At 39.3% G+C, this 132,500-nt stretch overlaps 7 protein-coding genes across 11 annotated transcripts in view; 3 read left to right on the top strand and 4 right to left on the bottom strand.

Annotated features, from left to right (window-relative positions):
* Window positions 1-21,430: 21,430 nt before the first annotated feature.
* Window positions 21,431-22,858, bottom strand: LOC122332735 (lysine-specific demethylase RSBN1L-like; the record flags this gene model as incomplete). Its single annotated transcript, XM_043230101.1, has 2 exons — window positions 21,431-22,181; window positions 22,724-22,858. Coding segments are annotated over 2 exons (756 nt in total), but the record flags the coding sequence as incomplete, so codon positions are not given.
* Window positions 22,859-25,331: 2,473 nt separating this feature from the next.
* sp1 (sp1 transcription factor) lies at window positions 25,332-38,738 on the top strand. 5 transcript variants are annotated; one of them, XM_043230248.1, is made up of 6 exons: window positions 25,332-25,457; window positions 26,022-26,101; window positions 31,841-32,984; window positions 34,929-35,070; window positions 35,573-35,769; window positions 37,723-38,738. In XM_043230248.1, the coding sequence occupies exons 1-6, from the start codon at window positions 25,406-25,408 to the stop codon at window positions 37,974-37,976; spliced, it is 1,869 nt and encodes a 622-aa protein (XP_043086183.1). In that variant the 5' UTR covers window positions 25,332-25,405; the 3' UTR covers window positions 37,977-38,738. The 5 variants fall into 5 exon arrangements, with proteins under 5 accessions (XP_043086183.1, XP_043086182.1, XP_043086181.1 ...); XM_043230247.1 differs by having other exon boundaries at window positions 34,926-35,070; window positions 35,576-35,769; XM_043230246.1 differs by having other exon boundaries at window positions 34,926-35,070.
* A 3,447-nt stretch (window positions 38,739-42,185) lies between these two features.
* Window positions 42,186-46,301, top strand: LOC122332830 (proline-rich protein 13-like). Its single transcript, XM_043230267.1, has 4 exons — window positions 42,186-42,308; window positions 43,196-43,231; window positions 44,041-44,399; window positions 45,293-46,301. The coding sequence occupies exons 2-4, from the start codon at window positions 43,216-43,218 to the stop codon at window positions 45,338-45,340; spliced, it is 423 nt and encodes a 140-aa protein (XP_043086202.1). The 5' UTR covers window positions 42,186-42,308; window positions 43,196-43,215; the 3' UTR covers window positions 45,341-46,301.
* A 563-nt stretch (window positions 46,302-46,864) lies between these two features.
* On the top strand, window positions 46,865-52,008 carry myg1 (myg1 exonuclease). The gene is made up of 7 exons (XM_043230266.1): window positions 46,865-47,043; window positions 47,651-47,763; window positions 48,436-48,595; window positions 48,660-48,809; window positions 50,505-50,627; window positions 51,205-51,386; window positions 51,739-52,008. The coding sequence occupies exons 1-7, from the start codon at window positions 46,894-46,896 to the stop codon at window positions 51,920-51,922; spliced, it is 1,062 nt and encodes a 353-aa protein (XP_043086201.1). The 5' UTR covers window positions 46,865-46,893; the 3' UTR covers window positions 51,923-52,008.
* A 4,566-nt stretch (window positions 52,009-56,574) lies between these two features.
* On the bottom strand, window positions 56,575-88,277 carry LOC122332703 (collagen alpha-1(II) chain-like). Its single transcript, XM_043230075.1, has 54 exons — window positions 88,033-88,277; window positions 85,429-85,635; window positions 83,189-83,205; window positions 82,916-82,948; window positions 81,818-81,850; window positions 81,669-81,722; window positions 81,185-81,301; window positions 80,843-80,920; window positions 79,092-79,136; window positions 78,155-78,208; window positions 77,882-77,935; window positions 77,066-77,119; window positions 76,795-76,848; window positions 76,045-76,098; window positions 75,915-75,959; window positions 75,359-75,412; window positions 74,712-74,756; window positions 74,579-74,632; window positions 73,711-73,809; window positions 73,023-73,067; window positions 72,789-72,887; window positions 72,402-72,455; window positions 71,927-72,034; window positions 71,784-71,837; window positions 71,372-71,470; window positions 71,229-71,282; window positions 70,635-70,733; window positions 70,476-70,529; window positions 68,774-68,827; window positions 68,607-68,660; window positions 68,092-68,145; window positions 67,962-68,006; window positions 67,786-67,884; window positions 67,551-67,658; window positions 67,264-67,317; window positions 66,853-66,906; window positions 66,719-66,772; window positions 66,154-66,207; window positions 65,230-65,337; window positions 65,086-65,139; window positions 64,955-65,008; window positions 64,265-64,426; window positions 63,531-63,638; window positions 63,312-63,419; window positions 60,893-60,946; window positions 60,703-60,810; window positions 59,576-59,629; window positions 59,341-59,448; window positions 59,187-59,240; window positions 58,680-58,787; window positions 58,175-58,463; window positions 57,919-58,106; window positions 57,567-57,809; window positions 56,575-57,278 (listed from the first exon to the last, which is right to left on the bottom strand). The coding sequence occupies exons 1-54, from the start codon at window positions 88,124-88,126 to the stop codon at window positions 57,132-57,134; spliced, it is 4,488 nt and encodes a 1,495-aa protein (XP_043086010.1). The 5' UTR covers window positions 88,127-88,277; the 3' UTR covers window positions 56,575-57,131.
* An 11,642-nt stretch (window positions 88,278-99,919) lies between these two features.
* On the bottom strand, window positions 99,920-122,352 carry itga7 (integrin, alpha 7). The gene is made up of 25 exons (XM_043230289.1): window positions 122,023-122,352; window positions 114,433-114,554; window positions 114,261-114,340; window positions 113,431-113,686; window positions 113,248-113,349; window positions 112,465-112,672; window positions 112,199-112,392; window positions 111,546-111,634; window positions 108,478-108,605; window positions 108,232-108,327; window positions 108,025-108,086; window positions 107,769-107,938; window positions 107,207-107,356; window positions 106,502-106,617; window positions 106,174-106,357; window positions 106,026-106,100; window positions 105,874-105,953; window positions 105,703-105,780; window positions 105,476-105,578; window positions 104,472-104,672; window positions 104,278-104,391; window positions 104,082-104,195; window positions 103,310-103,408; window positions 103,102-103,227; window positions 99,920-100,955 (listed from the first exon to the last, which is right to left on the bottom strand). Exons 1-25 carry the CDS (start codon window positions 122,193-122,195, stop codon window positions 100,806-100,808), a joined length of 3,270 nt encoding a protein of 1,089 aa, XP_043086224.1. The 5' UTR covers window positions 122,196-122,352; the 3' UTR covers window positions 99,920-100,805.
* A 4,073-nt stretch (window positions 122,353-126,425) lies between these two features.
* Window positions 126,426-132,500, bottom strand: part of LOC122332901 (engulfment and cell motility protein 2-like) — an 11,721-nt gene continuing 5,646 nt past the window's right edge. Inside the window, 9 exon segments of the mRNA XM_043230368.1 lie at window positions 126,426-127,059; window positions 129,174-129,251; window positions 129,384-129,436; window positions 129,439-129,465; window positions 129,540-129,647; window positions 129,726-129,838; window positions 130,429-130,592; window positions 130,670-130,806; window positions 131,875-131,983. Of these exon segments, the coding sequence (XP_043086303.1) occupies window positions 126,859-127,059; window positions 129,174-129,251; window positions 129,384-129,436; window positions 129,439-129,465; window positions 129,540-129,647; window positions 129,726-129,838; window positions 130,429-130,592; window positions 130,670-130,806; window positions 131,875-131,983 (990 nt within the window). The 3' untranslated portion in view covers window positions 126,426-126,858.

Raw genomic sequence — 132,500 nt, 5'->3', positions numbered from 1 at the left:
CTTCCGTAGCATGTTCTTGAGAGTGTGGTTAAATCGCTCCACCAGACCGTCCGTCTGAGGGTGGTAGGAAGTTGTTCGGATGGCTGTAATGTCCAACTGCCCCATCAACCGTGATGTAAAGTTCTTCCCTGGTCTGGATTATCATATGCATACATGCGTACACGTGCGGTCAAACTTTAAACACAAAAAACATTTAAATTTAGTAATATGTCACATACTGCATTATATTAAACATTTCTTAACAACGAAAACATTCTTACCATGCTGGGAATATGTAGGTTTTAATCAAACACGTATACAAATCGTCAGAAGTCAACGCGCTAGAACCGAACAACCTTCTTTCCTTCTCTTTTCCCCTCCCCCACAATGATCACCCAAGTCCACTGAAACAATGTTCTTAAAGGGGCAGCAGCCAACATGCATACACGCACACATAAATATACATACACACAAACACATACACACGCACATGTACATAAATATACATACACACACGTAGACATACCTACACATACATACAGTGCATATACATATATACACACACACTCACAAACCTACACACGCATACACAAAACATGTACATAAATATACATGCACACAAAAACACACGCATACACACAGGTATACACGCATGCATACATACACATCATACATGCATTAGTGCTTTGATGCAACCTGTGTTGTTAAAAGCGCTATATAAAAGTGATTGAAATGATTGATATATGCATGCATGCATACATACACAAACATACCTACACGTATGCATGCATGCATACACAAACATACCTACACGTATGCATGCATGCATACATAAACATATACACATATGCATACATACATACATACATACATACATACATACATGCATACATACACATACATACATACACATACATGCCATACATACATTTATAGGTTAGTCATACTTGATTGGTTTGTTTGGGGAGAGATCTCAAATCTCAAAAAAAAAAAAAAAAAAAAAAAAAAAAAAAAAAAAAAAAAAGAAACCAAAAGAGGAGAGTGAGAGAAGCAGGTGGATTCTAATCGACATCTACCGATTATTATCGAAAACCATCCAGTTAAAAAGTTTGGTTTAGGTGTTAGATTTATTTTTTCAATATTCGTTTACTAAATATAAGATTTAGCTGCCCTAGCCACATAAAAACAAATCGATGCGCATGTACTATCCAGATATCCTACCCATCATGCTGTTTGCGCCTCTTGGACTGAAACTTCACAATCTGGAGTCAAAGCGATATGTAAGTTGGCCAGCTCTCCTGGGAGTGACGAATCCGGCTGACTGGTGGACCATCTAGGAATTTCGCCGGATAGCATACCTCCTGTTCACCCTTACCAAATTTCACTGGCAACGTGTCACCTGGAGCAGTTGACCCATGAAGATCTGAAGGGGTCTCAAGATCAAGACCCAGTTATCAGGGTACCGAAAAAGGACATTAAAGCTGGAAGAGTGCTTACCCTTTGGAGGAGCTCTGGTCCTCTTACACTCCTGCAATGTCAGGGCCCAAAACTGAACATTAGAAATCAGCTACTTTACAGAGTATCCAAAAGCCACCATGGAAAGAGTTCAGCTGGTTTCGCCTGCCAAATATCATCTGACTGTCCTGCAATCTCTACATGATGTATCAGGCCACCTTGGAGTAGAGAGGATGACAGAGCTAATAAGAGATCGATTTTTACTGACGAGATTCTATGACCCTTGACATTAGGAATGCAGTGCGAAAAAAAAAACAAGGTGTGCTTGTATCTCTCCGGTAAGACTCAGCTCATACCTCAGAAGTCCGCTCCCCTCAGCCACATTACCAGTAAGGGTCCGCTTTTGGTACATTCCCCGATAATCCGAGTCGTCAATCATTTGCAGTACATAGAGAATGAAGGATGATCTTCAGCAGGCATATCAATTAGCAGCTGAAACTTCTCTAAAAGGCTCATCAGCAAAACAAAAGGCTGTATGACTAGAGAGTGAAACCACACACTTTGGCATGTGGATACAGAGTCCTCATCTGAAACATTGCCTGCACAGGAAAGCATAAACCTCAAAACCGATGGAACTCTTTACCTTACGTGGTCATTGAGAAGTTTGCAGACTTACCCGTCTATAAGAATACGAAGCCTCCATAGAAACACAGATGAGGTGCGTTTATTGAAGCCTGGGGACTTGAACCAAGTAGTACAACCACCTGTATGAGAGCTCAAACCATGAAAGGAAAAAAAACAAAACAGAATAAAGACTGTTGATCAGACTGACGGTGAAAACCAAGAACCTTCAGAGAGTGAGGATGATGATCTCTGCTATAACCACCCAGCAAAGAACCCATACCAGGGGTCTATATCACCTCCACATGCGTTGGAACCCAAAACTGTACCTCCTACAGTTGTCCCGGAGCTTATCCAGGAGCATGCCTGAGAGATCCTTAATCAAGTTCCTGAAGTGGAGGAGGATCTGAGTTTAGAAGAGGGAAAAACTGACACAATGATAGTACCCCCTGTGGAACCTGGACCAGTGCCTTGTCGTAAATCTCAAAAAGAGAAGGCCAATGATTAAGCAGAGTTATGATTATCTAGGAAGTCCAGCTGATAATCCTTTAACTGTGGTTCATCGTGGGATGGTAGTACACATTGAAGAGCTGTTCAAGACCAAGAAGGTCTGACCCGCTGTATGGTGCCACCCCATGGCCCAATGCCCCCAGTGTGTTACAAACCCCTGCCCTATTGTCAGAACAGTAACTCTGTCCTAAAATATGTCTACTCGCATGAGGGCATCCAATGTTTAGAAGGGGAAGGGTGTAACCCCGATAAGGGAAGGTTATGTATAGTTCCAGTACCGGTATGTCTAATTTGTGAAAGCCATCTAAGGTGTTGAAATTTAGTTAACAGAACCCCATTTCGTTTATATTCATATTTTTAAGTGTGTATTATGTAGCCTGTAAAAAGTTTTTGTGCAAGTACATGTCCCTTAAGATATTGGGCGAATCTCTAAGGATCGGTTGAGGTGTACTTGAACAAAACGTGGTTTTTAACAGCATGTTTGGTTGATTGCTGTTAATTAGTTAACGCCCGCCTTCTTTATAGGTTAGTCGTACTTGATTGGTTTGGGGAGAGGAGATCTCAAAAAAAATCCTGGAGAAAGAAGAAACAGAAAGAGGGGAGTGAGAGAAGCAGGTGGATTCTAATCGACATATACCAATTATTATTGAAAACCATCCAGTTAAAAGTTGAAACTCTTGTAGAAGCGTTTGAGTTTGGTTTAGGTGTTAGATTAATTTTTTTAATATTCATTTACTCGTGGACAACGAATAAGATATAGCGGGTTTAGTCTGAATATGCCGTATCCAAAGTTTGGACAAATTGACTGATTTGTAGTATTAAGTAGTACTGTGGTCAGTATCCATTGTGGGAAGTGGAAGAGGAGATCAGATAGACCCGTTGAGCCACCAGAAGCGCTCACAAAACAAAACAAAAAAAAAAAAAAAAACACTGATAGCGCACCCAGCCACCGGGAGCGTTGGGTGTTCCTCCGGAGGGACGAACGACAGTTGGTGAGACTGCCAGACTTGGTGATGATCGAGTTATATAAATATACATAAGCACACACACACACACACACACTTAAATAAGGAAAAATTAGGATAGGACAAGACAAAACGAAATAAACCAGTAGGATGATGAGCCGCTCACAACTGAAGGGAGTCGTTTAAATCTGCCGGTCGAAGCTCAAACCCAGGTGTAACACTTCAGCTAATCATGACGTCACATCCTGCAAAACAAAAGAAATGCATACAAACAGCCAAAAGTACGAATCATACTGGGTTCATAACACCCTCCCCCATATAATAAAAAAAGAGAGGGTGTCCAATTATGAAATCCACTTAGCTCTTACCCAGTAACTCCCACTTACTGGAGAAAACCCACCGCTTTGTTGTACTCCCGAAATGCCCTCAGCAACTACGGGCCCTGTAGAAGCAAATTTAAGAAAAGGTAATAAAACAAAACCGGGACAAGTCAACAGTTAAGAGGGATAAGGGGCTCTAGACAATGCATCTGCTACTACATTGTCCCTTTGATGTGACTGATATCAAGAGCATATGACTGAAGAAAGAGGCACCAACGAGTCAATCGTTGATTTGGGCACCTCAGAGAGTGTAAATAAGCGAGTGGGTTGTGATCCGTATACACAACCAACGGCTCAGCCACAGAACCAACATACACCTTAAAATTTGCAGAGCCCAAATTAAAGCTAATGCAGTCTCATCCACCACAGAACAATTTAGCTGATACGAGGAAAACTTCTTAGAAAAATAACCAACTGGGCTGTAAATCCCTGTATCAGCCTGTAACAATATAGTCCCTGCACCCACATTGCTAGCATCTACACACAAACTGAAAGGACGATCAAAATGGGGAGCTGCCAATATAGAAGCAGAAACCAGCAACGACTTGGCTGCTTTAAAGGCCTCCTGACAAACAGGAGTCCAGACAAAGGCAGCCTTTGCTTTCAGTAGGTGCTACAACAGTAGAAAAATTCCTACATAATCCCCGATAGTATCCCACTAACCCCAGAAAACGCATCGGCTCTTTTTTCGGAAACCGGGGTAGGAAAACAAAATCAATGGCTTCAACCTGGGCACGGATTGGCCGCACACAGCCCTGTCCAACTACCTTACCAAAAGGTATGTCAGTGGCTTTTGCAAATTCACATTTAGCCAGATTTACAGTCAGACCAGCTTCTTTGAAACGAGATAACAGGTCTGCAATACGACTCAAGTGCTGGTCCCATGAATCACTAAACACAACTACATCATCCAAATAGACAGCGACTCCCTGCAACCAAGTTGCAGGTGCATTTCTGAGGCCAAAACTCATGACATAAGAAAACAACCCTTCCGATGTAATAGAAGCTGAAATTTCTTGAGCTCTCTGGGTCAAAAGGAACCTGCCAGTAACCTTTGAGCAAATCAAATTTACTAACAAAAGTTTCCTACCCAACTCTGTCAACACAATCCTCAATGCGAGGAAGAGGAAAAGAGTCTGGTTTGGTCACTATTTATTTTCCAATAGTCAGTTCAAAAACGATACGTTCCATCAGACTTACAAGTAGGCAGGGAGAGGCCCAACTAGAAAATGATGGTTGTGCAATGTTATCCAGCATATACTGAACTTCACCTTTAAGATGAAGTTTGTTTCGGGACCACCTGATAGAAATGTTGCCGAATGGGCTCAGCATCCCCCACGTCAATACTGTGCTCCAACCAGTGTGTACGTGAAGGCACGTTACCAAATAGAGAGACATAACTTAATAAGAGCAATCAAGTCAGCACGTCTGCTCTCTGGCAAATGGACCAACATTTTATGCAAATTTTTTAGGAGTCTCTGAATTTTTAAGACGACCCAACAATACTGCATCTTCTGGAAACAAAACTACTCCAATTTCCTCCAACAGAATAGATAAAGCACTTTCAACTAATACAGGTTGGACCACAGTCATGGCCTCCAAGACTTTGTGAGAATGACCATAATAGGGCTTCAACAAGTTAATGTGGCACAACTGTGCAGACTTCCTTCTAGCTGGGATAGCAATCAAATAGTTTAAATCAGAAACTTGTTTTACCACCACAAAAGGACCAGTATACTGAGCCTTAAAATGGTGAGCCTTCAACAGGTAACAGAGCCAACACTTGATCACCAGACATGAATTGTTGTTTCTCTGTTCGCCGATCAAAGTGATTTCATACGTTTCGGTGAAGAACACAGTTGTTCCTTCGCCATTTTACCTGCTTTATAAAATCTACGCTTAAAATAATTTACGTAGCTTATCACATTTTTAGGTGGTGTACTCAGTCCAGTTATCACCGAGTACAGACAGGGGACACCGAACAGTATGTCTCAAGTCATTGGGACTAAAACCAGTACTTTACATACTTCACGTGCTGACAACATTAGCCACGGTAGTCCCTCCTCCCGATCACCTTCCATCTCGGTACAATATGCACCCAGTAATGACTTGAGTTTGATGGAAACATTCCCAAGCCCCTTGGCTTTGAGCATAAGCACTAGCTTTATTATGATTGATGTGCAACAGTTTCAAAACCTGAGAAAACAAGTGAGAAGTACAATTAGAGCCTTGATCACTCTGCACAATCTTTGGAATGCAAAAAACAACAAAGGTTTTCAACACCAACTTTGCAGTGATGGTACGAAGGGGATAGGCTGCAGGATACGGAGTCGACACACACATAACCGTGAGCAACTAAGTACTACCCACTACCCAAGAGAATTCCATCTTAGGTTATTTTTAACCCTTAGCTGACCTGCAAGTTCATCACGAGAGACTTTCAACACAAGTGATCAATACTTTGCAGGAGACCCTATTATACAAGTGGTAGTGCCAGAAAAGTCAGTACCATGTGGTACCCACTTCCTCACCAACATTCAATCCTGTAAGAAGTAACCCTGAGCAACATGTCTAATTTCTTCAGATAACTCTCTTTAGAGAGAGAAGAATCGAGTGCCTGCTCTTTCATTAAGTCTGAATGGGAAACAGGCAACGAAAATGCAGGTTGAACTACACTTGGATCAGAGGATAACTTTTCCCGAGCAACAGAAGTCATGGACCTAGTTACAGCACACACTGTAAACACCTCATCCATGTTACTTTCATCCAGACCTGATACGATGAAACCACGGGAGAAGAGGTATCAGGCCAAACCTTGCCTCCCACTAGATTCTTTGCCGGTGAAGGGTGTGGATATTATACTGGGAAATAAAGACGCACTCCAACTACCTCACAAGTCGCAATGATGGCATTATTTTATGCAAGGGAACAGACAAGACATTTAACCCAATTGCTCTAATAAGCACGCTAGTACCAGTGGCGCTCAAAGATGAAAGTGGCAACACATCTTACAAAAAAAAGGTTTCCAAGGCTCCTGTGTCTCAAAATGGTCACTGAAACTGTGGTCTCTTGCCCAACCATTGACACATGACCATAAGTAATAAAAGGTGCATTAGTTCCCATCCATCCAAACCTTCCCTAGACAAGTCAGAGGATTTCAATGCAGGTGCTGCAAGGACAGCTGATTTAACCCAAGGAGCTTTTCTCCCTTTACTTTTAGGACTGGGCACATACTTCTAGTGACCTTTACCACGACAGTAATTACAGATTAGAGTAGAATTTCTAGGTGTATGATCCAGCTTGTCTTCCAACATTTCATCCCTTTTCCGAAACTCAAAACTACTTGTATGCGTCAGAACATAATCATCAGCTAATTCCACAGCTTTTGCAACTGTCAGTCATCTGCTCATTTACATGTATGTTGCAATATGAGCAGGAACAGTTTTTAAACCGTTCAAGCACAATCAAGTTAGTTAAGTCTTCAAATGTGGTTCTCAGATGCCATACATCAGCGGTTAAAAGCAACGGTGAGCTCCCTAGCAAACTCCACATGAGCCTCATTAACTCCTCTGGTCATCTAGATTTCTGTCGATACGCTTCCAGTACCAACTCGTAAGCTTTAAAAACGGCAACTTTAACAACATCAGTCTTCACAGTCCGAAAGTGACAGCGCAGAATAAACTGTGCGCTCTTTACTAGGCCAACGTCTTGCCTCTGCTATCGGTTCAAACAATACAAAGAACGTATCAGGATCTTGTTCATTAAATTTAGGGACTAAACGCAAATTACCAGCAGTATCAAAAATTTGAGAAGCACCATGAAGAGAGTCAGTTGAGCCGCTATTAAATCCACCTTCCCTTATTATGTCTAAACGATATTTCGGTAGCTCAATATTGGTTTGTTCATTTCTTGTCTTTTCACTGTCCACTTCTAATTTCACACGCTCGTTCAATCAGTAACATCAGTATTTTTCATGTTGCTCAAAAGGTTAAAGTGTTAGTCTAACTTTTATTTTGATTGGCAGCAGCTGACGTTTCCATTAATATACACTGTTCCATCAGCTTCGTTTTAAGCGCATCTCTAACCATACTGTCCTTTACTCTCCGGTCTGCAATTTCAATTCCATAAGTCATCCGTATTTTTTAATAATTGATCTTTCGTAAACGAATCAAGTAAAGCCTCTGAAGGAGAGCTAACAAAATCGCCGATTAGACATTTTTCCCCGTTACAAAAATAAAACGTGTGCTTTACTAATCTCAGCAGGTGGAATAAGTTCCCTTTCCCCATCATATCAGAAAACCCCCTAACTAACTGGCCCCTAATCTTCATGTGGTTACTGGTGAGGGGTATTGGGGTATGCCCCCAAGACAACTGCTCTACTCACGGTCACCACACACAAAAAAAAATAAATTTATTAAAACAGGATCTTCAAATTTAAAAAAGGACGAGCCCCCATTTGTCACGGCCGGCTCACAAGCCGCGACAAGGAGTCAACACGTTGGATAAGGTTTAAAAAAAAAAAAAAAAAAAAAAAAAAACCCACACAACATTTAAGTAAGGAAAACTTAGAATAGGACAAGACAAAACAAAACAGTAGGATAAGCCGCACGCAACTGAAAGGAGCTGTTTAAATCTGCCGGCAGAAGCTCAAACCCAGGTGTAATACTTCAGCTAATCATGAGGTCACATCCTGCAAAAAAAATACATACAACCAGCCAAAAGTATGAACCATACTACTCATAATACATACACACAAATTCTCAAATTTCCTGCACCTTCTTTTGTTTATTCTCAGGTTAGGTAACGCAAGTCAAGTCTGTCCAATCTCTCGTAAGCATTTAAATCATACTCACAAGACCGGTCCCAGAAGACTCCTCCATGGTCCGTTCTGCTCAGGTCTTGAAATCTTGAGTCTTATGGCAGGTGAGCATATTGGTTATAATAAATAAAAGTTAAAAACGTTACAAATAAAATACTAAAAAAAAAAAAAAAAAAAAAAAAAAAAATCCCTCCCTTTCAAGAACCTTACTATAAAAACACAGCCATCTTAGTCTGCTCTTCTGTAAAGACCCAAGATGTCCTCTTTGCGTCAGGAACTCAGCACTCAACGGTAACATTCCTATTCAACGTTCTTACTAATACATATTTTATCTCTGGCTATACTTCCTTCTACTAATTTAATAAAGTAAATGCAATACCATGTTTACTGTTTATCTTATAAATACTTATCAAGTAAAGGAATACAATATTCTGTGTGGTCTCTTCTTGATAAATCAGTAACATCACATTGTGTTCACAATACAAGGCATCACTCAAACAAGGCAAACTGACAAAATTGGGAAAACTTCCCGTTTTCCTCAATACACACACAGTTGGGTGTTGCCCCTTTAAGAACGTCGTTTTCAGTGGAAAAATTACTGAAAGGCCAGGAAAGTGGAAGAAAAAAAAAAAAAAAAAAAAAGGCCATGTTGTTCTGGTCTAGCTGTTGGACTTCTGACGATTTACATAAGTGTTTGATTTAAACGTACATATTCCCAGAGTGGCGAGTGTTTTTCGTTAAAAATGTTTGATAATGCCATGTAGATTGCCATTTTGGCGATTGCTGTCCTAATGCCTAAATGTTAATATTTTATGTTTGCGTTTCATTTGTGTGAACATGCTGTTTGTTGTATTTGGTTGACAAGTTTGTGATATTATTAAATATAAATGTTTTTGTTTACAGTTTGACCGCACATGTACGCACATTTCTAAACGACAAAATCACAAAATAAAGGTGTACAGTGTAAGTTCTGCACTACTAGAATAAAGACAAGAAAAAGCTACAAGTTAAATGTTATCATTTCAAGGGTAATGTAGAAGATTTCTATTCAGTCAAAATATGGATCACATGCTGGCATAGGGGGAAGCCTGAAGTGTGTGGACACAGACAAGTTATCTGTAAAAGGGTCCTCTTTCTTTACCATGTGTTGGGGATGGGGAGCAAGTAAAAGAGCTTCTTTATCATAACATTGTTGGGCCCCTTCTGTCCATTATTGTAAACATAAGGGCAATTGTGGCAAGTGTATACAACACTCCTTAATCTGTATAAAGCACAGCTGAAAGACGCTCGAGGTCTCATCTGCAGAGAGATACTCTGCTTTATTCTGTTGGTAATAAAGTCTCTTTTGGCATCAAAACCCTTCGACTGAGTCTGATTCTCTGTGAGAAACTACGACAAACACGAACAGGATTGAAAAGAAGCAGCAGAGTGGAATGCCACTTGGGGTGGACTTTAACGAGCAACACAAACGGTGGCCACCAAAGAAAAAGGTAAGCATTTTTGCTTATGTATTTAGTTTGTGTTGTTTGCCGGTCTGCCCTTGGTGGTAAGAACACTTCAAATCTGCTCCTCCAAATTTAGTGAATATAAGAAAAGGGTTTTAATTCCAAAAGAAATGGCTGCATTCGCATCGGTTTTACTGTTGGGAAGGCCTTGCTGGATAGCCTAAAGTGAAACTGGATTGTGTAAGCAGACATACATTGCATACAATGGACTTTATTGACTGGGCCGGAAAAGGACAGCAATAAACAGGAAACCGATATAGTATAGGAATGATAGGAAGCGCGCAGAAGGTCTGTGGCTACTGCCCTATAAAAAGATGGGAGTTATAGGGGACTGAACGGACAGGCTGAAATCCTGCAGCGTACTGCTTTTTTACTGTAAGGAAGGGAATCAGTGAAAGAGCGAGTATGTGTCTGAAACTGTCTGGTTATTTGTCTGTGTATTGGATGGTAAAGGTTTGAAAAGAAAGACCGTGTGGCATGGGTACAAAAAAAATAAAATAGTAATACAGATTGAATCAAGATCTTTTATATACTTTTGCCTGGTTGATGTCTTTGTGAAAGAGAAGGTGAGAATTTCTGAAGATCAGGGCAGTAGAACTGAGATCAAAGCATTAAGTTATAGAATATTAAACATTAAGAAATAAAGACCAGAAAATAAAAAGAGAAAATTATAAATTAGTTTGAGGAGTTTTGCATACTGAAGTGATTGTAAAGAATATAGAATATTAATTCATAGAAAAGTGAACGTGCTTTAGGACAAAAAAAAAAAAAAAAAAAAAAAAAAAACTAAGATTAGAGAAAACAATAATGGTAGAATAGTTAAGTGGGGAAATAGTAAGTTGAGTTGCTGTATAAGAAATAAATATAATTTAAGGATTATAAAAGGATTGTAATAAAAGGAAAATATGGCACCCACCCCAATGCCATGTTCAAAAAAGGATAGGATGCATTAAAAAAATAAAACAGGCAAGGAAAATACTGAAAAAGACATTTTCTAAACCACCACCATATTTGCCATAAGAAGGACAGCGAATGAAGGAGTTATTTGATAGAGGAAAACGAGAACAAGGCAGAGAACTGATACCACTGGCTGTACAGGGACAATGTCCCCTGGGCCTCACAAGACCTCGAAGGGCTGTCACTCACCTCCCAGATATCCATGAGGGGGCTGGAAAATGGATCAGGAAGAAACTACGGGCAAACTTTAAAGCATTACTGGCTAAAACTGTAGGAGGGGCAAAGACGGAAGAACTTCTTCAATTAGCCATGCTGGACAGGGCTGTAAACTCCCATAATATGGATGGAACCATTTTTGATGTATTCCGTCCAGCAGTGTGGCAGGCACAGATCTGAATACCCGATTAGACTGGACCCCAAATTGTTAAGGGGTGAAGAGCTGAATGAAACTGAGAACCCAACCGCATACGTCCAAAGACAGCTGAAAAGGTGAAAGCAAGAAACTGAATCCAGAGACGGACCCATTAATGGCAACTCTATTTCGACATGCTGTAATTGATGCTATGCCATCAGCAGTAAAGAGCAGATTGGAAGATGTAGTCCGTTTAAACTAAAACACACAGAGTTTTGTGAACATGCGTCTCATGCAGTGGAGCAATAAAGAGGGGAAAAATAAATAAATATTCAAGCTTCAGTAAAGAAGCAGAACAAAATGTCAGTATCGTCTCCAGTAAGTGCTCTTCTGCCAACCATTCAGCCAAGCCCACCTACAACAGCTAGGGGCGATGGGATGGAGACAAAAGTCAGCACAAAAGAGGCCAGAGAGGGAGAGGAAGGACTATGCTGGGCATGTGGACGGCCCGGACATAATAAAATTGACTGTCCCACCTATCCTTGGCAACAGCACCCTCAGAGGGAAAGGGGGGAGAATTGGCCGCAGCCTAACCGAGGTACAGTGCAGGGCCCAGCAAACCCTTGGGGAGGTCCCAATCAGGGTTAGACACAGGAGCAGTTTATACACGTTTAAATTTGCAAATTTTCCAGACAAGGGGAGATGTGAGGCATATCGTAAAGACAATAGGATTCTAGGGACAAATGCAATTAATTCCAAATGACAGCTCCAGTGGGTCTACAAACCAATAATCAAAAGTATAACCATGCCCATCCTGGTCTCAAAACAGACTCCAGTCAATTTGTTAGGAAGAGATGCCTTATGTAAACTAGGGTTACAAATTTGGTGGTGTTCTCCAGAAGGGATATATAGACACAATAGCAAAAGAAAAACAAATGATTGCAGAGCCAAAAACAAATGTTTATTGGCTAGGACAGATCAAGATGTGAGACAGACAAATCAACAAGTGGGGAAAGTTTGAGGCTCAGAATCCTGAAGCACAGCTACCAAAATCAGAATTTCATTGCACTATGATATATGATCCAGAGAGGAGATGGGGGGGAAAAAAAAAATAAAACCAATACAGAAATGGCAGGAAGAAACAAAAGCACAGCAAATTGAAATGGTTTCAGTATATAATAGTAGGTAAACAGGGAGCAGTTTTAAAATGTACCAAAGGGAGAACTAAAGGAGAAATGGTTCCAGGTAACTAATTCCTTCCCACACATTTCAATATATGTAGGAAAAAATTGGGAAGTAAAAGATATAGGACCAATGATGAGAGGCAGAACAAAGCGGGAACCAACAGAGCATCCATTGATTTTTCATTCAGCTAACTCAGATTACATAAAAATGGTATGTGCAACCAGATAACAGTATTAATAGAACCTCAACCTCAATTTGATTACATGATTCGAATACAGCAACAGGCAGGTGCCTATGAACAATCAATGTGGCACCAAAGAGGAGCTATATAAAAAAAAAAAAAAAAAAATACACAAAAGGACAAATTGTTGCACCAACTATGCTTTTGAATATTCTCATTATAGATGCGCATGGTTTTGACCATTGCGCGAGGTGATCAGGAAAATTAAACAGCAAGGATATTGGTCTCCATATTTACATGGAATGGTGGATGAATTTTTGTCCACCTGTGAAATCTGCACCAAATACAATGCAAGGAAACGGATCGCAACACCAATAGGCATCTCGTAATGGACTATGTGGATATGATAAAGTGACTGCAGGGCAAGAGATATGCTTGTCATAATAGACAGATTTAGCATGTGGGTGGAGACAGTACCATCAGCAGATCTGGGAGCAGGAACAGTAATCAAATTTCTAACAAGTAGTAATTCCTAGGTTTGGGATACCATCAGAAATAAGATCAGACAATGGGTCAGTGTTCATAAAACAAGTATTGCAACAATTGAGGATATAAAAAAAAAAAAAAAAAAAAAAAAAAAAAAAAAAAAACGCGTTTACCAGCCACAGGCACAAGGGGTAGTTGAACAACTTACTGGCACTATCAAGGCCAAAATTAACTTAAAATGTGAAAGTACTAAACTCAACTGGGTGGATGCATTACCTCTTGCACTAATGAGCTAACAGAAACACGCACCTAGCACCGCAAGAAATGCTTACAGGTCAACCCATGCCTGTACCATTTTGCAGGGTCCTACAAAGGACCACCTCTCGAGCAATTACAAATGGAACTCCGCTCTTATATGAAGAAATTAACTGCCATACACAAAAGCTATTTACAGGAAAAAAAAAAAAAAAGCCCAGAGAGGAAACCGAGACAGCATGTCCAGGGGTTCCAGGCGACCAAGTATATCTGAGGGCATTCCGTAGGAAACAGAATGAGTCCAGGAGAGAGGCACCCTACCAAGTGGTGAGAGCTATTCTGACAGCAGTTCAAGTGGAAGGAAGCACGACATGGTACCATCTAAACCACTGCACTAGAGTTCCAAAGGAAAGGACGGAAAGAAAGAAACATGCAGGCAGACCATACAGGAGAAAGTGAGAAGGAGCAACTAGAGACAAAAGATGGAAGGCAATCAGACACACAAAAACCTCAAAAGGAATAAGGAACAAATTCTCCTGTTCAACGCACAGGAGAAGAACGAATGCGTATATCTGAAGACCATTTTGTCTAATGCAAGTTCAAACTCAAGCTGACTTCCCTTCAATTACATTTTCAACCTTTGAACAACAATGATAATGATATCAAAATCATAGACCCCAGGACAACCAAGTCTCATAGAAATGCTGATGACCCATTTTAAGAACATTAATTGGTAATGCTACTTTTAAATGGAAATGAAAAAAGTCCCAGATAAGAAAATTACAGAAAAGAACCTAGAGGAATATTATGAAGAATGGCTAAACAAACTGAACCTAAGTGAGCAAATTCTGGATAAAAGTTCCAGTGCCTCAGATGAGAAAGAAGAGGTGTAAAGAGGAGCCATACCCTGGGTGTAAGTGCTAGCCCAACCTCTGCCCATGGGTGGCCCTCTATGATGCGTAAAGGGTCTCCAGAGTTCTGTGGCATAATCTAGGCATTGGTAATAAATCTATAGGATACATTTAGTCACTACGTAGTGTTAACTGATGAGACTAAATTGTGAAGTTTACCACTCTGGGTAGAGATACATGAAAGGGAGACTTACGTCTCAAAAGGGGGAAAATGTAGAAGATTTCTATTCAGTCAAAATATGGATCCATCAAATGTAATCAATGTGAACCTAGTCGTGTATATGTCATGGGACTCCATTAAAATCATGCCTCAGACACATGCTGGCATAGAGGGAAGCATGAAGTGTGTCCGCTTTCTTTACCATGTGTTGGGGAGCTAGTAAAAAGAGCTTTCTTTATCATAACACAAATCTGTATAAAAACACTCATCCGAAAAATACTCTGGAGGTCTCCTCTGCAGACAGATACTCTATTACCAACAGAATAAAGCAAAGTCTCTTTTGGTATCAAAACTCTTCGACTGAATGTGATTCTACGAGAGAAAGAAATGAACCATGACAGTAACGCCATCTAAATCCGTGGACCTTCTTTAAAATGTAATTTCATATCCAAAACTACACATGAACAATCTTAAAAATGAACCGAATCGCTCCATTAGCAAACAGTCTGGTTGAAGATTTGACACATTTCAGTCAAAAATAAATTAAACAGTACTTAGAGGTCACCCCTTTGGATAAGTATCACTGAATAAGGTTAGTGTGGATCAATCCCCAAAGATTTACTGATGGCTTCACAAAGGTTTTGAATCACAAAGGGACACTTTTCACAAGTTTATCCAGCAAGATTTGCGCATCAAACCATACCAAACACGGAGGGAGGGGAAAGAAAAAAAAACAAACAACAACAACAACAACAAATGATATTATAAAAAGGAAAGAAAACCTTGTGATTCACAATTCATCATCCGTAAATACCACATCAAATCTAGCGCAACTCTGCATCAACATTAGTGTGCTCCTTGGAATAAGCAATGAGGGAGAAACAAAATGCAAAAAAAGAAAAACTAGTCCGCCCAAAAGGTTGTTCCAAATTAATTTGGCCTATTACCAATTTAAATACCTGGGTGAACTTGAACAAAAAAAACAAAAAAAAAAAAAAACCTTCAAACCATAAAATAAATTCAAAAGTAAAACAGGAGCAACAAATGGGCTCCGTAGAGCTGGAACATAAATACAACACCTTAATTTAACGTTAAACATAAGATACATCAAACTCCTACCCTTATAAAGAATCCAAAACGGCATATACAAACCCCTCGCCTATGAGCCGTAAGTTTCGTACAACTGAAAAGCACATATTAAACATTATTCTTGCTGAAACACACCACATTTTAAAACACTCAATCTCAATCCGAGTCATACCCGTCTCCTGCGTCCAAAGACATCCACCTGCGAACCACGCGCAAACAAACAGGCGAAGTATCAGTCTATTTCCGGCCAGGAAGAAAAAAAAAACACCTGCAGTTCTCGTTCCTACCATTGATCTTTTATACCTAGCTAACCACACCCCTTCATTCATAATTTCACTCCTCAGACGTCACCTGACACACATAAATTGCATGACTATGCGATCGCTAATTGAAAAACGTCGAAATATTACAGGCCACACGTAAACCTTCGCCTCAACATTTGATATATTCTGTACACGTTCTTTTTATCTTTCGTCCATGTAAAGTGCTGATTTAATCCTCATGTTTACATATTAATTGCTTGCAAAAAGGCCACCACTCACATCTTTCGCTTTAACACACACACACACACACACACACACACAGAGGCAAACAAGTCTCATGTCGCGTCTTTCACTTTAACACACACACACACGAGCACAGACGCAAGAACGCACACACAAGGGAAGTGGAAGCGAGTTTAATCGCTAGGCTTCATAGAGCTGTTCATGTAGTGGATTTGTCGAACGGCCATCTCCATGTTCACTTGCCTTTGCTGTGTTTTGTCTAGTTAAATGGGACTCAGCACGTTTTGCAGACGACGCTCAGGCAGAGCACGTGCGCTTTGAAACGAGGGCGAAATGATTTGAGCAGTGTTTTTTTCGGCTTGCTTTGTTTTTTTGCGCGTGGATCGTTGTCTTTGCTTGACAATTGGTCCCCGTCACCGTGAAGGAAATTCAAACGCTCGGTCTTGGAGTGTGTGTGTGTGTGTGTGTGTGTGTGAGACTTCTAGTAAGCTGGCTTGAATCTGTTCAGTGCTTATGTTTAAACAACCAGCCATCTCATAAGGGTACAAGGCTCTGTCCTAATTAGTGCTCCATTAGGAGGCATCCGGAACAGATGCCCGAGCCACCTCAACTGGCCTCTTTCGATGTGGAGGAGCAGTGGGTCTACTCCGAGCTCCTCCCGAGTGACTGAACTTCTCACCCTATCTCTAAGGGAGCGCTGAAAACGTTACCATGTGGAGTCCATTGACGTCCACTATATGCCAAATTTCAGTAGCATTGTCTATATTATCTGATATAGGCACTATAGCAGGCACTCTCTTCTGATGTCCATGTCCAGATGTTTAAATGCGATGTTCAAAATTTAATGTTTTTGATAGACTAAAACACTACTAAACTGATTGCTACAAGCAAATTTGTTTGCATGCAACCAATACCTGATCCATAACTTTAATAGTGTTCCTATATAATTTGTTCCTAATAACCTAGAAAAGCTGAGAGCTCTGTCTGTCCAAAGAGGCCATAAATCTCGATTGTAAAGGAAAGCTTGTGATGCACAAAAATTCTGCATTAATCTGTAAAAAAGAGAAGACTACTTTGAAAAAAAAAACGTCTTTTAAAAATATGTATTCACACAAAGCATTAAACAACAAAAGGTATAATTAGGGCATTTAAGACGTTTTCAAAAACACTACATGCTAAAATCCCATAGTAAAAAGTATGGTAAATTCAGGATTAGTCACTTACTTACAGTTTAACATTTTTCAATAAAATAGATGCTTTTATCTCCTCTTGTTGAAACAGAGCTGGCCACCTGTCTTGTAGTTCTTGAACACTAGGTTGGTTTTCCTCAATCTCTTGTCTGTGTAAGGCAAACGTCATTTTTTTCTCTGATTGTCAATGCGTTGTTTCTTTTCTTCAATTCCTTTAAAAGTGCCAGGGCTCAATTTCAAGCTTTGCATCCTACAAAAAACCCCAAAGAGAAATAACAAACTGGCTCACGTAAAAGTAAACAAAAGACGTCTTTAACAGATATGCTGGTCTATGCACGTCACTAAAGACTTACGTTTGGGCCTTCATGTAAAGCTAATGCTATATATTAACATTAATCATAAATGAGAGACCAAACAAGTAAGCAGAGCAAATACCTTTGAACTAGTAACCCTCGAACTTCATAATACATCAATATAAATCATCGTCATCATACTAAAACTTCATAACATCATTAAGCCATACAAAGCGTCTGAAGCGTTCATGTACGTTAAACATGGCGCCGCTCGGATTAACATCGTGATGAGGGAAACTTGTAAACCTTCTAGCCGAGTTAAATTAACTGTCAAACTAGTACCCTAACCGTATATAAAACAGTACAACATAATATTTTATGAACTCATACATGTATAATTTTCATAGTACGCCCAAACGTATGTTTAAAATGACGTAAAATTACCCGTTTTACAGCGCCGACCTCGTCCCTGTGGTCTACCAAGATGGCAGACAGCTGCACGACCACAGAAGACGTTAGAAGTCACGCAACAGTGGAAATCTATATTTTTAAATTTAATTTAAAGAATTGTATTTACTTTACACCAACAAGACTCACTTTTAATTTAAATCAACCAACCTTTCTAATAACACTGATGGCTGGACAGAAAATTAAATGTTTTGAGTTCGATCAAATATAACAGGAGTATAATAGGACAAAAAAGCTATTGTTATCAAAATTGTTAACCCATTCCTACGCTTGGGAATAAGATGTTAATACATTCTCATTGTTTCCTTTGTGAGTTTGATATGACTTGAAGTACAAGAAGTCGCCTGCACTCTTTTCTGTCCTGTACACATAAGGTTGTAGCCATCATTCCAGAAATGAAGGGGACGAAAATAAATAAATAAATAAATAAAATGGAGAAAAATTGATAGGTTTTATTTTGTTATTATTTTTGGACAATAACCAATAATTTGTATTCTATACTATTTGTCTGTATTTTCCTAATAACAATTTTAGCATTGGTTCATACAGACACATAAGGCAAAATAGTTTCTATAACATAAATGCTGTCAATTAGCACTGCGTTATTCATATTTTGTATTTATAATAAATATGGAAATTACCTGAAAAATTACCCTTTTTTTTTTTGCTACAGCCGTGTCTTTGTCCATTTTTATACATTTTTGGCATGTTATAATTTCTTAACAGCTTTGAGAGAGTAATATACATATTTTTTATTTTTATAGCACTTTTAAATGCATCATTGTCTCATTTTGGATATGAATAAATCGTCCGGTCAAAGATAGACACATTTCTTAAAGCAAGTGGAGTATGAATGGCCCGTCCCAGATGACAAACGTAAGTCTGTGCTTCCAAGATTCACGTTTATGATAAGGACATTTTTGTCTATTATGGATGTATGTGTCATTTTTTTTGTATTAACACACAAGGGTTAAATAAATATGAGATACAGACTATAAATGCAATTTATTACATTTATTACATTAAAATTTATTATTACACATACATTTTTATTGCTAAAAATCATCCCATATCCTTGTTACGTTTTAGAGTAAGCATATCAAAATCTCCATAAAAACAGTTTACAGTAGTTGTCAGATAAATATTTTATAATAGATTTAATATTTATTTTCACTGATCAAACATCATTTCAATTGCTTTAAACAATTCAAAAAAAATATTTTTTGCAGTTTTAATAAGCTGGACATCTTTTAGGTATTTCAAGTGGAAACGAATAAGCCTACATTTATTGCAGTGTCACTGACGGTATTTTAAAAGGAGGAAACATGCAAATCTTTCTGCTTTCTTCAAGCTATATATAGTTGTATTATTCATAATGTTGCGGATATGCCTTTATTAGACACCTACAAGTAAGCTATTATCATTAGACCCATTCAAACCACCAGACCACCAAATGCAGCAGTGTCCGTCCTATCATTAAACGGCACGCAACAGGAAGCGGTCAAGCGCATCCACTGCAAATATGAGTAAACGTGCGTGTAATGATTGTTTATTTCTATTAACGAGAGTGGAATATTTCATGTAAATGTGTGTCTGTTTATGCTGTGCTAAAAGAGAAGTCTTCAGTCCTGACTTAGACTTTCTAGGGCTGTTTGGGACTCCCTCTCATGATTCTGAGGTAGAAGAAGGCACTGGTAACGTGATTACTGAAAGACTGTCTGTTATCAGCAGAAGTCCAGAAAATTCCTACCCCAGAAGACCTCTGGATGTCGTGATATTTTCATTGTCTTCAGTAGCTTCAGATCATGCAAACTCCAGACGAGGTTTACAGACACGACACCAATCCAACAAACGGAACCTTTTATTAGGAGGTTCTGATTTCAGTATAAATCACACTACACATTTCTGTTGGAGTTATGTATGTATCCATCGGGTGCCAGGCTTTGTCAGCTTGGTGAGAACGGAATGTTAGAGTTGAATGTTGACAGTTATGCACCTGTGGCCCTTTTAGATTCAGTTTGATTCTTGGTCATAACATGGCCTCCGTACAATACTGATAGGGCCACCGGAAGAATCTGAAGGAGTGAAGACTCTGACGCACAAGAGATGTTGCCAATTGTTTTCATTTATTGTGTCTTGTCCTTTCCTCTATAAATAAAGTGACTTGCGATCTGAGCTTCGGAGGCAAAGCAGGGAGGCAAACGCAGGCAAAAGCAGGGAAGGAGGCAGAAGGCGGGGGCCGGGCAGGCGGACTGTGATGGGAGGTTAAGGAGAAACCTGCTTCTCTTCCGCTTGCAATCGACAGCGCAATCCTTGCAATCTTAAAAATCCAAAAACTTGTCTTGTGTTTTATTTCGCCTTGAGTTGATCCTTCCTGGTAAAGAGCCGTTTGAGTGAAATAGTCTCAACAATTTCCTTTAGAAAAATCGTTATGTACACTACAGTGCTGACGAATCAAACAGAACCAAAGAAACCCTTGATATAAATAAGCTCTATGGAAAAGCCTGTAGAGTCTTTAAAAGAATTCTGTGTCATCTTACAAAAAATATATATGTTCATGTCAGCTCTAATACGACTAAAGCCTACAACTGAAAATATATTATTCGAGGACCTGTTTGGATTTGAAGAATTTTCTCAGTGCAGCCGAGCCGAAGTGCTTGGATATTTCACAGTTACGGACAGGCACTGAGGAGCGAGTTACGAGCTACATTTGCCATGTTGACAAGCAGTAACAGGAGAGAGACAGAGAGAGAAAAGTATTCTCTGCTTGAGTCAGATAGATTACGAAGAAAGAAAAACCGGTAGACAGTAGAAATAAAGTGATTGAATGAAGCGCTGTTTAAAAACCATTCTGTACAAATCAGTATAAAAAGTCTTTGTGTGGTTCATGCGGGTGAGCTCGGACCGCCTTTGGGTGCAGAGAGTCTGGGGTGCGGTCCGGCCTCAGAGGGGGCGTGGCCTGGGTCAGGGGCGGAGCAGTCCAGCTGATTGACAGTCCAGAGCTCAGTTTAGGGCCAGGTTTGGTTATTAGTGTGGAGGAGTGTGTGTGTTTGGCTGCGTTCGCAGAGTGTGTGGGTTTGGTTGTGTTAGTCAGTAGCATGGGCTTGGTTATGGTAGCCAGTTGTGTTGGTTTGGTTGCGTTAGTAGGTGGTGTGGGTTTGGTTGCGTTAATAGGTTGTGTGGGTTTGGTTGCGTTAGTAGGTGGTGTGGGTTTGGTTCGATTAGTAAGGTGTGTTGGTTTGGTTATATTAGCCACTTGTGTTGGTTTGGTTGTGTTGGCAGAATGACTGAGTTTAGTTGGTGTTGAGGGCGTGTGGCCTGATTTGTGGACAGAGGAAGAATGGAGATATCTGGATGCGGAGTGTGTGTGTGTGTTTGGTTGGTGTTGATGTGTGCGAGTGCTTGGTTGGTGCTGGTGTGTTCGTGTGTTTGGGTGTGTGTGGACCGGCTGTGGAGTTGCGTGACAAAGCGCTCGGACATTCTGCCGCGTGGTGCGCTTTGGGTCGGCCGTCAGAAGAGACAAGAGGCGGAGTCGAGCTGCTACTTCCAGGAGGAGGCTTGGGTGGTCTGTCAGCGAGCAGCTCCGCCCGCTCCATCTTTATTTGTGTTACGCAGAACGGCCGGTACCGGTCTGCAGTCTGTGCTGCAGCTCTGCCGTTCTCTCCAGCCGACTCCTGCTTGATGTGCTGCTTCAGCTCGTCTGCCTCACGAGTCTGCTCTTCTTCGGGCGGCTGATGGTACTGCTTCAAACGCACGTGCCAGGCGAGGCTGCACACGGCCGACACGCTCTTGAACTGATGAACTACGTTGCGAGGGATGAAGTAGATGTCGTTATCGTAGAGCTGGATTCGAGCGTAGCGGATTCCCTCTCGCCTCAGCTGATTGAGTTTAGCATCGTCCACCCACTGCACACACTGGAGAGAGAGAGAGAGAGAGAAGTAGCAGGATACTCATCAACATTCTGGCGTCTCGGGTATCTGCTCTTCTGGACTAAATTTACTTGTCTATAACGACTTGTCATGTTAGTCACTTTGAACCAACCCGGGGTGTTTTGTTTTGTTGTCTCTCTCAGGTCGCCATGTCTTTGTATTGTTTGGGCTTGAATTTTAATGAGAGAAGCTACATGGTGTGGGTCACATCTTACATCACACAAGAAGAAATACTAATTACTATTACTGATTCATGTTTAAATACACACTGCATCCAGACTTTTACTACCTGAATTTGTAGTATGCAGTTGTCATTCCCATAAAAACCTCTATCAGTGTACAGAGCAGGATTCAGCACTGAAAGGACTGAGCAATGAACTTATCTTCAATGTTTATCTGGCCTTCAAGGAAGGGTTTAGAGCGAGGTACAACATATCACCTCTCTCTTCCCGCTCCTGGACGGCAGTGCTCCAGATCACATAACAGCGAGGGTCTCACTGAGGGTTCAGTACAGGAAGTGACCTCACCTGAGAAAGAGGCGGCTCGTAAAGATCTAGCTGCAGCCGCTGAACCACGTCAGGGAAATCAGCTGCGTGGAAACAGATCACGTCTTTGGTTATGCGTGGAGGATCAGCACTGCAAGAGAACACAAACAATCCAGATCACCAGCTTACACCAACAAACCACAACAGACAGGTGCTTCATCCAGCTTCCAGAGGAATCACAGCTGTGTGTCGGCTCAGTGTGTGTGTGTGTGTGTGTGTGTGTGTGTGTGTGTGTTAGGGTTGTCACAATACCATAAATATTTTAAGTATTACGATACCAAGCAGTATCATGATACCATACATTATTGTGTTCATTTACAATTCAATTTACAAAATGAATCAAAATGAATCAAAATTGTATAACCCTAACCCTATAAAACCCTATAAAACCCTATATCCTATAAACCCTAACCCTAACCTAACCCTAACCTAACCCTAACCCTTAACCTAACCCTAACCCTAACCCTAACCTAACCCCTAACCCTAACCCTAACCCTAACCCTAACCCTAACCCTAACCCTAACCCTAACCTAACCCAACCCTATTTAAACCTTTTTGTTTTCTGATGGGCACTTCTGGGGCGATTCATTTTCCCTCAGTAATGTCTCATTTTGCCTTAGCTTATTTCTTGTTTTTCTTCTCCATTCCTTATATTATGTAGTTTAAGTTTTGTTGTTATCATTATTATTTTCTTTAAATGTCCTTAGACAGATTTAATTTTCATTACTAATATTTGTATTGTAATTCTGAAATGCAAATAAACCAGTATTTGTACATCCTTCTCCGACCGTCTTTTGTGTTGCAACCTTTAACAAGCTGGTTGTAAAACTCACAGATATAATTTTTCTCTGAGAAGGAATATAGTTGTAAGGATACTACCTTTTCTACTATCTGACAAAAGAGATGGCACCAAGATTGGTCTGTAATTGAGAAAGTCTTTTGGGGACATAATGACAATAATGAATTAATAAGAGCCAAGAGAGGATCTTCTGGAAGCAGATCTTTTAATAGTTCACATGGAATAGGGTCTAACATACATGTTGTTGATTTAGATGATTTAACAATTTTGTACAATTCTTCCTCTCCTATAATAGAGAATGAGTGGAATTTTTCCTCAGGGGATCTATAGCACACTATCTGATGTGATACTGTAGCTAACGGCTGCATGGTTACATTTTTATCTCTGATCTTGGAAGTAAAGTAGTTCAGTTATTACTACTGTGATCTTGGAGAATGTCAGTACCTGTTTTATTTTTCATTAATTTAGTCACCGTATTGAATAAACACCAGGGATTATGTTTGTTTCCTTCTAAAAGAGACAATTTTTAAATGCTTTTCTGTACAATAGGATACTTTCCTGCCAGGCTTTTCGAAATACTTTAAGTTTTGTTTTTCTCCAGCTGCGCTCCACTAAAGTGCAAAAAAAGAAAAAGTATGTTACATCAACACAGTTTTTCTGCACTATTGGATGTGCTAAGGAATTGGGATAAATCAGGAAGATAACTTACAAAGCACTCTTTTGTGGTAGAAGTGATGGTTCTACCATACTTGTAATAAGTGCAGAGTTTACAGGTTTAGCTATATAGAGTTCACACAAGACTAGATAGTGATCTGAAATATCATAATTTTGCTGCAGAATTTCAACATCATTAACATCAATTCCATGTGACAGTATTAAATGCAGAGTGTGATTTCAGCAATAAGTGGGTGTTGAGACAGGTGTTGTCTAACCCTAATTCAGAATGTCTAAGAATGCTGATCCTAATGCATCTTTTTCATTATCAACAAGAATAGTAAAATTATCAACAATTAAGACTTTATCTGCAGCCAGTACTAACTCAGAAAATCAGCAAATTCTTTAATAAAGTCTACGTGGTGTCCTGGTGGCCTGTATACAGTAGCTAGTACAAACATGACAGGGATTTATCTCAAAAATATATAATATTATTTTTCTAAATAATGTTATATGCAGCACCATAACTTCAAATGAGTTATACTTAAAGCCTGCCCTCTGAGAAATACTGAAAATATTGCTATAAATTGTAGCAACACCTCCTTCTTTACCTTTTGGATGTGGCTCAATTTTTTTTGCGGTTATCTTGGCATCTCAGTTTTCTGTGTAATTATACCTACCTGACTATTGTGTGAACATCAACAAAACTGGAGGACTTTATGAATGTATACATGGTATTTTATTTTAGAAAGGAAAACATATGAAAAAGTGGTAATAGTGAGAATCAATGAATTATGTTTTGCTATTGTGTGAATAATGTATAATCGCATGATCGATAAAAATGAACTGTAGACTGATTGTGAGTATTTTCAAATGAAATATAATCTGATTGTACTTTTTGGAATCTGATTACATAACATTACCTTTTCTTTAACAGAAAATGTAATACCATTAGACAGACATTCAGCAGACTTTGTTTATGAAAATAAAAACACATTTTATTAAATAAACATTTGCTGTTTCACCTCATACAGTTTAACATACTTGTAAAGAAGTACAAGTATCGCTGAACGTCTAAATGACAAGGGTTAAAACAAAGAATCCTATTGGCCGAGGATAACGCAATTCGCTTTTTGATTGGCCCACTGCCCCCCGCCGCTTCGTCTCCGTCCTTTCTGTTCATCAAGTTTGGTTGAGTTGTTTAAGAGTTCATGTCAGACTTAAAGAAGCGTGAAAAACTCGCGCCTTCAAACATTATGAGCGGTGAGTTCACTTTATACAATCTCAGTGTGTTCTTTACCTTAATCGGCAGTAAGGTCAACTGTACTTAATGAGTTCTATATTGATATTGTCAAACACCGACATCGATTCGACCAAAATAATAAATTATGTTGTTCCTATGCCTCTTAAGTGATTATAAACGGCAACAATCGTCTCATAGTTGGTTGTTTTTGTTTCTGAAGTTAGTGACCGTAATCTGGAGCTTGTTTGCTAAGTTGTGGAAGTTGAGTTGATCTTTACAGCGACCTACATTGAGTAAACTTATATAACACGAGCGACGATAAACAGCGCTTCATGAAAGTAGGATAATGGACGTTAGCGATTACGAGGAAGACGACGACGACGATGATTAAAAAGACGAAGAGACGAATAATAAGTTTAAAGGTGCTTTTAGTGAAGGAACATGGCCACTGAACGCGTGTCAGGACTCCTCAGCTAATGCTCTGCTAACTTTGAAACCGGTTTCGTTTGCTGATCCGCGAACGCCACACACCAAATAAACACACTTTCTTTTGCTCTTTCTGTTTCTGTTGACTTGTGTGTCAGATCCACAGCAGAATGAAATGGCCTCGCTGGTGGACAACGACACGGGCTTCATTCAGAAGACAAACTCCAGCGCAACTCAAGTAAGTGGTCCACTTCTTAGGCTGTATCTGTTTATCCCTTCCCTGTAGTGTTTGACTCGAGTTTACTGTATGAAGTATACACTATGTGTTTATGTGAGTTAGGGAATGAAGGCAGGTCTGTGACAGTCTCTCTTCCGGCTCTGAGCAGCTTCAGAGGATTATGGGAGGGAAATGGGTGGATCAGGAAGAAGTGTCTGATTTGAAAACTCTTACTGGAAATAAAACTTCAGATCTATGATTGGAGACCATAGCGGATTTCTTCAACTGAAACACATTGTGTTAAAGTGTGTAAACGCTGGCTTTTCTATCTGCTTTTGTGTGCCAGCTGAGTTACACAGAGTCGTCATCTTCAGGTCAACTGTCATGGCAGAGCAGAAGGTTGAAGATGGTTTGTTATTTAGCTTTAACACAGGCACACATGAAGCGAGATAAGATGGAAAGTTCTTTGGTTATCGTTATAATACTTATAGAATGAATATGTATTATAGCGTTTTCTGGTTTTAATGCAGTCCACTTAAATGAAAAAAAGTAAATTATTACAAATAACAAACAGACCAAAACAAACACGCACAGTACAGTGTATTTCTTTAATTATTTATATATTTATTGGTAAGTTCACCCCAAAATGAAAACTAACACCTCTGAGAGTCGCTTCATTTGAGTATAACTCATATACACACAGAAATGTTGAGGTATTCAATGCAATCCGTCAAAAAAAAAATTTGTATGACTTGAAGACACTAATGCAGCAGATAAATATATCCAGTCCTCACGACCCACTACTATTTTGTATGCTTTTCTTTTCGCTTCAGACATTTGTTGTAATTGAACGTATGTGCCCTGTGAAGTGGACATCATCGTATATTCCGCCCTGATTCCAGTTTGAAGCAAATTTGTTTCATTCAAAGTGCATTGCACTGTGCGAGATGTAACTTAAATCGTATTCATTTATTTACAGCGCAAGTGAAATAATGACTGGTATTGTGGTCGGTACTTTTGACAACACTTGTAAATGGTTGTTCTCTATTTATAATTAAAGCGTCTATGCACCGCCCGTGTCATTTTTGTCATCAGAAGGGCTCACAGACTGCTTTGCACCCCGTCCACGTGCAGGCAGTTTCTTGAGACTGCACAGATGCATTATAAAGATGCATACAACAGCTCATACGCGAGGTGAATGTTGAGACAACACAAGTCAAGTAGCTGCTACTGTGCATGTGTCAAACTCATCTGTGGCTGATTATACTTAGAAAGCTGTGCAAAAAAGTAAAATATACCTGGGCCTTTAGACTTCAAGTGAAATCCTATGGATAGTTTACAAAAACACATTTGTTTTGCTGTTTTATGTGCACCCAAATTTTCAACCGCAGCGCATTTAACACTAGTTTCAAAACTGAACTTTTTTTTTTTTTTTTTTTTTTTTTTTTTAAATCATTGTCCATATAGGCAATATTGACTTGTAAATGATTAACTAACAATCTGGTCAACAAAGTTATTTGAAGCACAATTCCACAAGGAGTGTAACTTAAAGTGCTTTACTGAGACAACATTTAAGCTTAAAACATCAAGACAAGGCAAATACAAGTAAAATATAAATGAGGACTTATCCCTCAGAGAGAACATTTAGATACAGTTACCTAAACTGTATGTAATTCTATGTAGCTATAATGCATTTGTCCATATAAAGGATTTCCTGGGTCTCACTTGTGAAACAGAAATTACTGTACATGGGTGTTGACCCTGCTCCATAATTCTTACATAGTCTCATTTGGGGTAAAAATAATACTGACATACCTTGTAACGCAGTAACTTTAGTCGTTTTTTGGCAAATTACCTTTTTTACTCTTTCTTGAGTCATATTTTTACTTGCCATCAAGTCAATTATTCCTCAAGTACAATTTCTTAGTACTCTTTTCACCACTGTGCATTTTTATAAGCTACTTTTTTGTACTTGAGGCTAAAATGGCTTGAGGTCCAATAATGAACCCTCCCTGCTAGCCGAGGTCCAGACAATTAAAAAAAAAAAAACCCCAAAAAGTGTATATATATTTTGGTAAAAAAGCATGATTTACAGATCAGATGCAGGTTTTAAAAAAAAAATCAAGTATTATATTTATTAACATAAGTATATTTTAATGCCTTATTGTTTAAATTTTGTAACACATTATCTTCTAGTCGATCCACAAGTTCAAATTTACAGCTCTGTGTGTTTGCTGCTTAAAAACATGGGTTGAAAACGTTTTCACATTGGTCATTGGCTGTAGATCTAGATTTCTATGGGACAGCTTCTGGGTCTGGACCCGGACCTCTGTCCACCTGTTAGTGACCCATAACCTAGGTCAATACAAAGGGATGTGCAAAGTAGTGCTGGGCGGTATACCGGTGTTTATTTTTCTTATGATATGAATTGGTCGTGTTATTTCTTTTTTCCCTCCATGGACTGTTCCTGGAATGCTTCACTAAAATAAACTGAAACTCTTAAAACATGACACGCAGACATGAGAAATATATCTATAGAAAGCATGAAGTGTCTATTTTGTAACTGCAGTCATGTTGAAAACAAAATTCTTTGATAAAGTACCCAGTATGAAACTAACACTATATCCAGTTTCTCAATCTGATCTAATTATTTTTAATACAACCAAAGCCACAAGCTATTTTTGCTTTTATTACAATCATCGATGTGAGACATGTATAACATGTAAACACCCACATCAGCTTGCCTGCTCAAAGCCTGAGGAGTCGTCTACTTCATCTTGGCTACTGTTCATTTCTGGAAGAAGAGAGGAATAAGAGAAAAATGACTGCTGAAAGAAATAACGGATGAATTTAACTGAAGATGCGATGAGCGAGCTGACCTAGCCATGTAGTGATCATTCTGAGTAAGTAATGTTTATTTTTTTACTTTTGATTGTGTTATAGTGGCATAAACTTGAAAACATTTGCTATTTTTTTTTTTTTTTTAAACTATAATTCCTTATTAAAATGTTTGAAATAGTGAAATATTTTGAATATGACCAGTTGTATCTAAATTTTCTTTGGCTGCGATGATTTTTGTATACTCTAGATAGTATAAAACAATAAGAATATAACGTAATATGAGTGCATGATGAATGCTACAAGTCTAAGAATGTTTAGACCTTTAGAAATCTGTTTCTATAGATGTTTATAATTATTTGTTTCTCTGATATAAAAGGTCATTTTTACGATAATACAAAGCATGCGTTGATCTATGACTACAAAATCATACTAAATGTATACACACACACTGATATTAATATGCTCACAGATGTTTGTTTGTTTTTGTGATCAGATACCTTCTCCTGATGCTTTCACTCGAAGGTCTTCAGACTGTTTACCTCTAGAAGCGCTGTACCAACATCAGATATTCTCTGGTAAAACAAACTTGACTACTGATCATGGCTATTTACTTTCTTGAATCCATGGAAAGAAGCAGCAAACGCTGCGCTTCTCTTTGTTGAACAGACTCAGAAGTATGTTCCCATCTCTGTGGTTAGATCAGTGTGCTCAATAATGTATTTTGGACCTTCAGTATGTATGTTTCAATTATACTGTTGTAAATAAAATACAACTAATTTTAAAAAGCCAGTTTTCAATCTCTCACATTCTTTTCTGCCTGTCACTGAGGGGTCATTATTAGGGGAGAGGTGCTTTGTCCCTCACATTAATGAGCATTGTCTTGTCACGTTGTCTTGTCACTTGGCTTTCATTCACAAAACATGTTTAAAATATTAAAACAAGACTCAAGTCTTATTCAGGACTATTCAGTATGGCTTTTATGGCCTTATTATTATGGCCAGTTACATTTATTTTCCCAAAACATACTAAAAAATGCAAACGTACATCCATCTTGGTCACATTATTGTAGCACTGTTTGTGCAGCTTGTCAGTGATCTATGGCTCTGTATATTAACTGCCGTTCCATTTGGCAGCTCATGTAGATGATCTTTTTTTTTTTCTCTATTCTGTCACAAAATATGTCCAAATTACGACCTATGCTCTTAACATCAAATGCAGAAATGTTAATTTATGCGTTTACGACCTTGAGGTTAGATCATTGTAATGCTTTATTGAGTGGTTGTTCTGCACGCTTGATAAACAAACTTTAGCTAGTCCACAACACAGCAGCTAGAGTTCTTACTAGAACCAGGAATCATGATCAGATTAGCCCGGTTCTGTCAACACTGTGCTGGCTCCCTATCAAACATCGGATAGATTTTAAAATTTTGTTAAAGCCCTGAATGATTTAGTTCCTCAATACTTGAGCAAGCTCTTATCATGTTATAGCCCTGCACATCCACTGTGTTCTCACTTCTGGGCGTTTGATAATACCTAGAATATCAAAATGGACTGCGGGTGGCAGCTCCCAAACTCTGGATCTCCCTAACTCTGTTCGGGAAGCAGACACACTCTGTCAGTTTAAATCTAGATTTTTAGGCTGCATTAATTAGGCCAGAACCAGGCCTAATACTCCTCATAAAACACAATGTACTCATGACATTGTAAAAAGAATGGCATCTACGCCAATATTGGTCTTTTTTTTTTTTTTTTTTCTTTTTATGTTTCCTATTTTGTATCCATATCAAATGGTGGGTCAGCACTTCATCTGAGAACAGAACACACACACACACACACACACAAAAACACAAGCAAACAAAGTCTGTTGCACAGTCTGACATAGCTGCAATTAAAATTTAACAGGAAATTAAGTGCTGGTCGTCCGGTCAGTGGAGAACCCCAAGGTTTTTTTTTTTTTCTCCATTCTGTATGGATGGGGTTTTGGTTGCTTGCCACTGTCACTTGCTTAGTTGGAGCACTTCATTTCTAACGATTATTGTCAATTTGATTACAGAGACTGTCTGCATTTAATAACAAATTGTTCAATCTCGTCATTATAACATCCCTATCACTCTATTCTCCTATTTGATACTGTTCAGTGCTTTGATATAATCTGTATTGTTAAAAGTGCTATATAAATAAAAGTGATTGATTTGTCACCAATGAGGTTTTGTTCCTTGCCGCTGTTGCCTTTGACTTTCAAAATGATTCTTGATTTACATTTTTTCCCAGTTAATTCTTCTGTTGTTGTTTTTTACAACTTAACATCTTAACCAACATTGGAGTTTCTATTCTTGTTTATTGTTGAAATATCTGTGTCAGGACTGCCATCTTAAAAGTAGGGGTGTGAATGTTGGTTTCACAATTCAATTCAGTTACAATTATCATAATCAACTCAATATCACAATGCTTCACATTCTCAGTTTTGAACATTACTGGATTTTTTAAAATTAATTTTAATATTGCTTTTTTTATTATATAAGCAGGCTACTTTTAAAACCAACTATTTAAAGTGTTCCGAATGTTTTCAGACAACCGTTGTTCTTTTTTCTCAGCATTATTGCCCTTTGATTATTAATAATTAGATCACATACAGTGACAGTTTTAACGGGCTGAAATATTTAGAATCATTGAAGATAGTATCGCAATGCATCAATTTTTTTTTTCCCACTCATAATTCACATTAATAACAGACTAATTTGTAATTGTAACAGACTAACTGTAATTGTACAATTTAACATAATGTAATTGTTAGATTGTGGTTGTATTATTTTTCTGTATTGTGAATGATCTGTTGCATATAATTATGTCTGTAAGCAGCGGATGTATTTTGTATTTATTTATTTTTACAATTGCTCTAAAACATATTTCTCTCTCCAGGACTCTCAGCAGCCGTCTCCTTTAGCGCTGCTGGCTGCCACATGCAGTCGGATTGATGAAAACGACGCGGTTGAACAGTCACGACAGAGCCAGGACTCCCAGCTTGAGCTCCAGCAACCCCATCTGTCCCACTCCACTAACGGCTGGCACGTGGTTCCTGCGGCCGCTCCAGTGTCTAGCAGCACCATGGAGGACCGGAGCCGAGCCGGAGCCGTTCTGCAGCCACAGTATGTGATGGCCTCCTCCCAGAGCCTCCAGAGCCAGCCGGTGCTGACCACACTGTCTGGGGTCATGCCCAGCGTCCAGTACCAGGTCATCCCACAGTTCCAGACTGTGGACGGACAGCAGCTACAGTTCACTCAAACGGCTCCAGAGGTGTCCACAGCAGCGGGCCAGTTTCAGCTGGTGTCCTCTCCCAGCGGCAATCAGCAGCTCATCGCTGCTCCCTCCAGCAGAGCTTCTGGAAACATCCTGACCGTCCCGGGCCTCTTCCAGCAGGCCATCCCTCTGCAGAATCTCAGCCTGGGTGGAGCCGTGCTGCCCAATCAGACGCAGTTCCTGACCAACGTACCGCTGAACGCCAACATCACGCTGCTCCCGGTGGGCTCTGTAGGAGATGCTAGCGCGGGTGGAGCTTCTCAGCAGCTGGTCCAGAGCAGCACCACCTCCAGCAGCTCAGTAGAATACTGCTCCACTTCCACCAGCACACAGACGAGCGCGCCAGGAGGTATTGTGACGCTAGCCCAGAGCAACAGAGCAGAGCCCGCCAAGCCCTTCCAGAACGCCGGAGATGGACAGAAAGCCAGTCAAGCTCAGATTGTGATCCAGCCGCAGCAGGTGCTGCAAAGCGTCTCATCTGGAGGACAGGTGTTCGCCACACAGAGCCTGTCTCAGGATGGGGTGCAGAACGTTCAGATTCAGACCATCGCCAATGGCAGCCCCATCTTGATCCGCACCGTGGGGCCCAACGGACAGGTCAGCTGGCAGACGCTTCAGCTGCAGAGCCCTGCTAACACCCAGATCACGCTAGCGCAGCCCGGGGCGCTCTCGGGCCTGCAGACCATCAACCTGAACACGCTGGGGAACACAGGGCTGCAGATGCACCAGCTCCAAAGTGTTCCCATTACCATTGCCAACACAGCGGGTGAGTCTCACTCCATTCTCTTCTTCTGTACAGTCCCTTCTATCAGTGCAGTGTGGAGCAGTGAAACTATCCTGATGAGCAGCGTTACACATCTTTTCACACTGAGATGATGTATTATATAGGAAAAACTGTGTGGCCCAAAGGCCAGCTGTGCAGTGTAGTTGGCAACTGACCAAAACTGTAAGGGGGGGAGAGAAATGTCTGTCTTCAGCTCAAAGGATTTTGAGATGAAACAGTGGTTTATTTTGTTCTCTAAAGTGTTTTGAGTGCATCATAATCAGTTTTTATCACAAGATTAACACATCAGCTGTGAGGACTAGGGTTGTAGAGATAGAAGATTGAATACAGTGGGCAATCAGAGGTGTTCAAAGCCTTTTGAAAAATCTATTTGTGGCAGTCAGTTTTGATTATTGTGGTGGGCTACCACAAATAAATCAGTGTATGGGAAACACTGACTACTTGTGATCATGTTAAATAGAAAGGAAAGGACTTGTGGCCAAGCGTTGTGATCCATAATTTGTGCTCTGCATTTAACCCAGCCAAGTGTGCGCACACACACAGATTTGAAAAGAGAACTGATTTATTATTTCCTTTCTGACTGTCCTATGTAATGTCTCAATTGTTTTGGTGGTTCTACAGATTATTTTAACAGATTATTCAAACTTTTCTATGTTGTGAGGTGTTAAGAGTGACCGACTCTCTTTGGAAGAACATCGGAGATGCCCTAATCGTAAATCATCAGCATGTTGAATATTTACGATCAGAAATCTTGATGTGTGAGAAAACCACACTCTACAGGAGCAAAAGGGATAAAGCTGGGATTTGTTTGTGGTCTCAAATTTTGAAGATTTTAAAAATGTTTTCGTATGTACCCAGCCTAACATGAGGCTGCTTTTATTCATACCCTGGTGTTGGTTAAGTACCTCTGGCAAGAAAAATAATAAATTAGCATAATAATATTTTGGATCTGCAATCTCAGAGGCTGATGACAGGAGGATATGATTATGTAGCATAGTATAAAAATTTTTTTAATCAAAGTCGAACAAGAAAGACATTTTAAATGTGCAGAAAATAATTCTAATACAAAAAGCTCCAGTACCGAGTGGCACAAAACGCTTTGTGTGTCCCGTGATGAGAATGATGTGCATGAGCCCTTCGAATCCACATAGAAATGTTTTAAATACAAAGGGAAGACATATTGATGACTAGTGCATTAAATCTTTGCTTTGAGCCTTTAAGTTTTAAACCTCAGTTTTTGTGCTCTTCAGAAGAGACTTTAATCGTTCTGGTTGTAGTGACTGACAGCGACACTGAATTTTTGTAGGTTTTAACAATAACACAGAATAGTATATTCGAAAGATTAGTAAATAAACAGCAGAGCATTTTGTTTTCTAACGCACCTATAATCTATCCCAACTACGCTGCAGGAACCCTGCTTGTTGGCCTGAAACGGTGTTAGAATTTTTTAAAATGAAAATATACTAATCATAATAGCTCTGATACATTTTGATACATGACACTCATACATAGTGTTCTGAAAGGATTCTCTTCTGCTCAGCAAGCCTGCAGTTATTGGTACAGTAAAAAAAAGTCCATGCGTAATTCAAGAAGGCGGTCTCAAAAAATATAGTTTTTCAAACGTATTAATTTTAAGTGAAATATTGCTTTATGGGTACAGTTAAGTATTTTTAAGAAATGTTTAGTCTTAAATAAGCAATATGTTCTTTTTACAATCACCAAAAACAATTGAATATTATTTATGTAATTTATGCAGAAAAAAAAAAGGTTAAATATATGGGGAAAAATGTGAAAACCGCATTCGGCCCAGTGTTTTCATTTTGTTCAACTTCCGCCAAGAATTTTCATTTCGATGCACCTGTAAGTTAGTTAGTTAGTTAAGTAAGCTAGGCCTGTGTTAGCGAGCTGTGTGTGTTTGTCCAGCAGGTGATGTGAGCGGGTCAGCGCCGGACACTTTGGAAGACAGTGGTGTACTGGATGAGAATGTAGAGAGCAGCCCGACTCCCTCCAGCAGACGAACACGCAGAGAGGCCTGCACCTGCCCTTACTGCAAAGATGGAGAGGGACGGTATGTTTTAGTCCTCCTTTTTTTTCTTTTTTTTTAATGAGGACATTGGCAGTGTCCTTATAAACCACCTTCAAATTGTAATGATGATATATATATATATCATGAGTTATTGTATATGCATTGTTGTGATTAGCTGGACTAGTGACTAGTTGTAACGTTAGCTGGAATAACAACGTAGCTGTAAAATGTATTACCTGCTGAAATTTAAATGTATACATCTTCATCATGAGTAGATAGACACGGTGAGTTCATGAATCTGATTCACCTCATAGTATCAACCCTTGTCCAGATCCTTGTTGAGAGTACAGTTCGGCTGATCTGTTTTTGTCTGATAAATTCTCTGGACAGGCAAAGCAGAGGAACTCATATTAATTTAAAGGCTGGGGAACTCATTAATGTAAAAAACAAAATACTCAACATAAAATTTTCATTCCATGGGACCCTATGGCTAGCTGTAAAGCAGTCAGGATCAGCAGCAGCTCAGTGTCTCTTGCTCCTCCAGCAGCAGTGACCCCAGTAAGAAGAAGCAGCACATCTGTCACATCCCTGGCTGTGGAAAGGTGTATGGGAAGACGTCTCACCTGCGGGCTCACCTGCGCTGGCACACCGGAGAGAGACCCTTCGTCTGCTCCTGGTCCTTCTGTGGGAAACGTTTCACTCGCTCTGATGAGCTGCAGCGACACAAGAGAACACACACAGGTGAGCGTCTCTCTCTCTCTCTCTCGCACACACACACACACACACACACACACACACACACACACACAGGTGAGCGTCTCTCTCTCTCTCTCACACACACACACACACACAGGTGAGCGTCTCTCTCTCTCTCTCTCACACACACACACACACACACACGCACACACACACACACACACACACACACACACACACACAGGTGAGCTCTCTCTCTCTCTCTCTCTCTCACACACACACACACACACACACACACACACACACACACACAGGGGTTGTGAGGGTCACACACTGACAGAGCTCAGCACCTCATAATTTCATTAAGATGTGAAAAAAGCATATGGCTTCTCCTGATGCCATGGACAAAATATTACTACTGCTCATTTCTTTTAAGCATAATAAAATGACACAAGTTTTTTTTTTAGCACAACTAAACATGACTATATAAGTGCATAATGTTTAAAATAATGTTTAGAATATGAATATATATATATATATATATATATATATATATATATATATATATATATATATATATATATATATATATATATATATATATATATATATATATAAAAATGTTGCTTTAACAATTACAAAAAAGCAGCACTGTGCATGTGTAGTTTTTATATATGTATAGTTTTTTGGTCAAAAAAAAAGTGAGCTGGATGTACTTTTGATGTGACTGCTGCTGTAACATGGCCATCTTTAGCATTTAACTCAACAAACTTATGTATTTAAATGAGGTCTGTGACAGTCTGATAAAAACAGTAATATTTTGAAAATATTATTAGTTTAACATGATCAAAGCTGAATTTTCAGCATCATTACAGCAGTGTTCCTTATCCTTCAGAAATCAATCTAATATACTGATCAGAAAACTCTACTCATACTCTATTAAACTAATCATAAACAGTATTGAACAGTACAGTATTGACAATATATTGGTTGTATGGCTCATTCATAGCTGTTTTTTAAGCATCAAGGTCTAGAACTATTTATTTTCTAAAATGATAAATGAAAAATTTTAGACCTAAAGTAAAACACAGTTTATTTACTTTAAACCCTCAATAGATTTGCACTTGATGTCACCCACGTGTGCAATACAGCTGAAGGCCAGGATGTGAATCAGCAGCAGAAACTCAAGATGCCTGTGTGTTATATATTTACCAGTAAATAATAGTGTGTGTGAGTGTGAGTGTGAGTGTGTGTGTGTGTGTGTGTGTGTGTGTGTGTGTGTGTGTGAGTGAGTTCACTGGATAAGTTGATCTCATTCACGAGTGTAAAGTGGAATTCAGGACCAACCGGCTGGGCTGGTTTTATCTGTCCCATCAAAGTGATGTTTCTCACTGTTGCCGTGTTATTTCTCACAATTCTTTACTGGAGATCTACAGCGCTAGTGCAGGGGTGTCCCCCAATTAATGTTTGATCACAAATCTTTTGTTAAATTAAAATAGATTTAAAATTGACTTTGCTTTTTACTCATAAGTACTTTGTACTGAAAGCAAGAGCACCCCTGCATGAGGTCTGTGCTCCGTGTCAGCTCATCATGAACAGAAGGAAGTGGTTTATGGTCACAACACGTCCATTGTAGACAGCATCTCTGATTATAACAGGTTCTACAATGTTTTATTTTATTCTGTCACTCACATCTGGTGAACATGTGTCAGTTAATACTGTAATAGATTTAACAAACAATCCATTGCTGGCTTGAGTTAGCTGTAAATGTAGCCAATCACAAGCATGTTTCTTGATATCCTGAGCACAATGCTTACATTTTAAAGCAATGCATTGTAAATAATCTTAAATGTGTCCACGTACAATGCTGTTGTAGAGTCTTGATTGACAGTCCTGATGAGTTCAGTTTTCATTACAGTTTACACCTGGAGCAGCTTCTGAAGAGTCTAAACTGTACGAGAACACATGCACTCACACTCTGTATGTTTCTGCTCGCAGGTGAAAAGAAGTTCTCGTGCCCAGAGTGTCCCAAACGCTTCATGCGCAGCGACCACTTGTCCAAACACATCAAGACACACTTGAATAAGAAGAGCTCCGGTGTGGTAAGCAGCACAGATAACGGCATGAGCCCCGAGGCTGGGGCCGATCAGCAGACTCTGGCCCCTATGGACCCTCGGTTAGCATCGGCAGGCATCAGCGTGCTGCAGGTCACAGATCTGCACTCCATTAACCTCAACAGCAACGGCTACTAAAGCAGCGAGGTGTCTGGAGAGATCTGACTGATGCTCTGGGATAGCTGTTTACCTCGTCCTCCTCCTCTTCCCTGTATATTCTCAGCTCTCTTTCACCCATTCCCTGAACTGAGATTGTGACATGGTCATCTAAACATCCCTCAGTGGTCCACTTGACATCCAGAGAAGGGGATACCTTGGGTTAAAACAGAATGACACCAAAAGAAAGATGGAAAAAAACTGTGTGAAAGTGAAATTGTAGTCTTCTTTTTAATAGTTTACTCACAAGCCATCATGCTTTCATGTATTAATCACAGTAAATAAGATGAAACAAAAAGATGTGATGCTTTTTGTACATAAGTTATATTTTTTCTAAGTATGGAAAACTGCAAATTCTGAAATTAACCTTTGTTTTGTGAACGTATGAATTATGCAGTCTTAAATGTCGCCATTTTTATATTGTGTAGATCTTCTGTAACACTTTTTGTATTGCTTCAGTTCTTTGTCTTGATATACACAACACATTTAGGTTACAGGAAATACATGCGGTCACGTGACGCTTATTGTCCTGGTTTTCTTGGTCGCTGTGGTCTTAATGTTTTGTTTCTAGGGAAAATGTTAACCGGTTCAAATACAGATGCCTTAAAGCCTTTATTTAAAGAGGGCACTTTTATGAATTTGAGTTCAAACCAAAGCTCTACACTTTCCTTTACATGTTAACTCAGGTGAATGTTACTCTTTTGGTGTAAAGCATTCATAATTATTAAATTAAGATGAACTTCAGAAGGACTCCTAGTAGTTATTTATGTTTTTTTTTAAATCATGGAATGTTTACAGATGAACTGGTAGAAATATATCTTGCTCTAGAAGTGAAAATAGACAAGGTAGTACTCAAATATGATCGTTCTTACTGTAGACAGGAAATATGACTTGTGTGCATGTTGCATAATCAAGGAATTAATAATAATTTTCTTTGGATTTCTACTCAAGGAAATGAGATAAACACACTTCAAAAAGCTCATAAAATAGAGTCCTGTTAAAATCACAATTTCCATGAGCAAATCTGAAGCTAAGGCAATTATTAAAATGCTACAAATAATCTATGGCCAAAAGGAAGACATTTATATCAAATTTAAGGAAATGTGGGTAAATGAACAAGATTCATAACATATAGAAGAAAAGAAGCAATTACAGGAAGGTTGTGTATAGGTTTGGGTTTAATAGTGGCAGACTGGGTCATTATGCAGTCACAGAGAGACAGTTGAACAGGTCATATATGAAAATTAAAGAAGAGTGTTTAGAAAATTGTAGGTAAAAGGAATCAAAGACGTCATAAAAAAAATCTCTTTGCACGAAAACAAGGTATCAGTGATGAGGTGTTGTAATAAAAGAAACAAGACCATATTTGAAAATAGTCATTAATATTTATGTGACCGCCCTGCTGTATAAAATATTAAATGTTTGTATACGCTTTGTAAATACTTTTAATGTGTTATAATGAGTTTGCCCTGGACAGTCCTGTTAAAAGTAGAGTTACCGTGGCGACTGCATTCTTAGACAAGAAAAAAGTTGTCTTTTAGCAGCCATTAACTCTTGTCTCTCAATTATATTACATTTAGTTCGATCTTTTTTCTGATTTCATTGCTGTTCCACGCTCAGTTCAGTTGGTGGCAGTAATGCACTTTTAAGTTGGTTTACCAACCATCAACAAGAATAAGAATAGCATCTTTATCAGGCAGATACAACCGAAAGTAAAAGGAGAAAAAGAAGAGCTTTAAATCTCTCAATGTGGTTTTAAAGAGTCTCATTTTGAGGTAAGTTCATTACTTATTCTTCATGTAACCATGCAGTGACATTAAAACAAGCTTCTGTTTAGGTTTATGCTCTTCATTACATTGGGTTTAATATACAAGTATATTTTGACATTAATAAAACAATGCTGATTATTTCAGCCCATATAATAGTCATAGTTTGTTTTGTATGATTTTAATTACTGAGAAATTTGTATATTTATATAAGAAATATAAATATTTCACTTCCAGTGCTTTAAAGAAGGCAGAGCATAGATGACAGACATCCAGATCTCACAAGAATTAGTGCATCAGCCAGGTAGTTCTCACTTAGACTTTTAATGAATACTTAAAATAACAGAGGTGTACTTAAACCCCACTTGTAATAATCTAGAACACTGTTTAACACTTGATGTTAATTTTGATGTTAATCAGTTAGGAACCTAGGTGTGCTGTTTGATAACAATATTTCCTTTGAAAACCACGTTTCTCGCATCTGTCAAAACTGTTTTCCATCTCAAAAGTATATCCAAATTTTGACTTATGCTCTCAACATCAAAAACAGAAATGTTAATGTGTTTATGACCTTTAGGTTTGATTATTGTAACATTTTTTTGAGTGGTTGTTCTTAACGCAGCAGCTAGAGTCCTTACTAGAACCAGGAATCATGATCATATCAGCCCGGTTCGGTCAACACTGGCTCCCTATCAAACACTGAAGAGATTTTAAAATCTAGTTAATTACTTATAAAGCCCTGATTGGTTTAGCTCCTCGTTATAGTTAAGTTTTAAGAGTATGATTATTTATAACACACAATGAACACCATATAAAAGTTCCTTCTTTTATAATGGACTGCATCATATCTTGACATTGTGTATTTAAGATGTGCGCAGTACCTTAGTGTTTCCTGTGAGGCTGATATCGAGGCTAAGGTGAGTATCCTATACTCAGTATGTCTGTTTGGGAAGCTTTACAATAATGTGTTGACATAGACCCTGATGATAATTATGCAACACTTTTGTTTTTGCCTCCATTTTTATGAGCTAAACTCAAAGGTCTCCTTTTTCTATGTACACAAAAGGCCTATTTCTCTCAAATATTGTTTACAAATATGTCTTCATCTGTGTTAGTAAGCACTTCTCCTTTGCCAAGAAAATCCATCCACCTCACAGGTGTAGCATATGAAGATGCTGATTCGACAGCGTGTGTCTCAGCCCAGGTAAGACGCCTCTGATGTTGTCTATGGTTCAGGAGTGGTTGAACTAGAGGAAAATGACAACTCCAGCCAGATTCCTTCACACGTCTGAGTGGTGGCTCTTGATGCCTTGACTTCCTTGTGAAGATCACTTAAAACCTTGAATGGACTTTGCTTGACCTTAGTCTTTATAAGGCTGCAGTTCTCTCGGTTGCATTTGTTTTTCTTTCCCACTTTTTCCTTCCATTTACCTTTTTGTTAACAAGCTTAGAGATATATAGCCAAGGCGAAGGGTGTCAATGATTGTCTTCTGGACAGCTATCAGATCAGCGGTCTTCCCCATGATTGTTTGTGCTGGTGAACCAAACCAAGAGACCATTTTGAAGGCTCAGGAAAGCTTTGCAGATGTTTTGAGTTGATTAGATGATTGGCATGTCACCATATTCTAATTTGTTGAGATGTGAACTGGTGGGTTTTTGTTAAATATGAGCCAAAATCATCACAATTAAAAGAACCAAAGACTTAAACTACTGAATTTATTTAATACAAAAGTTGCACAATTTGAGTTGTATTACTGAAATAAATATACTTTTCCATCACATTCTAATTTGAGATGATTAAGCAAATTAATTTACAAATACAGGCGTTGTTTTATTTTTTTTGTACTATAAGTTGATATGTGTTAATATTTTAATTTTTTTTGCAAAGCACAATTTATATTATATATAATATATATAATGTATTATGTGTATATGTATGTGTATATATGTATGTGTAATGTTGCTGTCTTGTGAGGAAGAAAAACCCAGCATTTATATGTGAATTTATTACACTCCATCACTTTATTTTGCAAATGAAACAAACTAAAAGTATATTGCTAAAATAAACAAATAGTTGCTACTGTTGCTGTTGCTAGCTGCATCCGAAGGACACAGGTCTAGCTTTTGTAGGACTGTTCTTGTTGCCTAGTAACTGTGACAGCTGAACCTTAAGTGGACTTTTATTAAACAACATAAAACTAAACAGGGTTAAATATTTAACATACTTTGTTAAATATGTTCATTGTTGTCCTTTAACGTTAAATAAAGAAACTTGCATTCATTTGGTAAGGCTTTATACTGTGTATTTTTTTTCATTCGATTTCAATATTCAAATTGAAACCCAACATTTAAAGTGTAATTTGACCATTACACTAATAATTCACATCTAGGAACACCTAGTGACGCCAGCAGGCCTTAAACCTACCTGAGCCAATTAGAGACAGGTGAGCTCAGAGTCCGCGCGCGGCGGTGACGTCACGACAGAGCTAGCTGAGCTCGCGGAATGCGGAAGCGGGAGTCAGTGCCTTACAGCTTTCCCGAGAAGAAGGTATGTGTCTAAACCTGTCCATTAGTAGCGTTCTTGGGGGTGATATTTGCAAATGCTAAATACATTGAATAGGTCTAGCTTTAATTGCCATCGGCTTGTCTTTTCTTAAAAGCAGGATCTATTACATTATTAATGATACGCTATTTCATGTTGACTTTTATGTCAGGAATGTGTACGAATTGTTTAATTTCGAGCTTAACACCAATCACAAGTTTTTGTTTGTTCACTAGATGTCAGCTTTGTGAGTTTGTGTTTATTGCTCAGGAAAAGCAGCTGAGAGAGAGATGTTTGTCCAGGGCGTGTAGAGTCCCCGGATGTTCATCTCATAGACTGCGCAGTTAAAAAAAACACAGATAATCATGCGTCTTATTTTAATAATGGGTTATAAAGATATAAAAAAAGTTATCTAGAAATATAAATATTTTTTGTATTCTTCTTATTATTAGCCTATTATTTTTAAAATTATGTAAAGTGAGATTCCTTTTTTATATTGCAATTAGTCTGTAAAATAATGGTCAAATGAAAATGAAATGAATACACAGCAGCATATCTGGAAGAACAGAGCAGTGCTTACTGTAACATTTATTTAGAGCATGTTCCTCACCTTTGTGAGCATTAGCAGTAAAATCCTAAAACATTCGACCTTTACATCCAATCACCTTTCACATGCTGCTTTATTACTCCAGTCCAGAAAACAGACTGAATGGCTTTAATTGTGTCTTTAGCTATTTTAGGCACTACTAAATATAGAGCAAACATTTCCTATAAATAAAGCATGTTTGCTGTAAATGTTTAGCATACAAAGGTAGGAGGTGGGCAGAGAAAGCTCTAAATCTCTGATGGACATTAGTGTTTCTTACTTTACTTTGTCTTTTTATTTGTTGCAGGTCATTTGAAAGAGAAAAACATGTGGCCAAATCAAGGTGATTTTTGCATTCACTAATAATTTCTCACTTTGTGCAATTCACCAGTGTCTATGTGTGCCTCAGTTAGAGCTCAACACACGTTTACTGTGTGTGTGTGTGTGTGTGTGTGTGTGTGTGTGTGTGTGTGTGTGTTCTTCTAGGGTGCCTTTTTAACACCAAGCACAAACATAGGGCTGTACTGGTGCTACAGAAGTTGAAAGTGTTGTAGCACAAGTTAGGGGTGGGCAATATGGCAAAAATATCAAGATCAGGCTGTTCCGTACTGTGCTCAGTGGAAATGAGCTATTAAAGCAGATCCAAATAATGTACTTTTGACATTAATAAGTACATTAACCCGTCAGTGTAACTCTACTGCTGAACATTTGATGTGAATGTATGTCGCATTATATTGAGACAAATATGGCAGAACTGCCTCTGATGTAGTATTGTGCTATTATATATATATATCATATATTCTGATATGAATGACTAGTATGTATTAAACGTACATCCGTCCCTTTAATGAATCTGCTGGGGCACATTGTGCTGCGTTCGTTGTCACAGGAACATCCCAGCTGAAGATAATGAGGAAATGACATCGCTCCCATGTGCTCTGTTCACTCCAAAGTCCCCACTAACAAGGGGATAAGGATGCTCACTTTGATGATTTGGAAAATAACTATAAATCGTACAATACACTATACGCACTAGCACAGACTAATTGATCTGTATCGCATGGCGACTGTTTGTTTGCCTGCTCTAGTTTAAGCAGCACAACACGACACAGTTAGGAGATGTTGACTTTTCAGTGTTGTGATTGTTCTCAGGACCTCCATACGCTGGTCCTCCAGCCGCTGGGCCGCCCAACCCTGCCTTTCCTTGTCCTCCGAACCCAGGGTACCCAGCCGTGCCCATCCCATCCTGCCCTCCTGGACCCAGCCCCATCTATCCACCTATGAATCAGCCCATGACCATCCCCTCGTATCCCGCTCCGCACCAGTTCCCTCCGATGGGGCCTGGGCCGCACGCACCCTTCCCCGGGGCCGGTCACCCCTGCCCTGTCCCTCAGTACGGGGGACACCCAGCTGGGGTCAACCCACACGGACACAAGAAACACAAGAAGATGAAGAAGATGAAGAAAGCTCATAAAGCTCACAAGGAGCACAAACATATGAAACATGGAAAGGTAAGAGACTGAACATGTGCTGCGTGGATGAGCTCAAGATTTCAGTAAACATTATTAAAGGGGGCATATGGGAGCTATTTTAAGGATCATTATGTGGTGTAACAGAATGTTGATATGCTTTTAAGGTTAAAAACACATTTCAAAGATTTTTTTTCTTGCTTCTGCTCTGATTGGCCACCTGACACAATGACAAATACCACAAGCATGCAACGGAAGTGTAACGTCCCTTTCCATAATCAGTTCAGCTTCCAAAATAAACGTAAAGACGTTTTATGAAGTTATTTGTAGTTTTGACATCAGTTGAAGCCGTGTGACAGACACAGAGCTCATTTGTATTTGCAGTACACATGAAACGATTGCATTAAATGCATAAAAGACCACAAATATTTCCATGATCAACATTAAGAGCTCATCAGTAAATAAGCATGCACCTCAAATTATCTTGAATTTGTTGGATCACTTACAGTCAGGTTTTAGACTTTAATCCTGCTTTTCTTAGCTTTTTTTATGAAACAAAGCTGTCTATAATGTGTTTTTGGTGTGCTAAGCACTGCAGCCAATCAGAGACGTGTCTGCAGAGCACATGAAGCCAATGGATAATCAGAAGGGCTTCAGGAAGTCAAAAAATCATATTTTAAGCAGTAGAGTTCTGAAGTGATGTGAATCCCTCAATCATTGTGTGGAACACTTCACTGACGATTAACAGAAGTTTGATTATTTAAATCCCCCATATTATACTTTTGTTATTATAATAATCCTAAAATTGATTGACAGTGTCTTAACAACAGCATAAAGCATCATTATTGTTCAGTGTGTGTGTGTGTGTGTGTGTGTGTGTGTGTGTGTGTGTGTGATGCTTCAGTGTTAATGCAGTGTTTGGTGTTGTCTTGCAGCACTCTTCCTCCTCCTCATCCTCCTCCAGCAGCAGTGATTCTGACTGAAAACTCATTTCACAAGCGCCAGGATAATAAATACAGCCCTGCACAAATAAATGAAGAATCAAAAGCACTAATGTATAGCATTTAAGTATGTGTTTCTGTGAGTTTGAATGATTTTCTTAATTACATTTACGAGAAAGAATATTTATATTTGGTTTACCTTGGTCTTACCCTGTGAGATTATTAATCTTTTGATGATTTAATTATAACTCTTACTGAATGACATACTGTACTACGCTGTCAGACAGTGCCTGGATTTGAGAACGAACGACTGAAATCAAACAAGCTTCCTTCATGAAGTAAAGCTGAGGTTTCCTGGAGATCAACTGTCCTGCAAAGTTTAGTTCCAGCTCTAATCAAATACACCTGAAGTGATTAATTAAGGTCTTCAGCGTTGCATAATTAAAAGCAGCTGTATTTGAGTAGAATTGGAGCTAAACTTTGCAGGAGAGTCGATGGTTGGGCTGTATTAAAGTCACTTAAAGGAGAAAAGTCTGTCTGCACGACGTCTGGGAAACATCTTTAAAAACCAGTCAGATTTACATGCGTGCTAAATCATAAACAGTTTTTAAATGTCTGACAGGAAACATCCCAGAAATGTTTTGTATGTAAGATGACCTAATACAAAGATACGACGTCCTTCTTTGTGTCTCCAGACGTCTCCGGGACTTCTTACTCTCCTGTTGATTAAAAAAAGAATAAGAAAAAAGTCAACAGGAATAGTTCATTTTACTGAGAAAGATTTGACACGTACTGTAGTAATTAAAAAAAAAAATCACTTTATTTTTTACTACCTGAAGTAAATAATCAGAAATTAATCAAAGTGAAATATGTTGTAGTCAATAAAGCAAAGAGTTTTAAGTATTTAAAAATTAATCTGTTCTTAGCTTGACTTTAACTGTGAAATCATTTTTGTTGTCTAATAAAGAAAGCAATTTTTCAATAAATAATACATGAAGAGAAAGCTTGTTTTTATAAGTGGTTTTATTTGTTATTGTGTGCTATATTAGTTTTAATAATGATACATTTGGAGATTTGCACAGCTCAGTATTAAACATCTCCTCAGTGCCTCAGGAAAGCAGGACAGTAGTAGTTTAAAGACGGGAGTGTGTGTGTAGAGAGTTATCTTGGCAGGAGACTCGTGACTCAAGCATATATTCAAAGTAGTTCTGTGACCAAAGATGTTTCTCCCTTTTCCTCTTCCTGCTGCATTTGATATTTCCCTGGACAGATATTTCTCTGGTCCCTTGATCTTGATGTTACAGTTGTTTTTGATCAATTGGTTCAATGTGTAGTATTTTGTAAAGCAAAAGAAAAAGAAAGTGTAGTTGTTCAGATTTGCTCTTTGTGCAGTTTTTGCTCATTTAGTGTGACGTTTAACTATCAGTGTGCTATGTTTCAGTGTGTAAGCAGTGTGTAAAAAAATGTAAAATCAACAGAATCGGTTTAAATGTTTAAGAAGAGAGAGCGTTAGACTCCTGACCGGAAGGTGGCGGCAGCGCTGCTTCTTTAGCCGCTAACAACACTAAAGAAGAAGAAGAAGAAGAGGGTAGCTCATGAACGCGCTCCGCTGCTGGGCCGGTCACGTGTTTGTGAACAAGGCTCTTCTGAGGAAGATGAAGATGAAGATCGGGACTCATAACGGCACTTTTCACTGCGATGAAGTTCTGGCGTGTTTCCTTCTGCGACAGCTGCCGGAATACAAGGTCTTCACATTCCTACAGTGTCTGCTGCTAAACTCTCTCTCTCTGTGGTGTGTGTGTGTGTGTGTGTGTGTGTGTGTGTGTGTGTGTGTGTGTGTGTGTGTGTGTGTGTGTGTGTGTGTGTGTGTGTGTCTCTCTATCTCTCTCTGTGTGTGTGTGTGTGTGTCTATCTCTCTCTCTGTGTGTGTGTGTGTGTGTGTCTGTGTGTGTCTCTGTGTGTGTGTGTGTGTGTCTATGTCTGTGTGTGTGTGTGTGTGTGTGTCTCTGTGTGTGTGTGTGTGTGTGTGTGTGTGTGTGTGTGTGTGTGTCTATCTCTCTGTGTGTGTGTGTGTCTCTATCTCTCTCTGTGTGTGTGTGTGTGTGTGTGTGTGTGTGTGTCTATCTCTCTGTGTGTGTGTGTGTGTGTGTGTGTGTGTGTGTGTGTGTGTGTGTGTGTGTGTCTCTCTCTCTGTGTGTGTGTGTGTCTCTATCTCTCTGTGTGTGCTTCTGTTTGTACAGTTACAGTGTGGTTTACTGCAGCAGACAGCCAGTGATTCAGAGACTGGTCTGAGAGGTTATTAGTTGTTTTATTGCCGGTTGATTGATAATCTGTGCTCTTCATCTTCTTCAGGACGCAGAGATCCTCCGCAGCAGAGACTCTTCGCTCCTGAAGGAGTGTGATGTTGTGGTGGATGTTGGAGGAGAATATGATCCGTCTCAGCAGCGCTATGACCATCATCAGAGGTACATCCTCATCATCATCATCATCATCATCATCATCCTCATCCTACTCCAGAACTGTACAGATCAGCACATGTTATTCTTACTGCATCCTTTCTTTATCAAACCTGACCAATTAGAGAAGATGAGAATCCAGAAATCGGTGGGGAATAATCAGCTAATCTGTGTTTAACCACTGGCTTTTCTACGCCATTTGACAGTGATAAGCTATACAGATCTCAGTAATAAATTAATTAATTAAATAGATTGATATGTAGTTGGAAGCATGTGAGGTTATGGTTGTGTAGTTTACAATGAATATATCAAGATCAAGATCTCTCATTACCTGATTTACAGCTGAATTATTTATCTCTACACATCTGTCCAGTGAAAGCGTTTTATGAAAGGGTTATTGAAGCTCTGCTGATTCAGGACACAGTGTTTTTCAACATCACCAAGAACAAGTGTTTCATTTTGACGTCGCGTTTACAATCAGTGACTGACAGTGAACTTGCTGAAATCATCAAACATTAAAAGGCAATATGAAAGTATAAATAAATGACATCAGCTGACCATGAATTAGCCCAAAAGCGCAGAATATGCATGAATCGAGAACGTTATTTCCACTGGAACTTGTAAAAATGGTCCGAGAGCCTCTGAGTGCAGTGACTGACTGGTCCGTGTTTCTTTGGACAGGTCTTTTGTGGAGAGCTTCCACAGCTTGTGTCCGGAGAAGCCCTGGGTGACGAAGCTGAGCTCGGCGGGGCTCGTGTACCTTCACTTCGGCCGACGGGTTCTCTCTCAGCTGACCCAGCTGAAGCAGGACGAGCCCCAGCTGGAGGTCCTGTATGACAAGGTCAGTTAGATCTGAACGCTGTCTCCTGACCACAGGCCCAGTGTCTGACCTCTCTCTGCTCCAGATGTACGAGAGCTTCGTGGAGGAGGTGGATGCGGTGGACAACGGGATCAGTCAGTGTGACGGAGAGGCACGGTACTCCATCACCACCACCCTCAGCGCCCGCGTCGCTCATCTCAACCCTCACTGGAACAGACCACAGCAGGACACCGAGGTGAACACTTCTCTTACTCCAGTCGCTAGCACACATACCTACAGACTCCAGCAGTGAGGACTAATAACGCTCTTCTGAAAGAAAGAAACTTCCTGAAAACAACTGTTTCTGATATCAGGATGAATCTGCACGTGTAGGGAGCACTCTATATAGTGTCTTTAGGCCAGTTTTCTATGGATGAGTCCGAGTTATAATTAATTAGGTATTTTCTAAACACAGACAGCAGAGGGTCTAACTCTGCTCCTGATTCCCAGCTCATCTGATTTGTTTGGGAGCCAGCTTACGTTACTTTTAAAACATCCCAAATTAAACATGCTGACCCAGAAGGAGGGTTGCCAGGTCTGTGAAATAAAACCAGCTCAATTGCTAATTAATTCTAGCCCAACCTACTAGCTAACAGTGCTGAAACAGTGTAAAAGTAATCCGGTTCTGCAGGTGAAGAAGTTTTTGTTAATCAAAATATAAAGTAAATCTTATATAATTTAGTTACTATTATAACTGCAGTCAGACATAAGCTAAAACCCAGCTAAAATTTAGAACCCATCTGTTTTTGGCATTTTACATCTGTTGTCTTACACCTGTGATCCTCATTTAACAAGGGTTATTCAGGAGGCCACCATTTATTACTGTGACGTGGTAGTGTGATGACCATATAAAAACCCCTGAATAGTGGTGAGCGGGAGTGCTGTCTATAGAGTGGTTCTGTGTGGACCTTAGAAAGACTCGGCTGGTATTGATCAATAAAAGTCTGAATGTTTGCTATCAAAACCTAATGCTCGGAGTCTTCTTTAATCCGGGGAATCCACAACACAGGAAATCTAGAGACGTGGCAACACTGGCCAAAAAAGCATCCATCTGTGATTTTTTTTTCAGTGACATGTGTCTCATTGACAGGAGAAATCCCTGTTCACTTCAGGTCATACGTTTTCTCTGATTGGAGAGCAATCTGATCTTGAAAACACCAGGTGTAAATGCCTCAAACAGATTTGAGATAGTAAAAAAAAAATCCAAAGATTTGTAAATCCAGAGAAGGTGAGCTCTATCAATGGTGTAATATTTGCTCTATGCTTAGTATCTGTTTGTAGAAACTACAGAAACACGACACGCATGCCGCTGTACACTTCAACTAAATCCATTACTGCTGTCGCAAATAAAATCAAAAAGAAATTGTTGACTGCAGGATTAAATTTAGATCTGCTCCATGATTTTTGTGTTTTTAGTGTGAGTTTACGATTGCAATGGAGTTTTTTTAAAATGTGAATTCTCTCATCATAAACAACAAAGTGCAGATGTTCATATGATATGAGATTAATTCATCAGACTGTGTATAAACAGCTTTACCCATTATAAAGTTTTTGAGAGTGCTTAAACTGAAGTCAGTCATAATGTTCTCAATAACTGTGGAAGGTATAAAAATAAAAGCTGACCGCAAACATCTCACGCAGGTGTTTAGAGTCAGCCATCTATATGAGCAGCTATCAATAGTAAAGACTCCTCATCCAAACAGATGTCACGAAGAGACCAGGTGTAATCACCCACACAATCATGGGTTAGATTTGATCTGTGCTACATGGCAGGAAAAACTTAACCATGTAAATGGATCTGAATCATCAGCACATTCTGTAGAATGGGAAAAGATGCTTAGTATGAAGTGCAGGTCATCTAAAGAATATTCTTAACACTTTCACATCACAGGAGGGCTTCCATAAAGCCCTGGATCTTGTAGGAGCAGAGTTCAAGGACCGCCTGGATTACTTCATGAAGGCCTGGCTCCCGGCGAGAGAGATTGTGCAGCAAGCTCTTCAGACCAGATATAAGGTGATTCATGTCTCTGTGTTAAAGTCTGGAGGATCATAGTCAACAGCCCTGTCCTGGGGTCTCATTCATAAAACTCTGCATAGATTTCATAATAAAACTAAGTTTTCAGATTCATAAAACCATGCGCACAGCAGAAGATGAATAAATCCACCCGACTCCTCCCCAAAATAACCATATGGAGCTTACTATGCATAACCTCATCTGCATTAATATTCATAATTTCCATGCATATTCCCAACCGTGTGACACAGTTTAACATCGTCAGAGGTACAAGACATTAAGGAAATATGAAATACAGACTATAAATGCCATTTGTGCCATATATTTAATTGAATTGCTAAAAATTATATTTATTCTAATACTACATAAGTATATTGTATATCAAGATAAAAATAAAAGATGATAAAAAAAAAAATAGAATAGATTTGATCTGATTCTTTAACTGGCCAAATGTAGGCAAGTGAACACGTTTTAGTTACTATAACATTTTTTTTTTTAAACTAGTTTAGTTATTTTACTAACAAAGTATTTAGTGAGAGGTCAGTGGTGTCTGGAGTGTAATGATGGTCGTGTGCAGGTGGATCCGAGCGGAGAGCTGCTGCTGCTGGCTCAGGGAGGCTGTCCCTGGAAAGAGCATCTCTTCTCACTGGAGAAGGAGCTGAAGGTGGACGTGCCCATCAAGTTTGTGCTGTACTCGGATCAGAACGGACACTGGAGAGTCCAGTGTGTCCCGGCTGGACTCAACACCTTCCAGAACAGGTGCGTCGTCTTCTCTCAGCCTGAAACTCCTGCAGCACACGCTTCTGATAAAAACTGATAATAATACACTGCAATAACCAAAACATTGCATTCTATATTTTTTTAAAGCACACACAAAGCATATACTGTCTACATGTTTCATCAGTGAAGGTTTATGCTTGTTCTTCAGCATAACTACAGCTCTAACGAAGCCTTTGTTCATATTAAAGATTTCCTGGTGCATCAAGAAGATATTAGGCTTCTTCTGAGTCTGTTTTGGACTTTCAGCATGAGAGTATTGAGAGTGCGCTCTGTATTCACTCTTACTGCTTATAATGAAGTGAGAGGAGGTTTGTTTTCTTCATATCTCTAGATTGAGTCTTCTGGAGGAATGGCGAGGGGTCCGTGACGAGGCCCTTTCGGATCTGAGCGGGATTCCCGACTGCATCTTCGTCCACGCCAGTGGCTTCATCGGAGGAAACCGGACCCAGGAGGGAGCGCTGGAGATGGCCAAGAGAACCCTGCAGACGGCACCCAGACCTTTATCCAGCTCCTGACCGCTCGCTCACACCAGTACTGCTCTTGTGCTCGTGTTAATGCTTTGGTTTGTATTCACTTTGGAAAATACAGAACTTTACAGAGATGTTGTGTTTATTCTTTCTGCATCTTGTGAAAAGATTGAATTTCACACTAGAAGAGCTGGACTAGACTTCTTTTCTTTTTATACAGATGAAAATACTGAGCTTGTTCTTGGCATAAAAAATAAATGGTTCGGTCATATAAAAACTTTACATAATATTAGACCTTAGCCAGGTTAGAGCCCTACTTAAATTTGAACAGGAATAAAAAAGAGGCTGCAACAGAGATGCGGTGCAGTCAATAGATTGTCCTGTTGTTGAACAAGTCTTTGCTTTACAATCTTGAACTTTATACATACTGTTGCACATTTCTTACTGTGACCGGGTTTTAATTTTAGCATACGATAATGATTGCCATAAGTTATGGCTTGTCTCAATTGTTTAGGCAAACTCTTATGTTGTTGTGAGTTGATAAAATAGTGCTTAGTACATCTACTGTATAAATAACCTCCCAAAGCATCGAAGTAAGGTTAAATTGTCTATGAACTCTACATTAGAGCACTGGTATTTTATTGTTAAACTTCTGCCTGTAGTGACCAGAGACTCAAGATTTTCAAGATCAGTGCCAATATTCACATTTATAAAAAAAACAATACAATAAAACATACAACAAAAACCTAATTTCACTTTTTTGAAAAAAAACAAAACAAAAACAACGTAATTTAATTACAATTCATTCCATATTTCCGTTCCATTGTGAAACAGGAAGCAAAAAATCTCATCTTTGGTACAGTAGTGCTAATCATAATTTTAAGAGGCATGCAACAAAATAATAGTGTAATATACTTGGATTCCTCAACACTGAAATATTTCGTATAAAACAAAGCAGAGAAACAGTTGCTCTATCTTTCACCAGTAGCCAAGCTAGTATTTTGAGCATTCTTACAGTATTAACCCATCTATTACCATTCAAAGTTATTTGTGCAGCTGTATTAACTGTAGTACTTCTGAATCTTTACTGTCCAGTGGTGTGGTCAAGTAGTCTAAGTAAGCATTGTTTGAAAGATGCAATACTGTGGTAAAAAATGTTCACATCTCTTAATAATCGATAAACCTCTTTTTCTCTTAACTATTACCATATTTCTGTTTTGACCATTTCAGCCTACTGTCTAGAATAACTCCAAAAGAGTGTGCCTATTGAACTGGATCAAATTCTAAACATAAACCAAGAGTCCTAACACAATGTTTTTTCATCAAATTAGGAACCATCTTATTATTCTATACCCACCTAACCATTAACTCGTCATCTAAATCAGCAGATACTGTTTTAATTGATGTTGCTGGTAGATATAATGTTTTTTATGCTGAAATCGTCTGCATACATAACTTCCCTTGCACACTGTAAAATCAAAGGATGATCATGAGTAAAAATAGAAAAAAAACAATGTTCCTAGACAACTTCCATTAACATACAGTGTCCTCCTATTAGCCAGAAAACTGTGAGCATGCTCAGTCTTCTCCTCAAGCAGAGCTGGAGAGGAACTAATTACAAATATGTTCCTTACGGTATTTGAGCACATTTTTCCACTACTTTCTTGAGTGTGATTAAATTGTGGTACTTTTACTATCGCTTAAAAAAAACTAAAGTATGCCACTTCGCTACATTTATTTTTTGCCAAAAATACAAAGTTCAAAAGCAGGAGCTGATGGAGAACAGAGCGAACTGGTGTTTGACAGGCACTTCTCAAACTGAAAATATTTCGGTGAATGTGAAACTCAGATGATAGGAGGACGGAGTTATTAAATGTATGACGCAAGAACAATGTACGTTTCTGAAATACAAGTACAGAGTTAAGTTGGTTGGTAAAACAACAATGCAGGTAGACTAATTGTACGAATATTAACATCAGCATTTTTATTTGTATCTGGCTGATAGATCAACCACGATTTATCTGTCAACCAGATGCATTTTAAATCAGTCTTTTGTGTGCGTGGATCTGTGAGCACATGGGCGAGAAAATTCATATACCTACAAAAAAAGACAATATGAATATTATGGAGCACTGAACACTCGTGTATTTATTCATACTTAAGAAAAGAAAATCAAAAAAGGACTAGTAGAAGTAATAATATAATATTCTTTTGAACTTCCTATTCATTAAATAATCCATTTTCAACACTGATAATAAAAATGTAGTTTCTATTTATCATAAGAGACTTCATGTCATAAAAAACATGAAAAATATTGGCAAACTCAAACCTTCAAAACTTCAAATGTTTTTTTATGACAACCAGAATTTACGTTTATATATAATTTAGAATTTTGTGTCAGATAATAAATAAAGGAGTATGACAGTTCATTGGGCAGTAACTAAATTCCAAGGATTTCATTCTCTCATATCTTGATATTGTTTGCTGTCTGTAAGTGTCACAGCGAACCAAACAAAAGCTATAACAAGCACTTTTCTAAACGCACACATCTGGAGCGGTCTTTCAGTTAGTGATTAAGTAAACACAGATCGTTTTACTTCAGTCTCTAGAGGAGTTCCACAAGGTTCTAGTCTCAGCCCAGTCTCATTTTCATTATAGATGTTACCCTCAGGTTCTATATTTCACAAGCATGGAGTATGGTCCCACTTTATATTAGGTGGCCTTAACTACTACTTACATTAAAATTAATTGGTGCAATACACATATTATGTATGTTTGTACGTTGTACTTATATTTGTTAAAATACCTATATGTAGTTAGATCTGTAATTTTTAAAAATTATAAATTACATTTATAATTACACTATTGACACATCCCTTACACCTTAACTCACTCTTAAATCACCCAATATGACCACTATTACATTGTACTTGTTTTTAAATGAAATTTGAATGTGCATTTACTTGAATTAGTATTTGATTCTGCAGGCTCAGTAGCAAGAGGCTTTTATTTTATTTTTTTACATTTGTTGTTGTTGGGCATTGAAAACTCCTGTATATACACCATTGAGAAAAGTGGCATATTTTATCAAGGTGTATGCTGAAAATGTTCTGTGACCTGACATTGTATGGCCTTGTGTTCTCAGTAAAATAACATCCAGCTTAGTTGTAAAAGTTGCACCACTTTGAAAAATCTTCAAAAAGTGTTAATCAAAATATCCTACTCTTCCTGCCCCTAAACTGCACATCCAGCAGACAAACACACTTTAAGCCATCCAGTATCCTCTCAGGGTGATGTTTAGATCCTGGTATTTGGTGGCGAGAGCTAGTGTCCTGATGTCCTGAGTGAAGTGACCGGCCACTGGCTGCCTGATGTCTGAGCTAAACGTCTGGAGTCATCTGGGTGCACAGAAGAGCTACTGTAAGGGTTTGTACTAGACACCGTCTTAGCAACGTGGTTTGATGTCTTTCTTCCTTTCTTGGCTTCAAAGGATCTGAGAGTTCAGCGTCCAGAGAGCTGTCAGTCCTTGGGTGAGGTGAGCACTCAATGAAGATGATGATCTGAAGAGCAGCGTCCCAGCAGAGTATCTGTGCTTCTGGCCTCTGTTGTGTCCTTGTGATGAAAGAAGAGTTCTGCTTCTGTACATTATAGTTTATGAGTAGAATTACACAGTGTTATCTGTGACATCTCATTGACTCTCAAGCGGGCATGTTGTTAAATCACAGACGAACCATCAAAAGTATACCAACATTACTCTATTTATTTAATAGAAATGTTTTTGTGTGGTATTTGTATGGTAAAAAGTCATAGAAAAACAGCACAAATGTTGAAATGTATGAAACATAAATACACTAACCAGACTGCACTACTGCACAATGTATTTGTACACGGATGACTTCTCTGAAATATTAATGACCATCATAATGAACTATTTTACTTATGCTGTAATGCTATGTTTTTCTTTATTTTCCAAGAAAACAAAGACAAAATAAATCAACCCGCCTCTGAAACCCAATACTATAATAACTGAACAAAGATGTACTATCCTTTTATTTTAGCAAAAAAAAATCAACAAATTAAAAAAGCAACACAACACACATACAAGCAAGCGAGATGGGTTGATGCGCTCTGACCCTATGTCTACGAGTGCATCTAAAACTACAAACGAAAACAAGAGGAGGAAATGGGATAAAAGCAATTTCTAGGTCATACATTTTTAACATTTGCATTCATTAAAAACATAAAATAAAGCAATACAACAGTTCTTTGCTTTTTTTCACTATCACATACATAGGTTTTCAAAGGAAAGGATGCGAGACGAATGGAAGGTGATTTTAACAAATGTGCTCAAGGCCATTCAATAAAGTAGTTTTATAAAATGTATCTTAAAACAGGGAGAAAACTACATTTATCTTTTGAATTCTGACTAGACCACAGTCTGCCTTAATGCTGACTTTACCAATTAGTGAGGCTTTTCTTTTTCTGTGATGGTTTTTTACAGCGTGAGGTAGCTTAAAAAGAAAACTCAACTGGGCTATAGACCACATATGTGCAAGTACATTGAATATTACATAGCAGGGCTTTGGGGACTGAAGAAAAACCCTAAGTTTAATGCACAAACAAATACACAAATAAACAATTAGATGTCTATTACATATATCTGGTCGTTGGGAAAAAAAAATGCAGGGTGTTTCATGAGATTAGCACCATTGATTATGTTTTAATGCGCAGTCATTTATATACACTGGTGATAAGAAAGACCAACACTTGCATGTGATTGTCAGTTCAGGCTGTTGTAAAATGCATGTGAGTCCGATAATTACAGAAGAAAAGGATAAAAAATACTTAGTGTGGGACTCACCGATGTACAACTCTTGATTCAAATGCACAGGGGGAAATAGCACCTTAACAATAAATAAATAAAACCAAAACACACTTCTACTTCTGTGGTTTTCTCTGGCATGCTCCCTTATATAGCGTTGGGTTGTGTTGTGAGATGTTCCCAGAATGCCGAGGGTCGAGACGCTGTCTGCCCATCAGGGAATGGCAGGTCAGTCACAGATGAGTACTGCTAGTGCCTATCAGTGCATTTCCTAAAAATACTTTCGGAAGCACTTCTTTTTTTTCTAGTCATAAAGATGTTCCACTTAAGAATGTCAAGTTCTTTCATTTCTCTCTTTCTTAGTTCCTCGCTCTCGAGTGTGTGTTATCGCTCTCGTTTCTTTTCTGTATCCCGGTTTAATTTGTTCCTCTATCTTTACAGGAAACAGACAGCACCCACATCCACTCCAAACTCCTGATGAGCTCCTCCAATATCCATAGGGGCAATGTCCACAATGGGCAGGCGTGAAGTCTTCTGTGATCTGTACTCGATGACTGTCTTGCTCCACTGGCCTGTGTGTTTCTGTAGGAAAAAAACAGCTGTAAGGAGCCTGTTTATGTTTATGAACATGTTTTTGAACTGTACTGAATGGTTTCTGAATTGTTTTAGTTTGTAAACATAAGCTGCACATATTTAGACTGCGTTTGTGAGTCCCACTATACTGTATGTTTGGTATTGACCCATCTATGAGGACAAAAATTATCTAATTGTTCTCTTTGGCTCTGTTTAGGCCTGGGTTTATGCTGAAAGTGGGTGTGAAAGGGGTCTACAATGTTTTGAGCCCGAGCCTGGTCAGAAATGTTTTCTCACCTTGCAGCCATCCTCAAGAACACTGTATGTGAAGCGGCTGTTGCCCTCCGCACGGATCTCCACATCATTGGACCCCTGCAGCAACAGAGCTTTTTTCAGATTTCCGGTGGCCTCGTCCATGTAGGCAATGCTGTTCTTGCAGTGGTAGGTGAGGTTCTGAGAGGCCTCGGTGGACAGCAGTCTCAGGAAAGTCATCTGAATGCTTGCTGTATTAGGTGCCAGATTGTCGTCTCCATAGCCAAACTGGAATGGAAAACGGAACAAAGCACATTAGACAGAGGAGATCTAAATCCAAAAGAGTATTTCTGAATCCAACTTGAGGGTAAGCAGGACCAGAACGAGAGAGACTCACATGGAATCCACCATTCATGGCTTCTCCGAACCAAACGTGCTTGCGTTCCGCACCCTTGGAAGTCCACCAGCTCTTGCGTGGGATATTAGTGGGTTTTGGATAAACACAGGTCTCGCCAGTATCCATGTTGCAGAAGACCTTCATGGCATCAACGGTGCAGCCCTGGTTAGGATCAATCCAGTATTCACCTGCAGAGAGACGGTGCGTTATTTCCCGCACATATACTATATGAAGGCAGAAGCCACCAGGGACTCACCGCTCTTCCAGTCAGGGTGGCAGAGCTTCAGGTCTCTGCAGGTCCGGGCCGGGCTCTTCTTAGTGCCATCAGGACTGCGGATGTTCTCCATCTGGTTGTTTAGGGATTTCAGAGTGGCATCCACCTCTGCATCGTTCTGGCGGTCACCTTCAGCAGCCTGGTCTGCCCTCATGTACCGCAGGGGGTCAGGACCCTTCTCAGGATGAGACAGACCAGCGAAAGCAGACATGTCGATGCCGGGCCCTGGGGGGCCAGGAGGACCAGGGGGGCCAGGATTCTCTGGGGGGCCCTGAAGAGAACATTCTGATGTTAAACCATAATGGCCTTGCATTTCAGCACTTTTTTTTTTACATCTGAATTTTTAAGAATAGCATTTCCCATCCATTCCACATTTCTAGAGTACTCCAACACATTTTAAAGTGGTGAGGTTAACTATAGGGTCATAGAAAATTACAAAATGTTGTGGACACTGCTGTATAAGTCTAGTCTTTGCTGTGCTACTCACGGATGGCCCAGTCTCTCCAGAACGACCGCGAGGTCCGGGTGGTCCGATGGGGCCAGGCAAACCATTTGATCCGTCTTTTCCAGCTGGACCAACGGGGCCTGGGGGTCCCTGGAAAGAGTCAGAAGTCTGAGTCTCAGCACAGCATCACCTGTTTGCATGATCTGAAGCAGTCCAATCCTGCTCCTGTAGGGTCCTCAGAGTTTACTTCCAACCTGTTCAACACACTTTCTTGTGGTGTTCAAGCCATTTTTGGGCCTCATTTATAAAATATTGCATTGAAACTATCCTACATACCCACAAAGAAAAGTGTGTACATCTGCTTAGATCTTGATGTGGTGCTTTTCCATGTCAAAGACAAAGGTCATGGTGGGTTTTAGTGTATGCACACTCTTAAGGTCAAATATTATAAACAAGGCCCCTTGTTTTTGTTTAAGGTTGGAGCTAAACTCTGCTGGGTTTGACACCCTGGCAAATACAAATGCAGTAATAATGCTCCTGGCTACATACTCTTGCTCCACCGGGTCCAGCAGGTCCAGAAGCTCCTTGGTCACCAGGTTGGCCCTATGTGTGGAGGACAGGTGTTTTTGTATTATCACATTAGATCTTACCTCAGTATATCCATATATAATGCTTTCACTGAATATGTCACAAAGAAACTTACAGGAGGCCCAGGCAGCCCCTGAAGACCAGTGAATCCTCGGTGTCCTTTCTGCCCTCTCTCACCCGAATCGCCAGCCTCTCCCTTATCTCCACGTGGGCCTTGTGGTCCCTGTGATTAAAGAGCACGAGTATTGCAACTGTGTAATAACGCCATGTCTACATCAATTTTTGTGCATAAATTGACAAAATTATTATTGTGAAACAGAATAAAGTTGTGTGAAAGGAGAAGTTCTCACAGGCATTCCCCGAGCTCCAGCAGGCCCAGGAGCTCCAGCAGGTCCTTTGGGTCCCTACAGTTAAAAGTAATAAATGCGTCAAGAATTTGTTTGTGTCAATTCTATGTAAAAAGTGTTTTGACATAAAATCATCTAACTGTAAAAATCAAAATCATCTGACTGTAAAAATCTAAATCCTTTTCCCCTGTCTTGTCATTTCCAGTAGTTTATTTTTGGACAGGCCTATAGTTTCCATGCTTTTACTGTATATTAACGGCAGCTTTGAGACGTGATCCCATCCAGCTATACCCCTTACCAGATGCAACACATTTTAAAGGAAATTCAGCTGAGAAAGCTTGGAATGTCTTAACAGTTTGATTGATGTTTTTATAGCATTGTACTGCATTAAAGTCACTCATACACATTCCACCCTGTTGAGAGAAGTATCAATACTGAATAGACTTTTGGGTAACACTTTATTTTAAGATGTCCATAATACAGAGTAATTACCTAGTAAGTACTTAGTGTTAGCCCTTGTACTTACATAAAACAAAATGCACTTATCATGTAACAAAGTTATGGAACACTTTGCACGTACAGTTTGTAATTATGTAGATGTAACAGGCTGCTACTGTAAAAAGTGTATTAAGATGTACCTAATGTGTATCTATGCTAAACCTTATCTAGCTGCACCTGTTTGACTTAACTTATTAGTATACAACATAAATACATACAATGCCTTTCTAATTACATTAGAATGACAGAATATTACACAGGAATAAGCTACTTAAAATAAACTGTATCAAGATTGTACTTAAGTGTAAGTATCTGTGCAACAATAGCTGTCTCTTACATCTACAATTACAAGTCTGTAAATACAGACTTTTCCATAACTGATAAGTACATTTTATTTCATGAAAGTACAATGGATATTACTAAGTATCTAATTAGGTAATTACTCTGACACCTTAAAATAAAGTGTTGCCAGCTTTTGCAGGTCAATCATGAAACTAGTATAAAATCACTGATACACTGATACTGAACCCATTTGTGGTAAAAAAGAAAAAAGAAAATTAGAGTAGCATGATTAATAAATACTATATTTCTGACAGTGTTGGAGAGTCATGCAGTATTGAATGTGTACTCACAGCCTCTCCTCGGTCTCCCTGTTTACCGGTGGGTCCGACCGGACCAGGAGCACCAGTGCCGCCCGGAGCACCAGGAGCGCCCGCGGATCCAGTGTCTCCTCGGTCACCCTGAGCAGAACACAGAGATGAAGAGAGATACTCACACCATACTGACATTTCATCTTACAGTGAAGCAGAGGAATAAACACACCTTTATTCCTGCAGAACCATCTCGGCCAGGAGGACCATCAGATCCAGGATTGCCCTGCAAAAATATATTACAATATACTTTATGGGAAATTGGTCATAGAGATATAGTTTGTGGTGGTTTAGTCTATTCTGTTAATGTTCATTTTACAGTTCGCTACACTGTTTTGAAAACTGCATCCACTCTTATGCGTACGAAATGGTATGAACCATGATTATAACTATACCATATGGTATAATTAGTATACTAGAGTTAATACAATAAATATATACACCTATTTAAGCCTACAAATTTAAACCTAAATATTCAGCCTCCATTGTTTAAATTAATGTCAGAAACTAATGAATCTATGTTTAGAGATGGAAACTGGCAAACAATAATCCTGTAAATATTGAGGAAAAAAAAGAGACCTGTCTGTGAGGATGCAAAAATCTTGTGATTTCCCAAATTAGCAATATAGAGACTAAAGATATTATGAGTAGTGGTGAAAACACTGACTGGAGAGAGGCTTTAATAATCAAATACTTCAATTACATTCAGATGTTTAGGAGAAAATGGGCTGTTCTTAACAAACTGAACAAATGCCATGTGAGTACACCATAAGCTGGTATGCAGTGATGGTAAAAAATCAACGACAGGCTGTTTATCGCGAGGGTTTGAAGCTCCACTGTACATAACACAGACAAGTTTAGAAAGAACATGCATGATCCACTTCCTGATCATAGCATGGGCTCTAAAAGATTTTTGGTCAAGCTTCAGATTGGAAATGAGCACCATGATTATAACGATGATAGCTAGCAATACTTTTTCTGTCAAATATTCAGTTGAGTTTCTCAGTCTGGTCCCAGGCTACTACATCCAAAATAATATTAGTAATACTGAGTTACATACACTAACTGTTATATAATGCCCCACAGAGGTTTTAATTTTATATACCCAAAAAATCCTTCTGAAATGTTATTAACAATGTATTTATCCTCATCAAGTCAGCAAAACACTTGAACGAAACATAACGAGACCCACTCATCATTTAATTCAGATGCTAGATTTAATTATACCACATGAAATTGAAGCTGTTGCAACCATTAATGTACAACTATCAATGCCATTGTTTCTTGAGAGAATGTATACACGTTGTACAAACTCGTAATCTTGAGCACATATAGAGAAAAACTAACATGGACGTTCTTAGAGTTTCATGGAAAAACAGTATGACCAACTATAGACAGCCTTTAAAAGCTGCCGAGCAGAGCATATCTGCAAAATGGAAGATAACCAAAACAATGCAAGGTTTTTATTAGCACAGTGGGTAGACTAACAAATAACCAAAAATCACTAAGAGTGTGCGATATTTACAAAAAATAATATCTCAATAATTAGAGGATACTTTGCTGAGTGTGTTCTTGTGCTGATATAATAAGGACTGCCGTGGACAGCTGACTCTTATAGTGTTTGTGTGGAGGTCAGTTCTCATGTTGTGGTTATGGTAATAATGTTGTGGTTGTGTTATTATGTTTTGTTGTCGAAATAGAGCAAAACCAGGAAATATGTGTCCAAAAAGTATTTAAATTTTCTTGTTTTCTGAGCTGTTGTAAAAAAATAAAATAAATAAAAAAAAATTAAAAAATCAATGTAATCATGGTCATTTTTGGAGAAAAACTAGCACTCTACTTAAGTAGACTATAGAAGGAGGTATAAATATATAAATTTTCTGCCCCCATGTCTTGAATTTGTGATCAATTTAAAGACATTTAATTAGACTAAATCATCACTGAATGTATTTTGAAATATATTTGATATTTAATATTGGAGACAATATAAATCGCACACCCCTAGATCTCATCTCCTCACCTCATCTGAACTAAATATTCTGTCAAGGTTTAGTAGTGATTACTTAATAATAAATAGATCAAAGGTCAAATCCTACCTGTCCAATCGTTACTAGTAAAGTATGGAGTACCGCAAGGATATGTCCTAGGTCCACTGCTATTATTAATATACTTGTTGCCCCTTGGTAATATTATTAGAAAATATGAGATTAGTTTCCATTGTTATGCTGATGATACCCAAGTATCTCAACAGGACCGGGTGAAACTAGATTATATAAGTTAGAAGAGTGTGTTAAACAAATGAAAAAGGATGACCAGTACTTTTATCCTATAACATTCAGAAAGTGATATTATTTCTCTTGGATTACAATTTCGCATCTAGACAGATATATGTCAAAGCGAGTAATGCAAGTAATATTAAGCACACAATACGTGCAAAACCTCCCATTTGGATTTGTGCAAAATGTAATGAATGAAACATTTAGGTGAGACCTGAACTGTGCAGTTTGCATGATTTCCTTGGTTTAAGCGCTAGTTGATTTCACAAGTTGTGCTAAAGTAAATCACCAGGACCATGGCTGGCTGTGACGTACCTCTCTCCCAGGTTCCCCAGCGGGTCCTGTCAGACCAGGCGGTCCCACAGGTCCAGGGGGTCCACGGTCTCCAGGTCCTCCAGGAGCTCCTTGTTTACCAGGCTCACCCTGTGATGGGGATCATCAGATAATAAAAAGCTTGAAGAATGGTTTCTCCTGTTAGTGTGAGCATTACTATCCAAAATGTTAGTGTGTTTATCTGGGACAGTGGAGACTCACAGAGGGTCCAGGCAGGCCGGGAAAACCTCTTTCACCACGCTGTCCTGGAAGTCCAACAATACCACGCTGACCAGCCAGACCCTGAGGACCAGCAGGCCCATCTGGACCCTGGAACAGCATAGAAGTCAAAGCCCCAATCACAAAAGAACTTAAAAATGCTTTACAATATGTGTCCCTGGAGCACAAACAATCATAAGTAGCACAGGTATATTTGTAGCAATAGTCAACAATATATTGCATGGGTCCAAATTATCTATTTTTCTTTTATGCCAAAAGAAATCATTAGAATATTAAGTAAAGATCATGTACCATGAAGATACAATTCCTACCATAAAGAAATAAAAACACATTTTTAAATGAGTAATATGCATTTCTAATTACTTTATTTGGAGAACTTTAAAAGTGTTAAAAATCTCATTATTTTTGCACCCTAACATTGTAGATTTTCAGATAGTATCTCAACCAAATATTGTCCTATCCTGAAAAACTATACATCAATACAAAGCTAATTTATTCACCTTTTAGATTATGTATACATGTCAATTTTTTGATGACTAATTTTGTGCTCCGGGGTCATATATGAGACACACATCACAAAAATGAGTCTGGACTTTTCATTTAATCTCTCTAAGTAACACTCTAAGTGTCCCAGTCTTTACTATGTGTTAAACTGGAAGCTGTATATTCACACTGATGAACAGCCATGCTAAATGAGAGCCAGTAAAACTACGTACAGGAGGCCCATCCTCTCCAGGATCTCCCTTCTCTCCAGGAGTCCCAGCCGCCCCACGCAAGCCAGCATCCCCAGGTCTTCCAGGAGGACCACCGTCTCCACGCACACCCTTAGGACCATCTTTACCAGGAGGACCAGCAGGACCAGCCGGACCCGGGTTTCCCTGAGAGTAACGTGAACCAACACACATTAACATGAACAAAAACACTGAGGTGTGAAGAACGTTGCATGTGAAAGACAACTGTCTACAAGAAATATGGTTTGGACTGATGCACACATTACATTAATCAAATGTTTTACACTGCATTAATAATGCAATTTATAGTGAGCAGTTATTTTATGGGTGATAAACTGGTGTTGTTTTTAGTATTATTATTCTGATGACCTTTTTGTAATGTTATCAAGATTTTTACAACAAAAACAAACAGACATCAGTGGGTGGAGCTAAACAGTCAGTGGTGTAGAATCGGTGGGTGTGGCTAAATGGACAGTGATGTAGAAGCAGGTGTTGATGAACTTCGGTGAAGGCGGAGCTTATCCATACTATTATGTCATAGAGTAGAACATTTCACGAGCTGTCATTTTGACAGACTGCCTTAAATAGAGACTAATGAGAAGACTGTGGTTTCTCAGTTCTTGACCCTTTAAGTGAGATCTTTGTAATAGTAAACAGGCTCATTGCTTTACTTACATTGGGACCAGGAGGTCCAACTCTACCAGCAGCTCCAGGGAAACCTGTGGCACCCTATAAAATACAAAAACAATTAAACATTCGGTTTTAAGATCTACATTTACAAAGGATAGTCTCTTGTTAGTACTTACAGGAGGTCCTTGAGCACCGCGAGCCCCTTTTGGTCCAGACACACCAGTTGGTCCCTATAACCAAACCAGGAATACACCATGTGAAGAAATACAGGGCAAATGTTGTCTTTAGACGGGAAAACAAATTAATTGTGCTGAAGTTACCTGAGGACCTGGAGCTCCAGAAGGCCCCTGAGGGCCCGGTGCACCAGCATCACCCTTCTGTCCACCTTCACCCTGCTCTCCCTTAGCCCCCGGCTGCCCATCTGCACCCTAACATGTCCAGATCAATCAGTTAATCAGTGTTGGTGCGGTCAGTGCTTCAACACTCACACCTTTTGTGTCATTAATCAAGATGTAAAGGCAGTTTACTGAAATGTTAAATCTATTCAGGTTTGATATACAATCCATGACTATGAACTTCAGGTCTTGATTTAGAATTTTAATACATCACCTTTTGGCTTCTTCCAAAAGGAACAATGAACAAACTGATATGTTGTTTCAGCAGTGAAAAAAAAACTGCTCACCAAAATAAACTTTTTTTAGAGAATTAGTTTTGACTTCCAAACACCTTTGAGCTACTATTAGTCAGTGGTGTGTTTTGAAACTCCACCTTCTTTGATGCAATATCAGGATCATTAAAGCCACACATGTGAAGAGGCAGAAAGAAAAAAAGTGGTTTGGCAATTGTTCTGGATCATGAGCTGATGCCATTATATCATTTATGATTAGACAAAATTCATCTTCCTTCACATTTACTGATGACTGAGATCACAGTTGTAAATGAGTAAATGTAGTCAAGAAATTAATAAGCATTGACTTTAAGTCACTTGCACCATCTTTTCACCTCTTCATTTTATTTTCTGTAAAAATATGTGCACAAACACTTTAATTGACTAATTTTACCACTAGTCTCTTGGCCAAAGCCTTTTTATTTGAGGGTTTCATTTGTGCACTGCTATAATATGAAAAGCAGCTTTACCAGTATTTTGATGGTCAGCTGGTGTGAGTTTGGTGTCTGAGAGCATTTGAGAGTTTTACTGTTAGTAGAAATAAAGAAAGAGTGGAGATGAGGTGCAGTGTACATACAGGAGGACCAGCAAATCCAGCAGGACCAGGAGGACCAGTCTCTCCTCTGTCACCCTGCCAAAAACAGAACGTTTTATTATAACATATTAGTATTGTTTTATACTCTATGTCCAATAATGATGCCATTAGCTAAAACAGCATAATTTTGATTATACAGGTTGCTTAAAAATATAACAGATCCAAATAATCCAGAGATCTGATGTGTTTATCATGTCTGGAGTATTAAGCGAGATACAGAATGAGGGAACTGTATGACTGATGAAACTTAGATTCAGAGGTCGGTATAAGTCAGGGGTGTCAACCTCAGTTTCTGGAGAGTTTAGTTAAATCCCTGCTCAAAATACTTCACAGTGTTCAATTAAAACTGAACGACTTCATTAGTTGGATCAGGTGTGTTACATCTAAACTCTGCAGGGCACCCCTGCACTAAGGTTTGAGCAACGGAAGATGACTGCATGCATTCAGCTACATACACAAGTAAAATATATACAGATTCAATGTGAAAAGGTTGGCACTATTGGGAATGCAGGACTCTGAACACTAATATAGTTAGTTAGAGACTCACAGGAACACCGCGAGTACCAGCAGCTCCAGACGGTCCAGCAGGTCCAGACTCTCCCTGAGGACCATACAGCATAGAGATTAATATTACACATTCAACACGGTAACAAATGTATAATAAACTGATGTTTTTATTACCTTTTCACCATTGGGTCCCCCAGGACCAGTAGGACCGATTGGACCCGTTAAACCCTGTGAAGACACAAAGCAGCTTCCTCAAGCACTGATCTTCATAAACCTTCATCACTAACCAACCACATGTGTAAAAGTCAAAACAAAGTAAATATTAAAAATATTAGAGGAAAAAATAAGAGTCCAGGTTTACTAAGAGCTTGTGTCAACCCCTGAATAAAGCATGTCTTACAGCAGGCGGTAATTAGCTCTGCTCTCGGGAGACTGTGCAGGCCATTATGGAAATCTTTAATTCTTTAATGTGCGTCAGTAAATCACACACAATTTCCTCCTCCCATCTGCGCTTTTATAGAATTGCGCTTTAACGCTAGTTTGCCCAGTTTAGTAAATCTGGCCCCAGACGCTCAATCTTCTTACTCTTGCGCCGTCTTTCCCAGGAGCTCCTTCAGGTCCTTTCTCACCGTTGTCACCCTGAGAATCACAGATGGTCAGATCTTACTGATGTCCAGGACAGTACCTGCATCGCTAATATTTGCACACACAGCAGTAAATGGAGAATAAATGTTTTTCTAACAGTCTTTTCTGCATTTTCTAAACATTAATGAATGAACCTTCATAATCAATCAGTAGATAACGGATCAACGGAGTTTTATAAATGTGACTTTGTCTTTGTCTCATGAGGGTGGATCTGAGGTGGCTCTTACTCGGTCTCCCTTTGGTCCAGGAATGCCGGACGCACCTCTCTCTCCAGGCATCCCCTGCAGTCCCGGAGGCCCCTGAGCACCAGGAGTTCCCGCCGGGCCCACGCCACCCTACAGATGACCAGATCATTACAGGCCTCAGCACACTTAACCAGCAGCTTTACTGAAGTGAAGGCTGTTGAATGAATCATTTTGCTCTATTGCTGTGTTTCTGTTGGGGCCTGACTGATCCGCTCACCTTGGGCCCATCAGTTCCTGGAGTTCCTGGAAGACCTCGAGGCCCCTGGAGGCCCTGGGGCCCCACTCCTCCTCTCTCTCCGGGGAAACCCCGTTCACCCTGAAGAGGAATAGTGTTAACACACGAGAATACTGACCACTTACAAACTGAAGAGAGAGCATTAAGCGTAGACTCACGCGTGGTCCGGTGGCCCCTCCGGCCCCTGCCTCTCCAGGAACACCCTGAGCGAGCGAAGACAGACACAGGCTTTAATACACCTCTGTGTGCAGCCAGCGGACAGACACGTAAAGCTAGGTTTGCTCTCACCTGATCTCCAGGTTTACCGCCCTCACCGGGGGGCCCTGGGGGTCCGGGAAGACCCTACAAACATCAAAAAATCCCGCAAACTTGGTGTTAAACCAAACTGTTCATTATTTTATTTATAAAATAAATCCTCAAGTAGCACAGCTAGCTGTAGAGCTAAAGATATGAATATGTAACTCTACAGCTAGTTGTGCTACATGAGCATTTCTAAAAAAATATATATTTTGTAATATTCAGCATTATTCCAGGATCTTTGCTGTCAAGATCAATATCCAGACGGATGGGAATAATTATCTTTCTCTACAGAATGATTTTTGTACACACATATCTCTCATCATATTGCTGTAGTTAATGTTAACTGTTAAGCTGTGACAGTGAATGTACAATGACTGCAAGACATGATCACAATGTAACCTGTTAGCTTACAGAGCTACTTATATAAATGAAAAATAAATACTGAAATAAATGAATGTAGTTAAGCTGACTGGGAGATGAATAAGACTAGCGTTGCAGCTCACCTGGAAGCCGGACGGTCCAGGCTGACCCTGCTCTCCTCTCTCTCCTGCAGGACCCTGTCAACATCCCACCACCACCACATCATCATCATCATCATCATCATCATCATCATCATCAGACTCTATTCAGCTCTATTTCATATGAAAGGTGTACGGGCAGACACACTCACAGCGGGTCCAGGAGGTCCAGCAGCACCCGTCTCTCCATCTTTCCCAGGCAGACCCTGCAGAGAACAGACATTGTTCACTCTGAAGAAGAGGAATCAGATCTGAAGACGAGGTGTGTTTGTACGTGTCAGAGACCTCAGTGCTTGTTGGCACAGTGCCCATATTATAATGCCACCCTAATCTCAGCATCAGACAGACTGCAGACGTCTGGCAAAACACCTCAAACCTTCTGGAGAAAAACACAGCCTCTGCTTCTCACTGTATGATTGACCTTATATTTAGTATTTTGACATCATTTTCTTCAGAAATAGTGATACAGGCATGTCCTCATAGTGCTGCAGGTCAAACATGTAGAGGCTCAGATTATTTAGGACACCCTAATGTGGTTTTCTGCTTCCAGTACAGATCACAAATGCCATACAAAGCTTTGTCAAATGCTGCACATTTAAAAAAAGAAAGAAAAAAAGGGCCTCAATTCCAGTGTGCATGCAGACCAGGTGCATGTGTCAATGGGAGTGTGAGGAGACCACTGTACAGTGTGCATGCAAAGGCTAGAGTGTAATATCACTCAAAAGGCAGTGTCCCTGTAATGCAGTGTGTCGTGGACTGAATAAATGTACGTGTTTTACCAGAAGATGGCGCTCACAGCTAAATAAGACATCCATTCATTTTACAAAGCACTCGTCCATGGCATAATATAACACAGGGACAAATTCACTGTGCATTGATTATTAAATGGGTTTAACTATGGTTTATACATAAACTCTGTGACAGAATTCAAGATAAATCCTTGAATCTAATTACTACCTTTTTCAAATGATTATGAAGCAGCAAGCAATCTATGCCAAAGCAGCAGTCCTTCTTTCAAGTGAACTGAATGAGTGGACTAATACAGGGAATAGTGAATGAGGGTAATATACACATAAACACACCTGAGCTGAATCAAGCATCAGTTCTCCAAGTCATCATGCAATATGCTGTTCTAATACTATTTAAGTGTTTCTCTGATTGTGTGGATGCTTGAGGATCAGATGACTTCCTCAGTTCTCCTCTATCCATCCACAGCTGAAGACACAGACATGATTGATGACGTGCAAAACACACCCAGTTTACTACAACAGACAGACGGGCCGAAGAGATGATGTATAAATAGGAGCTGCAGTATAAAGAGGAATCTGACCAAAATGTAAAACCACATTTTTATTTTACGCACTCAGTGTCTGTCTGACACACAAGAGACGCGCTGTCCTCAAACTAAACTCTTGAATATGTTTCAGAGATCAGATGCACTGCGACACAGAAACTTTGGCACATTAACAAGTTACCTCCCTGACGACCGTAACAACTGCTTTATAGTTATTTAAAGAATCATTAAGAATTATATTGTACACGGTCCGCTGTGCTTGAAATAGAACCAGTCATTAGTTTTGAACAGCATGTTGTCTTTATAATATCTAACTTACTAGTTTCCACTAAATTACCGTTTACCCAAATGTATGTTTAGAAAAATCATAAAGTTGACTCAAATATACAAAATCAAATGTCCCATTTTTTTTTTTTAAAACAAGCCACTGTTTTAGCGCTGGAAGAAAGACATGCCTGCCAAGAGAGCTTGGCATCACTAATGACCAGCACCAGCAGTCCTGGCCAGAAGATCAGTCAGGATGTGTAGATGTGTTCATGAAGGATCATGGAGAAACTTACACGCAGACCCGGAGCTCCAGCAAGGCCCTTCTCTCCAGACTTCCCAGCTTCACCCTGCAGAGAGAGGAAGATGCCTTCAGCGATTCTACATCAAACATAATAAATAACACAGTTAATAACAAAAAACAGACGTGTATGGACGAGAGTTGGATGGCTTACATTGCCTCCCTTGGGTCCAGGGAATCCCATGACTCCCGGCTGACCGCGAGCACCCTGAGGCCCCGGGGGGCCCGGACGGCCGTCTTCACCAGCAGCACCCTACACCCTCGACAGAGCGCTGCAGTTACTCAGAGCACTAACACAACTACAGCTCAGAAGCACACGAGTCTTCTGTGAGACTCTCTAGTATGTGTATGACTCTTCAGGACTGTCTGCTGGTGTGAAAACAATAGACTTTATGCCTTTAACAGACTAAGGGCTGGTTTTTCCATTTCACTATTCTACTTTTGCTTTGAATAAAACTAAAATTATAGGAGTACACATTTAGAAGAAAAGACTGTTTCAGTCTCTCTGCTTCAAAGTTTCATGTTTAATTCAAAGTGACGTGTTCCTCTTCTTTGTAATTATTTGTAAAATTAACAATTTCAGAGTGAAATGAATAAGTCTGATATTTAAAAAGCAGACTGGCTGAAATTATAATTGAATTACAGTTGCAATGGTCAAATTCCCTATTAACCATACAATAAAAATTTGTATGTAAAAATACAGTCAAAATATAAGCATAACAGTCATGTACAAGAGATGTTTACTCACAGAAGGACCAACTTTCCCCTGTGGACCGGCATCACCCGGGCGTCCCGTCAGACCCTGCAAAGACATCATGACAAGGTTTGATGTAAAATCATCATCAAACCTAGTTTACAGCGTTTACACAGCAGACAGATGAACTGATTTACCCGTGCACCAGGCAGACCCGGTTCACCAGGCCGGCCCGGATCTCCACTGGCTCCCTTAGGTCCCGACACTCCTGAAGATCCCCGCTCGCCCGGAGCACCCTGCAGCACACGCCAGAAACTCAATTCATGCTGAATTCATCAAATAAAACATGCCTCTCATGGCTTGAAATAGTAAAGTCGAGACTGAAGGACAATATCAACTCTCTGATGTCAATCATCATAAAATGCATTTCTTCATCTGCGCTACTAGACACATAAATTTGACTTTTGTCACTAATTTTCTAGTAACGTTACTTCTGTTCCAGGCACATAGCCAGAACTTATTCACCAGAATTTCCTGTTCGCTCATGATCTCTACACTCCTGAAAAACTATACATGTGTTATGCATTTTAAACATGTGAGGCGTCTCACCTTTGGTCCAGCCAGACCATCTTGTCCAGGAAAACCTCGGTTACCAGGAGCTCCCTGCAGAAAACATGTCATCCTTGTTTAATCTAATTTATAACATGATGCAGTATAAAGTATAAACAAAAGATGAAGAAGCCGTGTCTTACTCTCTCTCCGGCCGGCCCGACGGGTCCAAGAGCGCCAGGCTCTCCTCTGGGTCCTCGCTTTCCTTCTTCTCCACCGGGGCCAGGGGCCCCTTGAGGCCCAGCGTTGCCCTAAACAAACCATCCTTCATTTAACTATGACAGCAACACATTTAACTCACGTAAAACACTTACGAACATGTCATTCTCTGACGCACACAAACATAGTAGATTTGAATTACTTTTCACTTGCATCTGTTCAGCTGTAAAATAGGTCAGTTTTTTTTAGTTAAAACCAAATTACATTTAACATGCTAAATAGAAATGTAAACAAAAAGTTTTATTTTAAAGTGACATTGCTTTATTTAAGAAAACAAGAAGGGTTTACAGTGCATTTCTCCTTGTATTTCTTTGTTTGTAGAATACAGTGCAGCAAATTATGTTTTTATTCATGCAGTTAAATGATTATGATTGACTTCTAGTGTGAATATAAACTCACAATTTCTCCTTTAGGTCCAGCCTCACCCTTGAAGCCTGCGAGACCCGTGTCACCCTGAACACAAACACACATCAAACTCACACATAAGAGAAAATCTCATCTAATATCAACACCATCATAACAGACCAGAAAACTTTCTGAAAAAAATCAATGAAACAAATATAGAAATGTAATAAAATCAAAACACATTCTAAACACATTAAAAATCTCTATTTGCATCAGTGAGCCGTGGAATGATTCAGTGTGCGTTTAATTAAAACAGTTTAGTGTAAAGTAGAGTTAACCGGCCGTTAACGTAGACCTGGTGTCAAGTCCAGATCTGGGTTTCTTTGGAGAAGTGAAGGGCTGTCTGAAGACTGATCACTGGAAATGGACCCAGATACTCACAGACTGTCCCTTGGGCCCCAGAGGTCCAGTCGCTCCCTGAGGTCCAGGAGGGCCCCGAGGGCCTGGGAAACCAGGAGCCCCAGCGATACCAGGAGCACCCTGTGAGACGACACGGATGAGCTTTAACAAACCGGGTTACAAACAGCTCCAATCCTTACACTATCTGCTGGAGAAATACAGCTAGTGATTCTCCCAAGTGTTTCTCAGACGATCTTTACACGCAGGTGTACGTACCACTGATCCTTTAGCTCCAGGATTCCCATCAGTCCCGGGGTTTCCCTGCAGAAGAGAGAGAGCACACGGTCTGAGACTAGATCCAGATCCTACAACAGTATTTGTGTTCAATCTGCTGCTAAACTCTTCTCAGAATAACCCCAGCTAAAACAGAGTAACCAAGTCAAAATAAAATAGATTAAATTCAGGAACACAATTCATCTGTCTACGGGACAAGACCAGTGCACTTCAACAGGAATCCCATCATCCACTGGGGGGAGCTGTGTTTTGTGTTTACTGCATTTTCTTCTGAATCTGATCTTCTGTTCTCGTCTTCTGCTGATTGCCTCTAATAAGACTTGTATTCTCTGACTCTGTATAACACCTGTAGCGATCTATTCATTACATCCACATTCCCTGCTCAGAACCTGTGAGCTAATTCTCTTAGCTGTAAAGTTTATTTCACATGAAACCCTTCACTGCTGTCCATCCTGAGATATGGCATCAGTGACATGTATTTCATTTCAGTCATCTTCAGGACATAACTTCACTGTTTGTGTCAACAGCAGATTGTTTTAGTTTCTGTTATCCACAGTGACCTCTGGAGTAACCTCTGACCTCGTTCAAGGGCACAGGGGGGATGGTGATCAATGAATATAGTAATTGGAGTCATTTTTGATTGTACAAATTTTTTTCAGTGGTTACTCACAGAAATTCCAGAAGGTCCTGAGGATCCGGGGACACCTGACTCTCCGCGGGGTCCTTGTGCTCCTTCAGGTCCTCTGGCTCCGGTAGGTCCTGCTTCACCCTATGAAGGAAAAAACATCATGACATTCTGCTTGAACACAACTACTCCTGCTGAAGATCAGCAACACTTTCAATGTCATTTCCAGAGCCTGGGTCATACATTCATCTGTATTAATGTGGTCATAAAAAGTAGTCATAAATATTATAAAATTTATTGTGTGCTTCTTAATAACAGAAAAATGAGAATCTGAATAACCTTACAGTCTAAAGTGATATGTAATGATGGATACGGCCAATGTTGGGCACGTTAAAACTAATTAGTTATAGCTACTAGTTACTTCCCACAAATAGTAACTGAGTTACATCATTTTAAAGTAACTAACTACAAGGGAAAGTACCTATTGTGTTATTTTAAAACCCCCCCGAAAAAATCTAATGGCAAAAGTAATCGCCCAATTTTAAATGCTGAAACAATGAAATAGACACTAAATATAATAAAGTGTTTATGGTATGTAATGTGCACCCATTTAGATGGACTGAAAAATAAAATCATAATAATATCATCATAAATTATAGTAACGGCACATTTTATTGTCCGTAACGGTCAATAGCGGTAACAGCGTTGTAATGAGGGAAACATTTCTTTGATTATACGTTACTGAAAAAAATATATAAAGTCATTTATTTATAACACCATTTTTCCTATCACTGGATACGACATTCATGAGTAGTTATTGTTTGTGAATGCCCATGACATACATGAAATACACCGATAATAAAGCAGTGTAGAGACATATGACAGAGAAAGGCAGAATTAATGGATGTCTCACCTTAGAACCGGGGGATCCTGGGAAGCCTGGAGCTCCAGCCGTTCCGACCGGACCCTGTTAAGACAAACAACATGAGCTGTACACAATGCCTCAGAGAAAACGAGAGCTACTGCCTCAGAAGAAGAAGACTCACAGGAGGACCAGCAGCTCCAGGAGCTCCATCGTTCCCTCGAGCACCCTGATCAAACACAACACCACAGACCATCATCAGAACACACAAGCAACACTAGGCCTGAGACACAGCATGCAGACGTGTGATTGAGAAAGAGAGCAAGACTCAATGAACATCTAGGAGACGTCTATTTGAGTCTGCATTTACACGTGCAAGACATATTATTTAGGCTGTTTGCTCATCTGCAATACTTCTATTGGACGTCTCCTTTCAGATGTCAAATAGACGTCTTTAAGATGTTTATGATTTAGAATGTATGTCAAGACGTTTGTAGACAGAGCTCTTTAACAGATCTTGCAGACGTAGGTGTGCTATCTGGGCAAGTTTTTCATTACTTTATAGATGCTGTATATTTCAACATTAAAAATTGTATTAAAAACTGCTGTAGTGTTGTTGTGTGAAAGATTATGATTTTATTCATTTTATCTACAGTGGATAGAAATGTAAACACAAAAAATGTACATCATATTGCTTACTCCCTACATTTGAAAATAAGTTGATCAGAAAACCTATAAGCATGAGGAGAACCAGCAAGCTAGTGTGGTATTTCAAAGTAGGGGTTACTAGCGACATTACAAGCTACTGATAAAAAGGTGAGTGATTCTTACAGAAGCTCCAGATGGTCCTGGACGTCCTCGTTCACCAGGTAAACCACGAGGACCCTGAAGAAACACACACACACACACACACACACTTCATTTATCTAAAGTTTTCTCAAAAGATTTGTCTGGAGAAATAAAAACAAGTCAATAATGGGATCTAGAGATCTAGGGATGAGTTGATGAGCAATAATCAAGTTCATATTGAACTAAAATTGAAACGCTCTCCATTTGATCTAATTACTACCTGAGAAGCAGCTGAGTTTCTGAGAGATCTGATGTGCATTTGCATGTTTCTGTGAGAGAAATTAAGTTGCAATATTTGTAATGGTGTATTTTTTCACTTTCTTGTCTGGTATATGCTGATGAACATGAGCCTATGGCAGTTTAGCAGTGTCTGAGAGCTGGGATGCTCGTGATCAGACACCCTGCCAGGAGAAATTAAGTGTTTATCATGTGTGTACTGACGTTTGTTTGAATCTGACATCAGCTCAGGCACAAACAACTCAGGTTTCTAGCTGTGGTCATTTGTACAGCAGGACAGCAGATGAGCACAAACACCTACCATCGGTCCAGGAGCTCCACTTTCACCAGAAGACCCAGACTCCCCCTGACAGACACAGACAGACAGAGATGGTCAAAACCACAGCTCCACAAATGTGTCATGATGGAAATGTGATTAGTGAAAGTCATACTTTAGCTCCAGTGGCTCCGGCCTCTCCTTTAGCTCCATCCAGACCTGAATAACCCTACAAACACACCAGAGATCAACACAAGACCCTACAGACAAACCACCGTCAACTCAACCAGAGCTCCCAACCTTTGATTGAAGAAAGACAGACATGTACAGCGAAGGAAGAAAAAATATGAAATAAATATGTAGTGGGTAAATTGTTTAGGGGGGTCAAACTGAGGTCAGTTCAGTACGGTACGGTACAAAACACCTCCTGCTTGTGTTTCCACTGCCATCGAAACCCTTACTTGACAGGCCTGGTGCGTGCAGCAATAGATGATAAAGTGTGACAGTAAGCACTAGACAGAAAGAGTTGTCCCTCAGGAACTTGAGCTGCGTTGTTTGTATGCCTGTAACTCTAGATGTTTGAGTTAGGGTCTTAAAATTCGACATCGATTTTTTTTGTTTTCCACGCGTTTGGTCTATTTTGCATTTATAACACATCTTCTTTCATACTAATGTAAAGGAAGCGTAATTTTTTCACACTTTGTAAGTGTGCATCTTTAGATTTCAATTCCAATAGATATTTTTAAAGAGTTTTCTCCACTTCAGCATTACAAGTTACAGTAAACCTTACAGTTTTATTCCTGTCTGTATTCTCAAGGCTTTACCTCTGATGAGTTAATTATTCACCAGGGGAGGTCTATAGCTAAGGATGTTTGCTGTCTTTACTTGTGTGTCTGGTTTTAAGGATCAGAAAAAGTGCACTAACTCTGTGTCCCTTTATTCCAGGTAGACCTGGTGTTCCTGGGAATCCACGAGATCCCTGCGTTGAGAGAGAGAGAGAGAGAGAGAGAGAGAGAGAGAGAGGTATGAGGTGAATGGAAGCATTCAGACGTCTCTTCTTTCAGTCCCTGGCCTGCGTCCACAGAAGCGTCTCACATCTGGGCAAAAGCTTGAGCGCCGCGGGCAGCAGTCCCTGCATCGCTGCTCTTCTCACACGGATCAAGCGCTTTAACGCTGTTTTAATATAAAGGGTTCACCTGAGGCCCAGAGGGTCCACGATCACCAGCTTTCCCAGGCTTGCCTGCTTCTCCCTACAAGAGAAACACAGAGATTTCACCAATATTTTAATGAGACTCTGAGCAGCGCTCCTGTGCTCAAATGTCATCTGGTGGCAGCAAAGTGTAACTACAAACCCGTTCAGAGCTGCAGCTGGACATCATTTTCCGCAATTATCTATTTCTACATCACTTTATAAAATATAGATTGTGTCAAAGTAGCTTCACAGCAATAAACACAGCGATAAATAACAGCAGAAATTGAATTCAGCTTCAGCTATAAAGCAGCTCTACAGAAGTCATTATTCAGATCAGTTCAATTTAATGCTACGTTAATATCATTTAGATTCTATTACAATTTATTTTAACATTTTGAATCAGTTTTTTATTTTTACTGCCTTAATTAGTAGCTGAAAAGAGTAAAATGAAATAATTCTGTTCTCATCCAACAGTGTCAGTGCCGATAAAAAAGATAATATTGCTGATTACTGATGATCTTTTAAACTTCACATAAAAGGTGTTTACTGCCGTACTGACACCAGTGACTTTCAGACGCAGGAATCTTTGGTGACGTGTGTGTATGGTGTGTGATGTGGGCAGGAGAAATGGAAGGAATGGAGTCTGAAGAGAAGAACAGCTGGAGACGGCAGAGCGGGGAAAAACACCTTGGCGTGTGTTTCAGAAAGAGAAAGCTCACGGAGCTATAGTCGTAACCTGTGACAGCGTTCAGTGGGATGTACAAACACTTTCTTTATCCTGAATGCTATCAGGAAGAAACTAAGCGGAAAGAGTACTTACATCATCTCCTGGTTTTCCTGAGGGACCCGGGGGGCCACGAGGACCCATTGGGCCCTGTGGAGAGAAAACACAAGTGTGAGACCGGGACACGAGAATGATGGTCAGAACAATGCTGAAGTGTATTCAGAGCCGAGTCCAGCGAGCCGTGCACCTTGCTGACCCAAATACAAGATCTAGGGGCTTATTTCAATTAGAATGATTGTGGCTAAATGAAGCAGCATTAGCACACCGGGAGGCTGACTGTAATCGTCAGTAATGAGGTCTTTTACGTACGGATGATCCGGGCTCTCCGGCTTCTCCAGGGTTTCCTTGAAATCCTTGCGGGCCCTGCAGCAAAAATGAGCCCAAATCACATCAGACTGTGTTCAATCTCATGCCAGAAACAATATTTATATGATCAGTATGTGTACAGTGAGAAGAAGTATTATTAGACGGCTTCTGCCTGGAACACAGGATGAGTCTGTGTATACAGACAAACTTTTTCCAAGATTATCACTTGGTTTTCATGTAACCCTTGATGTAAACAGTATAATTAATATCAACAAAAAACATTTTAAAAAATTCTGCTTTTGAAAATTTCAAAAAAAATTGTAAACTGTGTTTAGAGAAAAGAGATGAAATGAATGAACTGCTTGCATCAAAGCAGAATGAGGATAGAGCCCTACAGCTAACGGACAAGATGAAAGTTACTAGTGCTAACCTGTGTGTGTGTGTGTGTGTGTGTGAGAGAGAGAGAGAGAGAGAGTGTGTGTGTGTGTGAGAGAGAGAGAGAGAGAGAGAGAGTGTGTGTGTGTGTGTGTGAGAGAGAGAGAGAGAGAGAGAGAGAGAGAGAGAGAGTGTGTGTGTGTGTGTGAGAGAGAGAGAGAGAGAGAGAGAGTGTGTGTGTGTGTGTGAGAGAGAGAGAGAGAGAGAGAGAGAGAGAGTGTGTGTGTGTGTGTGTGTGAGAGAGAGAGAGAGAGAGAGAGAGAGTGTGTGTGTGAGAGAGAGAGAGTGTGTGTGTGTGTGTGTGAGAGAGAGTGTGTGTGTGTGTGTGTGAGAGAGAGTGTGTGTGTGTGTGTGTGTGTGACATGTTATTATTATCTTCGGGAAGTAAAGTATCATTTTACACACTATTTCTGCACATCTTTCTAAGGATAAAACACACTGACTGTATTTTACTCATTATGGGATATGTCACAGGGATGGGATGTTCTGTAGTAAACACACTCACAGGAGATCCGTTGGGGCCTGGCGGTCCTCGAGGACCCATCGGACCCTGAAGAACAAACAGAGTAACATCATCAGTGAGTGTTTTCAGCGTTTCAGTTCGGAGCCTCGGGACATGAGAGCGACTCGCTGGAGCAGAAACACTCGGAGAATTCAGCTTAAGTGCTAAACCTTTCTGACTTACCACCAATTAAATCTTTCAGAGCTCTTTCACCAGTGGCATGAAGAAAAGTGACGATCAGAACACAGATAATAATTCATCTGAGAAAAACCATCAGCCATGTTCAGACAGGTAATAATCATAATGGTTCTGAACCGGGGGACTTTCCATAGGGTCTCTTACTGAGATGCCTTTGCATTTGAGTATATGTACAAATATTTGACATTTTACTTTTAAACTGATATTACTAACTTCAGAGCAGCAACCGAAAAAACATGGGATATTTAGGTAGCTTTTCCTGAAACCACAGAAGAAATGGGGCCAAGCTCCTGAATGACTCTTATTGTTTAAAGCAGCGGATGTGTAAGTGAACTCAGCGGGAGTCTCCTGAAGAGACACACTCTACACTACACACAAATATACATAGAACATTTTGACCATCAATACAATCTATTTCAATTCTAGGTGTCTTCTTAATTTATATTCAAAAAACTAGCCCTATTTGTAAACAAGATCATCTAGTATTCTCAACGGTATACTAGTTCACTGAGCTTCTAGTGGCTTCATGGGGACTAGTTTTCCAATGCAATAAAATTATCTAGAATTTTCAGGAATAAGGTCAGGTTGGATCAGATTGATCACAGCACAATATATTATTGGATAAGCAACGAAACAGAGGAAGAAAAATGAAGGGAGAGTGGATGCAGGCTGGACTTGAACCTTCATCATTAACAAGAGCTGCTCATATCCAAATCAGCTGTCGTAGTTAATGTTGGCATGTCACAGTGAACATATATTTAGTCCCAATGCACCAATAGAGAAAGTACAGGTAGAGTGGGACGCTGTTTTAAACTTTAAGCCTTATAATAATAATAATAAAAACTTTAATTCATTATGGTTCTTTCAGCAATCGGTTCTTAAGAACTCATGTTTTAAATCATCTGCTTTCTGTTAATTTCACACACATAAAAATGATATTCTAACAATTTTAAGAATTATCCACATAGTTCTGAGAGGTCAAAGTGAATTACTAAAGCCACTGCAGGCTTCATTGCACAGGATGTATTTTGTAGAAGACCAAGGCTTCTGCTCGGTGCAGTCTTTGAGCGTTTTTCATTCCAAACTCCTTCACAAATGCTGTCTGAAGTGGTTAAATGTAAATCTCAAAAAAAGCTTTTATAATAAGAACTTAGTATAAATACAGAAAGCTAGTCTCTCATGGGTATGACCCAGAGAAATCTGTGCATCACTGTGATGATGTCATCAACAACAAACCATCTCGCACTTTAGTTTAGTGACCAATTCAAACTATTAACTAACTAATACCCATGACTTTTGCCTCAGCAAACTCCTAATTTGCTGCTTATCAATATCAATCAATCAATCATTTTTATTTATATAGCGCTTTTAACAACACAGGTTGCATCAAAGCACTGTACAGTATAATGACAGGGATGTATAATGAAGAGAGTGACCAATTTCTTATTAAATGCAGAGACGGTCTCTGTAGTCAATTCAACGATAGTCACTAGAAGTTAAGTGTCCCCAACCAAGCAAGACAATAGTCAGGGTTAGGGTTCAGGTGTGCGGCTCACCATCGGTCCTTGCATCACTCCCATCTGTGCTCCTCCAGCTTTGTCATCAAATCCACCAGCCATCTGAGCAGCAAAGTTCTGGAGAAGAGCAAAGGCATTCAGAATCAACAAAATGTAAAACATACATACATATTCCTAAAGCACACAGGTGGCTTGCTGTCTGCTCGAGATCTATGTGGATGAACATCAGAAGCAGCGGTGGAGGTCTCTGCTGAAGAACATCAGAATCTCATCTGTCCTGACGCTATCAGCTGGCAGCATATTTCACTGCATTTCAGCAGGTGCATATCATCTGATTTCAGGAGTAAGTTTTATTTGAACACTGTGTCTATAAATACTCACTCCTCCGAGGCCTGGAGGTCCGTTCGGCCCTGGCGGTCCAGGGGGTCCAGGGTTTCCAGGGGTCCCCGGCTCACCATCTCTTCCACGGGCCCCGGACTTCCCTAAAGACAGAAAAAACTGATTTGAGTCCCAGTGCAGTTTGTGTTTGTCAGCTAAAACAACAACGGCAGCCACACACCATTAGTTCAATAGCCTGTCAAAGAATGCCATTTTCTTGTGCTATTTTTAGGGCTGTAATAAACAGTGATTTCAGGTAAAGTGGTCCACTTTCCACCATATTTGCACGTATGCGATATATTTAGACATTCAATTGGAAAAGCTCCATTTACCGCATTTACAGCTCAAAGTAAACTTATAGCAGGACTGGACTGTCTTCAACAATAATCACAAATATGTTACTCTCTCTTATAAGACGTCTTGTATTCTGTGTGCACTTCTCTGGTATGTGTTAGTCTAGAGAGAGCAGGCTGAAGCAGAAGCCCACCTTCTCCCCCTTGTCTCCTCGGTCTCCTCGGGGCCCTTGTTCTCCTGGAGGTCCCTGTGTGGTGAAGCAGAGAAAGCAAACTGAGCATGCTGCAACAGCACCGCTAAAGCAAACTCAGAGAATCCCAAGAATGCCAGAAGTATTCGTACCATAGGACCGGACGGACCCCTCGGTCCCACAACCTGGGGGAAAAATCAACAGAGCGTCAGAGTTAATTACCGAGAGGCTCTACCGTTTCAAACAAACACAAGATGAAGATGAAAATCCACAGAATCCACTCAGAAATCTGGCAGAGATCATTAGGGCCATGAAAGCAGCTGACACACTCCTCGTAGATCCACACACACACACACACACACACACACACACACACACACCTTTACTGAATGGGGTCATTACGCTAATGTTTTTATTTACAGATAACTATACATATTATAACCTAACGCTAACACAACCCATAACATTTTTGCAATTTCAAAAGAAAAAACAAACAAAAACTTTGTTTGTTTTATTTTTCTACTATTTTTAGAAACAAGAATAAATATAAAAGTACTTGAACACAAAAGAGTAAAGAGAAAACTTCAAACGACACAGTAAAAAAATACAGTGACATTAAGTGTAAAAAAACTGTGCAAAAGAGTAACTTCCCTTATAATATACAGGGAAAAACTGCCATTTGAGACAATTTGATGATACCGTTTTTGGCCATGAAAAAAAAATTATAATTTACAGGGAAAAACATAAATTGACATTCTCAGAATGTTTTAGAGTTGCATACAATATCTAATGTTGTTAAAAGTGTTTATCGCATATTCACCGTGATGGTGTTTAGTGTTTGCATGAATGACACTTTTATACCAGTTTATAACTTTATACCAGTTACAGAAATGTACATTTAAGTTAAATGTTGCTACTTTTTTCTGGCAAAGTTCTGGCAACCATCGCTGCCGGCTTTTTTACTGTACATTTTATGGAATTTTTTTGTACCCAAAATATGGTTACCTAGACACACACACACACACACACACACACACACACACACACACACAGACACAGACGCACACACACACACACACACGCACACGCACACACACACACACACACACACACACACACACAGACACAGACACAGACACAGACACAGACACGCACACGCACACGCACACACACACACACACACACACACACACACACACACACACACACACAGACACACACGCACACACACACATCAGTTTAAAGCTTACATCTGTTATGTCTCCTGGTTCTCCCTTTTGTCCCTGTTGCACAATGAGAAATTATGATATTAGACACATTAGAGAAAATATTTTACACCTTTAATGATATTATTCATTCAATTTGAAAAAAAACCAAGAGAAGACAGACGGCTTGGATTAAGACACCATACACATGTACAGATGAACTAACAACAGACCAAACACAGCATCTCTAGACAGGATGAACCTGAGACTTAATCATAACCTACAACACTTTCAAACAGACATTAAACACAGACTCACCTTAGCACCTGGCAAGCCTGTTATTATCACGGCATGAAAGATAAAAAAAAAAGTGTTAAAAGAGCATCATATAAAAGCAAACCTAAGCTCTGATTTGTTGGTAGAGCAAAAATGACCTGACAGGTCCCATCCACTGCATTTATTTCAGATTCCAGTCTCCAAGGCGTATAAATGTCGTTTTTTTTGCTGTGACCGGTGCATGTATTCAGGCATAACGATTATGAATGTAATGATTTCATTGCTCATGTCCGTATCTCCCACAGATATCATACACAGTGAGACTTCTGTCTAGTATCTGAGGAGGTTCTCTGATTACCCGTGACACACACGTTCAGACATGTGCACCCATCTATTGCTTTTTAGCAAGAACGATTGTTTCCGCAAATGACTATGTAACGAGTTAGTGAGAACTGATTAAAAGTCCCTCAGGGTGCTTTTCAAACTGTTTACATGATTTTTAAAACTGTTCTAATTATAATGCTTTTGTTTGCTTTTTATGGCTGTTGTGAATCTGCCACAAACCAAGACCAAAACTTCACAGCTGCTATTTAGTTTTACTTAACAGTAAAATACTCTATTCAGTTCTTTGTTAATGGTGAGTTAAAAGCATAGCTTTGTCCATTTTGTAACATTATAAAGTAACACTCATGGAGGTTAGCTCATTCCTGCTTTAAGAATCACTGGATAAACCAAAAGATTGGATTAACCCGAAGCGTTTGTCAGGAAAGCTGCTTAATAAATCAACAATGTTCATCCTCAATCTAGAAGGTCCTGCAGAGTTTAGCTCCAACACAAGTCTCTTACGAGTGAAGTCTTTGGTTAGTTGGTTCAGGTGTGTTTAATTATGTTTGGAGCTAAACCTTGGTCCTGCAGGATTTCCTAACGGTTACTGCTTCAGCGTAAATGTACTGTTATTTTAAAGGAGTTGGTGGCCTGTTGTCGTTCACCCTTGTGCATGTCATAATAGATCTAAAACTCGTCAGAGCTGTATAATCTGAGCGGTCAGGGCAGGAACTCTATCTCAGCTGAAAGGGATAAAGCCCCAAACCTAGGTTCACGGTGTCAGGTTTGACATTATAAATCTAGCGTTACAATGCTTAAGAGTTAGAGACATAATTATAAAAGATCACAGTTTACCTACACATGAACTGAGGGCAAGCTACAACCTGCCACCAACACGACAGTCAGAGAGCGGTGTTCGGTTCACATCTGACCGCGGGACAGCAGAGCAAACACTGAGAGACGGCTTTGATCTGAAGCAGATGTGAGCGGCAGGAGGCTCACCGGATTATGTATTCAGAGATGTTTTCTCACAAGCACCATGATCTATCTCCAGAGCTGTGATGTGGTCAGCGAATGCCTCCATACTTCGACTAGCCTCAAAAGTTCTTTTCTTCTTAACTATTCAGAAATGTTTTAATTCAGTTACGTGAAACCTTGGATTGATCTAGTCTGAATTCGGAAAATAAGATTAACTATACCAAAAAAATAGATATATTATAAATATATATATATATAATCTGTGAAATTTCCAGGAAATAGTACAGCTTTGCATTTGTCTGTCATAAGAACAAATACAAAACTCCATGATAACCCTAATAACTGATAAAAACCCAGAAGATAAAACAGTTATTTCAGCGTTATGTGAACTGTGATTCTGTCACTTTGAAAAACTGTAAATTTAACAGCATTCTACAGTAAAATGAGATTAAAATTAATGTTAGATTACAGCTACTATTACAGCCATTAGCTGTAGCATTAGTTTGCACCAATATATTATTTACTACCAATTTGTACAGTCTTAACACACCTGGGGTCTGTCTGCTAACAAAACTAACACTATTTTAACCCCTTTCTGAGGACATTGTTGTAAAGATGTCTACGAGAAATCATTCAAAGTATGAAGCTCCTTCCATGACTTTAAGTCAGAGATGAAACTCTATACCATGTCTGCTGAAGTGAAGCTCTCTCTAAATGATTCCCATATGTGTCCATCACACTCCTGCCGCCAGTGATATCCATTCCAGACAAAGCCAGCACTGCGTCTCACCAGCGTTAGACTGCTCTCATTTCAGATGGTTTGCCAGGTTGTTTTGGGTTCTTTTTTTTCTTTTTCTTTTTAAGGCATCCATAAAATTTTAAGATGCTTTGAAAAACAAAGCAAAAAACCCAAAACCATCAAACAAATATAAATACAATTGTAATTTATTTATAAAAGTGAGAGATAAATAAATTACGACCAGGGGAGGAGGGCTGGTCAGCGGCACAGACTGGACAGCACTCCCCAAACGGGATCTCAGGTTTGGGACAGTCTTTCAACTCCTCGCAGATGATTTCGTCGCACAGGACCGTGCCGGTGTCGCAAACACAGATACGACACGGCTCTGGCTTCCACACGTCCTTGTCCCTATAGAACTGTCCGTCCTGTGTGCAGCTGCCGGGGTCTTCTGTGAGGAGCGTGAGCAGAGGAAGAGGAGGAGGAGGAGGGAGAAGAAGGAAATGAAGAAGAGGAGGAAGAGGAAGAAGAGCAGGAAGGAGAAGGAAGAGCAGGAGGAAGAAGAGGAGGAGAAAGGAGGAGGAAGAAGAAGAGGAAGAGGAGGAGAAACAGGAATAGGAGGAGTATGAGGAAGAGGAGGAGGAGGAGAAGGAGGAGTCTGGTGAGTAAGTGAGTTACAGCACAGAGCTTCAGGTGAAACACACCAATCACATTAAATCCATGATTTGCATCTGAGATCCCAAACCACAGAAGCTTCAGGATTAGTGTAACATGGTATTAGTAGAAAGCATTGAAAAGTGCATCGTTGATCAGAGCTTTTGTCTTTGCTGTCAAACAGTTCAGCATCATTCAAACACACGCCACAAGATGGCAGCATAAAACTGATCTCAATGAATCCAGCTAATTAACAATCATTTCCAAATCCAGTTTAAGTCTGGCGACGCTGTCCTGATTTACAGATAGTTTCAAACACACAACCTGCTCCAATTAACTGATACCACACAAACTCACTTTGTGGAAAAAATCCTGAAACACACACTTTTTCTACTCCTTCAGTCAGTAGCTCATGAATTCACAGGCAGTTTGAGGAAATGGAGCAGGGCAGAGATTGAGGGTAATCAAACAAGCACTGTGTTTGTTTACCTCACAGGACTGTTTATTTTCTGTAAATTCCTACAGACCCCATATGGTGGTGAATGACGCCTTTCTGCAAAGTAAAGACTGAGCAATTCACAAGCTTTTGGCTAATCTAAACACAGGGTTCAGGAAGTGTGTGTGTGTGTGTGCTGCCAGTTCAAACACACACGCCAGAGAGTGCAAAAAACGGACAGCTTTCACTCTCACACACACACACACACACACACACACACACACACACACACACACGCTCCAGGCCTTCATCACTCTTCTATTCTGTCTCTGAATCTACTGTCTGAGCTGCAGGAACACAACCATGAGCTCTTTCTCTTTTTTGAAGTGGAAAATGGAGGAATGCTCCAAATTGGACGCAGGTGAGGGGAGGTCTCTGGTTTCGATCGTGCCTGTCCTTCTCTCTTTTAAACCTCTGTGTAGGGTAATGTATGCAGGCTAGGCCAGTCGCAGCATGTAAAACGATGCGGTGACTGAAGGGTTCAGACCCAGACGAGCCGATCCGTGACCCTACGGGAGCTCAGAGGAAGCTCTCATACGCCTCTCGGCTACAATAACCCAATTGTTAGCTTTTGCTCAGTTTCTTTTCAGCCCCCCTTCCCTCTCTCCCTCTCTGCCCTGCCTAATTGCTTCTCTTCAAATTTATTTTACTTTTACTGCCATTTTTAAAACTCTCTGTGAAATATCTTCTGTTTACTGGTGAGCTTATTACTTCTACGTTTCCAAAATATGATCACAGGAATGTGGCTCGCTGAATTATAATAGCTGCCTCTGTCCTTTTCATGTTTTTCCAATAGCTTTTCGCCAGACAGTCTTTCCTGCTTTCCCCGGACTATCGTAGCCCCTGGGTAATTCAGAAAACAGATGGAAGCACTTTAACTGTATGGAACAGTAACTCTGGCAGAGGCCCACCGCTGCTGACTTCAACTACTGATACACCTCTGAACCCTTCACGATCAGTCAGAGCAGTGCTTTCTGAATCCCTCCAGCTCAAACTTCTCATAATTGGAAGGTGTTTGGAGCATCTGCCGCTGGAGCAAGCCTGGATTCGCCCCGGTGGCCCCTGACAGCAGAGGAATGTGTTCCTTTACAGGCCTGACCAGCTGAGCCTCCAGGCCATCAGGAGCCCTTCAGCCAGCCAGCAATAAACAAGGACAGAATAAAACCATCAGAGTCAATAAATAAATAAATCAGCGGTGTGTGTGTGTGTGTGTGTGTGTGTGTGTGTGTGTGTGTGTGTGTGGAGGCTTTAGGAATGTCCCGCAGGTGTCCTGATGGATGAAATACCCTGAATACCTTCACACTGCCGCTTAGTGCTCTTTGTTATTCTTTCCTCTTCAATATAAACACATTCTAACCAGGAGCTATGAATCCACTAAATGCCCTAGACTAAATAAATAAAAGCTGAACTAATTTGCTTATTCCCGATTTTCTCTTATAATAAAAAATAATTATTTGGTCCGGCTTATCTTCTTTCTTTTCCAATAAAAAAGCATTGTTATTTCAAACACGCATATTTTCTCTTCCAGTACCTTTCAACCTGCAGAGCGCAAAGTATGACCGTTCATTAATATTCACGCAATAAATACAACCGTCGGCGTTTTCAAAGATTTGAAAGAATGAAAGCATCGAAGTGCATTAAAGCGGAACGTTTCCGAAACTTTTGAGCGTAAATTGAGAAAATGGTGGGCAAACTCACGGTCATTCTCCTCTTGGCATTTGACCACGGCCAAAAATGCGCCTAGTGTTGCCACAAATAGCAGTAAAGTCCTAGAATCCGCCGACAGGACCATGTCTAAACTGCAGACATGCGGCGTTTCAGGAGCAGAAGAGAAAGCGCTTGGGTTTAGTGTTTTCTCCTAGTGACGGGCATCCAGCATTAGTCCAGAATAGTGTGCGATGAAGAGACTCCTGATCCAGGGGCCGCGGGTTTGAGTCCATGCAGCTCTGAATGGAGAGCGTGCTTTCGGAAATAAAAATCCACCCCTTTACCCCCCATGAAGCTGAAATCGGAGAACCTTTGCCCTGCTCTCTCCTCTCGCACCCATTCTTTAAGAGCCCTCCTTTCACGTGCAGCTCAGAGACAGAAGCACAATAAACCTCCGCCAAGAAAACAGCCTTTCAAGTGCAATTATTTGCGAGAAAACAGGGATGCTATACAGGGATCTAAAATGTGCACTGTATAGATTTAGCATGTTTAAGTTTTCTTGATCGGCTTATTTATTAGTAAATCTTTCTTGATAAATGTTGATGAGTCTAAATCTAAAAATCTTTTAACAGCAGAAAAGCTCCAAGCTTTCCCTTTAACCCTTTAAAGACAGCTTTATAGTTGTTGCAGATCTTTGAGCGTAGCCCTCCAGTAATACCACAATCCACTGGAGACTTCTATTTGAATGAACACAAAGACTAATATTATACATTTTTATGTCATTGTTTTTGTATTCTTCTTATTATTAGTATTATTAATAATATCATATAGAATATGTGCTAGTCAGAGGTAAATCAGGACATTTTGCTGGACGTGTCACAAACAGGTTCATCAAAGCTACTGCTTTGAAACAATGCAAGAAGTATTAGATGTATATAATGAATGTATAAATGTTGAGTTTAACTTCACATTTAGCTTCAAACCTAATCAAACATACCTAAACGAGGTATTCCAGGTCTTTAGGATGACTAGAAACATCAGGTGTGTTGGTAAACTCTCCTGAACACTGATGAGAAATTAAAAAACTAAAAATTAAAGGAGTGGGTGTGTACCTGGAATTTCATAAATTATGGGAACCAAAAGTCAAATGTCCTTTTTAAATATGACAGCTCATAAATCATACAGAAATGTTAAATGCCTGTAGTTTTGTCTGAGGGGTAGGTTTGAAAGAATAATTCACCCAAAAATTTTAATTACCCCATATTTTACTCACCCTGAAGTCATCCTAGGTGTATATGACTTTCTTCTTTCAGACGAACACGGTCTAAGCTTTTTAGAAATGTATCCTGGCTCTTCCAAGCTCGGTAATGCTGGTGGATAGCGGCTATTATTTTGAAGCTCTTTAAACCGAGTGCGTGTCTTGGCTTCTGACTCGGCATACGTATCATAGGTTGAGTCAAAGGTCAGAGGTCAGTCAAAAAGACGAAAGTCGACGCTCCGAGGGATGCACATACGGCCAAAGCTGGAAGTCAATTATTTAGATTATAATTTTAAAACTAGAAGTATTTTTGTTACAAAAACCTATCAATCTGCTTCAGAGGACATCTGATAGCCCCCCGAAGGTGTATAGGTTAGTTTTATGTTGCAGTACTTGAGGATATGTCTGACTCACAGAGCTTCAGAATTAAGCTAATTCCAGTGATCATTGTCTAAGTGTCTAAGACTGATCATCAACATTAAAATGAAACATTTAACCTATTTTTACATTAATATGAGTTCCCCTAGCCTGCCTATGGTCCCCCAGTGGCTAGAAATGGAGATAGGTGTAAACCGAGTCCTGGGTATCCTGCTTTGTCTCGGAGAAAATGAAAGCTCAGAGGCAGAATCTGGAATCTTCCCTTTGTTGTCATATGAGGAAAGGTTACCTCCCCTTCCTCTGCTTTGCCTGTCCAGAGAATTTAACAGACGAAACCAGATCAGCCGAACTGTACTCTCAACAAGGATCTGGCAGGATTGATACTATGAGGTGAATCAGATTCATGAACTCACCGTGTCTATCTACTCATGATGAAGATGTATACATTTTACAGCTACGTTGTTATTCCAGCTAACGTTACAACTAGTCACTAGTCCAGCTAATCACAGCAATGCATATACAATAACTCATGATTATATAAAAATAAATAAATATTTGTTGTTTAACTAAGGAAAATTGAAAGGTAATAAAGCAAAAAACACCCAAACAAGAACAGAATGGCTGGATTTTCATGGAAAGCTTTTGTAAATAAAGTATAACTGTCAGAATTAGCGTGTTAATGCAAACTTGTTAACTAAAAAAATGACTTATCAGGATGACTCGTCACTAAAATAATTTGTGCAGATTTTCTGTTCAACCTGTGGTTGAGCCCATAGGAGGAGAAATAGAAAATGCAGCCAGACAGTTAAGAGTGCAGAAGCAAACAGAAAAGGGACTTGTGATGATGATATTTGAGAAGACAAAATTTGTTGATTTTATTGTCGATGTGAATTATGTTATCACCGCAGTTCATCAAGTTTAAAATATGACTTGATGGCGAACCATACAACTGATTCAGAGAGCTCTCATCCCCCTCGCCAAAGGCAGACCACAATAGATATTTTTCAGCAGAAATTGATGGATAATTCCACCAGCAATAGACTAAATGGGTGGCTACAGCATGTAGGCCAGTTAATGAAGTGGAGGACGAGGGTCTGCATGAAATTATTTGCCTTGCATCTAACAATTCTACACATGAACTACCTTCGAGAGCCAGTGTTACAACCAAGATTCACAACTTCTATGAAGAGTTGAAAGCTAAACTTCTGGTTATGGCATGCAATTGCTAGGTAATGCAGATTTGTGCTGACCCTAACTTTTGTCAAATTAATTCTACAAAAGTGACCAAAATGTACCCTAAAGAGGCAACTGTGCAAGTAACAATGCCACCAAAAAAATAAAGCAGGAGCAACAGCCAAAATCTCAACCACAAACTGGCTCTGACAACGTGGAACAAGAGAGCAAGCCTATAGCTAGCTAACTGGAACAACTCCACAAACTCAATTCTCTCTGCCATTTAGTCATTAAGGGATGATATGATTAATCAATCCTCCGATATGCTTGAAGCCATTTAAAACATAGCTAAAGTCACATTCCAAAAGGATCTGCAAGGCCAAGGACAAGATATCACAAATGGAGTAAGATGTTACTACTCTTTGGGAGAAAACTAATAAACTGGAGCAGACAGTCAACACACTCACCAACAAGACCTTCATATTTAAGGATGGTCGGCCTACCTGAAAAAGGGGAAGGCTCAGAACCATGCGTGTTGGGTCAAATCAATGTGAATCGTCTCATGGCCAATACATGATGAAGTTCCAGCGCCATGAACATCAGGTATTCTGCTTACTTGTTAGTGACCCATGCAGAAAAGTGACATTTCAGAGAAGTAGACCGCCATGGCGCCATGGTTTTCGGCATGGTGGCCATGGTACTGTTACGGATCTGCCAGGCTCTTCCACCAGCTAGTCCACCACCATCCACCACCCCCTGTTACTTGAGTTCTAACCAGTCACTCCTGAATAATACCACCAGCTCATCAGGACTCTGTGTAAGCACATACACCGCAGTCCCCTGTGCGTGTGTGCGCTCCAAATCCTTAATGTCCAGTTCCAAGCTCCAACGATCCTGTTAAAAAATATCCAAGTCAAGTTTCAGCTATCTTCAGACAAACAAACTTTCAGCTTTTTTGAAAACACAGTTTACTTAGGATTTTAATGGAAAACATGCCAAGTATGAACATAACCCTAAGACTTATACTATTAATACTATATAAACCTAATACTATTAAACTTAGCTACGACATGCACGTAGACTGTATAATAATGACACCTATTGACTTGAACGCTACGCCGCACGCTTCTATAGAAGAATGTCATGACAATTCTCGGAGAGATTAACATGGTATGTACATGACAATGTTAACGTATTTGGTCTTGGCGGAATAGATCTGCTATACTGCTGCTGTGATAGAGCAATACATCCACATACATGTCATAACCCCCCAACAAAGCAGGAGACATGAAGAGACCATACAGTACAGTCAAACAAATGCTGCTGAATTTAAGAATAACCTCTGCATATGTATCCAACACACATAAGGATAAACATACAAGGAACAGAAACAACCCTCAACAGCAGATCACCAAGACATATGAACTGCATATATTATCTATGTGAGCCTTGGCTACCATGAGTAGCATTAATTAACAAGGATAAACAAAAAATAGACCCCTGCATCCACCTCAGCATATCTCATCATTTAGTTATTTGATATATGCTGTTATTTTCTACACTTCATTAGTCTTTAGAGGCAGCAATAAGCTTCTTAATTCATATTCGTGCAGTTTGCTGATGCTTGTCATTCTCTCTCTCTCATTATCAGGGTTACGGTGCACAACTTCAGGTGAACTGACTTGTATAAACTGAAATAAAGCAAAATAAAAAAGTTCTTAATTTTCTGAAACTATGCAGCAGCACATTTCTTAGCACTAGGCTAACCATAAAACATTTCAATTACTACTACATCACAATTGATAGCTATCTAAGCAATACCCTTAATTCCTGCCTGCTGTAACACTGTCTTTGAGATGACTGCAATAGTGTGAACCCCAGTTAAAATGCATACCAAAGAACACTTATTTCATGTAACCTGTTTGTATCTGTTACTATCAGCGTGTCCTCAGAGCGATGACATGCTTAACGCCTTGCTGCAGCTGTATGCACTGATGCTAACTGCTAACATGGTACATAGTTTAAACTTGTTTATATTCAATCATTTTTGTATTCAGTTAGACAGACCACACAAAGGAACACAGTGATATGGTTTAAAAGAGCATTCGCTTATCTTAGATGTTAATTTCAGCTGTTCTGAATGCACTTCAAAACTGTTACAACAAACACTAGTTATATCTTTGAATGTTGAGCAGAGAGATCATTGGCTACAGATACAGCAGAGAACCAATCAGCTCTGCCATCGGAGCTATCAAAATAGGGGCGCGTTTCAAAAATCATCTTTGGTTACCAGAAATTAATTTACCCCACCTTTAAGTTAATGAGGTTTTAGTTTCATTTGCAGATACTTTACACTAAATGCAAGTGACCAATATTGAGTATTTCTCATTTCTCATATATTTTCTAAAACGTTTGCACCAACAGCACACACAGCTGGTTGAAAAGGCTCATTCAGTTGTTTTTGATGTGCTGCTGTGCTAATTCAACTAATTCAAACCAGAGAAAAAGTTTGATCAAAGAATGATCAAATTATAAATAACAAAAACAAATCAGATTAAAGGGCTTTTAAGTCATGATCTTAAATGATCTTCTATAATTTTCTTTTTTTTTATCACTTTAAGGCCCTTTGTAGCAGATGTAAACTCATTTTGAAAAGCATGAAATGCTGGTTTCAACTTACTTTAAAGTATCTTTTTTACCCAGAACTGAACTTTGATACTGCTCAATATCACAAGTACTTACAATCAGATATAGTTTAAAATATGAGTATTTGGTGTACTGTCAGAGAATTTGGTCCAAACCCAGAATACCCCCTAATCCATGGTTAGGATAGGATTAATCGACAGAAAACGGTCATGGAACAGAGGTTACCTCCTCTCGTGCTGATTGGGTAGATTATTTGAACATGCTCCTCCCCAACTTTGTTAATAAACTAGTGTTGGTGTGGGGTGAACTGAAGTCTGCAGATGGTACCTCTCTATACTCTATACTCTATACTCTACCTGAATCTTACCATAAAAACACGGTAACAACATTATAGGTTTTTCAAATTAAACTCAAATGTTAATACACCAACCTATGGAAGTACTGAAATCTGTTTTGTACCTTTGTAATACACTGAAGAAGGAGGCAATGAGAAAGTCACATGATGAAGCCCAACACAAGCAGCTTTTAAATACTGGAGATCAGGAGATCCCTGATTCAGAGAGGACACAAAGATGTTGTGGTTGGCTCATGGGTTTCCAAGGAGCTCTGTCTTTACAAGGGCACACACTCTGGGAATTTCATCTTATGTCATGGCAGTTTTTTGTTTGTTTTGTTTTTGAGCTAAGCCAAATTTCAGCTTTGTTGTGTGTCATTTATCAAACATTGCCCTGGAATAAGAAGAGGAGATTAACCTCCTCTGACTGGCAACCGCACGTCAGAATTTGTTTCAGTTTTACATTGCATTTACTTTGCATTGAACAAAACGCAGCTGAAATTGAAAGTGTATTTCCAAATTCATCCATGCTGAGGTGTCTGAAAGACAGAGCAGATATTTCTATGTTTAACAAGAAAGTTGTTCTAAACCTTTAACTAGTCATCCTAAAATGTAATCTAGGACTTGTTTATCTTTGGACATTATCAGTAGAGCTCGCCTCCATTTACAGAATCAGTGCTAACTTCCCAACCCAAGATACTTGATACTATTGACATTTTCTTTCTTGATTCAAATAAGCTTTGAAAAACTGCTTTACTGACTGAAGGCTAAGCACAGGCACACATGCTGCTCAGTACGGCTTGTCTTTGGGCTAGGACTGTGTATTTCCAAGGTTGTAGATGGGAGTGGGGCCTTTAACAAAACAGCCAGAATCTCTGGCAAGCTTAAGTTTCAGCAGCTCAAGCACATGTTATTGTTAGTCCACCAGCTACAGTAGTACAGCCACAGAGAGAGAATGGAAAATGTGTGTGCTGTTAAATGTGCTGAAATACAGAGCTGACTGCCTTGCATTTTTCCCTATATTCATGATTTCAAAAATGCAAGCAAGGTGTGTTTTTGCCACTGAAAAAATGCTAACCACTCGTACTGGGAATGAGCTGACCTCATCCAGCGTGTATGCGAGGAAAATGCAAGATAAACCTTGTGAATACTTAACCTGTCCTGTGTTTGATACCGTTCCACCATCTGTCTCACATCTGCTCTTCAACTGTCTCTGATCACATCTCAGGTAGAAGGTGCTACTTTGTTTCCTTACTTTACTTTGTTTGCTCAAAAGCACTTCTTATCATCAAAACTTGAGCCATCAAACTGTAAAAATACTCTTCTACTAATTGACATTAACAAAGACAAAAAAAATAGTAAAATTAAAAATGTAAAGAATTAAAATGATGTAGATGAATATCCTCATAACTATTAGTTTGTCACGGTGTGCACAAGCTCCTCAAGAGGGCACTCCATCCAGAAGCTTACCGTTGACTCAGAAACTCCATTTCCCACAACACTTCACACCAAGGAGCCGATTGCACACGCAGCTGGTTTTAATCTGGAGGATTATTTAATTACACACATACATTACATTGCGAAGTCTTGTTTCACTGTTATCAAACATTTCTGAGCATTTCATTCGGTTTCCATTTGTTGCTTGACTGTTTTTGGATTATCAGTCTGATTTGCTCTGGATATTACTGTTTGTTGGTGTTGGACCCTGCCAGTTTGGATAAAGCACTGTTTTAATAAAGTTTGCATTTGGATCTCTGTTGTCACGCTGCCATTCATACATTGTTGAATTTCCACAGCAGTCCACATCAAGATTATTTTCATAAACGAAAAACTAAAACTAAGATGAAAACAATAGATTTTTTTTGTGATAATTAACAGAAAAAAGATGTGCATCCTCTGTGTAAACAGCAGTCGGAACGTTTGCCAGAATCGTGTGATAAGTCTGCCAGGCTTTTAATGAGATGTGCCTGACACGTAACACATATCAGCCTACTGCTATTCTTGTTATTATTTTAGTCCCCACTCCCCAGTTATGATTTAAGTGCAAACTGAAACTAAAACTAAAATATATAAAAACAAAATAAAAATGTGTTCACAAAATAAAAATGAACTAAAACTAACAAATATATATATATGTATATATTTAAAATTTAAGTTAATAACTACCTAATAACTAATAAGGACCTTTGGGATTTCTTAAATTATACAAATTTGTTTTCCCCAAATCTGCAATAACTAATAATTGGACCTGAAAATCATCTCAAAAACATATCTAAATTACTAAAATGGATCTTAAAATCTTGCTAATTACCTATAAAGCCTTGAATGGTTTAGCTCCTCAATACTTGAGCGAGCTCTTATCACATTATAGTCCTGCACGTCCGCTGCGTTCTCAAAACTCTGGCCATTTGATAATACCTAGAATATCAAAATCAACTGCGGGCGCCAGATCCTTTTCCTATCTAGCACCTAAACTATGGAACAATCTCCCTAACTCTATTCAGGAGGCAGACACACTCTGTCAGTTTAAATCTAGATTAAAGACACATCTTTTTAACCTAGCCTACACATATCACACTTTTATTATTTAAATCTATTAAAGGATTGCTAGGCTACATTGAACTTGAAATAAAGTACTGGTCATCCTGTCAGAGGAGAACTGGTCTCAACTGAGCCTAGTTTCTCCCAAGGTTTTTTGTTCTGTAAAGGATGGGGTTTTGCATCCTCTCGTTCACTTAGTTGGGGACAATTAATTTCTAACGATTACTGATGATTTGAATACATCTTGATTCTTTTGCATTGTAGGTTATAATTAGATCGAACTGTTACATTTGTAATATTCTACTATCCTGAGATATATTCCAACATCAAGAAAGTCTCAATCCAACCAGGCAACCAAGCTTGTTTTATTTAAATAGACAAATAAGAAAAAAGTGCAACCTCCTGTGTACATGTGAACATTGTTACTTTTATCTAGAGCTCCAAAGAAATACAAATATTTGCATAATATCACAGGAGTCTGGAGATCAAGATCCCAGTCATTCAAAGTTGATGTGTCTGATGTGTCTTGAGACACCTGTCTCAGTTCCTCTTAAGCTATAATCAGTTCTCTGAAGGATCAGGTGTTACTGAAGAAGGTTTATCATTCTCGCTCGTTTAGGAGGTTAATGTGCGCCTCCGCCTGGTCTCATTAAAGTGTGTTTCAATCGCACCATTTCCTGTTTGTATCTGGTGTGCTTATGATACACACCTTCCCCACAGCTCTAAACCTAACCACTGCGTCTCATAATCACGCCAAAGCCAGTTCCCGTGTATAAATAGCGCACCAAATAGAAACTGAGAATCGTGCCATTAAGATCAGGCCATCCACTTTCACGTTTTTCCGAGCAAATATTTCTGTCACAATGGTTGTCTTTACAACTACTGAAGTTAGCACAGTCAGCTACGTCTTAGATAAAGATACACAGTCAACAAAACAGTGGATGTGTGTCAGTATAACGGATCGATGCATGTCTTATATTGGGCTAAACATCTTAATCAAGCAAAAAAATAACTTCTGTAACTTTAATAGGTAATTGTAATAAAGATTTCCTAAGCACCGTTAAATACTTTTCATTTAGGTCATTTGTAGTGCTGTATCTAATGGTTTCTCTGAGGGCTAAGATGGTAGAAGCGTTGCTGTCTGGGTCATCTTCTGGGTCAGCATCAAAACTTCATGGAAAGGTTGCTCTGCTTTCTGGAAACTGAGAAAGAACATGTATTATAGTCTGACAATAGAAACTGCTTTGAACTCCTATACCATATTTCAAACGTAAAATATTTCAAACAAATAAATAAAAAATTTAATAGTATTAACTTAGTATCAAATACCTCAAAATATAGCATCTGTAATACTGATGTGTAACCATTAGATGGCTGTATAGGCCTATATAATCTTGACTGTATCTACACTAGTTTTCAAATATTATTATTTGCGTGTATTAGGTTTTTTTATTTGAATAAATATTTAGGCATTATTAAGGACTATTTTTTCATCAGAGTTAGTTTGTTTAACCCTTGAAATGTTCATCTGAAGTGATTATTTTTGCATTATTACAGTCAAATCTAGGCACAGCAAGAACAGCAGAAAAATATTTATAGAATAGTAAAAAAAAATCTTATATTATACATTATTTCATATCATTAAAATGAAATAGGAAGCCACTAACATATGCTCACATCCACATATATAGGCAAATCTATGCTGGTGTGCAGAGTTATTATTATTAAATTATTCATTAGACCTTTTCATTTTCTTTGTAAAAACAATGTTTATCATAGTAAAGGTAACATATAAGATGAGTTTGGTGAACGGAGGATGGGAGCGCCAGAGTTTAAGCCCATTAATTCTCATCTTGTCTTAAAAACAGTTTGACGTTCGTTGTGTTGACTTTCAAACCTTCTTAAGTGTTTTTATTCTTTTTTTGGTTTGTTTTTTTTCCTGACATTTTTTAAAAATAAATTCCAACAATAAAGGGAACATTTAAATTAAATTAAATTAAATTGATTGTGAATTTATCTGAAAATATTCTTGAATAAGGAAGTCTATTCAGTGATTGGTTCATACATCTGTCATCAATACAGTCTACGGCACAGACTGCCACTTAAGATTTAGTCCAACGCTTAAATTATGACTGAGATGCCTGATAACAAACTTTTAAGCACAACTTTTAGCCAATATTTTTATAGAGACAGTGCTCATAAAGATAATAAATGATATTTGCTTAAATATCTGTGCTGGTACTACTAGATTTTGGTGCTGTGATACTGTCAATCATAACGTACTACTAGAAAGACTGGAAAACTGGCTCTGGCTTTCTGGGATGGTACTCAAATGGTTCAGGTCATACTTAGAAGGAAGAGGTTATTATGTGAGTATAGGACACTATAAGTCTAAGTGGATGTCCATGCGGAGTCCCACAAGGCTCAATTCTTGCACCGCTCTTATTTAGCAAGTATATGCTCCCACTAAGTCAGATAATAAGAAAGAAATGACCTATCACAGCTATGCTGATGATACCCAGGTTTACCTAGCCTTATCTCCAAATGACTGCAGCCCTAACCTAAACCTACAGCTCCCTCTGCTGTTGAAAATAATGAAATTGTGTCTTTATATCTCTTTATAAATTATACCGCATTTCAGACAAGAATGAGAATAAATAGATAGCAAACCTAAACAGCACTTACCATCTATATATCAAATATTCAACTACCATCCCATTGATGATGAATGGTGAAAAAAACACATACAGTGGTCTTCAAGCAATCCTAATAAAAAGAGGTCCACAGAGTCAAATCCTTGTACAATATATGATAATCCACAAGGCAATAGGGCACAAACAATCCATTGAGAAACGTTCACTTGATGACTCAAAAAAACAGATACAAAGTAATATTTAAAAAGCCCATCTACAAAAGAACAAAACTCTTACTCGTTTAAATTGAAATTCTACTCTACTGCCTGCTTAAATTACTTGGGGTTTTAGCCTTCAAGCACCCCCTAGTGGAGTGTAGGAAAATAAATAGTAACAACTAGCCTTATTACAAGCATACTATGTTCTCAAATACATTGCAAGAAATAGTGGTTTTATATGGAAGCGGATCAATTTCAGCATCAGAGGGATCTCATTGTTAAAAAGAATCAGTCAGGAGAATTTCCAAGGCATTAGATATACCATGAAAAACAGTGAAGACAGTCATTATCTAGAGGAGGAAATATGGCACAACAGTCTTATTACCATACACTCAGTATCCCTCCAAAAGTTGAAAAGATGAAAAGAAACTGGAGCTGCAGGGATTTCTAGAAATGTAGTAGGTTAGACTGCCATCTTCCATATTCTTCATATGTGTGGACTATGGGGTAGAGTCAAAACATCCAAGCTCAGCTAAATTTAGCAAACAATTTAAAGTCACCCAAAAAACGTTTGGGAAAATGTCAGTGAGCGTGATTTCAGCAATCAGATTTGAGGAAATATCTGATTTAGGCTCATGATCAGGGTTAGGTGCTTCTACACCCTTTTACAAATACATTTCAGGTTGGGTTAGGTTTAGGCGTAGGGATCTTTATCATGTTCTTTGTATGTCAGGGAGAATGAGACGAGAGGCGTGCAGACCCATCTGCAAAGCTTTATTATAAAACATGGTCAAAGCACAGGCAAGGGTCAGACAGTGACACACAGGTATGTTGAGGGCAAGACAAAAGAGTAGTCCGGTAAACAGGCATGGGTCAAACAATGGCCAACGTATTCCAGAGGACTCTGTAAAGATGCTATTGCTAGGAGAGAGATAAACACAAACAATACTTAGCGTTTATTGGTGGTTTGAGGCTGATTTTCATAGTGTGTGTAATTGGCTGCATGTGAGAATGGAGTCAGTGAAATGGAACATGGGAAATGTATTCCAGTCTGGGTAATGTGAGAGTCATTGTAATAAAGACCATGGCCAGGCCATGCACAGGACTTGTGACAATATAAAGACTCTTAAAATGTGTCTCAGCATTCTTAAAGTTCTTAAAGCGAACTATAGATGACACAGGACCACCATTACACTGAGTTCAACATTAACTGCTGGATGAAGAATTGAACTAGGCATTGCAGTTAAAATTCTAAATATTGTAGAGTTTTCACTTGGCCTCTCCCAACAGGAACGAGTGCACAAAAGATGGTGAATTGAATCAAATTCAATGTGTTTTTCGCCAGCTGGCAACCCAGGGTGCCCAAGACATTTGGGTAAACTGCAGTGGGTGGGTTTCACAAACCAAAATGTATAGTTAATGTATAATAATTTTTATGCTTTAGTAGTGACAAAAACTTAAATACAGCTCCTTTAATACTAGGTGCATGTATTTCCATTCATATACTGCCTATCTCCAGCTAGATCCAGCGGTCCTTCTGAAATTTCCTTTCAATCTGCAGAGCAACTTAAAAATGCTGAATAAAAATGTTCAGTGAGAGTCCACTGCAGGCGTCCATGTTATTGACGACAAAATGATGCATATTAGATTGCCCCATCACTCCAGTGAGTAGCCCATTGTTTTTTGTGCAAAATAAAAGTCTTATCCTGAAATTGTGTCTCTTGCCGTAGGATCTTCACAGCCTTATACTGGGGCACTTTATCTTTATGATGAACTCTTTGGAAGAAACCACACTGTAAAAGAGAAAAAAACACAACAAGATAAAAATGTATATCTGGCACAATAAAAAAAGAAATCACCTTGAGTGTGTGTGTGTTTAATAACCCGGTTAAAATCATGTAAAAATGATTTGACCTGTTATTCTAAGGTTTAAACTTTCATTCCTTTGACATAATAATAATGTACTCCACTGGCAGGTGTTCATTCATTTACATCTCTTTTTTTTTTAGAGTGATAAAGTTATCACTCGACAACTGCTGCTTTTCAGATGTTGTTTTGATGCTTTTCTCACACGAACTAAAGTCTTACTCAGATCTAATATTTTGTAAAACATTTTTTAAATCTGTTCAGTCAAGCCATCATCCTTAACCTTCAATGAACTTCAGGCTTTCATGTTAAGAAGGGTATAATGTTTCTTTATGATGTATATGTTGAGAAGGAGCACTGCTTATTGCATTAACATTTGTTAGAGTTTTGACTTTCAGATGCAAAATGTGCTCAAATAGAATAAAACATGCAATGTGATTTGCTAAGGTTTACGACGGTCAACTTATTGATGTTTGTGTCATTCAATGTCATTTGCACTTGATTTTCAAAGAATCCACTTATTTGTGACTTTAGGCTAGTAATGGAAATGATCTGTATTCTTCAGTTTACTTATTTGCTCAACTTTTGACTATGGAAATTAATGTATTGCTTTTTCCGCCTTGATTCAATGATAGCACTGCCATCAAAAGTTATTTACAAATTCTAATTCTGTAAAGATGCGTGTTAAATTCATGTCCCAGCGGTGGTGCCCTGTCTCCATGATGCTTCACTAACAGAAACTCACACTCACGGATGTTAAGCTCTTGTTAGGCATGCTAATTATTATTCAAAAACTGGTTATCGTGCCATGACACTTGTAGTTAGGGAAGCCACCGCACAGCAGCACACTGTGTACCACATGAGGGATGTGCTGGATGAGGCTCTTAGTGAAGTTCAGTGGCCTGCTTTCTCTCCACATCGGATGGCTGCAGCTGTAGTTGAGCGCGGTAATACTCGGTTTCATAGTGAGGCTGCTTCTGTGTGCGCTTGAAAAAACCACACTGCTCCACCAGACGGGAATATATAACAGAAATATGCAAACAAATGTAGGTACAGACAGAAGAAACCAGGAGGAAGTATCAATGGCTGGTTAAAGACCATGCATTTATTTCATCACGCATCGACTGCTGGACTGCCCTCTTTATTGGTTTACCTGCCAGCTCCATCACCAAATTACAATATATTCATAATTCTGCTGCTAGAATACTCAGATAACCCCAGATGTGTAGAATCTTCATTGTCTCCCTGTTGCTCACTGTATTCAATTCTAAATTGTCCTGCTAGTTTTCACGTCCCTGCATGGCTTGGCTCCCCTGTGTCTTTGTTAGTTTGGCCCCTGTGTTAACTTCCTCTGACTCTGGTCTTCTTGGGACCGCTCTATTTAATGGGGGGCAGATCATTTAGTGTTATTGCGCCCAAACTCTGGAATTTACCTCCACTTCTGTTAATAATATCTCACCTGTTTTTTGAATGTTATTCCTCAGATTTTGACTCAATAACCTTGTTTAATCAACAATCCAATGTTTGTGTTCTGTTCTGCTCGACCCATTTTCTAATTGGTACCCCGCTCATATAATGTTTCTCTACTTTATCTACTTTGTGTTATTTCTTATTTCTATATATTATCTTTTCTTCTTATATTTCATTGTAAAGTGTCCTTGAGCACCGGAAAGGTGCTAATATATATAAAAAAACCCTATTATTATTATCATTAAAGACTTAGAAACTAAGGAAATATTATGATGTTGTATAGTTGGTGACCACTTTACGTAGTTTCAGACCCATTCATAAAAATTCTGACATCTTTTATAAGACCAGATTTGATATAAATGGCAGTCAATTACAACTTACAATGGTACTAAGGACGCTTGATGTCACTGTTTACATTAGATGAGCAAATGCCAGCCGTTCTCTCCTACTATCTAGTTGTACGGCCTGCTTTTATAATATATTCAGCTTGACAGCAATCATAAATCACCAAGGTGACGGTGAAGGTTGTGTGGTAATACCATGGTTTCAGTTCGACTGCAATAAAAACAGAAGCTTATTAAGTGGATGCAGGTGCACACTTACCTTCCACAGTAAACACACCAGCAGCGCCAGAACAATAATTCCAGCCAGAACAGCAATAAGAATGATCCACCATGGGATGCTGTGCTGATCCGACAGGCCGTGCTCTGGGTAAATCATCACTGACACACACACACACACACACACACACACACACTAATGAATACACTAACCTGAACATGCTCAGATGGGAGAGCGTGTGTTCTCTGACCTGTGTAGAAGCATCCTTCAGCACCAGATGTCTAATGTTGGATTTAATGGTGATGTTGGCTCTGACCAGCAGCTCCACAGCACTAACAGATGAAAACTCCTAATGGACAGAAAGTGAACACTGTACTGGTAGTTCTGCGTCTGCAATTCGACTCGGATGAGCTGATAAAACAATCCACAAATATCAGATGAACTTTCTATTAAAGCTTCATTAAAACTGCAGCAACCCAGTAAATGTTACATGCAGTACTGTGTTATATTACTCATGAAATACAATGATTGATGCTCACCAGGCTTAGAAATAGCTGTTTTCTATGTAAATATATGTTAAAATGTCATTTAATCCTGTGATAAAAGCAGACTTTTCAGCATACAAAATGTACAAACTCAGAATCATCTCTCAAATGTGTGTATGTTTGATTCATAAAAATAACGTATAAACAGAAAACGTGTGTACGCCTCTCTTAGATGTGAATATGAATGGTTTCAGCTCTTTGCCTTGTTTATTTCTAATAAAAAACAAAAGTCCCTGAATTTTCATATTGGAAATATTCTCAGACTTTTGATCAAGACACTTATTAACAAGAAAACAAAATCTCCTCCAGAAATGAGCATTCTAGTAAAATTCTAGTTCAAAATTAACAGAAATTCCAAAACACAGTTTTCTTGCCTGATGTTAACTCATATGTTAACTCACTTATCATTCTTGTAATCTACAGTAAATATTATCTCCTTTCAACATTTGTCCCACTGTTATTAAAAGGAAGCTTCACCTCAATGAAAGTGCTGTTCCACATGTGCGCTCGGATCCTGAAACGAGTCGAGCCGGAGAAGGTGAGCAGAGGACACTGGAAGAGCAGACAGCGTGCAGAGCCCAGTAAACAATCCTGAAAAACACGATCAGATCCATCACCCACAACCCCAGCTCATGAAATAATAATTCTGTCCAGCGTCCTGCTTCACACTCACCAGGGTGAGAGACTTTCTTCTCTCAGAGGCAGAAACAGCTGGAGTGATTTTTCCTGGGCTTCTGGGGAGCAGGTCTTCTGTCGTCTCCAGATGCGAGCGTGCCTTTCTGCTGCCCTTTTCATTGATAATTGTCTCACTCAGTACTTGCACTTATTAGTGGTCATCGGCGTGATTTGATGGGTGTCTGTGAGTACCTTGATGTTTTCTGCCTGTGGCGGCTGGTCAAGGCCCAGAGGGTTGAGCGCTGACCGAGGTTCACAGAGAGTGGGCGGCTGACCTTCCACCTGCAGAGCACTCGGATACAACAGCCACTTCCTATTGACCAGCTCATACGGCCACAGGATGTTCAGGGAGGCCGAGCCAAACGTTTGGAGAGACTGCCCAGTGTTAGACACCTGTCATCAAAAAAAACAATAATATCATAATGAGACATGACTCGTTTCTGTCCTGTTTCTTCCATTTCTACTCAACAGAAGGTAAAATCTCATATAGAAAACATACAGCAATCATTTCTCTCCCTTGTTTCTGAAGAGATTTCAACACTGTGTCAAAGTGTGATGAACATAAAGCCCTATTTGCCATTCGTCTGTAGTAATGGAGTTATGTAAATGTTATTTTTTACTCTTTGCATTGTTCAGCAAAGACCTTTTTTCTTCTTTTTTTAATTTAGTGCTCTTTATGAATCACTTAGGACGTGACTTTTATCCACATAAATAATGAAGTACTAGTACAAACAGTACTAGTTTGTTAGTTGTCTTATAATCCATTACAGTCTACAAAACAAAATGGCAGCAGCTGTGTTTGTGTGAAACAAGAGAGTGAGTCCACGATATAAGGATGATTAAGAATTAAGACATTTTACTAATTGTATTAAAGAGACATTGGTGTCTCGTGTGTGTGTGTGTGTGTGTGTGTGTGTGTGTATGAACATTCAGATGTAACCATGTAATTCAATTACATTTTTTTCTCAGTAACTGTAACTAATCACAATTACATTTATTTTGTAATTAAATGACATAATTCCATTACATGTAACTAGTCACTCCTCAAAACTGTGTAAGAATAACCCCATACACGAATCACCTTATAGCAGACCTATACAGGTGGAGCCATGTGTCACGTGATGAAGATCATTAGATGAGACGGAGTTAGACCCATCAGACTGTGAGTCTAGAGTTCTCTGCAAACATGAACTTACGATGAATTCGTAGTCCACTGGGCTGCCGATGTCCTGCAGTGAGGTCATGGCGCTCTCTCCCCTGACCGCTCCGCTGAAGAACAGCTGATGAGGGCGCACCAGTCTGACCGAGACACAATCAACACATTCAAACTACATGTTTTATTTTAATTCAAGATGAATTAACACATCTGTTGAAATGCACTGAAATGAGATTAACTGTAAACATCAGAAAACAAGACAGCTACCCGCTAAGCACCAGAGGAAGCTCGATGACCACCCGGGCATACGCTCTGACCGGAGCCAAAGCAGGCTGCTCACTGATCCTGTGGGTGATTCACACAGATTCATCTCACATCGCTGGGGTGATTTTGCTCAGAAAACAAACACTTTCAGGCAGAAAACAGAACTGAACTCACGTAGACAGCGTAAGATGAACGGACAGCGACGTTGTTTCTATAGTGAATGCAGACGTGCTCAAAACTAGATAAAATTTGACCTGATGTAGAGAATTAACGGTCAGTCTCGGTTTCATGAAGGTCAGAATAGTGTTAGTGGAGCTTTACCGTACCGTGGCTTCTCTTTTCAGAGGATTGCCCAGTTCACACAGCGCCTGAGAGCCGTTCTGATTGACCTCACACAACACCTTCAAGACAAGAACACACAGCACAGTCAGGACTCGCAAACGAGAATTACGATGGAGAAAGACACAAACAGACCTGCTGGCTCAAGAGTCCAGAGTATGAGAGCGTGTCGGGCAGAGACACCAGCAGCTGGGCGGCGTGGGCATCGTCTCCATCTTCCTGTGGGTTTTCCGGGTCAGACGGCATGTTAGACACCGTGACCTCCAGCACTACTGACCTCTGATCCGACAGAGAGAACACCGGCACATCAGACTCGTCTCTAAACGCAAGAGCACGTGGGAGAAATTGATATGATGAAGGCCAGTTATTAATACTAAACCCTCGTATAGGAAATACGTGAGGTACGAAGCATGTGTCTGTAGATGTGCTCTGCTCACTGTCAGATGTGTGGACCAGCTCTTACCGCGGCAGAGGAGTGAAGGCATTTGAGATCGGCGCTTTTGTGCCAAACTGATAGGAGAGTTGAAGGTTGCTCTGGCATATTTTATCTTCACCACACCCTTCTCTGACAAAATTAACCTGAGAAGTAGACAGACAGCTTACGCATTCATTCACTGTTGTCACAACGTTCTCATTCACCATTCCATGAAAGTTACCTAAAGGATAATGTAAAGACAGGTAGCCATTTTAACAAAATAAACCTGGCATGAAATGGATATCTGACTACTTACCAAATGAATACACAGGAATTCAATTTCATTTCTAAGTCTAATATTGCAGTAATGCAATGAAACTTTGAGATTTAGGTTTAGGGTCGTAACTGGAAGATCAATCCTTAATGTAAGTTATAAAATTAGCGAATACTTTGTGTGGACCACTTCATACTCATCATGTAGTCTATACCACAATATGACCATATGTGAGCTTACAGATATCCCCACAAATACAATGGGAAATATTAATATTAAGTGTGGACATGTGGAGCAGAAGTACATGTGTGGAATAAACTGTGAGCAAATACAAATTGTTCATCCTAATGCACTAAGTTTAAAAATAAAGCAGCCATAATCACGTCATTTTTTTTCAGTTAATTATTCAACCTTACACCGGGTTAAATGTACGATGTAGAGTTACTAAACAGAAAATCAAAGAGCAGTGCATGTTTTACCTCAGAGTAGAGTGTGTTTGAGGGACTGAGGCTCAGCACTGGGCTCAGCTGGTTGTGGTGTTTATGTCCCGTGTGTTGGTGATGTCTGCTTTTCCTTATAGTGTGTGTGATAGCCAGAGAGACGGGCCGCAGCTTGTCCCGAATGTTTTCCTAGTGAAGTGACAAAAGCAGAGTTCCTTATCATTTCATCTGATATTAATATGCCTCTCGTGTGCTCACTTGTGATCAGACATCACTGAGACCCTTCTCTCTTATCTCATCCTCTTTATAGCAGGTCTGAGGTGGGACGAAGCGCAGCTGCAATCATTTTAATACCATATTTTAGTATGATTGATTGCTCACAACATGTCCCATAATGATTACTGTAAATAGGCTTTGGTACTGTCCTGAAGGCATTCAGTACAGATACACACTTTGACTACAAATGCCTCATTGAGTGGTTTCAGTAGTCTGATCACAAAGTGTTGTTGACCCTCTTTCCACTTGCTTTCAGCGTTCACCAAAAATGATTAATAGTGGTGGAAAAAATCAATACTCCATTCACCCGCAGTTATAATTTTACCTGTACAACAAAAGTCACTGTTTGGCAGTCAGGATGTTTTTGTCCGCGTAGCTCTACTTCCACCGAATGAACATACTCCGGCTCTGATAAACTGCGGTCCAGGAAGTAAACTCTGTGAGGAAGACCCAACTTCCTGCGCTCTACGTCTGCCTCAAAATGCACACCAAGAGCTGATGTGGGAGAGCAACACAGAGCCATTCAAACACACACACACACACACACACACACATATATATGCTGTGATGGTAGATCTTACTGATATGCGGCGAGTAGGAGTCTGGATAAGCAGTGTACGTGTAGCAGGCCTTCACATCCACACTAGATGAAGAACACGCTCATTACAAGTGCTATCAAACAGCGTCGAAGATGTCATAGACACAGTATAAAGACACAATAAGACCTCTGTAGAAACATATTTACAAGTTCAGTACTTAGTGCAATCAAATAAAAAGTGACTTCTGACCAAACGCCATCTTGGCCCTGGCAGCTGTGCTGCGTCAGATCAATATACTGAGGCTCGATGGAAATGTCTCGTATCACGTGGACCACCGGACGTGACCTAATGGACAAGCAATCAAAGAGTCACAAAAGATCTTAAAACATATTGTAAAACATAAGTAATAATGACCGGAAAGCATCTATCTTTTTTTAAACATTCAGTTGATATCTTTGTTATGCTTTCAGTTCAAACGGGAAGTTCATATCTCACCTATAAAGCACAACCTGATCGCTGAGAGAGCCAATAGCTAGATCTGGATAAAAATTCCCATCGACATCTAGTCCTCCAGATATAGAATAGCCCAGCCGCTTGACTCCTGCATTAAGCCCATCCAGGACCTTGAGGTGAAGACAAAAAAAATTCAGAATGCTGTGATGCACTCCTGACCGAATGCCAATCAATCTGTTTACTTCATGTTCATGTTTCTGAAGGCTGTTAGAATGAATTAAGAATGAATCATTCACTAAATGAAACTGTTTGTCTGTCTCCGGTTTTCTGCTCTTAGCATCTGGAGTTTGTTCATATCTCACCTATAAAGCACAACCTGATCAGTGTTTAGTGCTTGTACAGCAGTATAATTCATCTATCATTAAAGAGAGCCAATGACATCTAGATCTTTGATCACAAAATTCCAGGGTTTAAAAAGTAAGTACATCTAGTTCCTCACGAATATTAACTGAGTTGGTAACTGAGTTACATCATTATAAAAGAAACTAATTACCAGGGAAAGTAACTGTTATGTTACTTAAAAAAAATCAAATGTCAAACTTGGATGCCCCCCAATATTAAAGGTTAAATTAATGAAATAGACAATAAATATAATAAATTATTATTATAAAACATTGTACATTCATCAACACAATTTATCTACTGACATATAGCAGCTGTCAGTCAAGAATTATAATATGATGTTATGATAATTTTGCATTATATGATGATAAATCAGAATGACCTAGTATGAATGTATATTTGTCGTATTGATTCAATTAGAGCTGCTGGTGGTGCTTGTATATCATTTAATGTTTCTATAAAAAAATACTTTAAATTCTACTTCTAGTAACAATATAAAACACACTAAGGATTAATGAGCTGCTGGGTTCATTAATCATGCAGTCTGTGTTCGCTCTAATTGATTTGCTGAAATCAAAACAGGAACAATAATAGGTGAGTGCCAGCCAATAAGATTCACTCATTAGTTCTGCCCACTACCAGAGAACCTGGAAGTTATTAAAAGCAGACAAATTTCAAAGAAACTCTGTTATTTTGACAGGAAAATACAACAGAGAATATGCATGTTATGAAAGACTATCATGGGGTCACGCCTGGGAAACCAATCACCTCTGAGCTTAGAAGAAAAGGGCAATGAAAACTGGCATGCCAATTTATAAGATGGTGGCGGGCAACCAATCAGGTAGTGCAGGATTGCGACAAGAGGGATGTAACGAGGGTTACACAAGTAACTGAGATGTTCCCTTTCAGTCAGTCAATATGATGTTACGTCATTTGACTGATGTCATGGGTTCACAATTGAAAAACGCCACAACCTCAACTGAACTGAACTGAATATATAACCTTCCCAGCGCCCTGGACAGAAGACTTGCAGGAACCTCCACTAGCGTCATTTGTTGGGGGTGAAGCACAATGACATAAATCATGTGAAATAGAAGTAATGAAGGGAACATGGAACAAAATGTGGAATACTGAGACATGAATGCCGGGTAAGAAGTAGGTGAAGGTAGCCCCCTTTGGGCGAAGCTCAGAGTACTCAGACTAGATTCAACTAGTCTGAACTTCGAGGCAGTTCTTCAAGGGGAACAACCGAAGAAAGAGCAAGGATCCAGGGGAATGGAGCTCCAAGCAGACACACCCCGGCCTCCCTCAATTACCTGATGTTATCCAATACATAGGAGCACACAGGATCTACATGAAGATCGTAAAATCTTGTAAAGGTATTGGGTATGACCCTGCCTGTAGCTCTACATACATCTGCTAGAGAGCGCCCAGAAGCAGGCAACACAACGAGTGGAAGGAGAACTCGCAGCTGAAAATCTCCTGCAGCTCGACATTACTTCTCTTTCTTCTTATCCACTGCTCCAGAAGCGTTTGACTCCGAACAGAAACCTCAGTGAGTGGTTTGTACGCCACCATCTTATATACCTGTATGTAAAGGGGAGTGGCTTGGCATGCAAATTCCACTGGCCAGTTTTCATTGGCCTTTTCTTCTAAGCTCAGAGGTGATTGTGTTCCCAGAAGGGACCTTGTGACGTCAGACAAATGACGTTACATCTTAGTGACTGACTGAAAGAGAACAGGTAATTAGGAAACACAATGTGACTAGACTTCCAAACTAGGAGCGGGAACTGGCTCTGTAAAGTTGCTATCACTGACAGAGAGATAAATGCAAACAATGATCTGAGAAAGATCTAAGTGTAATCAGTGAAATGTAGTCTGAGGTGACGTGTCTTGTAATGACAGGCATTCAGACAGAAGGCCACGGACAGGATTCAAGATCAAGGGCATAGAATCCAATCTTTTTTTTTCAAGTCAATATTCTGGTTCTTACCACTGAAAATAAGCCCCTCACTAACCTACAGTTGACAGCGTCGACTCTGCAGTTGGTCTGAAGTAAATTTAGGATTTATATATTTAGGTCAGTCACACAGGATCTCTCTGTGAGCACATGACTTTTTTTCTAATTCTGGTTTTGTTTGCACATGTAGACTTTTGTGCCACATATCAGTGTTCAGATGGCATATCAAGTTACCTGTTTTTACAAGCGGAAGTCCTCGTAGTCATGAACTTCTGTAGTGCTCAATGGAAACTACTACATATACACTAGTCAACATTTGAAGTGGATCGAAGCTTTTCAATAAAAACCTAAAATTAAAATACATGCTCATCTGTAGACAACTTTGCTGAACTTTTTTGATGTTGACTCCTATATTTTTTTTTCAGTCTTATAAAAAAATACAAATACTTAAAAAAATACATAAGCTAGAAATACTAATATTGTAGAAATTCTAATGAAAAATTAAAGCCAAGGTATGTAAGCAGTGTTATAGCTGTACATTAAAATTTAAAATAATAATAATAATAATAATAATAAGAATAAAATGTAAAATGTAATTCCTTTAATTTTATCTTAGTGTCTTTATGTGTTTTGGTTGCAATCCATCTCGCTGTGCTGAACTGAAAAACTGAACTGTCTGTGTGTGTGTGTGTGTGTGTGTGTGTGTGTGTGTGTGTGTGTAGAGAGAGAGAGAGAGGGAAAGGTTTACCTGAGAGGGTTTAGTATCAATGCCAGATGAAGAGCCACGATAAATAAAAACTTTCCCATCTCCATCAAATGGGGCTCCAACAGCAATGTCTAAAAAACAAAGTCAAATAAAATATCAAATTATTAAAGTTTAAAGTAAAATAAAAAATAAGACTACAGAAAATCACCTTTAAAGTTGTCCAAATGAAGTTTTTAGCAATGCATATTACTAATCAATATTTAAGTTTTGATATATTTATGGTATGAAATTTACAAAATATCTTCATGGATCATATTTTAACTTTTGTGATATTTACGATTTTTGTCATAAAAGAAATATCTTTGCCTATATAATCTATTGGTATAAATTAACCCATGGTCCAGGCTCACATATATTAAGTACAATACTTAATTATTTTGTTTGTTGATTGAATGAAAATGCCTTAAATGGGTAATGATGTAAGTGTTACATATGTAATGTTTTATAATCTAATGAGTGTAACCTTTGTATGACGTGATATAGTTAGAATTAGAATAACTCACTTCTGTCCTGTAACAGTAATATGATATTGGGTTAAATACATTTTTACAAAAAAGACAAAAACAAATCCAGTCAAATCGGAGAAACCGTGAAGCATATAAAACACTTGCATGTATGTGTGATTTGATTCTTACCCTCATAACCATCTCGGTCCAGATCTCCAGCACTACCGATGGTCATCCCAAACATAGAGTCGTATGTTCCGTTGAGCCGGATCGGCCGGGCCTTTTCCCAGTGGCTGGCTGGGTTCAGGTACACATACACAGCACCTCCAATCTCTGCCTTTCGGTCAAAGAAGTTTGGAGCTCCCACTACAAGATCTGTCCAGCTGCAGGTGAAATCATTCAGTTAGATATAAAGCAGAGTCAAGGCTGCACACAGGGATATATAAAGGTCTTACCCATCACTGTTCAGATCAGCTACGGTCAAAGAATAACCGAAGGAGGAGGCCAGTTCTTCGCCCCACAGAATATGTTCAGGCATCAGCCGGTAGACGTTGTCCTTCCGGAGCAGAACCACGGCTCCTGTGTGATTAGCTCGAGGAGCTCCAGCGACAAACGTCAGCTCAGACTTACTCATGAGACCTCTGGCTGAGTCCACAGAGAAACCTGCGAGGAGAAGACTTTCAGCCTGACTTCATATGATCTCGTCCAATTATCAGAGATAAGAGTTTATTAGGATCCCTTACCAAAACGTAATGTAAACCAAGTTTGTTTTATTAAGTATTTGTTTTATTAAGCAGTCCCAAGGAGTATTTCAATTGTATATCAATTGGTTTTTAGAATGATTATCGAAAATATAGATGGAGTCAATCAACAGCCCAAAGCTTGACAGTCATCATCTGTCATCATTTTATTCCATAACAAAAAAATGTTTTGATGCTGTTTTATATCTGACGATCATAATTGTTTGTAAATTAGCACAGAAGATGTGTACTAACACAGAATCTAGTAGCCCAGTGTATTTCAAATATACTTAGACTTAAATGTCACTTGTATATTTCTAAGAAGTAAAGAACGCCCTTTTCTGAGAAGTACATAAGAAGTAGACTAAAAGTAGACTTTCCTATTGTTAGTTTAAAATAAGCACACTTCTTCTTAATCTTTTGGTAAGGGATACCTAACAGTAGTCCATTCCAGCCAAAATAAAAACAAACTACTGAAATATAAATATGTCTACAAACCCAGGTAGCTGTTCTGAGCGATGTCCTCAAATGAGCTTTTAGATGGTTCCAGAGTTTTGTAGACCAGAGCATCCTCAACAGGACTGGCCATAAACAACAGCCCTGAGAGGAGTTTAGTTGAGAGAAGGATGATTTAGAGGGAAACAAAACCCACATCAATTAATCAAAGGCAAATCTCAGTACCTTTCCAGTTGTAGGTCCCCGGGGCCCCAAAGAGTATGTAGTTTTTGTCAGGTGTGAAACTAGCCGACAAGCCCTGCTGGCAGAACCCAAACTGCTCATGTCCTTGAGAACGACCTTCACAGAACTTCCACTCTCCCCCGTCCAGATCATCTCTCTCGGTCAGATCTTCACTCAGCACATAACAGCGTCCGATCGGGTCGCGGGTCTCAAACGACTGGTTGACGTGTTGTCTGAGCTCGTAAAGGTGAGCACATGTCTGCGTGAGGACATCAGCACAAACAGGATCATGCCACAGCAATCCAGTCCTCATCCTCCTTAATTCTGCTTTCAACTTCAGGACTGATAGCACACGTTGTTGGATGACTAAATCTATGTTCATTTCTTATCAGGGTGCTTTTTGAATGTGCACAGCACTCATGAGGGAGAATGCAGTGAGGGTCATTACGTCCACTGGGCTTCAGGGCTGGACCTGAGGGGTTAGGGTTAGGTTACCTGATTTCAAGTGTGCTCAGTGCTCATCATTTTGGGTGTTTCAGGGACACAAAGGATGCTTTTGATGCATCTTTTTAAAAAAAAAGATTCAAGGCTGCTTTCCAAGGATCCTTTATATTGAGGTGGCCTTTGACAGAGTGAGGAACGCAGCTTTACTAGGATTCTACACAAAAAACACTTGAACCAGCTCAAGATGTTCAGGAGGACTTGAGAATGACTATCATGAGGACCAAAGCAGGATTAGAGCCGAATGCCAGGGTTGACTAATTTAATCCTTCTGTTATTCACTGTATATCTGGGAAATCAGATCTTTCTGATCCCAGGAATAATATACTCACCACTACTTTTCCACCAATTCCTTGACTTTTGACTGTGACACCCAACCACTGGTTGTCTTTACTCTCTCGGTCCAGACTCACTTAAGAAAACGAGAAACATGTTTCTTTGAATGGATATAGTTTAGCAGATCAAACACTTTAGTTTAGTTAAAATGCTCTTAACAAGAATCACCATGTCCATCGATGTCCACCCGCTCACACTTGTCCGGTGTGACTGGGCAGCGATACAGCGCTCCTGGACGGCTGCTCCACAGAGAACCCACGCCCCGGGCCTGAGGCGCTCCCACCAGGATCCTGCAGAGGAAGACTGACTCTTTACCTACAACTAGCTGTTTCAAGAAAACTAAATTATAGCTGCATCCTTCTTATAATTCATTACATCGGTGGTCTGGTGGTCTGGTGGCATGGTGTCTCTAAGGAGGTTACCAACACCTGATCAAGCACATTCTCTGAGGGACCTAAATCCTTGAGTTTTTCTTCTTATTATTATTGTTATTCTTTCTTATGAACATTTCATAGAATGTTAAAAAGTAAATTAAATCATCATGCAATAATTTTCAATATTTAGAGGTTTTCATATACAGTATGTACGTTTATGTACACAAGCTGTTCTGTGAGCTGAGGTGAAGGTGGGCTGACATATAATGTAAAATCAAGTATAATAATAATATTAATAATAAAAACAATAACAAGTAATGCTAAACACACAACAACTTAGATAAAGGATAAAACTCTATGGCTCATCTGTGGAGCTAGCATAGACCTACAAGACCTACATCACTGAGAAAAGAAAAGTTAGTTGAATGCACCATCAAGCAGACAACAATATATTTTTTTTCTTTTTACCAGACCTGTGAAAAGTGACAGGCTGCAATCAAAGATTCAAGGTTTCTTTTTTTGTACTTATTTAGAAACATACACACACACACAAAAAAGAAAAAAATCCCATTCTCAGATGTCAAGAGAGCAATGACTGTGAAAGCAAACACTTTTTAAAGATCACAAAGAGCTAATTAACTAAGAGCTAATAAAATTTCAAGACCAGTTGTTTTCCCTTGTGATGAGTCTGTGGAGTTTAATAATACAGCTCACCATTTTCATCAGAATGTTTTCTGTGTTTTTTCAAAAAAATGTCTGACATTAATGCTTTTCAAGAAAAAAAGTGAGGGGTGTTGATATTTACGATGACTTGAAGAAGTTCTTCATAGACAGTAGTGTCACTTGAAAAGCTGGTACTGGTAACAGCTGCTGGAATCACTGTCCTGGGATACAGGCTATATAAAGAAGAGAACCAGATTCTACATCACCTTTCTCTATCACCAGTGCATTATACACTAACAGGTAATGTGCACCAAAGTGATCACTTCATAGAGTTATTAAAAGCACTAACAGTATCTGGTCTCTCAGCTGGATATGGAGACTTTGCTCCATGCTAACAGTCACTTTCTGAGCAGAAGAAGGATTTTGCTGTTCATCATGTTTGGGTGAAGTCAAAGTGAATCCACCTCCATCCTTCAGTACTGACTGACCACTGACTGGACCCTGCCTTCCTAACTCACATCACTGGGAAACTGAACATTTAAAGCAAAGGTAAGACGATCAGTGACACTCCAAAGCCAATTTCTCCACCCATTTACAGAGGGATGATATTGCACTACTTTCATGCTGTCGATGAACAACGCTTTTACATCTGAGGTCTTTCACAGAGCATTGTATGAGAATTCTTGAACAGGCTTTAACAAGAATTTAGCCAGTTTTAGCCTCCCTGCACTGGCTGCCTGTTAATCTCCGAATTGATTATAAAGTACTGTTACTGACCTACAAGGCTCTAAATGGTTTAGCCCCCATTTATCTGACCAGCCTTCTGTCTCGCTACAACCCGTCACGCTCTTTAAGATCTCAAAACTCAGGGCTCCTGGTAGTTCCTCGTATAGCAAAGTCTACTAAAGGTGGTCGAGCGTTTTCACATTTGGCACCTAAACTCTGGAATAACCTTCCTGCTAATGTTCGGGGATCAGACACACTCTATCAGTTTAAATCTAGGCTAAAGACATATCTTTTTAGCAAAGCATACTCGTAAAGATTAACATAAACCTATGCTACAGTACATCGTGATTCCCAATAGTATGAATGGCCGCTACTCTAATTATCCTTTTGTCTCCACCTCGGGATGTACATCTAGTTACCGAGCCTCTCCAGTGGACCCAGTGAGGAGATGACCTTCCTGCGATGACGTCGAGGAAAACTCAACCTTCTGTCTGGACTAATTCTATCTTGAACTTTCTGCATTGTAATTCATCCTGCTGTTTTGTAACGCATCCTGTTGTGTGGTGACTTGCTTATGTCTGTTGAATGATTTGCTTTTGTTATGTAACAATTTGCTTTTGTGAAGCTGCTTTGGAACAATAGCCATTGTAAAAAGCGCTATACAAATAAACTTGAATTGAATTGAATTGAATTCATCAATGGTACATCTATGATCTATATTCACCATCTATGTTATTTATATGTTTCTGAGAAACTAAGAGATGCGTTTAACCTGTAGTCTACTGCGGCTGAGATGGAGATTTCCACCCTGCAAAGTGACATGAACCTCAAAAGCCAGACTTCTGGAAACTGTTGAAACCTGAGTGTAAAAGTATTTAAAAGATTGGTAACACTTTATTATAGTCTCTTATTGACAGGAAAGTTCATAGTGTTTCCTATTCTAAAGTGTTACCAAACATTTTACTTTTAAAATTAAAATGCAGGGATTGTGGTGTGGTGTGTGCATTTATACTGTGAGTAATGCTGAGAATTCAGGAGATTGAGAACGTGGTGGTTGTCTGGAGAGAGAGCCTGGCTGATCTGTTCCAGTAATAACATCACTAAAGTACAAATAATTTAACATGCAATATCAATTGCATGAAATTCTAACATAAATGTTAACATTCTCATCACTGATTTTTATTTGCACTCAAATCTTGCATTCAGCCAAAATATTACACAGCTCTATTGAAACTTATAATATACTAAAAACCAAAAATGCAACTTTGCTACTTCAATACTTCCTTTTTCCATGATCATGTAACAATAGCCAGAGATACTGTTAAATATTTTCATCATTAAGAGTATTTGGCATTTCCCATTAATGTAGGCCTGTTACCTTCTGGCTGTTTTTATTAGGTTACTTAATTAATATTAGTACAAATAATTAACTCAGCAATAATTTCATAATGCTTAAAAGCACAAAACTGATTAGGGGTTCAAAGGCTTTTTCAAAACACTCAAAGCTTTGAATCTTTTCCTAAAACAATCAGAGGAAAGTCTCAAAGGTTTCATTTGCCCGTCACTACCATACATTAACTCAAAAACAGGGGTCCAACAGCACAAAAACCTAGTTCCTTTGCTACAGTAAGGATGGACAAAAAAGACTAAACAGAACTGGCTTTAAACACTAGAGAAACAATCAGGGAGAACTTAAACAGGTGGACAGACAAAGGTGAAAACTAATAAACTAATAATCACTCAATGAGGACAGGAACAGGAAGAACCAAATAATGACATAAAAACCAAACACAAAGTCTGTGACAAGAAACAGAAAACCAGGACAACACAACAAGAAACGACCAAGAACTGAAAGAAACACAGGGCTTTAGTAGACAGACTAAACTAATTAGCTATAAACCTTCAACAGGTGTGAAAATTAATCAAACAATGATAAGCCAGGATAAGTAACAGAAACTCATGAAACTGAACCTGAACATCGGACAAGATTTGGATTGCTTTCATAAAGTGCTGTGGTTTTCCTGAGACTGTTTCTACATAAGATTCTACTTTATACTGTACAGTGCTTTGATGCAACCTGTGTTGTTAAAAGCGCTATATAAATAAAAATGATTGATTGATAAGATTCAAAGCTCTGAATGTTTCAAAAAGAATGAAGATGCTCCACATCCACCACATCTTCTATAGATTGGTTAATTACTGCACAAAAAAAACAGTTTGTGCTCACTGATATTCTGTCTATAATTATTTTTCTTATTAAACTGTGCAACTTAATACCAGTACGACTACCAATACAATCTTATATTTAATTTTTCACAAATAATTTGAATTCTTCATGTTACTTGTATGACTGGGTATCTAAAATGTCACCTAAAAAGTCCAAGTTAAAACTTATCTGACCTTATCTTATTGAACATTCTGACACGTGACTGAACAGAACGCACCAGGCGACGAGATACACAGCAGACTGTTGTCTCTCAATAGATGGATGTCTAAGAGGTGCCTGCAGAAAAACTTTTTTTTATAAATGATTTGATCAAAGATCATAATCTATGTTTGCTTCATTTGTCTTAAATGTTGATTTTAATATCTGTGTTGATAATAAAAAATATGCATTAAGATCAGCATTCTTAGACCATACCTAACAACGTGTCCCTTTTACTTCTAATGATGCTTTGAAGCGATGCTTGAGTGATGAAGTACATTCCTGTGTACAAACTAGTTTTCTTCTGATTTCCTTGTTTTCGTTTCAGACTGATCTCTTTGGTTTCTCTTTGTATTTCTCAGACTGCTTATCTGCTCTAATCCTTGACCCTTCTCCCTTTCCGATTGGAGTGTGACGCTTGTCTTTTGTGTTTTGCTTTATTTAAGTTTTTGTCTGATTGACTGCTTGAATCACACTTGAAATGAATGAGTGTTCACCCGTGATCTGATCAAACGAATCATCAGTCAGTCAAGACACGGCTCGTTCACATGATGATCACAATACCTCTGGACCAGGATAACATTCACTTGTATGTGGACAACATCCAGATACAGGTCACATGTTAATCTGAGCACATCTGGACATCTGATTTTCTCTTGCTTTGGTTATCACTTGCACTTTCCTCCTAATGGTCACTCATGTTTCTGACCTGTTGCTAAAGCTCTCGTCTTGATGGTCATTTTGAGTTTTCTGCTCAGAGGACTCTCCTCTCTGGTTCTCAACCCCTCGTGTTCTTCACAAGAAATTACATGCAGAGGTTTTGAATTAAACTATTATATTCAGACATTTATACTTTTGAAACTGACACACACACACACACACACACACACACAGTTTCAATATCATAAGCTCACCAGGCTGTTAAAACACAATGAGATTTACCAGAGTTATCAAGGTTCATGGGAGTTTTGCAAGAACCACAAACGTTCAAGCGTTGCATATATCGCATACCCTTTTTTGAGCCCCTGTCAGTATTTAACAAGCTTTGTATTATAGAGTGGGAAAGAAAGCTGAAGATCTCTGAAGACAGAATGTGTCTTGCCCTCGGTGTTGTGTTGTGGCGCCTGGATGTGGAACAAGTGCTCCAAAAACTCTGGGAACTCATTAGCATGAGAAAGACTCTGTGTGAAAGGCATCTAAATGCAGCACAATGAGCCGATCCTCCCCTTCTGCTCTAGTTCAATATTTCTTTCAGCTGTACATTTACTGCTCCACATTTTTGCATTCCTTTAGTAAAGGACGTGCTCAGTATGGATGGGAAATTACACACACACACACACACACACACACACACACACACAGAGACACAGAGAGACACACACACACACACACAGACACACAGACACACACACACACACACACACACACACACACACACACACACACACACACACACACACACACACACACACACACACACACACACACACACAGCTTTCCTGAGTTGTTTTGTACAGCTCATGAAGATCTGCAGCAGTAGTTGGGTGATGCTTGAGTTCAGTCACATCAGTTACGAGCAGTTTATTCAGGTCCATCTCAACAGAATGAAGACAATGCCTGACAATAAACTACAGTGGGCTGGAATTCTGCATGGAATTGATGTGATACGTGATTTTCAACTTGAGCCATTGTTTGAGAACCTGTCCCAAGATTTTATTTTGATCATCTGAAAACCTGTACAACCTGTATAAAAAAAAACACATTGTGCATACCAAATTAACTATTTTGTTCCCTCCGTTTGCTAAATGTGTAAATGGTTTCTGCGTCTGTTTTTTCAGTGTAATGATGAAGCTGAATCTAAATGAACACACAGTCATCTCGCCCGTGCTGGAGGTCGGGTCACTTCTCTTTTAGCAGCGGTCTATAACGGGCAGCAGTTCTCATCTGAGTATAAATAGAGCACAAACACAGTAACAGCAGGCCGGACGACACCACATGACTTCCTTATAGAAGACCAATCAATTGTGTCCAAAAGAGTATTTACTGCCTGTACACGGAGACGAGTGTGTGTGTGTGTGTGTGTGAGTGTGTGTGTGTGTGTGTGTGTGTGTGTGTGTGTGAGTGTGTGTGTCTGTGTGTGTCTGTGTGTGTGTGTGTGTGTGTGTGTGTGTGTGTGTGTGTGTGTGTGTGTGTGTGTGTGTGTGTGTGTGTGTGTGTGTGTGTGTGTGTGTGTGTGTGTGTGTGTGTGTGTGTGTGTGTGTGTGTGTGGTTAAGTGTCAACAGTCATATATTTGGGAATTCCCTGTATCACATCACATGAAAATCTTAGACCATTACATTTAGTAATTCAAAACGTCTATAAAGAGGGAGAAAAGCACCAGAAGCCAGTGTGTCATGGAGATCATTTCTGTCTGGCTGCACTTCTGAAGCTTTCCCTCAAGGGTCAATAAACAATATATATAATAAACCACCTGAAAAATACACAAAGAAATCCTATAAGGTAATGATACATAAAGTAATGAAAACAGGACCATACATGTAAGAGTAATGCAGTATTTGTAACTTGACTATGAGAACAGAAAGATAAGTCACCGAACGAAACCCGTGTCAGACTTAGAATGAATCTTTTCTACATGCTTTGGGCTTAAAGCCAGCCTTCAAGCGTCAGGCATTAAACCTTTAATGTGACGGCTTTTAACAGCTTCTCGCTAAAAAAGTGTCTTGTAACCGTATAGCTCGCTCCTTTTAGACGCTGGAGACAGACAGACTCCAGTGAGAGTCAGGACACTAGTAAACATACAGGTCTCATGACACCATGAAGAGAAGAGAGAGAAAAAACACATCACTGACACCGAGATACCACACGTCCAGAAGCGATGAGAACAATCAGATCAGATCACAGCTGTCTGAAAACAATTCTAACATCTAAAGGTGGAGCGTGTGCCGGCTGAAATCAGACAGAGGTGCTGCACAGATGCCTGTACTAGTGAATATTTACAAAAAATGCTTTGCTACTTTCTATTATAATCACTTACAATCACCTGAGTGCTTTAGCTGGCTATTATGGCTATTAGTGTATGGTGTTTTGTTTTTCCTGAGAGGATGATCATGAATAAAGCAATAAATCACAGTTAATCGTTTGACAGCACAAATAATATATATATATATATATATATATATATACCTAATATGAATACTAATATATATAGCTAGTATTCACTACTATGAATACTGTCTTTTAAGCTCTCTCTAGCATCTGAACACTTGAAAAGAAGAGTACTTAGTGCTAAAGGATTCATTGCATTATCACCCTTATATGAGCACTAATAACAGTGATGCTGGCCACCAAGAATAGCTGATAATAAGCAGTGAGCTCAGAGCAATGACTCTAACTCTTCTCAGGAGTCTCTGCTCGACTATATCTGCTGTGTCACTGACTCAACATCATTCTGAGCATGTCTGACAAACACACAGAGAGAAATACGATTCCTCGTGTCATCTAAGCACCGAAACACAGATGAACAGAGCTGCTGTGTTCTTCTTCTTCAGGTCACACTCATCCTCACTCACCAGCTGTGGGCTTCAGGTGTGAGCTGCTGGTGTAAAGCCAAAGAGAAGCCGAAGAAACTCCCCTCCTCTCCCTCCTTGACGAGGATGGTTGTTGTGTCCAGGTTAAACGCTGAGATCCGGGAGCAGAGAGCGAGCAGCAGGCAGCACAGTCCAGCCGAGCGCCACAGAGACATGACAGAGTTCAGCGGCTCCGATAAACACCACGGTCCTGATCAGGAGCACAAGACACTAGAAGCTCCTCAGAAGTGATCGTGTCTGAGCTGGGATCCGGGCAGGAGTCAGAGAGCCAAAGAAAGACTGCACAAGTGCACGGCTGCCCCTCCTCACACACACACACACACACACACACACACACACACAGCCGTGAATAGACCACCCACACCCCCCTCAGCTGACATCATCACTCAGCGCTCCGTGGCACATCGATCAGGAACACTGGATGTGACTAATCTCTGAGATTTGTAGATTATTGAGTCTTTCAAACAGACACAGGATGTCCTGAGAGTTATTCAGTTGAACTGTGGAGGTTTATAGATAGATGCTTCTTACTTTACTTTACTTATTAACCTAACCTCAGTCTCATGACACCAAAGTGTTTGTAAGTTCAAAGTTATCCAGTTAATTTACAAAATCATAATATTAAGGTTGACTATATATGAAAACACAACATACAGTGATAATAAACTTGGAAGAATGAAAGATGAAAGACTGATGATCTCATTATAACAGGATTTGTGATTTGTTAATCATATTAATGCATATTCACGGTTTGACCTGTTCCTCATACAAAGCAATGAAACTCCTCTAGACTTCTCTGAAAACACATTGTACGGTATCTTATGGTGTCCTTTTGTCACTTCTGAAAGCATCCACCCCTGACACGTTCTCTGTATGAACATAAGGACGCGTCCTGGCCAGGATTCAGCTCTAGGTTTTGTCTTTGTTTGACCGATCGGTGTATGACATCGCTTCCTTAAGTTTACAAAACTCCTGGCAAAAACATGAGTAGATATGACAGATCTGACAGATCTGATCCGTTAAGATACAAACCAAAGCAGTCCTGAAGACTCAGAGGAAGATGCGTGTGGGTTGTGATCGTGGCCGGTCTGTCAGGAGGGTTGTGACACACTTCCACAGCTGCTTGGGAGTCATGTGACCTCCTCTCTTCCTCTCGGGCCGCATGCAACTGTCAGTCAAACTCTCACAAAACATAAACCCGCTCCTGAAAAGACAGAAAGTATGTTTCTGAACCGAAAAACTTAGTAGTAAGCTGCTTCAGAATGAACTTTCTTGTAGGATAAAAACAGCAGTTGTATTTCTGTGATTAACGTTTCTTAATGAATGTTATTTTAATCTTCTTCAGCTCTCAGTGCTTTGTGTTAAATGAAACGCTATTTCAGAGTGAGGAGAGTTATTCAATCCGGTGTAAAAGACACTTTAGCTACAGTTACTAATAAAGAAAGACAGGATATGATCAGAACGCACTGTTTACATGCTGTGTGTGTCATAACAGGAGAGAAAAGCACAGTAGAAGGCAGAAATCCTCATCACAGACTCAAAGCTTCTTCACCTGTCACCTGTCTGAAGTGTCAACATCAGAAAAAGGACGTTTCTTTGGCCGTTGAGTCCAGGATCCTCGAGACCCGAGAGCCTCCGGTTCAGAAGTGAAGGTCCTCTCTGAGATTCAGGTATTTAGGTTATCATTTGAAAACTAGAAATATTCTACAAAAACATCTGATAACTCCCCAAAATAATGTCCTCCATCCACCAGCATTACCAAACCTAAAAGAGTCAGGACACATGTTTAAAAAACTGTTCATCTGAAAGAAGAAAGTCCTATACACCTAGGAAACGTTCAAGCACTAGAACAACAACAGACACTCACTAAAAATAAAAACACTCTTGCTAAGTTTTTAAGATGAACTGTTTGCTGCTGATGTTTCTCATTTGTAAATCACTATGAATAAAAACATATTCTCAATAAACAAATGCAATGCAAAACATAAAATGTAGAGAACAGCCACAGAATTAATGCATTTTGTTCTGGATATACAGGTTTCAGAGGGATTAGCTGTAGCTCTTTCCAGCCAAAGTCACAAACTCAGATTTAGTCGTATCTATATGTTCAGAATCATAAGAGGTTTGTTTGAGATCCCAGACGCTTCACCTTGAACACAGACGGAGAACAGTAGATGGCTGCCGTCCAGGAGACAGTGAGCTGCAGGAATATTCATCTATAATTAAAACAGATCTATTAATCCACAGGCATTAAAGACGAGAACGACACATTGGGATTGTTCTGGACTAAAGAGCATTATGTATATAGTTAATGAGTGTTTTTTTGCTCTTAGTTTGTCAGTCACGGTGAGCTTCACAAACCAGCCGGTCTTTCTGAAAGAGGTTTATTCACTGATACTGATTTCATTCGTTTTATAAACAGACCTTTAATGTGCCATCATTTAACATAGTATTAAACAGTACACGAAAAGCAGTTTCATCTCTGAAGCGTCTGTGTAAGTATTGCATTTAATTCACTTCATCTGTGATGAAGTCTGCAAACACTAATGAAAGCAGAAAGTATCTGACTCCATTTATTTCTATGCAATTCCATCTGAGCACTCATCTATTTTACATTGCTGTTTATTGGCCTTTTTTCCCCAAACAATTATTTTTACTATTATTTTAGTATCAAGAATGTACATTAAACATTTAGCACTTTGTTCAATCATAAATGAACACAGAAATGAAATGTAGAGCTAAATGTACAGCATCAGAAATACACTACTTATTAAAAACAGTACATCATTCAGTAAATCCAGTTCACTTTACGTCAGCATCTGAATCGAAGACAAGCACTTGTTTCATTCCTCCCTGCAAACATCTTTATGTTGAAGGTATTTTTGCTAGATTTAATGATTTAATTCATCTGACCTTTTCCATTATTTCCAGATACGTGATTTAGTGAACTCCTCAGAACACTTAAAATCCTCCAGAGATACACTTTTAATACATTATTTCTGAAGTGTGTGAACTACGACTCAAGCCATGTGCTGGATTTTAATATTTAATGTTCCAGACGATGAATCAGAGATAAATAACATTATTGCCTCATTATTCTGCAGAAGAATTTGACTAAATTGGAAATCTAAAAATCCATCTAAAGCGTCATATTTTCTGCAAGATTCAATGTTATTCCTTCACTAAAGATCAAACATTCAGTTTCTCTCATCTCTGGAAACCTCATTATCTTATTTCTCTTCCTGGGGAGCAACCTCTCTTTTGTGAAGAGACGGTCTATAATACCTGATTATTGTAATATTACTTCTATACTTTTTTATTCTTACTTTTATTTTATGTTTTATTTTTTATTTTTTTATTTATATTTGACCATTTTATCTTTTCATCATTATTTTACTTTGGTTGCATTTTGATTTCTAATATCAGTATTGTTATCATAATTATTATAATTTATTATAAGCAGTTGGTTGAGGAAGGTTTAAGAACGTAAAAAAATCAGTTTTTGTAGAAATAAAAGCATTTGTCTTTGCAATAAAAAAAGAAAACAACTTCTTTCTTAAGTGTTGCCAAAGAAGTAAAACTGTTCAAGAAGTTCAGAAAGTCTACTTTATTCTACAACTCTGTTCCAGAAGGATAAGATGATATATGTTTTGCCTTTTTTTCTTTGTGTTTGTTAGGAAATAAGTAATATTCATCAATGAGACTGAATCTTATTCTTGCAAGCCAAGACCAGAAGACCATAATATTCACATTCAGTCTCATTTCAAGTCAAAATGTATACATTAATTGCTTTGAAGTGATTTTTTCTACATCTCCACAGATATCTTATACGTAACCTCCTTTAATGTGCAGCAAAACTCAAGCGATTTCAAGCCATGACTTTAACACTTTTTATTATTGCACACAAATCCATTGCATTACTGTGATAAGGCAGTACAATATATACAGCTTATATACAGTGGCTTTCAGAAAGTATTCACACCCCGTTTGTTTTAATAATGAAATATTTTTTCTTCCTTCAATCAAATCACCCTTCTCCTCTCAAAAGAAAAACCAAAAACAATTGCAATAACCTTCTTGGCGAAGAGAAATAAAAAGGGACTCGATACCTTCTGAAGGCACTATATATTCATAGTGTGTACAGCGTTTCAACCACGAAGACATTCAGAAACTACCAGCCACAGCGTGAAGCCATCTACACCTTCATCCTGTTTCACACAGAAGAATCACCTTACAGTATGGCATGGCAAGCAGATATGAGCGCACAGACAGTAAATATTTGAGAACTGTAACAAAGAAATCACCAAAGAATCGCCTAAATCGAGGAGCTCGTATGGCTATCTTCACACGAGCGTTTCTGCAGGACGGCAGAGAGGTGATTTTGGCCTTCGTCCCGCTCGCTCTTCCTGCCCTCGCTTTCATGCACACCATATAGTGTCTTTCACATCAAGTACAAAAATATATTTCTATTGACAAAAGCAAACGTCAGTAAATATTAGTTATCTGCAGACAGATCCGTGGGGTGTACAAAGTTACTAGCGGTTCAGTTGAGTTACTCGTAGAAGCGTTTAACGTCACATCACACATGGACTCGATGTCTTACAATATCTAAACACATAATGATGTTTAAGATGCGTTTCTGCTTTTCTATCGAATTAAAATCAAATAGTCGAAGACAGAAGAGCCTCGCAAACATTTGAAAAAGGACTGAAAAAATACTCTCGTAAGCAAGACTAGTTCAAGTTCAGGCCCGTACACTAGCATACGAGTGAAGTGTGTTCTTCACTCCTCGGCGTCTCACACAGAACAGACGCGGCCTCATCCGTAGTTATAGGTGAAGTTATAAGTGCTGGGCTCTTTGGGCACAGGGGGCGGAGCCTCAGGGATGGTGATGTTCTCCAGGTCCAGGAGGCGGAGCTTCATTTCCATACTCATTAATGTGTCAAGGTCACTTCGTGTGAGATCGCTGCCCAACTCCTTCCCCAAGAGCGCAGACAGCCCATCTGTCCAGATGCAGTACTGCTCCACACACACACACACACACACACACACACACGCACACACACACACACACACACACACACACACACACACACACACACACACACACACACACACACACACACACACACACACACACACACACACACACTTTACACACACACACACACACACACACACACACACACATACACACACACACACACACACACGCACACACACACACACAAACACACACACACACAAACCTTACTCATCTTTCCACAAATCAACAGTAAGCACACACACACACACACACACACACACAAAAACAGAGATCAACAGTTTTTAAAGACAGAGATGTGTTTTTTGCAGACACGAATCATAGTAAATGCTGGCGTGAGCGTCGACGCACATCACAGAGACATAAAGACAAGGACCCTGCCGTTCTGTCATCGTTTACTCACGCTCGAGACTGTTTAGTTAGGCATATTCTTCAAAGTATCTTCTTTCCAGATATCTTCTAATAATTTACTCATGAGGGTGAGCAAATGATGAATGATGAACTTTTGGTATCACTTTCTATGAAGCCTCTATTTATAATAATACTGTAATGAAAGCTAGTCGCAGAGTTCTTTATCAACAGCTGTCTAAAGTGTACCATCAAAATAATAATATTATATATAATTTAAAAAAAGTTCAAATCAAATATGTCAATATACATTCATCTGATCTGATATCAGATTTGATGGCTATTTGAGAGAAAACAGGATCGTTATTAAGTGGCATTTGTCCACTTTAAGTAAAGTAACAAGTAAAATAGAAAGGAATGAGACTCATAATTAATGCATTATAACTATTAGAAATATAATCCATTGTAACAGAAGTGGATTAATCATGTTCATTGTGTTATAAATTATCATGCTCTTAAAATCATCAACCACTAATAAGTAAATATTATAACACATTAAAACTGTTCTTATGAATATTCATTAGATGATACAACATAAGTTATTTATAATGCATTATGCATTCATTATAATGCCTAATACCCTTATTATGTTTAATAAGTACATGATTAATAGAAAGTGTTACTGAACCTTCCACTAATAGCAAAGAACTAAATGAACTCACAGTACACGAGCAAATCAACTCTAACCAAGAACTACAGAAAGAAGGGAATATTACAACTAGTTATCAAATTAAGAGTCTTTAGAAAAACTATTTTAGGGGTTATATGATGTTGCTGAAAAGAACATTATTTTGTGTATCTGGTGTAATTCAATCTGTTTATGCAGTTTAAGGATCCAAAAACACATTATTTTCCACATACTGTACATTACTGTTTCTCCTCTAAGCTCCGCCTCCTGATTTGTACAAAGCTCATCGTTCTGAAAAAGCGAGGTATGCTCTGATTGGTCAGCTATCGAGTGCATTGGAAATGTTACGCCCCTTACTATAAGATGATGCTACGACACGAAAACTATAAAACACATTACAAACGAGGCATAATTACTGATTATCATGATTCTTTTTTCTACTTGTCACATTGCATCGTGCCTCATAAACATGACACACGTCTGCATTCGTGATCAGAGAAAACAACAAGCAGTACCCTTCACTTCTCAAATCACGTTTGAATAGTAAGTAGCAGGTTCTTTTAATAAGAAAACATAACTGACTTAAAGGTTGTGAGTCAGAAGCTCCAGACTGTTCTTGCATAGAATCAGTCTCTTTCTAGCCATAGATTCAGGAATCAGTCTGAACACACTCTAATATTTGTGTTCATCTGTTCTGAACAGTGTTATCAACACAACTTAACACTGATTTCTAGTCGTGTTCTCTTTTAGAAACACTAATAAAGTAGTTTCACTCTCACATCGTCTCCAGAACATGGCGCCCGCAGCAACACTACACACAGAAGAATAGCTCCGCCTTCTTTCTTTAAGGAAACTTTTGGCTGGTTTACACAAAGAAAGAATCTTATCTAAGTTCTAACGGCTTGTAACACTCCAAAGAGATCACATAATACGACCCCTTTAATTGATTCACAGCCCTAAATAACAGCACATGAAGACTTTCACCAACAACAAACAGTTTTTTCTGTCTGTTTCTATCAGAACTCTGATTGAAGTGCTGTTTTGGACACTTGCCTCATATTTGTTGGGAGCCACAAAGTTGAGAGCCTCGTCGGGGTCATAGAGGATGGAGAACGCCAACTCCAACACTTCCTACAAACACAGCACCATTCACACATTTATAAGAGAGACAGATCCAGAACGTGTCATGCCCTGGCCATCTGTGTTTTGTGCTTTTAGTTTCAAAGCAGGTTTACAGATAGTACTCCTTCAACAAGAACAAACCTTGTTCTGTTTGAGAGCGCTCTTCTCCTTCATGTGTGGACAGTCTTTCCCGTCAGCACCGCTTTAATGTCCGACACGGGAACTGTTGGTCAGTGAGAGTTAGTCTGAAGTTAGTTAGCAGCTGGTGATGGGAATCTTACGTCAGGTAACACTCACTCTTATCGGCGAGCAGCTCGAAGGGAACTTCACCCTGAGGAGACTCGTCCAGATCCCCGTAGTGCAGGACCTTGTGATTCAACGACAGACGGCAGAACCAGAACTTCTCTGTGAGAGGAAGCAGAGATCATCAGAAGAGGACACTCACTTTACAGAAGCGGCTGTCTCGGACCGAGCTGGAGTCACCTTGTCTCCGTCTGTTTCCAAGTTTGCGAAAGCAGCTTCCCTCACAGAGACGATTGAGCCGCTGCTGTTTGATGAGCTCCAGGATCTCCGGCTGGATCCGCTCTCGCAGCTCACTGAGAATCACGAGAAACACCTTTCAGCTTGTCTTCCAGCACATATGTCTAAACCAGCTTAAATCGAGAAGTAAAGTGATTTTTTTTCCCAAATGAAGTGAGGTTTTAATTAAAACAAGACACATATCACCCAGTGGGCTCAGAAAAATCTTTATTACTAACTCACCTTTTTTGTTCAATTTCTCATTAAAAAAAAAGCTGAAGGTTCAAATTTTTTTATCTATAGTTTCTTGTAATAAAATGTCATACATACAGTAGTGTTGAAGTAACGTAACTTATTACACTGATTACTTTTCTAAGACGTTTTTAACAGTGAATCACTTTCATTTAGGCCAGGTTAACCGTACAGGAGCGCTCAACACATAACTCAAGTTATAATCTTTTCATTTTAAAGCACAGCCACCACATAATCAGACAGAACAGAATTATGAAGCATAACCCAGGGCTTTACAGACAATGTTCAGATGTAACCCTCTTTGCAATTGTTAACATTTTTGTAACTTAAGGATGTTTGTAGCGGTTTCTAACGACATGCTTGAGTGCTTCGGAGACGCTCGATCTGGAGTAAAACGAGGCAGCAGTCGACTCACATGATAGGAGGAGACTGGAAGTCGTCCTGACTCATTCTCTCTGACTGACGCAGACGCAGGATCTCAGAGTAGCTCAGACTGCGCAGTTTGACCCGCAGCTGCTCCAGAGACGGAGGCTTCATGGCCAGAGCTCTGGTGATCTGCTCCCGGACCACCGTCATCACCTAAACACACACACACACACAGAGAGAGTTCACCGACACACACACAAAACTGTGTAGACGCTCTCTCTAACACACACCTTGTTGAAATCTTCTGCAGTAGCCCTCATTTCTTTCCATGTCTTGTTGAGCAGCTGTATGCAGACGCAGAAGAACTCTTCCCAAGCGCGCTCGTGGGTAAAAAACATGGGATGGAAGTCGTTACACCCTTCGTTCGCTGCAGAGACATCACAGAAACATTACAGGCACAGTGTAATGCAAATCATAACTAAACTAGACCGAGGATGAATCTATTTTAAACAATAAAACTGCTGCACATTGGTTTGTCTGATGGAGTCTGATTCTCCTGCACCACAGAAGACATCAACTGATCCAGAGCGGGGTCATCAGGGTTAAAAAACAGGGTTAGAGCTGAACTCTGCGGGACAGAGAGCGTCTGATATCCATCGTCTACAATAATATCATAATTACTGTTTTAACAATGTCTGATTTTACTTCATTCAGGAAGCTATATTGCAAAAAAACAAAAAACAAACAAAACACATAGATTCCATGATGAATTCTAGTAATGAATGAATTCCTTACATTTACATGAATCTAGTGCTGTTTAAGGCACTTTATTTTTGAGACTGCTATGTATTTACAGTACAGTGTGTTCATTCTCTGCATAGTTCAGTCTATTGAAATACATCACTTTCTCCAACAATCAGCGTACTTACAAATACAATATTGATTTAGTCCAAAAATGTACATTTAAGAGACCTATTTTTGCCAACAAAATAAATTCCAAGCAGCATGAATCAGCACCTAAATGATTCGGTTCAGTCGCAGTGATTCACAGTGACTAAATGCACATTTAAAGTATCTTTTCAAATACCAGTATACAATATTTTATGTTTAATATATTAAAACAATGTAAAAGCACTTGAAAGCATCCCATGTCCCTCTGAGTCACATTAAACAGTGAAGACAGCTTCTGGGTTTCCTCTGTAAAGATTGATCTCGTGGGAACAGCACACACGTCTTCTTATTGTAACTGACTAATTACTTTTAACACTTCCACTCAAAAGATGGCTTCACAGAGGTAAAAATCTCCATAAAAGGTAAAGATCAGACTTTGCTAAATCTAAACTTTAGCAGTCAGTTGTTCATGTCTTTGGGAAATCAGCACAATAACACACTCAGCAAAACACAGTCTAATTATCATCATTTTTTATCAGTGAATGAGGTGGAGATCGCTCTGGATCTCCTCAGAACCCCATCTTAAAGATCCCAGATCACTCACGCAGTTCTCCGACCTGTAGGATGTCACACAGCATGCGAGTCAGCTCGATGGCGGAGCGGCCAAACGGACACTCGTGTTTATCTTCTCGACTGCAGTTCTCAAGAACAATCTGAAAAACAAAAGCATGCTATCTATAGGCCCCTGCCATCTGGATCATTTCTCTCTTTTGCTATTTTGTTCTATGTTTTTATCAACAGGACAGATGAAAGAAGTCAAAGAGAACAGAAGAGAAGAGGAAGAGCATGAGCCGCACACCGAAATACAAAAGAGATAAATAATCGTTGAACTCCTTAAAATCATCATTATCATTATAATGCATTATTAATAATATTATTATTATTATTATTGTAGAAGAAGATGAAGAAGATGCTCAGCACAGAGACTCTTTCAGCTAGATATCACCCTATAGAGAAATACAGAAAACATCCCAATCAAAGTAATGAAAACAAATAAAAACTGTTTATAATCCAGAGAATATCAGGTCTCACACAGACTTTATTAAAGATAGAGTTAGTACTGGCTGCAGATAAAGTCTTAATTAATATCCATGTTGATAATGAAAAGATGCATCAGGATCAGCATATTGAGACAAAATAAAGTAAATTAAATGAAGTGCTGGGCGTCCG

The sequence above is a fragment of the Puntigrus tetrazona genome, unplaced genomic scaffold (genome assembly GCF_018831695.1).
Source record: "Puntigrus tetrazona isolate hp1 unplaced genomic scaffold, ASM1883169v1 S000000148, whole genome shotgun sequence".
NCBI lineage: Eukaryota > Metazoa > Chordata > Actinopteri > Cypriniformes > Cyprinidae > Puntigrus > Puntigrus tetrazona.
This window is presented reverse-complemented; position numbering and strand designations above follow the sequence as displayed.

Bases quoted from the DNA above. Each gene is read 5' to 3' on its own strand.
- LOC122332830 (XM_043230267.1), top strand. The intron at 44,400-45,292 runs GTAAGAGACTGA...GTTGTCTTGCAG, and splicing joins AACATATGAAACATGGAAAG to CACTCTTCCTCCTCCTCATC.
- myg1 (XM_043230266.1), top strand. From the start codon at position 46,894: ATGAACGCGCTCCGCTGCTGGGCCGGTCACGTGTTTGTGAACAAGGCT. The intron at 47,044-47,650 runs GTCTTCACATTC...CATCTTCTTCAG, and splicing joins GACAGCTGCCGGAATACAAG to GACGCAGAGATCCTCCGCAG. The intron at 47,764-48,435 runs GTACATCCTCAT...TTCTTTGGACAG, and splicing joins CGCTATGACCATCATCAGAG to GTCTTTTGTGGAGAGCTTCC.
- LOC122332703 (XM_043230075.1), bottom strand. From the start codon at position 88,126: ATGGTCCTGTCGGCGGATTCTAGGACTTTACTGCTATTTGTGGCAACA. The intron at 66,907-67,263 runs GTAAGAAGATTG...GTGTCTTCACAG, and splicing joins CTGGGAAAGACGGCGCAAGA to GGTTTAACGGGTCCAATCGG. The intron at 65,338-66,153 runs GTATGTACACTG...TGGACATGTTAG, and splicing joins CTGGATTTGCTGGTCCTCCT to GGTGCAGATGGGCAGCCGGG.
- sp1 (XM_043230246.1), top strand. From the start codon at position 25,406: ATGTCAGACTTAAAGAAGCGTGAAAAACTCGCGCCTTCAAACATTATG. The intron at 26,102-31,840 runs GTAAGTGGTCCA...TTCTCTCTCCAG, and splicing joins CAAACTCCAGCGCAACTCAA to GACTCTCAGCAGCCGTCTCC. The intron at 35,770-37,722 runs GTGAGCGTCTCT...TTCTGCTCGCAG, and splicing joins ACACAAGAGAACACACACAG to GTGAAAAGAAGTTCTCGTGC.
- itga7 (XM_043230289.1), bottom strand. From the start codon at position 122,195: ATGTCTCTGTGGCGCTCGGCTGGACTGTGCTGCCTGCTGCTCGCTCTC. The intron at 105,954-106,025 runs GTACGGTAAAGC...TCTCTACATCAG, and splicing joins CTCTGAAAAGAGAAGCCACG to GTCAAATTTTATCTAGTTTT. The intron at 103,228-103,309 runs GTCAGAGAACAC...GTGTGTGTGTGT, and splicing joins TGAAGGATGCTTCTACACAG to GTGTCAGTGATGATTTACCC.